This window comes from Camarhynchus parvulus, chromosome 3 (assembly GCF_901933205.1).
Source record: "Camarhynchus parvulus chromosome 3, STF_HiC, whole genome shotgun sequence".
In the NCBI taxonomy this organism is placed as follows: domain Eukaryota; kingdom Metazoa; phylum Chordata; class Aves; order Passeriformes; family Thraupidae; genus Camarhynchus; species Camarhynchus parvulus.
Window position 1 is genome coordinate 51,692,750 of NC_044573.1, and position 132,816 is coordinate 51,825,565.

The 132,816-nt window shown below is 41.2% G+C and overlaps 2 protein-coding genes across 4 annotated transcripts; both read left to right on the forward strand.

The window, feature by feature from the left end:
* The first annotated feature begins 830 nt into the window (after window positions 1-830).
* Window positions 831-103,917, forward strand: PHACTR2 (phosphatase and actin regulator 2). Of its 3 annotated transcripts, none has more exons than XM_030944852.1 (13): window positions 831-920; window positions 58,225-58,392; window positions 65,317-65,397; window positions 68,215-68,373; window positions 78,218-78,451; window positions 82,041-82,584; window positions 83,825-84,027; window positions 86,529-86,685; window positions 88,770-88,825; window positions 95,102-95,163; window positions 96,155-96,292; window positions 98,677-98,753; window positions 102,340-103,917. In XM_030944852.1, exons 1-13 carry the CDS (start codon window positions 908-910, stop codon window positions 102,353-102,355), a joined length of 1,908 nt encoding a protein of 635 aa, XP_030800712.1. In that variant the 5' UTR covers window positions 831-907; the 3' UTR covers window positions 102,356-103,917. The 3 variants fall into 3 exon arrangements, with proteins under 3 accessions (XP_030800712.1, XP_030800711.1, XP_030800713.1); XM_030944851.1 differs by lacking the exon at window positions 831-920 and adding an exon at window positions 30,662-30,868; XM_030944853.1 differs by lacking the exons at window positions 831-920; window positions 78,218-78,451 and adding an exon at window positions 30,662-30,868.
* Window positions 103,918-112,348: 8,431 nt separating this feature from the next.
* Window positions 112,349-120,874, forward strand: LTV1 (LTV1 ribosome biogenesis factor). Its single transcript, XM_030945295.1, has 11 exons — window positions 112,349-112,627; window positions 113,265-113,396; window positions 113,898-114,086; window positions 115,144-115,231; window positions 116,128-116,248; window positions 116,923-117,172; window positions 117,847-117,974; window positions 118,454-118,593; window positions 118,807-118,859; window positions 119,574-119,774; window positions 120,386-120,874. Exons 1-11 carry the CDS (start codon window positions 112,625-112,627, stop codon window positions 120,497-120,499), a joined length of 1,419 nt encoding a protein of 472 aa, XP_030801155.1. The 5' UTR covers window positions 112,349-112,624; the 3' UTR covers window positions 120,500-120,874.
* The last annotated feature ends 11,942 nt before the right edge of the window (window positions 120,875-132,816 follow it).

Sequence of the window (132,816 nt, forward strand, 5' to 3'; positions counted from 1 at the left end):
AAGGGAATTTTTATGAGTCTATACTTTCTTTATTTGTTTGTTTACTTCTGTGGGGGAAAAGCCTGCTCTTCAGAGTCTCAGGTGATACGGAAAATTTAGAATTAATAGCTCTTCATTTCAGCATGTCACTCAGATTTTGCTGAACCCAATCCCTCCAGCATCCAGTGTTTTTTACTTTGACTTTAAAAGAAGTAAAGCCCTGTAGTTACTTTTCACCCTTTCCTTACATTCGGCTTTGATCACTATAATAATGTATGTTTCCAGGCAATTAATATATTGATATGCATTCACAGATAAGCACATCTACTGTGTTTCTCAGAAAAAGGAGAACACCTGATGTAGAGAACATCAGGTGCAGAACTTGCAGGATTTAAACACAAAGAAAGCTAATGGCTCAAATTGTAGCCTAGCCTAACACTTTGTCAGCTACAGATTCCTCCCCCTTTTTTTTCTCCTTAAAACTTTTGCTGTTGCGTCACTGATAAATAACAGCCCTTTGCTCAGTAATAAATCCCTTCTGTATTTAAGGTTTTGCCTTCCTACCCATTAAACCTCTCCTCGTCAGCATTACTTTTACTTTTAAGAAACAAATATTCAGTATTACTGGCTAGGAGTTCTTTTGTTTTCCCCCCATGGATGTAAAACCCTGGGGGATTTACGTATCTACTTGATAGGCTCACACAATCTTAATCAGCCTATAATGGAGCTAATGGCTGTTTGTCATCCTTGGAGATATAAATTTCCTGGTGATGTCTACTGCAGTCAGTACATGAAGTATGCTCTGACTGCCAGCAAGGTCTAATAACCAGGAGAAGGGCAGCCAGCTTCATTAGTGAGCCTGAGACCGTGCCGGCTGCTTTTCTGGGGAACTGTGCTTTTTGAATGCCGAGAGGGAATAAAGGGAATAATGGACAATACCGGTAAGTGGAATAAAACAGATCCTCATTCCTAGTGCAGCTCCGGGATTCGTTTGTATCCTCTCTCACTTGCTGCAAGAGATGTGTTTCTTTAGCCTCTGTGGCTTCTTCTTTTTAAATGTCCTTTATTAAAGCAAATTTCTATGTCTAAAATGTGACACACTTAAGTTGTTAACCCCTTAACAGTCTGATTTTTTCTGCTCCGTTTCCTGGAAATGTGAACCTAAACTGTAATGTAGGATCTGCCTTTTTAAGGTATTCAGTGTTATTTTGGAAGCTATATGCAGGAAATGTGGCAGGAAGGGAAAATGCGTGTACTTCAGAAAGAAATATCTCTCACAGTTTGAAATAGGTGTGGATAGGTAACTAATAAAGCTAACAAAAAGTAGATAATGTTTAGCTCACATCTGTCTTATTTTAAGCTGGCTCTGTTTTCTCTGAATAGTGCCTTACTCTCTTTCATGTTTGGTACATAAAATACTGAATATATTTGCACTTTTTATTTTCTTTGATGTTCCAACTTCAGATCATGCATTTTCATCCCAAATAATGCACTTCACGGTTTCTAAGGAGGAGCACTCATCATTACATCGGTGATGAAATGCATTATTTGCATTCCCCTTTTGCATTACCTTGAATCATGAGGCAGAGAAAAAAGAGAGATTTTTGGGACAGGTATTGTGCATGCTGCTTTGACTGCTGTGAAACTTCAATATGTCAAGATCTCGCAGATTTATTGGTACTAGTGCAATACATATTAGGAGACACAATCTGCAGTAGATTCAGTGCCCTTTGAAACCTGCTCAGCTCATCAGATTTGTCTAATGTTGACCTTAAAAGTGACAATCATCTCTCCAGTGTGTGTCAAAGATTATTCTACAGTAGGTTTCGGTGATTTTTGGGAGGTTGTGGGAGGTTTGGTTTGATTTTTTTTAAATAGTAGAAGCAAAACTCTTGCTTATATCTGCTAAGCTGTCCGGGTCATTGTATCATTATAAACTTCTGTGACAAACAGAAAAAAGGGTCTTGCTGCCTTAATTTCTATAAAGTCCAGGACCAAAACAAAAATTTCTAGAATTTAAAATGTAACATCATGGAAAATTACATTGTCAGCATATAAAAAAACCTGGCATGGTCCTAGTAAAATGTTCATTTCTGGAAATAAATAAGATTAGCAATACTCTTTGCACTTGGTGCTTTGGCTAGCTTTTAAGAAGCCTTAACATAATAAATGATAATGACTTGTGTTTGATATGGCATGACGAGGCAGAATTTTCTGCTGGAGGAGAAGGATTCCTGCTCTCTGACACAGAATGTCTGTGGGGAAGAGATACCCTGGCAGGCAGAGTTGCTAATTCCTCCAGGTTTTTACACTCCTCAGCATCAACAACTAACACTATTGAAGACTTGATGGAGATACCACTTTAATCCAGCTATAAGAATCTGTTCTGGAATGAGTCATATTTATTTAAAGGCCAGTTTTGGGGGGATGAAGAGGGAAGCTAGTGTTTGAAAACCATAGAAACAGATTTTCCTCTGTGTGGGGCTTTTTTTTTTTTGTTTGGTTGGGGGTTTTTTTTTGTTTGGTTTTTCTGTTGTTTTTTGGTTTTTGTCCTAAGGAAGAATCCAGTTTGGTTACTATCTATAAAAAGTTAAAATAAGTAAGACTTGATGTCTGCACAACTTACCAGCTATTCTCAACACTTCTTATAACATTAGTTTGCTGAATAACTCCAGATTTTTTTCTCATGCAGAAACAGTGACTGATGCTTTGCAACCTATATACCATTAAAACTGGTTAAAATAATCCTTTCAGACAATAACTAAAATCTAGTTGTTAAAAAAAAACCCCAAACCAACCCAACAACAGCTGAAACCAAGCCATATTGAAGACATCATGGCAGAGGGTAAGGCTGTGATCCAGTTTCTTCCATGGCTACCAGTGATCTCCCTGCTGCCTGTGGTCAGCTTGCTCCAAACCCCAGAGGGCTTCAGTCCCACGTGGGGTATGGACACCCTCCCTTCTCCAGGCAGCTTTTCTAAAGAGTCCTGCCACTTCCATACTTTGAGTGGTATTGGGAATACATCATTTCCAAAGAGCCCACAGGGTGCTGGGTAAACACTGCTGAGTATGTAGAGGAATGTTTAGGGTTCGTGATCCCTAACTGGGATGCCAGTGTGGGGACTGTGCAGCTGAACACCTCTGTATGTCTGTCCTGTCCCTCAGACATCTGGAGGGATGGGAGAGCACCTTTGAAAACCCTTGTGGTGTCATCTGGGCACTTATGAGATCAGAGAGCAGCAGGATTATTTGCATGCCTAAGCCCAACTGCCTGGTTAATTTGTTCTTCAGCAGTCTGCCAACTAAAATGTAAACACACTGATGTATATAAACTGGATACCTGCCCAAATTCTTCCTGGAGAGATGCTATTTCTGGCAATACAGAACTGCAGAATATTAGCAAAGCTGCGTGTTTTAGCTACTGTGTTAGAAATAACAATTTAGTATCAGTGTCAGTGAATCAGGCCTCTGTTATTAAACTCATCAAGCTGCTGAAGAGACTTTCAAAGTCAGACCATGGATAATTGTTGGGCAAAACTCCATCTTCTGCTCCGCATAACAGAAATATCTCTGTAATTCATCACTCTTCTCCTCTGCCATCATTAAAATTATTTTCTGGCCAAAACTGTCATTTGAAAAGATCAGTGTTGCTAATAGGTCACCTGCGTACACTTTTAGCTGCTATGGTTGATGCTATTTTGCGGGGTTTAGAAACAATGTTTTCATTTTAAAAGTCCTTTGCTTTAAGAGTTAGATTGCTCTTATTTTTATTCTGTGTACCGAGACAACTCCACATAATTGTTGTCTCGTGTGTTCTTTTAAAAGCCTTTCCTGGAATAACAATAAAATATTCATCCATCTGTGTAGGGCACAACAGGACAGTTCTAGTTGTATTCTTTGCCTATTTAGGCATCAGCTGTTTGTGACAGGCTGTCTGCAGGTATTCAGCTGCAAGGCTGCCTGCTGCTCTGGGCAGGGGAGGGCAGCCAGCAGCCTCCACTAGCAGGTCCTGGGCTCCAGCTTTGCTGCACACATTGACTTTGGGCCAAACACATCAGGCCTGGAGACAGCAGTGATGTAACAAAACTCATTTTTAAAAAAATAGGAAGGTTTGGAAATAACTTGTGGGGTAGAGCAGGGGGGGCAGGGAAGCAAGTATAAAACCAACAAGAAACTTGGAGCGGCAGGAAGAAAGAAGCTGTGGAAACAGAGGTGCTCCCAAGTGATGCATTTTGGGGGGGATTTCCTTTAAGGAGTAAGATCAGCAACATCCCTTCCCCCAGAGCTCCTAGTCAGCTGTGTCCTGCTTGGACAGGTATCTCACCTTAAAACAGACAAGTCTTGTACACTCATTCTTACCAAGAAGAATGCCAGTGTGAGGTGCCAAAGGCCTGGGGGAAGAATCACATGGGGGTGAATGGCACCATAGTGGGGTCCTGTGTCATGCACACCACACCAGTAGTGAACAAAACCAGGAGGCCTTGTTTCATGTTTCTTGGGGATTTATATGACTTCTTTGCACTTGAAATATTATTTTAGCAGTAATGAGCTAGCTGTGGTTAATTGTTACCCTGAATTATGTAGGTTCTGCAGCTGTGGCTGCAGGCTATGCCTTCAAGTAAAAAATGTGTTTTAAGGGGACTGGAGGTCTTGTCTGTTGTATAGTCCATCTCTGAGGAATATCCAGTAGTAACATCAAACTTTATATTTGAACTGTAGTGAAACTTAGAGCTTTCCACTGAGGTGAGACTTTAATTTGAAGCCTGAAATGCTGTGGGGTGGGGAGGATAGCAAGTGGTCAGTTTAGCCTTCTGCATGACATCATGTATTCACAGGAAGAGTAAGAGACACAGGAAACCATTTGTGGATGGAAATTCCCTTGCTTTTGAAGTAAGTGGTCATTTTTGTCTTTCTGTAAGTCAATAAGGCTTATTTAGCACTCATTAAGACTGCTGGCATTGAATGCTGGTTGAGGATTTGACCTTACAGACACTTTGTTATGTCTTACCTGCTATTTCAAGGCAAACAGGGTGCATCTTTCTAAAACACAGAGGAGAAAGAAAAACAGGCAGAAGAACAAAACTGGGAGGAGGATTTCAGCTTATGATCCTGATTTCTCATCAATTCATAGTGTTCAAAAACCTCTGATGGAGCTGAGCTGATCCGTGCGCAGAACTAGGCTAGATAACAATCTCAGTGAGTTGTAAGGTTCATTTGCTGCCTATAAAGGGCTCTGAAATCCTTTGGCCATGTAGGGCTTAAGCTGTCTGAATTGTCCCTATGAATTAGGAAACCCATTAAATAAAACCACTTGCAATGGAGACAGCAGCAGTGTCACCACAGGTCTGTGAGCCCTTGAGACAATTCCCAACTCCAGCAGCAAAACCAGTCTCATTCTCTGGCAGCTTCTGTTTTGATCTTTGATGGTACTTTGTCCATGTTCTCCCCAAGCGTGAAGGTGTTTTCAGAGGGGACAACAGCACCTCCTCTGTCCCACTCCTATGTAAATGGAGCTATCCATGCTGTGTTTCTTTTATATGGCATGTTCTACAGATCACAAAATTGTTTGCTCATGAACAATAAAATAAAAAGCAATAAGCAACTCCTTTATACTACATTGTGTATTCTAATTTGCCTCCTATTTTCACCCATGCCCCTGGCTGAAGTGAACACTCTAGTGTATCACAGGTCACTGCTAGCAAGTTGAATTTCTTCTTGATGTAATTTTAGAGTACTATTCATGGCTTGTTGCCCCTTTACCAGGAGTTGGCACAGTATGCTTATAAACCCATGACTTTGGAAAACATTTCTGTGAGGATTAAACTTCCTTGTGATGCTGCTGCTCCCTGTGTTAATTTCAAGCCTCTATGCACATAGCACATAGAATGACTACATAGGAACTTGCACTAGAGGTAGCCAAACACCATGTAGCACTGAAATGATGGAGCACCTTCTAATGTGGAGATAGCCCACCCACCCTCCTTCAAAGGGCTCTCTTTAGCTAGAACTGCTGTGGTTCCACTGTTCAGACACACACTCATGATATTTTAAGCAATGATTCCAGTTACTGCAGTGCTTCTTATGGAGAAGCAGCATGAACTGTAACTGGTTTGGAGAGATGGTATAACACTGATTTTACTTACAAATAATTTATGATTATTTTTTTCTGGTAAAAGCTGGCAAGCATCAAACCATCTGGTTCTGAGTTCATGCCTTATGTTTACATCTGCTGGTTGTGTGGCATTTTTGGCCTGCTGCCTTCAGACCTCTGTTCTGCACTCTGGATCATCACTGCCACCTATGGTGAAGAAGCAAGTGCTGTGGACAGAAGCAGTAATGCAAGTTTGAGAGGCAGCATTTCTCCATACGCTTTTAGCAAGGATGAAACCAAAATCGCAGGAGCCAATTATTTTGACAGTACAAGAAATCAGTCCAGACAAGGAAACGTCGTGTTAAGAGGTGCTGGCACAAATTGTTCCAAGAAAACCAGCCTGTGTTCCAGGGGCTTTGAACCCCAAATCTGAGGGGGCTGGAAGTGAGTGACAAGGGGGAAAGCAAGATTGCATGATCAAAGAGCTGGTGACTGATAATAAGGATCTAGTCTGCTGGCGTTTCACCATCATTCATTGTCTCTAACAGTGAGTCTTTTATGAAATGTGATACTTAATTGTGGAGTGACTTGCAGGGGTATTTCTTTGGGCTCAAAAAGTAGACTGGATGGAATTTTACCAAAAAAAACCCCTCACTTTCTCTATTTTTCCCCCTTTGTCTCACTATTTAAACCTTTTTTGTATTTTCACATAAAACGTTTACGAGACTACTTCCTGAGGTATAATTGGAAAATATAAGTAGCTTAGGACTCTAAGAATACCTAGCAACCTTCTTCCAGCAAACAGGAGCAAATCCTGAATAAACTGCCGAGTTTGCAACTAATCATTCTTGCTGGCAAGTGGGGCCCAGCCATCCCTGGGTGAGCGTGAAGGTCCCCAAGCCAAAGTGAGTGTCCCCAACTGGTGCCTCATGGAGAGGCAGGGTGCTGGAGAAGACTGGGCAACTGGAATTGTTATCCTACACCCACAGAGCAGTGTATGCCTGACTCTGGGCACAGCTCCACACCAGAAAGGATGTCCCATTTGCTGCTGGAGATGCAGGAAGAAGGAAACAGCTGTTGTCATCTCATTGCAGGGGTTCCATACTGTTGTCTCCTACCACAAAAGTTTCATACCTTCTTGGTATTTCTTGTGAGCAGGTCCTCAGAGCACTGACTCTTTCTTCTTCACAAAGGAGCCAACTGACTCCAGTTCCCTTCTTAACCAGGCACCCCACTCTTTTATAGCACTTTTCTTCCCGTTGGTTACAGCTGTGGTCTGTTAAAGTCAGGCCTGCTCCTAATCTTTGCTAATTGGCCCAGCTGCAACTCCTTAGGGGTAAGATTACTTTCTACACTATCTTTATTTTCTTATATTCTATCCCCCTACATAGCCACATCCATTTGAACAGATCCATCACCTTGACTGCAGACACTGTGAGACTGAGGCTGCTGGGGTTCGTATTGTTACCTGTACAGAAGCATCCTCTCCAAGCACCCTGGGGGCAGTGGTACCAGCACAAGAACTTCCTGCGAAGACAAGAAGGGGTGATTTATCTGCTTTCCTCCCAGAGGAGACAAACTTAAACCAGGGTTGTCAGCAATGAGGTATTGAATTGCTGGAAATATGAGTGAAATAGTGGACTTGAGTGAAAAATTGGGTCCCTCTTAACATCCAATTTTCCAAGAAAGCACAAGTCTGTGAGCAACTGAATTGGCCAGGGCCAAATATTTGCTTAATCCTAATTTTCTCCCCAGCACCTTTCCTGTAATGTAACTACCAGAGATCGCTTATTTTACAACTTATTTTATGGGAAATTCCCTTTAAATGTATTTCTGAAAAGCAAGAGAATATTTAATGACAATGATAAAGGCAACCCTATGTCTCTGTAGAGAAGCAGGCACAGTGGGAGACAATCCCAGAAGCAATTTTTTCACCCATGGCTTGACCATTGCTAGAAGGCATGCACAATGTAGTTCCAACAGAAATATGACAGCAGCTGGTATTTCCACAGGAGACAAAGTTGTGATCGATTCATTGCAGCTCCAGCTCCTGCTGACTCACAAGTCCCTTCTGTCTTTCTCACTGGGACTTGAGTCAGTCCAAAAAACAAGGGGTATTTCATTATGGAGGCTTGCCTGGAAACCATGTGGAGAGATGAACTGAAAATATGGCGATCTCGGGCATAAAATTTGTGCTGCTGGGAACTGTTTATTGACATTTAAATCATAGTTCAGCAAGACTTTGTTATAGCCCTACTGTCAGGGAAAATGGTTTGTTGATGGAAGAAGCCTATGGAGTTCATGACTGTGATTTTATCACAAAAACAGGCTATATATTTTAGCTGCTTTTTTTGTAGCTGCGGTTGTATGTCTCCTTTTTCTTCTCTTTTCTGTTTCTGTTTTTATTGTTTAATATTATTAAAATAACTAACATGACACATTATTCTGGTTTAATTTCAAGTGAAATTTGGCAACTTCAACCGGTGAGATAAGGTTTAATTGCTCTTGGCATTTAAAAAAGAAATGCAAATGACAAAGATATTAAACTGACAAATTATGACAGCTCACATAACACTTTTTACAATAGTTTTTTTCCATGCATTTTTAATACCCAGAATAGTCAGCCTTAATACTACCATATTTACAATAAATCATTATTCTAATGGAGACATTTTGCTTTGTCAGGCAATACACAATCAGCAGTTTTCAATAAAGAATCTGAAAACTGTTCAACATTAATTCTGTGACACAAACTCATAAAAGCCAGACCATTTATAAATGGGGCCAATATGCTGCCCTTAAATTGGGATATTAAGGAATAATTAGAGCACAGTAAGGGCAGGTTGCCAAACGTAACTTTCAGATCCCCCAGTTTGTGTCACTTAGCACAGTGATTGTAATGTATTATGTGCCTTCTGTAAGGCACAAACATGCATTTCCTACAAAACAGCTTAAGGCGCCCCTGAGAGGTTGAAGTAGCTGTTTACTTTGGCATGAGTGGCTTCAAGAGGCATAAAGCACCACAGAATTTAGGAACAACGATGGCTTTGGGGTTAAAAGGGAAATGGGAAGCCATGGTAGAGTCTGCTTTTCTCAGTGTTTCTGCAAAACTCAGCAATGGGGTGTTTTGTTTGTTTGTTCTCTCCTTTGGTACCCTGTGAATGCCATGTCTGCTCTGGGTGACAGGAGATCCTTGAGACAGCTCTGAGCACGTTGGTGTGGTGTGGTGCCTTTTGCCCAGCAGACGTTAATCTGAGCCCCTAAACAGCACAGCCACATCAGCACTGGGGGCTGGACCCTGACTGGTGATCCAGCTGGGGTGAGGTGGGATGCAGGGTCTTACACCTGCACAGCATCCCACTCAGGATACAGCTGTTCTAGTTCCAGTTCTTGTTCTAGTGGAGGATCTTTCACCCCTGTGCTGTTAACTGATGCAGACAGGCCTCAGAGCCTACCCCTGCCCATGGTTTTGGAGATGCCATCCACCCTGTCTTATTTAGAAGCTGGAGAAGGTTACACAGTGACATGTGAGGGTATCTTGGCAGTTCTTGAGGTTAGATAGTCTAGGTAGTGGGGAAAAAATACTTTTTTTTTTACCTACACGTGGGAGATTCTAGGGCAAAAGTAAATGTGATAAAGCCTTGAGCAAGATTTTGAGGTCTCTGAAGATGAACAATCTACTTTGCAAGATATAAGGGTGACAAGCAGTGCATTATATTATTATACTGTCCCCAAAATAATGTAATATCTATCAATGTTCCTTGTTTTAGCTGTGGATGTTGTCGCCCCGAGACAATTCTTTAACTCAAATACCAGAGGAGATGAAGTAGCTCTACACAAAGCTCTTCATTCTCACACAAGTTTCTGTCATGTTTGCAAACCCTCAAGTTCTCTAAGTGTCGTGTAGATTCTCTTACACTGTGTCTCAGGAAGCCTGAGGGCAAGGAAGAGCAGGGAGGTACAAAACTGGGAAAGTAGAGGTACTGCTCAGCACCATCAGAGTCTTATTTTGAGCTGCTGGAGGAGAAAGAGTAGAGCCAGTGCTATTTCCCAGGATGTTATCTTCTCCCAGGGAGGAATAAGAAGGATGATTGTGGGGTTCCCTTCCTCTCTCAGGTGGTGGCCTGCCTCCTGCTTTACTCTGCACTGCAGGTGAAGAAGCCAGTGATACGCCACTTAAGCCAAGGGGGCAGTTTGTGCAGCTATGGTTTAAGAACACTTTTCTGAGGGTAGTGTTTCTTCACTGCACTAGTAATGCTGGTTTTGCATCAGTGAAGCCTTGAAGTCTGCTTCTCCCTACAGTCCCATTGCCTGTTGTGACAGAAATGCTGTTAGCTGCTTTTTGGAATGGCTTGCAAATCTGGGGACAAGATAGCCCTAAGTTCCATCATCACTGCTTGCAACCACAGCTAGACTTCTTTGGGGTTTTTTCAGCAAAATTTGAAATTCTGAAGGCAAATTCAGCTTTTCTCCCCTGGTAGAGAAGATGGCTCTAGCAGTGTAAGAGTTTGTGAACATCTTTCTGGTGCAGATAGGGTGTGCATCCATTTCAAAGGAGGCCTCTCAGGGTGAGCAAGGTGAAGGCAGGAGTCAAAATCCTTCCCAGATCAGCATTTAACTACACTTTAGTGTCATTATTGCCTCTTGCCATGATCTCCTTTTCCTCTGCTCTGCCTTTAAGCTTTTCCCCCAGGGCAATAAGTGCAACCTCATGCATTTGATCAGACTGCTAATGGAGAAGGGGGTTGCCACCATGACAGCTGATAAGTGCTTGCCTGAAAAAGCACCACAAATAAACTTCCCAGTAGAGGGGGGTGGAGTTGTGTGACCTCAGGCTTTCCTTTTCTCTGCTTGTGGCACACCACACCAGCCTTTTACACCTTTGCCTTTTGCAGCTTCTCAGGAAAGCACAAAGTGTCCACAGGATGCAAAAGTGGTGCTTCCCACAGCAAAGAACCTATTGCCTGCTACTGTGTTGGATTGGTCCCCATAGCTACTGTGGTCCCCTTCACTTTCACATTCTCATGCTGGTCTGCATGCTCTGTGTGAATCTGCATGACTGGGGTTTATTTTATTTTATTTTATTTCATTTCATTTCATTTCATTAATTTTTAAATATTTTTTTTTCTTCTCCCCATTTTCACAGTCATAGTGTATTATGGGCAGAATGAAAAAGGAAAAAAAATGTATTTTGAAGATATTAGTAGCTTGGCAACCATAAAGCTTTCCCGTGGCTTTGCAGAGGAGTTTGGAGTGCTTACGTTCTGTACTTCCCTTTATCTTGCTCTGCACTGTGCACCAGAGCTCCCGTTCTGCAACTGATGCCATGAAAGTAGGTTGCTGTGCTCAAATCCAGGGTTTTTCTGAGTCTTCTGAGTCAGTTTAATGTATGCATTGCTGATTTAGATTGCTGCCAACAGGGATCACCCACTAGCTGCCTCATACTATTTGGAAGGGGGAGTAGGGGAGATATTAGCTTGGTTTCTAGGAACAGACACAAAATTGTAAGACAACACTTACCTGTATCAAACTGGGCTTCTTCTCAGCTAAGGGAAAAACCAAAGAAAATTTTCACATGCTCCGTGATTTGCCTGCTTGCCAACTCCCTGGTTCACATTGGCTCGACCCAAATGTGAGAAATTAGAGATCCTTTACACAGGTGTGAAAGGACTTCCCATAGCTGAGAAGTGGCCCCTAACCTATTTCAGCTTTTGCTCTGTCAAAGGTGACTAGTCCAAGACATTTACCATTCTTAAGCATATGAACATTTCCCCTTTGCTCCCAATATTTTCCTCCTATTTCATAATACTAAATCAAATTCCATTATGTGTTCATTTATAGAACAAGCTGTGTTCTCATGATATTTATGGATGGCTGCATCACGTGCTCTATGCAGGTCAAGAGACATTGCCAACACAAAGGAACAAAGATGATTCCCAAGCACACAAACTCCTCAGCATGTGCAGGACTGACTTGCATGGGTGAAGCCACTGCCTGGGCCCTGTAGAGAGTTTGCAGTGCTTGGAGGCTCTCAGAGATGGAATGCTGGGCTAGGTGCATCTTTTCTGTGTGTATAGGAGGGATGCAAGCATGGTAGGGAGGCAGGGAGCTCCCAGCCTGCTGCAATAGGTGTCAGTCTGTAGTAGTGGTGAGTAGGGAGAGTGCTGCAAAAGAGCTGCAAACAGCTGGCCACACGAAGGCACAGAGCTGACATTTACTTTGTAGCCCAGGGATGGAGCTGGCACAGCTTTCTGGCCTTCTGTTTGTGGTCTGGGAAGCCAGTGAGTTGCTCAGGAACATTCTGAAGTGAACCAGGTAAGGTTCACAATGTATCCTCCTGGTCTTCCCTTGTGAGAGAACTGCATGCTCTTGAAGAAATTATTATTAATTTGCCTTGTAACAATTTTTAAAGAGAGTAAATGAGGCAGACTCATAAGCATTAGCTAGTGAGTTTGACATCAGTCCCAGGCAAAAATGTGAAACAGATGATACAGATACTGAGCCAGAAAGAATTAAGAGATTGAATACAAATAATTTCAATTAACATGGGTTGGAGGAAAAACAGGTTTGAGGGAAATATTTCATACATCTATCTTGCTGCATGAGAAGATGCTTGGCTTGGTTCTGATTTGTAGAACCTAAAATGCAAAACCTATGTACTATGTATCAAATGGGTTCTTCTGTGCCCAAATGCCAGGTTTCAAAATACAAGTGCATTTTGGGAATTTTCACTCATCGGGTGTGATTCAGGAGGCATCCAGCAAGAGCTGGTCCTTTGCTCCAGCTGTATGGTGCCACTGGCACTGGCAGCAAGAAAACACAAAATTTTATTTAGGTAAGAAACGAATGCATTCAGTATGGACAAAGGAAAGGCCATATAGTCAGGGACAAGACTAATTAGATCATAGTTACATATTGGGAGGCTCAATGTTGAGAGGCAGTGATTTGCAAAAAATACTTGCATAATAACATTATGCTGGAGGCACATGTGCAGCTGATGAGCTCTGTCTCAGAGAGCTGAGACATTCCTCACATGTATTTGCAACATTGAAAGGTGCCGTCTTGCTCTAGTTGGAGCACTGGAGTGACTGCTTCTGGGATACTAAGCAATCTTTGGTGTCCCATGTCTTCCTTGAAACACAAAAATCTGAGGAGGGATCAGGAAGCCCTGCAACAATGCAATCTGAGATACTGTGAAAGAGATTTTTAAAATTCTGAATCTCCTTTGCACCTAGCCCTAAAATCCCTTTGCAGCTTTCTAACTGTAATAATCCTACACATTCTTCCTTGACGTCTTACTGGACAATACCAATTTGGACCTTTTAGTTCCCATTTATGAATAAATATCATAAAAATCTCTCTGTAGAGGCATATTGTTGGCAACAATAATAAATATCTACTTTTACATGTCTGTATCTATATAAGATTAAAATATTGGTCATTGGTGATGCTGAATCTATTTCAAATTTGAAAGAGGAAGGTGACTAGTAAGTAGCACAAGTAAAAAACAATACTGCACAACTCACATCAGACAGACTGCTAAGAAGGCTGGAAATGAGGGGTCCCAGGTGTTAAAAAGCCTCCAGCAGGATGGTTCCTAATCAACACTCAGAATTTCTCCTTCTAGTTTTAATAAAGGCTTTGTTTCCCCTGGATCTTGCTGCTTCTGCCTTAATTGCCACCTGTTGGACACAACAGAATGGCAGCACTGGCACACAGGAGCCTTGTCTGTCCTGCCTTCTCAGCACCAGAAATACTTGCTGAAATGATCCCCATTGTACTGCTTTTCAGGGCACAGGGTGCTAAATGAAAGAAGTTTAATTCTTTCCCATCACCCCAGAGCCAGCAGCAGCCAGAGATCCTGTACAAAGCATTCACTCATGTTCCTTTCAGGTGGGAACTGCTCACAAGAGGGGCAGGTGGGGGTAAGCCAGAACCAATTCAGTCCTTTATATCCACTCACACCAATAGAGGGGCAGATTCTGGCATTATCCCAGCAGCTCTGAAATCAGGCACCCTCCCTGCTTCTCAGTGTTGCTGTCAGCCTGGCAGTGTAGCTGGAACTCTTACACAGCTGCACAGAAACCATGGTTAAACACTGCCTGGGTGCTACACCTAGCAAGAAGGTTTCACTGGCCAAACCTGACTTCTAGATCGCTGGTGCTGCTCTCCAAACTGCAAGGCAACACTTCCCAGTCAATACCACTGCTTTGTGCACGTGCTGTGGCTTTCTGCTGTGTACTCCAGAGAGAGGTTGTTTTCTTAAATATTTTTTTTTAATCAAGTCATTTAAATCCTCAGTTTTTCATGTCATTCTTTGTGTGGCAGCTAAGAATCCTACACCACAGGGCACCCCTGCCAGAAGAGGCCTCCAGGGACGAAAGAGCTGGAAGCAGCAGAGTGGGCTGTGGTGAGGGTGAACGCTGTTGTTGGAGCACACAGGCAGTGTCTGCAAACTGCACAGTGCCTAAAATAAAACTGCCTAAAAAGCAGTTCATTTTGCCTTAAATAGACAACGTATATGATAATACAGCCTGCTGATGAGGGCCCTCATCTGCCCTTCTCTGCACCTACTTAAAATGCAGAACTTTTGTTGTCGTTGTTGTTGTTTTGTTGGGTTTCTTTTTGTCTTGTTTTTTTTGGTTTTGGTTTGGTTTGGGGTTTTTTGTTTGCTGTTTTGTTGGGGTTTTTGGGTTTTTTTGGAAGAACAACTAGAAACAAGAGCCTAGCCCTATGCCACTATGCTAACAGTACTTTATTCTCCATGCAGAAAAACATGACCAGTATTTCCCCCTAATCCCAGCTGGTAGGATAAAAGTCCTGAAATACTGGTACTAAACCAACAAAAAGATCAGGCTATTTCTGTCACTGGAAAGCCAGAGAAGCAGGAATTAATCCCTTCAAGCGGAAAACAATATTGAGTCAAGAACCACCCCCTAAACTGTTCTGTGTCCTGCCCAAGCTACTGCATGGATGGACAGAGAGGGTCTTTCCATCTAAATGCTGGTGTTGTGTGGGATTTAGGCTGGAAATAGATTCCTGTAACACAGATGACAGACAGCCTCACTACCCAGCATTGTGATATCTAAGTTCATCTCTTGGGAATGGAGATCCTAGGAGAGAAGAAAAGCTTTTTCCCCAAACATGCCTTTTTGGACAGCCCCATGTCACTTGAAAAGGCTCCTCAATGAGCAGAGTCTTCAGGACTCTCTGGGGCTCTTCAAAAGGGACTGGGCACTATTTCTCCACCAGGGTGAGTGCTAGCAGGGCATTGCTGTGGTGGGACTCCCAGGGGGATGTTTAGCTACCAAGGAGGAAAACTCCAGTGTACAGATCATTCTGATGCCTGTGTGGCCAGGCAGCAATGAAGGAGGGGGTTGAGGACTGTGGAGCTGAGAGATCAAAGCAAATTTCAGTTAAAGGAAATAATTTCTCACGAAGCTATGTCTATATTATGCCTGTTGCAGATCTGTTTGTTGGGTACTGTGGGGTACTCAAATATTGCAGTGAAGGAGGAGCCTAATGTTTTTTGTTTGCTTTATGCCATAGCTGGTCACCTCTTACTGAGCACACTGTTCCAGCTACTCCGTGTTTTCAGGATAAATGTGCTCTTGCTGTACCTTCTTCTCTCCTGGGATGCAGAAGAGACTGACTGTGATGGAGATAGACACCACACACAGCATGTGCATTCTTCACAGCAAAGGGAATGGGAGTCAAGGAGTCAGCTCTGGGTACAGGCTTTCCTTGTAACCTTTTGCTTACATTCACAAACAATGCCCTATTATGGTGTTTCCTGCAGATTATTCTAATAACCACTGAGCAGTGAAGCACGAGCATGTGTTCAGGTTTCTTACATTGAATTCTAATGTGGTAAAACATGCCAGCTTTCTAAGGGTCGACAAAAATGCACAAGAAAGAGAACTGGATAAAATGGAGCACATGGAACTTTGCTGTAACTCTCGAAACTTGGAAACTTCCTGGAAGAAATGGGTTTTATATCTAAGGACACACAATGTTTGCTTTCTTTTCTGCTATTTTATAACTTGTCAGTTATATTGATACGTCTCTTCTCTGAAGATGCATAGCCTGGTGTAGGTAGTAGAGCTTTCATGAAGGCTTGATTGCAATTATAATGGGGGGAAAGGGTTTTTTGTGTGGTGAAAAATACACGGCCGGGGCCTTGCATGGTATTTGAGGCTACAAATGCTGATTGGGTGCCTTGCCAGGGAAAAACAAGGAGTCTCAGAGCTCCTATGTGGCTGCTGCATTGGACATGTGCTTGAGCATTAGAGGTCTTTACTGAACCTGCAAATTTGTATTATATTAGGTATAAAACATGTTGTCAGTGAAATACATTGTAGTGACCTGAGTGACACAGCACCAAAGAGGAGCAGAATGGTGGCTGTGTTTGGCAGTTCAGCACCAGGCTGTTGGCAGCAGGTCCTGACATGTGCACGGAAATGTTCTGTCCATGGAGGAGGTCACCCTCCCCCATATTCTGGGTTGCCTTTTGTCCTTTAAACTGAGTCAGCTTCTAGCAAGCAATAACCTGAGAGCAACATAATGTTATGTTGTTTGGAACAGTTTGCAGTCAGACGAATTATGTTCAGTGTAAAAATTAACACACAGGCCTAAAAAAATCTTCAGAAAATGTATGGATTTTTCTTACTAAGATGTTATGGTCCATCAATTAACCAATGTTGCTAGACAACTTATACAAACAAAAAATGCATTGCACAAATTGTGGATCCAGTTGTCTCATATTAGTCAATTTGACGGGCCAAATTATTTATAAAACACCTAATATTTATCTTATCATAAGGAAATGCCAGATTTGAATAGGTTACTAGCACCATACTAGCTAAATAACAGTACTAGTTTTATTAGAGTGTTTCATTAACTAGTTTAATAATGAATTACCTTAAAATGCAGATTTTTTTTCCTATTAGACTGGTAAATAGACATCTTTAATATGTCTTTCTTTCTATACTTCTTACAGTTCGTAAATTTGAACTGCAGGAAGGGAACTCCTATTCAGACTTCTAAAAATTTTGTAGGATGAATGGGATGGTTTAACACAAATGTCTCTGCACTGAGAAGGTTTTCAGTGATGTTGGCCACACAGGAAAATTTGTGGCTCTTTACCTGAGAGCACATGCAAGTGACTTGCATCTGTTTCACGTATCTGTACATGGATATATGCATAATTGTAAATACATTCAGTTAATGAATTATTTTACTTAAACACAACCTGCCTTGTGAGGCCAGGAGTTCGTACTGAGTGCTGAACAAGGGTTAAGTTTCCATACCTTTAAAAAAATTGACTTTTATTAGCTTGAGCTGCAAGGATCTGACCCCTGACAATGTAATGTTATTTTAACCACACTTTGTCTTGAATTGAATGGATGTCTGCCTGGATCCCCAGACTGGGCCATTGAGCTTTTGTGAACTTCAGCTGCGCAAAATGAAGGTGGCCCTATTTTGTCCCTTAACCAAAAGGTGATCTCTCTTAAGGGCTACTCTAGAAAGGAAGACATTTTTTTCTCTGTATACATTATTAAAAACCCCAAAAAGTGCTCTTTGCTTTCCTCAAATGTTAATCTGCATACTGCACTCTGATTTATGTTCAACATGTCAGCATAATGGGGATGGAAAGCACACGGCACCCTTCTTGGTCGCATAAAAACATTGTAAAACATTCTGAAAGTTCTCAGTCTGTCTCCAGCAATGGACCATTAAATAGGAGGAATAAACACAGAAGGGACCATTGACCTGAGCGCTGCATAATTTACTTTATGACTGCCAGCTACATTCACAGATTTACAGGCACTGGGTTTTATCACCATGTGTGAGTCAAGGTTGTGGTTCATAATTACTGTGCAGTTCATGGGAAAACCCTAAAGACATCTTGTGTTGTATTTTAGTTGTTCCAGTGAATGGGATAATGGGAAAACCCTAAAGACATCTTGTGTTGTATTTTAGTAGTTCCAGTGAATGGGATCATGGGAAAACCCTAAAGACATCTTGTGTTGTATTTTAGTAATTTGAGTGGGATCTGTGCTTGAGAATGCTTTGGAGTGCCCCTCGTCCTGCTCCATCACCTATGTAGGTGAAACTACACAGAATCTTGCTTACTGATTTTGGGGAAACAACTATTTACTGTGCCACACAGCTAACATACAATTAAATGTCTCAGGCATTCTGGAAAGGATAACTGTTTAAAAAGAGAAATGGAGTGCTTGTGGGTGTCTTATGTAGGATACCTTTTCTTTTATCACCAGCTAGCACAGTTCTCCAAGTGACTTTACAGAAAATAATGACAAGCTGGATTTTGTGGGTCAAACCCACAACCAAAGGCATTTGTCTTCCATGCAGAGAGCCCAGTACAAGCTATCTGCAGTGCACATGAAGGCATTTCTGCATGGCATGGGGCTGTGCCCTGCACCCACATGAGGTTTTAGAGGGAGTTTGGCATTGCTGTCTGGTTCCCAGTGCTACCAGGGACTGTGGAAGAGGCCACAAGAACTCCCCAGGTAGGTCCTGTTTTCAGAAATATGTATTTTCTTCTTTTCACAAGGGGTCTTCTTGGGTTAATGTTTTCTACACTTAAGTACTTGCAAAAACACTGTGAAATTAAGTCCTTTTTCTCCCAGTAGGTGACATACCCATAAAGGTCTTATTACTGGCTCTCCCACATCAGCTTTGCTGTGTCTATACTGGAATGTAATTCAGTGAGCCACAGCACCATGAAAACATCTGATGTACTATTTTTTTAATGGATTTTCCTCACAGAGAAGCTATCTTCCTGGGCATTTCTTCTGTCAGCCCAATTTAATTAGATTGTAGCTGAAAACAATAATATTACATTTACATTAGCTTTAAAAGTCTCTGCATTTTTGCCCCTGCAGCCCATCTGGCTCTAATGTTTCTGAATTTAATGATTTTTTTTCATTTGAACTGACTAAAAGTGCTGCATTAATAATCTGCTGCATTAAAAAGTAGTGAGAAAAAATGTGTAATATTGATGTTTAGTCTTGGTAAAAGCGCTTTTCCCAAGAACCACTCCTGACTTATTTGATACAATTGTTTTAGTTTCCTTATGTGTGGGATTGCAACTGAATGAACCCGAAATAAATCAGGACAAAAAAGACCCCCGGAGCAGGGTGGTTAAAGCATGCTGGTTCCTCTGGCCACCAGCAAGTCAATGAATGACATGCAAGGATTTAAATAGCAAAATGAAAGTCACAGATTGACACTTGATTTATACAATCACCATGCAAAGACCAAATGCCACACATACAGGAGGAGCTGGAGGCAAAGCTCACCAGGCTTTCTGCCCCGTTGAAAGCAGCCCTCAGCAGGGAGATGCTAGCAGGTTACCAGATCACAATTCTGCTACAGCACACTGGCAAGCGTGCAAAACCCAACCCTTCTTAGCCCTTCCTATGCACAGCCATGCACACTTGGTCCTACAGAAGTTAAAAAGAGATTATATGTTCCCCACCATCAAGGATGGCTTTAGAAACAAGTGGTGTGTAAAACCTACTGCAAAGACAGCTACCTCCAATTAGGACAATGGAAGTGGCTGATTCTGAAGGTTCAAAACAAAACCCCAAACAAGTGCTTGGGAGGGAAGAGAGGTGCATAGTGTGCATGTTAGCATGAAATTGGATCTGATGGTATCCTTGAACCAGTCACACCTTTCTGACATTGCTGCTCAAAGTACAGGGCCCAGCCACCATGGCCAATGCCCACAGAACACATTCCTGTTTCAGAGGTGCCAGGAATCCCTGGCAGAGCTGCCTGGGAGCTTTGCCAGCCCCACCCGCTTGCCTCTGGCTGCGCTTTGTGAACCCTGTGGATCCTGTCTATGAAGAGCTTTGTGGGGAGCTGGGGCCAGAGAGGCAGAGAAGAAACAGCCCCAGTCAGTGCTCTGCTAGTGCTGCTGCCTCTGCAGCCATCCAGACCATGACAGAGCCAGCAGGGAGGGGCCATCACTTCCCTGTTAAACCTCTGGGGAATACAAGTGGAAAGGGGGATGCTCCACCAGCACTACTCCTGGGAAAAATATCAATTAGGATTTGCATTTCATTGAGAGGCAAGAACTGAGAGCAAATGCCTCAAATCTGCAGGAAAGACAGTTATTGGCGCAGTTTTGCCCGACGGGTGGGAAGAATGATGAGCAGGACTCCATGATATCAGAAGGCTAATTAATTACTTTCTTATACTATATTATTCTATACTATATTGCACTATATTACACTACATCTAAACTGAAACTGAACAAGAACTCAACTGAACCAAATCTCGTGACTGTCTCCTGACCAGCTGTCAGGACACAACTTGCAGAGATTGGTCAAGAAAACAAAACACTCACACTAGAATCCAATTACCAAATACCTTCAGGTAAACAATCTTCCACAATGCATTCCACTTGTGCACAAACACAGGAGCAGCAAATAAGATAGGAATTGTTTTGATCATTGTTTTCTCTGCTTCTCCAGGAAAAAACCTGAGAGAGAGAATTGTCTCTCTCTGTTCAGAGAATGTGAATCTGATAGACAGTCTGCACAAAAGCAGGAGATTCATTTTACACCTTTGTTTTGGACACTTGCAACTGGCTGTGGGCTTTCTTACAGATCAGCAAAGATGTAGGCCAAGCACCACAGCTGTAATCATGGTAGGTGCAAAAATAACCTGGAATGGGTTGGACTGGAAAGGGTCTCTGAAAGATAATTTAGTCCAATTCATATGAGCAGGGCCATCTTCAGCTAGATCAGGTTGCTCAGAGCTCTGTCCAGCCTTAAATATTTCCAGGGATGGGACATGTACCAGCTCTCCAGGCTACCTGTTCCAGTGTCTCACCACCCTTACAGTGAAGGGTTTCTTCCCAATATGGAATCAAAACCTACTACCTTTCAGATTCAAGCCATTCCCCCCTTGTCCCATCTCCACATACTCCTGTGGGAAAAAAAAAAAAGTCCCTCTCAGCTCTTTTGCAGGCACCCTTTAATGTACTGGAAGGTGCTATAAGGTGTCCCTGAACTTTCTCTTTTCCAGATTGAATAACCCCAGCTTTCTCAGCCTGTGTTCACAGGAGGGGGCTCCATTCCTCTAATCATCTACATGGCCGTCTTCTGGACTTGTTCAAACAGGTCCATGTCTTCCCTTTGCTGAGTGAGTCACAGTAATCCAGGTGGGGTCTCACCAGAGCAGACAAAGGGGGTTTTCCAAGATAGAAAACTGTCCAGGGCCAGGGCAACTGCTTTATAGCATCTGAAAGAAGCAGACGAAAGATAGGAGTCTGCCAATGAGGAGTGCAACTGAGCAGGATACCCTCACACCTTTTGTAGCACACTCATTCCTGCCATCACCCCAAATGAAACATGGAAATGGTACCTTGGGGATAATAACACTTCCCTAGGACCAGCAAGAGCTGCTCACATGCTATAATAATAGGTGCTGTGTAAGTGCTGCAGATGGAAAGTGGATATTGGCTCAGTATTTGCAAAATGGGAATAATAAGCCCAAAGTCTTCCAGAAGACTGTTCAGTGAGTGTGGTACAGGAAAGAATGTCCACCACCAGCTCTTTATTCTGCTGCTCTGCAGCCACTGATGAATTAAGTGCACGGTGTCTTGCTGTGAAGAATAAGTGGAACAGACACGGGGAGATGTCTGACATATATTTTGAGGTGTATTTAATATTGTAGTGTTTCCGGATTCCACTAGCATGCATGGGGTTTTGGCTTCAAACCAATGTTTGCATCAGTACCATGTGTCTCTGGAACAGCAGTGCTTACTTTAGAGCTGGCTATGAAAATAGTTTCCACTATAACCCCTTGTTTTCACATGCTTCTTTTATTTTATTTTGAAAATCCTCTTTTGAGTCAAAAATTTCCATCTGTATCTTTGCCAAAAGGTGAAGTTTTTCCCTCTTCTTTTTCTTCAGCTTGGAGGGAGAATCTTTCAGATGTTTTTGAGTCATGGGAGAGCGGAAAAAATGCATTTTCCCAGTAGGATAAAAAAGAAGTCCACATTTTCACAGTAGTAGAAACATACAGGGAAGGGGAACTGAAGGCTGAAACTTGCATTTTGGTCCAGATATTTCTGTAGTAAACCAGCTTTAGAGGGAAGGACTTTGATTTGCCAAAGGCAGAGATGATTCTGATTTTTGGCAGTTAATCAGGCATGGGTCCAGGTTTGAAACTTTGCTGACATTCAGGATATTGTTCAAGGTAGTGTCTTTACAGCTGGCCATTTAAAAAGAAAAGAACCAGTCCCCAGTGGACTTCTGTCCTTCAGAGCTAATTATAGTCCAGCAATATATTTGCATTCATTCTAAAATCTAATTGAATGGAGAGGAGCTAGAAAAACACTGGTGCCAAACATTTTTGCAACTTTTTCTCAATTTTCACTCAAGTCAGCAAGAGCAAATGAATGCTGTTGAAACCACGGGCAGGCTGATGCAGTTCGAAAGGGCCAAAGTGCACGACAAGGTATGTACACATGACTGGCTTCAGCAAATGGGAAACTTCATTCAGTACGGCTGCCAAATTTTTTGTTGGATGTCTTTTCCCCTTCACATAGGCTAGGAAGCATCAGTGCAAAACTCTGCTGTGCTATGTGTAGTTACACTGAACCAGTTAAAAAGCAGAAAAGAAAAATGGAAAGGAAAGAGGTAGGCATCTAACCATCATGCTGATGAGTGATCCAGCACCCCTGTGCTGCTTTCTATTACTGCTTTCTCCCACTGAGAGTTGTAGTGGATACATTACTAGTAAGTCCCCTCCATGTGCTCCAGAAAACCCACAAGATCTAAACTACTTGGGGACTGATGATAGTGTTGTGACCCTTAGTTTCATATTTTCTGGCTCTTTTGAAACTTTAACTACGCAGCCTGCACATTTCATTAAACCTTTTGCTTTCTATCACTCAAAACCTGCTGCAAGTGTACATACGTTTGGCAAAGGCATCCAAAATGATGTGTTTATTTTGCTTCAGTGCCAAAAAGCAGTGATTCATTAAGGAGCTTGGAAACACAGAGGAAAAACCACAGCCAGCAACCACCACACGTGCCCTGAAGAGCAGAGAGCTATGTTTTTCTAAGGAAAATGGTTAGTGCAGCTGAATCAGTATCATGGCTGCTTCTCTCTCTCAGCTGGACGGGCTGGAGAGCACCGGAATTCTCCTGGATAGCTGGGCTGTGCTGCAGCAGCAGCAGCCAGGGGCTGCTGTTAGACCCAGAGGGGAGAGAGAAAAAATGCAAAATGGCCAAGGGGAGTTGGTCCAGCTGGTAGGAGCCTTTCCTTGAATGATGAATTAGGGACCTCCAGTACCGTGCCACTGCTATGGTGAACACAATGAAAGGTGCAACAGGCCTTGAGAGAAGAGGTGGAGGAGGAGAGGTGGTGACCTGGAGCAAGAATAGGCCTCCAGCTGCCTTTAGCTGCCCTACTTCATTTTCTCAGCTGGGGACATGCCAGCTTGTATCAGTAAAGGGGCCTGTTCATTCTGTTTATTGTAGCTACTGATACCAACTCAAGCCACAGCTAAAGCCTGTGAAAACCTGGCAGAAACCCGACTATTGAGGAACTCTACACTCCAATGTGCCATTGTTACGCCACTGCTCTCTTCTTCCCCAGTGGCTTGAACTAGGACAGGCAGGATGCTATTTATAATTCCTAATGTAGTCCTTTTTTGTCTTTCATCATAAATCTGGAGCCCTGGACAAAATTGAAATCTGGTGACAAACACACTGTTGATTAGAAAATGTCTGATGGTTATTTTCTGCCTGGAAAGGAAATTCTGTTCTGTGCTGTCACAGCGCTGCCACACAACAGGAGGTGCTGGGATCCAGGAGCCAGAATGAGGCACAAAGGAAATGATCATGCATGAAGTACATTAATATCAAGAGTTCTTGCAACTAACAGTCAAAAACTTGTAGAAGAGTTTTTGAAAATTCAAGGTTTAAAATTTAAACCACGACTGTGGCACTTTTTATGGCAATTTACATTGTTAAGTATTAGGGTGTGACCTGACAGACTTTGGGTAATATGTCATGTCACTTGCTGGAGAGTTCTTCACCTGTTTTTCAGGAATATCTGATTTAGGCTTAGAGACATCATGTGACCCATTATGCCATCTCCCCTTGATGCTTTAAAAAAAGACGGAAGGCAGCTCTTTCCAGCATCAAGGGAACACTACTTAGCCCTTAGCCCTTAGACTCTAGAAGGCAAGAGTCTTATCCTGAAGAGCACACATTTCTTATAACATATTAATTTTCAGTGAATTCAAATTTTAAAACTCCAACACTTGTGTCAGATGGGTCTGATTAATCTCTAATTTTTTTCACTTTCATAATATTACACAAGTAGTTCTCCAAAATCTGCATGACACTACTTCTACTACTTATATCAGAAGTCTTTAGGCAGCTGATAATTTTTAAAATAATAGATGTGAACATAATAGTACTCCAAACAATTGATGAAATACTCTGAGTTTGTGAGAAAAAGAAGGTTCCTGCATAGGCCAGGCTTAATGAAGTGAAGCGAGGGAACTGACTCCAGATCCTCATAGGCAAAGTAAACAAACATTAGCAACAAGTGTGGGATCGAGGGAAAGGTCTAAAATCTCAGAGGTATTAAAATTTTTAGAACTTGCCTTTAAAGAACGTCAGGGAAAGAAAACACCTTTGAAAGATATTGTGGAACAGAACTGGCTGGGGATGAAGCATGTAGAAGTGGAAATGTAGAAAGAAAGCACAGTGGGGGTGTAGGGCAGTTTCTGAAGCTGACGATTATGCACAGGAGAGGAGCAGATCTGCTCTTCACGACTCACTAAATATTTGTGCTGGGACCATTTTCTTTCTATTTTCTGCCTTTCAACCACACACAGTATGTAAATTACTTCAAAAGTCCAATGTGTACAGTACCACAGAAACTGCAGTCTGTTATTAAAATGACAATGGAGATTTTTAAACGTACTTGCATTCTTCAAGTCTGTAGAAGTCATTCCTAGAAAAACTTGCTGAGCAGCTACTTAATATAGGAAAGAGCAATGTCAAGTTAAAGGGTACAACATAAGGAAGCCACAGATCAGATGATAAAACCACACAAGTAGATCTATAAGCATTCATTACTAACCATTTAAAACCATATTGATGTGTTTTTATGCAAGTTTCCTCCAGGCACAGGTAAAACCCCTGAATCAGAGAGCACAAAGAGATGCCCATGGCTGAGGGCACCTAGCACACAGCCTGGATGATAAATTATTGAACTCCTGTTGCCATGAATTGTTTACCTGCTTCCCAGTGTTCAAAACTGGCTTGCAAACCATCGTGGTGAATAATTTAGAGTAGCAAACAGGTTTGCAAGTGCAGAACCTATTTGGAGATAATTTGTGAGCAGAAAGAAAACCCATCTGTGCCAAATCACCAGGAATGGGTTTGTCCAGCTGTGCTGTTTTTCCTGCCTCTGATGACAAAGATCTAGTATGGATAAATAAGAACAGACATTGAAACAGGAGTTGAATACTAAACAAGTCTGAGCCCCTCAGATCTTCCATAGGTGACAGCCTTGCTGCCCATCACCCAGTGCAATCTTAATGTGAACAAACAAATCTCATCCAAAAAACTTCTGCTGTATGTTTTGATCAGAATAACCCGTATTTTCATATTAACTCCTGTGATCTAAAGTTCTGAACCTTAGCTTCCAAATTTAGAGACTGAACTACAGAAGCTCCTCTCAGTTCTGTGTAATTGCCTTCCATTCTACTATGTAGACAGTATGCAATGGGGATTTTTGTGGCAGGAAGACTGGTGATCACTCACAAAAACAACAGCCTCTTTTTTAAGGAAGATTTCAAGTTCTTTTTTGTTTCCTTACGCTTGGACACTGAAAATGGTGGGTGACACTGGTGAAGGCACAGCACTGCTAAGCCATTAAAAGTAAAAAAAGGACACATAAAAATATTTTTAAATATTTTCAAAAGAGAGAACATTTTGGGGCTATTGAAAAAGCCTCTGGTTATTACAAGGAAATGGCCTAAATGCCCAATGTGCTGCCTGTATAATCCATGAATATGGCCTGTGACTTTGTTTTGATGGTGCCGGTTTAAGAACTGCATTCAATTTCACAGAAAACAGAACTAGCTTTTTGCTCAACCACAGCTGATATTTCAAGCAAAGAGACTGTGGTGGTATCCTCCTCAAACTCTTCACCCAATAACTGCAGGTTCTCTACAGACAGGTACAAATTCAGTGTTGTTGTTACAAACCTTATTGTGACCATGGCTAAAAAGGTGACCCAGCTTCTTGCTCATGTTTGCTCCATGCCATGACCCTTGCCTTGTTTGTTGTATCATTCAGCTCTGTAGCCTGCCAGACACTGTGCTGATCATCCTCCTGCAGTTCTGCAGGAGTTGTGAGTGGGTGGAACACATAAGAAATTACCTGTTTGGATCATCTGTGCTCTGGACTCAATGCCATTCTCTTGGTTTTTCTTAATAAGCGCCTGGAAAATAGTCTTAGCCTGTTACATTTGCCAGTCCTGCATTACAAACCCTGGGATTAAATGTGATAGACCCTCCTCATAGCTTCTGTTATATTTAGGGCCATAAATTAATCTTGGTAACTGAGAGAATAGTAATACAATTTCACCTTTCTAAAATGCCTCTTTACATGAGCCTACAGAACTGTAAAGACCAGGCAACAACATCCTGCAAGTTGGAAGTCATCTATTGCCATCCATCATCCCAGTGTAGTAAACACACTGAAATAGTCCGGTCTTTGATGTTTTATTGAGGGGAAGGAATTTAGCCTTTCATATATGAGATAGATTATTGTGTGTATTATCTCACTCTGACTTTGGAAAAATTTGGAAATTTTACATCATCTTCCATGGAGAGATCTCGTACCAGCCATTTCAACAAGTGAGACATTCTAGTTTTACAAACACTTCTGAAATTCAGGAAGAAGTGATTTTTTTCCCTTTTGGTGGTTCAGCAGAATGTCTCTTTAAGAGCACTCTCCACAGTACTCAACACAGTAACTTTGGGCAAGAAGAGAAGAGTTCTGTGTGTCTAGCATGTAGCAATCAGACATTATTACTCACATTGGATCCCAAATCTACCTGGGGCACAGGTTCCAGGAACCCCATTGATGCTGCTGTGTCAGAACAGTCTGGCATGACTTACTGGCACCTCTTGTACCCATCAGCTGAACTGCTGCTTCACCACCTGATGGAAGACACATATATTTTAGCATCTTTTTGCAAAATTTCCTTCGGTACAAGAATAGCCTTGGATAAAATGATCATGGACATTTTAATCCTGAAATTCCCTCTTTAATCTTTTCCTGCCTGATTTTGCTTTGCTTGCAATTGTGGATTTCCAGAAACCCCAGAAGACTAAAATACTGCAAAATGCTTAGAAGTCTGTTTGAGTGTCTAATCCTTTTGGACGTTTAGGAGCAAAGTGGAATATACAGCTTAAGATATCGTAGGATCATCTACACCCTAAAAAACAAGTATACCAGATACAAGTGTATTCTTTCTACATAATTGCAATCTTAAATCTCTGCTAGAATAATTTGTTATATCCTTAAACTTTCAACTGTTCTACATGCCAGCTATCAACATGGCAAGAAACCTAATGCACAGATGAGAACACCTCTATCATCCTGCAGAATTAAGGTCTACAGACAAGCAAATATTAAATGTGTGTATTTTGTGTGGAGGCTCACATGTGAATGTCAGTAGGATGTTAGAATCCTTCTGTATGGAGGCAATTATATAAATATAGCCTTGCATATGAGAAATGTAATATATCTTTCAACAGCCCAGTTTCCCTTACCATTCACAGAAAAGAAAGTTGTCACCATCAGTTAACTTAGGAAGAAAAAACCAGAAACAAACACAACAACTAAACCAAAATAAATTGGCAACTACTTCAGTTACATGAAGGATGTGGTAATTAAATTTCATTTATTTAGCTCACGAATTGACTTTGAGGACTTCGTTACATCACGCGAAGCATTGCAGACAGATGGTATACACTTTTGCATTGTAAACTGGGCTTTTACGCAGGAGGGGAACACAATTTCCTTTTATAAAATTAATGAGATTCACCAGAGGCAGACAGGAAAAGTTTTATGTCCTGTTTACAAGTGACTCCAAAGAGGTAACTCGAGTTTCTCAAAACAAACCCTTTAAAAATAACTTTTCAAGGTAAGAAAAATGAACGTGCCAAATTGCATGCAAAAAAAATCCTGAGAAATTAATGACAGAAGTCATCTAATACAACAAGCTGCCCTTCTGGAAGCCTTTCCTTGGGTTAACAAAGGGACCATTAGGCCATCGACCTTGCCTTTGGCTCCCACTGCACAATTCAGCCTGGTTCTCTGCATAAGCCCCACTCGGTGGTCTTCAACACCGTGCTTTGTATGGAACCTGGATTTGGGGGGGTCAAAGAGTCCTTCCTTCAGTGCTTGAACATCCAGGAATGTTGCAATGCTGTTCTTTCCTTTCAAGGGCACTCTTGAGTTAAAATGCAACATGTCAGTGTTTCCCAAGTGCATCGGCTTTTTCCACGCCTTTTGTTGGAGACCGCTTTCTGCGATTTCCATCTTATCTTGTGGATCTCTTTCCAGCTCTCTCACATCACACAGCATCTTTTTAAAGGAGAGACAACAACACTGGATATGGGACAGCACTTTTTGTCTGACAAAAAGCACAACAAGGCAATGGGATTTCTACCTATCCTTTTCTACTTGCACAGCTGTATGTACACATCAATCCCTTTTCCACCAGCACTAGCTCACTAGGAGCTCATGTTGAATTTCTCCAAGCTCCTGTATGGAGTATTCAAAGATACATTCCTTGGCCATATAGGTTGTGTTGTTCCATCCTCCAAGTCTGACTTTTTTCTCATTTTGACCCTATTAAAACTTGTTTGAAAGACTTGAGTTTGTTAAATAATCCAGATAACTCTGTGACTGCCTTGCTCTCATTATCACTCTGTTAATATTTACTGTCTAAAATTGCTGCCAGTGGTGATTTATTTAGTCTTTTTAAAGCTGTTTGAAAAAATATTTCTCTAGATTCCTGATGAAAACTCTGAAGAGCCTCCCTGCAGCTCACCAACATCTTCATTAAATGCTAGTGCTGCTTGGACAGTTGATCTGCTTTTCATTTAGCTCTTCATCTGTTTGTGCTTTATTAATTTTGTGCTGTAGTCACTTTTTTTCTCTTACTAAATCAAGTACCTAGCAGAAGTCTATTACACTCAAGCCTCTGGCAATTTAATGCATAATCATATAAAATGAGGATATAAAAGAGCTGTTTACCAGGACCTATTTTCTATAAAAAACCATGAAGGCTAGCATTAGTTGTATTCTCCATGTATTAGCTGACAACCACAGTTCTTCTGCCTACCACACAGGCAGCAGCAACTTCTTGTGCTCTTTTTGTGTCCTTGGTATGGGCCCCACACTAACACGCCTCCATCCTTGAAACACCACCACAGTGCCACCACATGCAAAGATCAGCTAGCCAGACATCACTTCAACCCTTCTAGGATTTTCCTCTAGGATTTCCAGACCACTAGGAAATTGTAATTTCACCATGTCTTGCTAATAGATGTTCGTTCTTCAGGTGAGCCTTAGGTGTCCTCCTGTCATATATATGCATCTCCCTGCTTATTTCTAGATTCTGTGTAGCAATAGCTATTAGGTGCTCAAGTTTTGGGGGGCTTTTATTTTTTATTTTATTTTTGGTAACAGTTACTTGTTTGCTCTAGCATTAAGCTTATATCACTGCTTGGATGATGCTTATGCTTTAAGGAAGACAAATTAATAATTTGTTCGTTTTGCCCTAGAGCTATATGCACAATGTCCGTCTTCCCCCATCTTCCTCATAAGTTCATCCCATTGATTCTGTCCCTTCTTGTCACCTGTTAAGGCAGAGTGCTGCCTGGATACCGCTGTCTTTGGCTATCTTCTTTCTCCCAAAACTAAAAGTAGTCCTGTCTTCCATTATGTACCTGTGTGTGTGGCGAGCGTCGGGCACTTTTCCAGAGCTCAGCCACAGCCGAACGAGCCTGGTCAGGATCCCATGCCCCGCTCGGGCACTCCTTTTCCACTCGCGACGGCAGCGCAGCCTGAAAACTGCTCCCGACAGCAAAGCACCTCAAGCAGGGCGATGGGATCGCTCCCTGAGGCTGTCTCAGGTTTCCCCTGTACCTTCAGAGGGGATGAGAAGGGGTGGGAATAACTCCGTGTCTGGACTAAGGCTCTGGAGCAGGGCGGGGGGAGGCAGGGACCGGGACGCCAGCAGCGCGGGAAGCCCCGCCAGTTGCGCACCGTCCTTCCCAAACTCCGAGTAGCTAAAGGGGAAACTCCGTGTAGCTAAAGGGGAGGTTTTCTGCCTTTCATTTTTTTTTATTTTTAACTTTTAAATTTATTAAAGACCCCTGCGATCCCGGCGCTGCCCCGCGCGGGGCCGGGGCAGGAGCGGCGCGCAGCCCCCGGGCCGGGGCGGTGCCGGGGCGGAGCAGGGCGGGGGGCGAGGGCCGGGGCGGCGGCGGTGCCGGGCAGCTCGGCGGGATGACAGGCAGCAGCCGCCGGCCCGCAGCCGGAGCAGCCGCCCCCCGCCAGCCGGCGGGGAGCGCGGGCCCGGCCAGCACCGGGATGTGCCCTCGGGAGAAGCCGCGGCGGAGAGTGCGCGCCCCGCGGGCGGCGTGAGCGCCTCCCGGCCGAGCCATGGGCCAGACCTCGGTCTCCACGCTGCCCGAGCCGGCCGGCGGTGAGTACCGGGGGGCGGCGGGGCGGGGGCTCCCGCCGGGGGCCCGTGGTGGCGGCGGGGGGCCGCGGTCCCGGGGCGGGCGGAGCGGTGCCCGCGGTCCCGGGGCCGCCGCCGGCGCTGCCCCGTTCCTTGGGAGCGCAGCGGAACGGGAGGCGCGGCCGCTCCCGGCGCTGCGCTGCCCGGCTCGGCGGCCCCCGGCGGGCGTGAGGCTCCGCCGTGCCTCCCAGCTTCTCCGGGGCTCGGGGCTCCTTCTTTTCCCGTTATTAAATAAATAAGAACGAAGGCTTCCCCTTTGTAGGGAAAGGGAAGGAGTTCTGGCACCTCGCCCAGGAGCGCGGCTAGTAATCCGCCCAGCTGGTTGCTTTTAGCTCCAGGACATTTTATGTGTAAGCAGACTGTTGAAAATAAATAAATAGCGTGTGAGTGGAACTGTTTCGGGTCCTTTTCCCCGCCACCTCCATCCCCCCACTCCCATCCCCCCAGTAAAGCCGCTCTGTCTGTTTGCAACTTTTGAAGGTAGTACGAGCTTCTTGGGAATGTTGTTAAGATAATCCGGTGTGTTTTAGTTACTGAAGAGTGGGTCTCTTCCCACAGTAATAGAATGTAGAATCTAAATTAACTTCAGCGAGATTTGAAGTTTCCTGCGAAATTCCTGCATGCCTGTTTTTCTTCAACGCCCGTTTCCTTTACATCAACAAACAAACAAAAAAACCAAAAACCCCCAAAAAACCAAAAACCAAAAAACAAACAAACAAAAAAAACCCCAACCAATCCTGTTGTGGATTTTAATGCTGAAGACTGAACTTTTTCCTTAATTTGCTTATTGCTGTTAATGTGGGAATGTTTTGTCAAATGGGAGACAGTGCAACAAACTTTCTCTTTTCTCCTTTTATTTTTCCTTCATTGCTGTTTCAGAGAATAGTTTCAGTATTAACGCGTAATTTTCAGACAAACTTGGTTATATTCCTACTCACACCATCCCAGTCAAAACCTTGGATGGTTTTCTCACCTGTCAAACATTACATGAAAGAAAAATTGGACCATTTCCAAGAAATGTTACCATCCTGTTGAAGGTTTCACCCGGCAGCCAGTGTGTTAGGATTGTTTCAAGGTAGTCATCAGAAAGCAGATGTAAGGAAACAGATGGACTGGTTAAAATTTTTTGTTAAACTTCCTGTACAAAAAAGTGACCAAACTCTTAAGTTCAAAAGTCTATTGTGAGAGCATTTTGCCTTGGGGGGGCCTGTATCTTGACTAAGGATAACTGTAGTGCCTGTCTTTGCTTGGCTGGGTGATAATGGACAATAATTGGGCAGAATTTCTAGTTTTACCTGAAAGAAAAAAAAATCACTGTTGAATTCTTTCCTGATTGAAAAGAAAATTTCCGATCAGGAGTGGTGAGAGACAGATATCTGAAGATGTAAGTGATGATGATGCTGCCTCAACATTGCCAAGTAAAATTTAGTTATCTTTATTTTAAGAGCACTGCAGTTTGTGGTGAGACAGTGGCAGTGCCTCTGGGAGGTTTCTGGCAGAGTAATTCCACTGCACTTTTATTGCTCTTGAAATTGTTGGGAGGGTGTATCCTCAACAAGGAATGATAGGGGCAAGTGCGTTTCTGGGCAGCGTGGATTCTTGGGGGTGTACTCATTTGTTTTCTGTAGTCTGTTTTACTGACATGATCTGGACTCTTAATCCATTGTGAAGTTTGGGAGGTCCTATCCATCTGTGATCAGGGCAGGAGAATGACTTCACTGGTTCCTGTTCCATGGGTTGCCCTTTAGGCAAGCAGGCCTAAAATCTTCGTTGATTTTGGCGTTCCAGGCAGCTCCAAGCCATTTAAGTCTTTGACAGCTGCTAGAGATTAGAGTTGAAGGAGATATCTGTCCTGCACACGCAGGGGCTACAAATCTGTTTTAGTGCTAGGGAATCAATAGTGCATTCAGATCCCCAGTGAGCCACACAAAAGCAGCTGTGAGGAGTTGCTTGCCTGTTCGCTCCCTTTTCCTCCAGCCATGCCAGCCTGCAGGGCTCAGACCCTGCCCCACGAGCCCTGCTGTGTCCCTGCAGGGCTCAGAGGGGCTGTTGGCTCTGTGCAGGGGAGGGCACCACTGCTAAATCACCATGGGGCCCTTGGGTACACTGGTCAAGTGAACATGGTTTGATGTAGCAAACTAAAGTAAAAGATTTTTCCTGAAAGTCACAAGGTGACTTAGAAGAGATAAAATAAATACATAATGCAATACTCAGGATGGACCTCAGCCAGTGTCCTGAAGGGCTGGGTTTTTAAGTTAAAGGTTTTACTCTTGGAAATGTGAATATATGTTGAAGTACTTTAACAGATCGAGGTCCCAGTGCCACTTCCTCATTGGGTTAAGGGCAGGACTGAGGCCTAATCATAAAATTCAAAGTCTTTCTCGACTGGGCAGATGTAGACTCATACCAGATGGATTAGCATGCCTTTAAAGAGAGGAAGAACTTCAGATTTTCATACTCCACTGGAACTTTCTTTAGCCATACTGTCGTGCTAGAGTTTGCCATCAGCTGCATGTGAGTGGCTGTTGAAGTGTTTTGGACAGGAGGATCTGGGCTTTAATCATCTCTCATAACTCTGAGTGGTAGATGGGCAGCAAAGCAGGCCTTGGATTGCCTGGTTGGTGTCTGTAGGCAGCTTTTGCGCCTTCTCCCAGGTTACAGCTTTCCAGTCATTTAGATAGTTTTTTTAAAGCTTGTTTGTTATTTGCCATGATTAGAAAATGTGAACAAACATCAATCACAACAGGAGCTTGGGAAGACTGTATGGACAGTATAGATAATGTGGATAACGAGGAGCACATATCCTTGTTCATTTTCTTTCCTCTTCTCTGATTTTCCCACGCCTGGCAGGGCTTGATTAACGTGATCTCTCCCCGTTTACTGGCTGGAGTTGAGTGCTTTTGGAGGTTATCAGCCATTGTGTGCAAAAGCTATCTCTTCTACTTTCTGATCTACAGCTTATCGAAGGGCAGCAGAGCTGTGCGCTTTTTTCAGTTAGGTTTTTTTTCCCCCCACCTTTTGGATTTCTTCTTTGATAGTTCAGTACCAGCCATAGCACAGGAAAACAAACAGTGGAGACATGATCAGCATATTGGGAAGGTAGCATTTCAAAGCAGAACTAGTTAGGTGGGAAAAGATTTTTGTTGTTTCTTGAGTAGCGATGCCTTTTCAAGAATGAAATTTCCAGTAAAAACAGACCTTGTTAGTGTTCCTAGGAATAGGTCAGGCAGCTCAGCCTGGAATGTGGAGCACAAGCAGAGGGTATGGGAAGGGATAGGACATGTTGCAAAGGGAAAGTCCCAGGAAACTCTTGCCCCACTGGTCAGGGTGCTCGCTGGGGTCAGAGCCCTGTGCTGACCTGCTGTGCCAAGGATGAGATCTGCAGGGCTGCTACTCTGGGCTGGGGGAGAGTTCCTCTCCTCACATACGTTTTGCAGAAACAGAGCACAAACTGTCTGGCTTGCATTTCATCCTTTTTCAGACACACAGTTTTGTTTTTTTCAAGGGCATGAAAATGTACTTCAACAGCACAGGAAAACTATTTCCCACCCAGCTCCCCCCATGAGATGAAAGCAGTCACTGGTAGGATCCTGTTGTTTGTTGACCTTGGCACTCGGTGAAATGATTCTCATAGGTCAGAAGTGAACATGTTTCTCAGACTGCTGCTTTTCATCTCTCTTGGCTTTATGGGATTTCCTGTTCATGGACGAGGAAACAGCAGCTTCACCTGTGTCTGTGCAGAGGAATTGTAATTGTGTAAACTGGGCAAGCTTGTCATAATCCTGAAATGAAATGGAAAACTAAGATTTGCTTCAGCACTTCTAGGTGCTGCTAAACAAACTAATTGGTTATCCATGGAGAAATTCCAAGACTTGTCTAGTGGAGGTTGTTACTCCAGTAGTGCTCTGCATTAGTAGCTCCTTGTGAGCCTTACTGAGGGCACTGTTGTGGAGCAAGCCTTCCTGTTCCTGAGGAGCTGGACATGGAGATGCTCAGACATAGACCTAAATTCTCATCCTGACTCAGTCCACTATGACTCTGAATGTGCACAGAAACCCTCAGAGTAATAATTCTTAAGGGGTTTAAAAAGGAAATTGGTTTTTCTCCTCTGGCTGTTTTTCCTTTCTAAAGTGGAAGAACTTTGAAACTCCTTGCACTTTACAGGAAGGCATTTCAAAGCACTTACAGGTGCAGTGAGCTACTCCCAACACACCTGTCAGCTGGTCATTTCAGGTTTTGCTGCACTTGAAAGAGTGGAAAGCAGAGCTATTGAGATGAAATGGTAAGTTTCATTCGATGTGAAGCCCTAAATGACTTGTCCACAGCCACAAAGGACATTCTTAGCAGAGAGCCTCATATTCTTTATTTTTTTCCTGAGATTTGAATTGGTTAGGGACTTTGAGGCTGAACTCTCATAAGACTATGTTGGGAATCCTATTCATTTCTCCCTGTTTTTCTTAAGCTTTTGTAAGTTATGCAAGAGTTTTAAGTACAATGTAAAGGTGTACTGTTTTCATTTGGTGCTAAATTTCTATCCAAAGCTATTCAGCTATTTTTGGGAAACTCTTCACCCTGCCATTGTTGTCAGATGGGACTACAGTTGTGACAGCTTCAGAATTTGGGTTAATTAAGTATGTAATCTGCCTTAGACTTCAGGCTGATTGAGTGGATATTTTGGATGCCTGGTCAAAGGTATAAAAAGCCCATATTTTCAGACAGAATGGATAGCCATGAAGTTGCCTGCTACTAATGAGAACTGCAAGATCTCTTTTTAAAAGTTGATGCTTGTGTTTCTTGAGCTGAAATATGAAAAGCAATGGCAACTGCTGGAAGCATAGGTCTCATCATGCTCCCAACACCATGATTCTGATTTGAGCTGTTGGTGAGGGTCTGAATGTAAGCGTGTGGAATGAATCACTATTTATAGAGAAAAAATTGTGCACCCTTTTGAGTGTAGCATGTGTATGGAATACCAAGTGTCCGTGCTGCCGCACGCTGTGTGATCCGCCGGAGCAGAGCGGTGCCCCCGCGGCTCCTCAGCTGCAGCAATTCCTCGCTGCAGAGGAGGCTGCAACCTGAGCCTGCGCCCTGGGGCACGGCCAAAACACGGGTCTCATAAGGACACAGGGCACCAGCCACGCCACGGGGACCACATGTGTATGAAAACAAAGGTGTAGTGCTCAACAGGTTGGTGTCTCACCTCTTCTCCCTCTGAGGCTGCTTCAGGCATGACCAGAATTTCTCCTCGTTTAGCTGCCATGGTACGTGACCTTTCACGTCAGGCATGCTGGCTGAGATATCTTCATGTGCTGATGTTTGGTAGCCACTAATCACCTGTTCACAGCGTTAATCATCAGCTTCCTCATGTGCCATGAGGAGAACAGGGGCTCCCGGGCAGGGGCAGAGCCTTTGCTGGCTGCCTGTGTTTGTGTGGGGGTTGTCTTCTCAGATGACCACCCCGATACTTCCCCCAGATGAGAAGCTCCTGGAAGATCTTGTTTCCTGCTGAGCCCCCTGTACTAAGCCCCACTGACAACTGATCCCACGCCGCTGGATCCCAGCCACCCCTTGGATCAGTTGTCCTTCCTTCCTAGATCCTCCTCCTTGGCTTTCTTACTCCTGAGGAATTTCTCCTGAGTCATATGGCCTCATCCTTAGGTGGTGTTTTCTGTTACAGATTTCAAAATGCTTTCCAGTCCTTTTTGTTTAATTCCTTGGTTTAAATGGGAAAACTTATCAGAAGTAACCAGGACAGCACCTAAGATAGCCAGGAGGAAAGCAAAGAGCTCTCAAATCCTCATCAGTGTTTGCATCATATCAAATAGTCCAGCCTATTAGAAACAGAAAGGTCTTACACATTTATATCTTTCTTTGTATGTTTTTTCTTTAAAGTTGTCCTTTGGACACTGATGCTTTTTGAGGTTTAAAAAACGTAACATTGCAGAAAAATACTTCTGAATCGATGCTGGTATGAATTTGTTTTTCACTGAATCAATTGTTTTAAAACAATGCTGAGTGCTCTTAGTGCCTTGGGTCAATCACTGATGGATTTTTAAAAATACTTCAGCAAGCAGCCTGCTCCCAGAACTTATTTCTACCTATTGTATTAAAATTGTAACAGTGGCTAGAAAAATATTTCTGATATGCAGAAATACCCCAACTAGCTGCCATTCAGTCCCATGTGGAGGAGTAATTTCTGAGCTGTCCATGCATTGTCTTCTCTAGCTGGCACAAGGCAGGTTCCTGATCGTGTTCTTTTTCTGATATGAAAGGATTGACTTTTGAGTAGGACCAGTGCTAGGCTTAGGAAAAAAGAAAGGAAGTAGTTAGCTGGTGATGATAAAATTAATAACAGCCAGTGGTAGCTCTGGTCTATTTTGCCCCCAGCAGATCCCAGAGAGTGAGGTGGGTTGCTGGGACCCCTTCTGAGCCAGGAAAAAGTGTGACTATGAGCCATGGACAGGGAAAGTAGCCAGATCATGAGGGTGCTTTTTGTTAGTTTTTTCATGCCCCAAAGCCAAATCAAAGAGTGACACATCCCCCCACCCCCGTCCATGAACTCTACAAGCTCTGCACTGTCAAGTGTATTTTTGGGCAAGTGTAAAACCACGGTGTGGTCTGGAGTGTGCCGTTTCCTGTAGTGTCTTATGAAATGGTTCAGTAGGAACTAGATAGGAAGATCACCATGGATGTCCAGGTGATGCAGGATACGGACTGTTTTTTCTTCTCACTCTGTTTGATCAGAATCACATGGGTGGGGTGTCCTCTCTTCTGGATTTGGAGGTTTTTTCCTGAGTTTAAATATTGTGATATGTGAATCAATTTAACCTTGCCTTTTTGTAGTCCACATAGTAGTTTGGACTAGCAATCAGCAGAGACCTTGAAATCACCTCTGTTAATCTTGTGACAACTCATTATTAGGAAATTGATTTAAGACTTGAGTTTCTTGCAAGGCTTGATACAAGGTCGCTGCAAAGGAATATGAATTTCTTCTGTCCCTGACTTGGTTTATGGACACTCAGAAATAAAGTCTCTGTCCAGAGGGAAAGTTTTATTTGCTTTTTTGTTCTCTTTCTGCTTTGTACAACTGTGATAATCAGTGCAAGTGGGGAAAAGATAGGAAGAAATGAGGATCTCTGTGGCTGCTCCATCACTGGATGGAAGTATAGGGTATGCTGTCAGGTTGCATGTCAGTAGAATGAGAATGACAGATCATCAGAGGGTTAATACCAAATCTGTGTCAATGACAGCTTTGTGAAAATGAAGTTTCATATGAAAAGGTAAAGGCTGTCTTGCCTTTTTCTTCTCTGATTCCTGCATTGATTTCATATGAATTAGAATGATGTTTTGCCTAGCAGAGTTAGGCTGTGATGCCACTGTCCTAACATTTGAAACTGTGTGAGCAAAACCAATTCTATTCCCAAAGATCAGCCTGCATTCCTCACCCCTGAGAATGTGCTTTTTTTTATTAGTGTTTTAAAATATCTTCACTCTGACCATCTGCCCAAACTGTTAGCACATCCTCATCAGGTAGATGCATCATAGTCATTTCAGCATTATTTAATACTTTTTGTATTTTCTGAATCTGAATGTTTTAATGTGCTGCCCAGCAAAAGCCCAAGAATGGTGCAGAGGCCTTAGATGCGGGTTGGGCTTTAGAGCCTGAGCTATTGCATGGTCTATGCAAACAGATCATGTAGTTTATGATCTAGAGATAATTTGCAAAAAAGTACAGAAAATCTCTAATATTTATTGATTTTAGCCAATTAAGGGATTTGCACAGTTAGTAACTGTGATATATGATGAAATTTGATGTTTTCACTGCTATCGTAATTTACACTTTCATCTTAAAACATTGCTGACAAGACTTAGAGACACACGGGGACTCTTTTTCAAGCTTAAGAGCTTTTCTTCATTGCTGAAAATAAAAGAAAATTTTCTTTCAGCTCGGAAAGTGAACTCTTGACTGGGGATTTGTCACCACTGGTTTTATTTCTGGGGCTTGCAACACTTGATGCACACTTAAATGATTGTTGCTGTTTCACTTGACCCTTTCTGCTGAGGAGGAAGACAGGGCTGGCTCTTTGTGCCCTTCTGCCTGCATGGCTGTAGAGCAAGGCGACAGAAGGAAAGCGATTTGGATCCCAATTTCTGTTTGGTAGTCAGATCAAATAACATTTGTCATGAGTGAAATTTAGTCTGAATGCCCAGGAAACCTCAGGGGAGGGCAGCCTGTCAGGGAAGAGGATGTTGTGTTGAAGAAACAAACTACTACAATGGGAGCCTGGAAGCCAGGATGTGGAAGCTTCCCTGCCTGTGGCAGAGGGGTTTGAACTGTATAATCTCTAAGTCCCTTCCAACCCCAAGCATTCTGTAATTCCAAGAGCCAGGCTTTGCATTCAGCTCAGCCTGCTGCAGTTGGGTGCAACAGTGATCTTCCCTCTCAAACCAAGGGCTGCAAAGCCAGCGCCATGTGCCAGTGTCCATGTCTGCCTCCTCAGCCAACTGCATCCTCCGCTGGTGTATCCCAGTGTAAATACTGTTGGGAGGATGTCTGGAGCAACAGGAGCTCATGGAAGAGCCCCAGCTGCAGTTCCTGTAGGGAATGAGGTGCCCAGGATACATGTTCCTAGGCAGTGTTTGCCCCTGAGCCCATGGAAAGCCTCAGCATGGCTTGTACATCTTTCACCTCTACTGTTGAAAGAATTCTAGTGCTTAGGCACCAAACAAGTGAATTTCACTCAGCAGCAGTATCCTGACTTAAAAATATGGTGTGATGTGGGTAGTAAGAGAGGATCCAGTTTGTGACTCCTCTCCCAATTGCTCTCCTTGCTTATAACCCCCAGAGATAAATTTATCCAAAGCATTTATGTCACAACAAGCAACATAAAGTCACCCAGACTGAAAGCTAATCTCTGGGGGCTTCTTTTCCCTCCCTTTTTTCCCCCCAAGATCCTGGATGAATCAACAAAGAAATGACACTTCCATTGCATGCTTATGAAAGAGATTTAGTGGGATACAATCAAGTAATTTGAGTCACGTTACAACTTAAAGTCCCCCTAAGCTGGTGGGAAATAATTCTTAGATGCTGTCTTTATGAGAAGAAAAAAAACCCAAACAGTTCATTGCCAAGAAATTACATGTATTTAAATTATGCATTTAAAATGTGTTATAATTTATTTCATTGTTAATAATTCAGAACTGGCTGTGCATTTCCTTCCCTGTAAATTCATTCAATGTGTCTGAAGGTTACTGGTTTGTTTCTTGGAGTTTTATAGATTTATTGCATTTCTGAGGGGAAGGAAATGTTGGTTTTGGCACAGATGCTAAGAATATTCTTGTTCTGAAAATGTGAAGCAGTGTTCTAGTGCACTGCAAATCTGGCCTCTTTTTTGTTGATACAGAGAAGGGTGTAGTGGTTTTCCTGCCTTACACATTTTACCGCCATGCATGATTCTCCTATTCTCATGAAGTGTTCAAGTGATTGATAAAAAAAGGAGAATATTGGTATTAATAAGTAGAGCTAAAAATCCATACAAGGTTTAAAACAATTGCAGTAATTGCAGGGTAGTTCCTGTGCTTAAATTCCTGAAGGAAAGTTTTGGAAGGCTGATCTGACTCTTATGAGAGCAGACAGATTTGATTTCTTTGAAAAACAATGCTATTGTTTATTCCTGCTTCAATAATGCTGCTTTTGACACATAGAAGTAGAGTATGGAAGAAATAAGTGAGACGCAGGAGAGGCTGTGTCTGTGCAAGGGAATGAACAGTTAATAGACAACTAAGACTGGGGACAAAGCCAGTTTCTGGAGAGCTGGACAAAGACCAAGCAGAAATAGTATATACTTTAGTTGGAGGAGAAAGTAATAAGAGAGTAGCAAGACATGAGCCAGCAAGAAAAAGAAAGAGAGACTAACTACAAAGCATTGCAGAAATTACCTGTCACTCTGCTTTAAAAGCTTTTTGTTGGGCAGCATTGTCATGTAACTGTGTCATGTTACAGAGAGAACATGATTCTGAAAAGAGGAAGAAAGTTTGTGTTGGAAAAGCCTAGGGGAATTCTCAGAAACCTGAAACTGAAAAAAAAATCTTGGACACTTACAGCAACACCTCTCTCTTAACTCCCCCCTGCACTTCTCCTCCGGCTGATTTAATTTTCCCATTGCTACCGGAGGCAAGGGAGGGAGAAGAGGAGGAGAACATGTTTTAGCCAGATCCAGCAAGATGAACAAGGTGTTTCTGAAACATTTAATGCACCTGGAAACTCTGTAGCTTAGTTTGAAGTGCATAGCAAAAAATGTGTTGAAGGGAAAAAAGCATTTAATGTCACTATTGAATCTCAAGGATGATGTATTTTTAAAAAGAAAAAGAGGAAGAAGAATGTATCTTTCTAGCTGACACCCATAAATGATGAGAACCCTTGAGAATACAGGTTTAGGCCACTAGAAAGTTTACAAAAGCTAAGCATTATTTTCAATACATTTTAAACCATTAACAAAAGGTTGGGACTTTGCAGGTTTCTCTAGTTAGTAGGAGCTGGACACACAACATTTGATGTCTGTCATTGCACACTGTCTCTGTTGCACAGACCAGCTTTTACTTTGGCAGTGGCTGCAGCTCAACCCTGTTAAGGTTCAAGCCTTTCCCAGCTGCTTCAGTGCAAAATCAGCAAGATCTGATAGCACGTAAGAATAAAGGCCACAGAAAATCACCCTGGCATGATCTGGAAGGGTTCATGTTGCCCAGCTCTGAAATCTTCCATGAGTATTATTCAGTCCTGAAGATGGGTTTTGTGTGATAATTAAATGTTGTTTCCCCCCCCCCCACCCCACACTTAGCTGCAGATGGATCATGTCAGACCTGACAGTCATAGACCATGGATGTGATTCAACAAATGGTTGAAGTCATGCCATGGATTTTGGTGGTTTTACCTTTCCACCAGCTGTCCTTAGGGGTCTGCTTGTAGAGAAAACATCTCTCTCTCTGTAGCTCATCCTACATTGCACTCAGGGTTTCCTCAACCACAGAAGAGAAACACTGCAAGAAACACCAGCAGAAGGTGAGATGAACAAAACATCACTGCTAAATGAAATCCTTTGTTAGGTGAGTTCACAGTGATCAGGGAATCAGCTGAAGACAGCTAGTGAATTATCCCACTGCTGTGGTTAATTCTTTCTTCAGCTTTTGCAGGGGAGCAGGCTCCTCAGCCCCTGCCTGCCTGTGGTTTAGCAGATAACATCATTACACCCTGACAGTCCCTGGGTGAGAATGCTACTGGTTAGCATATTTGGCAACCTGTTTTTTTTTCCCTGAGGGCCTGTATATAGCAGCAGGGCAGGAGTGAGACCATGTCAGCAGGGAGGTGTCTGGTGGCACAGACAAGTTTTTCTTAACCCCCTAAGAGTTGATACATCCTCTGTCTATAAGAGCCCAGAGGTTGCTTGCTTTAAGTTTAGATTTTTTCTTGTTTGTGCAGAAAATTCCACGTAAGACTGAGTGGAGAGTAAAGGAGGAACAGATGCTGCTAATTAAATTAACCATTTCCTAAAAACAAATGGCAAGCACTTCAATCCCATAAAAAAAATACCAGCATGAAGCCAATTCTTTCTGGTTTAAGTGATTACTTACATGTCCAGATGCCAATTCCGGGAAAACTTGCAAATGTAGAGAGGTTTATTTTGTCTTACTGTGTATATTTCCTTATAATTCAGTCTTTTCACCTACCATTTTTGGTGCCTTTTTTTTTTTAAGTTTATTTTTTAATGTATGGAGTGGTTGCAAAAGTTTTGAGACAAAAAATGTTCTTCTTGTGGGGTGAGAAAAACAAGGACTGTGTTTGAGGTGAGAGAGAAGGGAGGGAAACTGGGATAATGCTGAGGTGGTGCAAGAGATGACACTTCAAGGAGATGGGTAGTGAAGTAGAAGTCTTTTATTAGAGCTTCCAGTAGCCCTCTTTAGTCTGTCAGCAGTTAGGTGAGAAAGACAACCATTAGTTTATCTCAATGCATTTATTGCTGGTACCATATTGATGGCTCTTCTTCTGACACATGGGCAGGAGCATTTTTCTTCTAACCCAGGAATTATGAGTGAAGTCTCACTGAGTGGTGCACATATGTGGAGTCACATACACTCACTGAAGTTTTTACCATCAGACTAGGATTGATGTTATATTTTGCTGTTAATATCCATAGCACAGTTTTCAAGAGAACTGACGATTTTTCAAAATATTTGTTGTGTCCATGAAAATACAGAAGCCAGAGGTCTGGTGCTAGCAATTGTTTGTGGTTGTAGGAAGGGTACATGAGAGAAGGTGAGAGATAGAGCAGTGCTCCCCAGAGCTCCCCAGTAGTAGAATAAGGCAGATTTAGGACATGTGGTAGGTTAGGAGTCCCTTCAATAGCAGGGATTTGCTCTGAGCCTCCCCAGTTCTGAGTAGGTGCTGTAAGAAGTAAATTGGATCCTTCAGTTTTGTGGATCCAGCCCTGCATTTCCTTCACTGTGTCTGTATTTGCCTGGAAAAAGAGCCCCTTGCATTAAACTGCATGTCTGTGAAATTAGCGATGAGAACTTTTCCTTGCACAAAACCTACATGTTTTTTAGTTATAGTCCTTGCAGTATTTTCACCAATTACTCACCTCTTCCTGCCAGAAGAGTTTTGTACTTATAAAAACAACATCCAGATGCACCCCAGACAAGTACTGTGACTTCATATAAAATTGAGATTACATTCAACAGCTTGACCAAAGCACATCAAGGGCAATATTCTAGCACATTTAGCCCTGGCTTTACACTCTGGCTTGTTTTAGTTGTGAAATTGATGGCTTTATTAAAATATTATATAAAAGATATGGAGTCAAAGGTCCTTTCTAAAAGCCAGCATGCAGAGCCATGGATTCCAGAGTATTTAGAAACGAGGCACTTCCCTCTGTGTGAATAACAGGAGTCACTTCATGTTTTGTGTTTGTGCTTTTCTGTGCTCAGTTGCCTCCCTGGGGAGCAGGTGCTGAGCCTGGAGTGCTGCCACTGCTGGGGAAGGGAACTGTGCATCCCTGTGAGCTCCACACTCCATCCAGGGGGCATTCCCAGCCTGTAGGCTGCCCTTTTTATTGCATAAAAGTGTGCAGTATTAGTAGCACGTGAGCAAATTGGGCAAATACAGTGTTTTGTCTAGCTCTGAGTGTGAAGAAAATGTGTGTGCTGTAGTAATCTTTCTATTTTTTTCTTGTTATTCATTTCTTTTTTCTTCTTAACTTTTCTCAAAGCTAAACTTCCCACAAAATTCAATTATACTCTAAAAGTCTTTGTTGGCATGAAAGATAATTAAAAGTCCACTCAAACCTTTGATTCCCACATGGTTTAGAAGACAGAAGTTTAAAGTTAGCAGAGAGGCTGACTGAAGTGGGAAGGCGATGTTGGTGATGGAGCTCTTTGGATTGGAAGCTTTGGGGACACATCTGAAAGTTTTTCATCCTCCTCAGAGCAGGTGTTACCTGAAATAGGATCATGTTTTCCCTGGTATCTTGACACAATCCATGGACCCTTGTCTTTAGCTGGCTGCTCCAGCATTGCTGAGCTGATTTGGCAAGGGCTGATTTATGTGGGTCACTGGCTGGATGCTTGGCCAGGCTGCTCCTCCTGTGCTGACATCTGGCCAAAAACTAAACGCAGCCTTTCAAATGCAAGGCTGTGTGCAGCCCTGTTGTATGGGCCATATGCATGTTCACAAAAATGAAACCAAAGTCTTCTGGTTTAAGTGAAATTTAAATATACTTTATTTATTTATGCACTGAATACTTATGGAACTGATTCTCAGTGACCACTATTCACAAATGCATAAAATGTCATAATGTTTGTCAAAAAGCTTCTGAGTGGGACAAATCTTGCATTTCTGTGCTTTCCAGTTTAGCATGTTATTCATGATCCTATACAGGAATTTAAAAAAAAAAAAAAAAAAAAGAGCCAGTTAACACTTGATTTAGTTTAATTTCATTCCTGCTACAACAAGAAAATATTCAGTGAAGGTTAGTGGTGCTTTTCTAGCACTTTTTTCAACCTGAGTCAGACTGTGCTGCTGTGCTTACCTATATTCCTTGTATTCTTCATTTGTATTGATATACAGAAAATTTTCTACTAGATACAGAAATCTTCTGGTTTGCTTATCGTGGCTTATAAATGTTTCATCACAATTCCAGGTTTTTCTCTGATCTACCATAGCTCTTGTGAGCACAGCATGTGAAACAAACGCTTGCCCACAGCAAGGAGTTGCATGGTGTAATGCACCAGTCACTTTTTTGGGTCTCTCCTGGTGTTAAAATTACCACTCTCTCCCAAAGTTCGGCATCCAGCTAGGGTGAAAAGTGAGTACAGGTTCTAAAAATGTTGACTATGTGTGTGAATATGTGCCAAGTACTTGAATGTTAGCAAGAGTGGGAGGGAGGCTTAAGGGAAATTGTAAACCTTTTTCAAGGCAAGCAAAATGACTGAACTCTTTATCACTTCTTTTCATTTCCAAAATGTCACAGCCTCTTGCTAAGCTCAACAGAGTTGCCATCATTTATTTGTAAGCTACTTGAAGGTGCTCTTTTAAAGAATAGTTATTAACCTTTCTATTTCAAAATCTGTTCTTATACAAAGCATTTTTCACTGGAGATGGAGTTACAGGGCATTTTTTTTTCAGTATGGCATAGAATTTTTTGGGAGTTATTTCCTGAGGGAGGTAAATTTCCAGGGATTGCAGGAGGGCCCTCTGCTCCTTCAGTTGAGGCTGGAGCTCAACAGGTTCCAAAGCACACGGTGCAAGTAATGCTGGGGAGTGGCTGTGAAGACATTGTGCCTTGCACAGGGGCTCAGGACTGGGTTTGACTCCTGCTTGCCATTCCAGAGCTCTGCAAAGTTCCCTCTGTGCCCCCTGGGCATGGGGAAAAGATCATCCATCACCTGTGGGATCTTTGCTTTCCTTTCCCTCCTTGGATCCCTGCAGTGATGTTATTTTGGGGTCTGCTGGCTGGGAAGAGCAGAAACCTAAGCAAGCCCTGCCTGCTAGGGTGGGCTGCTCACCTCTGGGCAATCCCTCAGAGAGACCCTGTGGAAGTGGAAGCACCACCAGTGGAAACAGTGATTGCTCCTTCCTTTGTGGGACACTTTGGCCATGTGTTGATTCATTGTTAACCAAGCTGATAATTAGCCCTTTCTTTCCCTTCCTGGGTGCATCAGCTGCTGGGTGAGTTGCAGAAAGCCCAGAATGAGAAACAGTCGGGTCAGGCAGAAGTTGCAAGCAGGAATTTCTGAAGTATTCCTGTGGGCTTTCCTGAGAAACAGCTTGCTTTCCCAGGGACTGATGGAAACAGGCGAGCACTCTGGCACACGCTGTTCCCTCTCCAGGGTAGTAGTTTAAAAAAGAAAGCTTTATAGGGTTTAAATAATGCCAAAGATGAATTTGGTGAAGACTGATGCTGTACATACTTTATTTGCAAGGATTTGGAATTTCCAGTGCTGCTTGGAGTTGCTGGCAATAGGTCCAGGGCTCAACAGTCATATTCAGGTTTTTTGTACCACGTCTTTCATTTCAATCAAGTTCTTATTATGGCACTCTGAAGCACATGGCTAAATAGTAAAGCTTTTGTGCTCAATTCATCTGTATCAACAAGGTCATGGCACTCGTAATCATAAAACTAGAGAAACTTGATAATTGTGAGAACAGCTTGTGTTTCATTTGGGTTTTTAAGTAATTCATGTCAGTGTTTTGTATTCTGGTTGTAAGTAGTCAAGGGTCATGTAGCCTGGTTTACCTCTAAATAAATAAGGAAAAATAAAAATATTTTTTTAATGAAAGCTAAATTGTTTAAAGGTTTAAAGACAGTCCTAAAGAAAATACAAAATACAGTGAAGCATGTCATTCCATACATTTTGGAGTGACCTTTGTCCACATTAATCTCACTAAAATAGGCTAAATTATTCTTCTTGTTTATATTGGGTTTTGTACAAAGTAAAAAAAATCAATATATTATCTGATTCACAATCAGTCTGAATGCATCTTAATGGTAATTGGAAGGCTTAGAATGTTTCATTGGGCTATGATGACTGCTAACTCCTAATTCCACCTAGAAATATGAAAGGTTTTCCTGCACAGCCATGTATTGATGCATGGTGGAGTAGCTGGGTGGGCTCAGGTGTCCCTGACAGACAAACAGGCATTTCCTCTGGTGCCCTTTGAAGCTCTGTGTGCTGAAGTTAAGTACTGAATGAATATTAGGCCATGGGGTAGTATAGTGCTGGAAAGCACTGGTGGGGAGGAGATGGGGTCTGGTGTTTTTTCTGTTGGTGCTTGCTTTCTGGCTCAAGGGGTCCTCATCCAACTCCAGCTAAAGCAGTTCAGTTCAAGCTGGCATATAAAAGTTGAAGTTGGCATTAAGTTTTAGCCTACAGACAGCAAAGATGTATTTTATGATTGCTTAAAATGCCAATGTCTGAATGAGAAAGAGAGGGACATGCTGGCAAACAAACTCATAGGGGCTTGTGGATAGCTAATTTTTTTTTAAATGCAACAGCTGAGCAGGTGTCAATGAAAATCAGAAATCTGTTGTTCAGGCTATTGTCTCTCATTTTATACTTGGAGCTGAAACAAGAATGGTCTTTCTGGTGTTTGTCCGTACTGCTTTTTAAGCAAAGAGGTTCTGATCTATGGCCAGCCCTCTTTAAGCACTGTGATAATGCAGTCATTCATTATTAACAGAGAGTGGAGGCCCCAAATGCATCAGGAACAACCAAGTGGGGAAATGAAGGTATCAATTATGTATCTGCTCTTGATGATGATGATGCTCTTATAGAGCAGTTGTTTTCCCCTAAGGGAAGAATCTGCTGGGAGAGCAAAGCATGTTGTCAGTGCCTTCTCTGACAACAAGATGACATCTCCCCACCTGAAGCTTCAACAAGCCCCTTTCTTTAGCCCCTTTCCCTCCCAGGAGTGCTTGATGCTTTGCTTAGTCCTGGACGGGTGCCTGGATCTAAAAGGAGAGTGCTGCTGGCTCTCTCACAGGGCAGTGGGATCCTGTTTTCCAGCCCTGCCTTTACAAGTGACAGGCACCTGTGCCCCCAGGGTGAGCTGTGAGCAGGGCAGGCTCCAGCCCAGCATCCCCGTGCAATGAGCTGCAGGGCAGCAGCTTGCTCATTTGTAATTTGTTCCAGCTAAAGGTTTTTTTATTGCCAGCACCTCACTTCCATAAACAGTGATTCCATAGAAAGACTGAAGTAAAAAAATATGTATGAGTACAGCCTCAAACCTTCATGAAGACGGTATATAATTCCACTGGGTTTTACTGCAGTGATTTACAGTGCCATCACCTTGCTTGATGGAATTTCTGTTTCGTGATTGTGTAGGAAAGGGACCATAATGGTTTTTCAAATAAAACTGAATCCCATCACAGTTGCACAGACTCGTCCTGTGACAAGGACATGAACATGCCCTGCTGAGAAGGGCAGCTGAGCTGACAAATATATCAGCTTGTGCCTGATTTTCCCCACCTTGGCCCTAGTAAAGAACAAGTTACAGGGAGTAAAACAGCTGTTTGCTGTGTGCCTGGGATGCAGAGGGTAATGAAACATGATGCAGAATAAAAGTCAGCTGCAACTTGGCAACTCCCTTTTCCTCATAGCAAAGAAGATAACTTAGACTGTATTAAGAATTATATGTATTAAGATATTATATGTACAGAATGATATGAATGATATTTACAGGCTGTGGTTTTAGAGTTGGCAAATTAGTATTTTGACTAAGACTGTGTTTAGTCATTAATAGGTTGTTCTGAGTATTTTGGAGTTTCACTATTATTGTTTATTCGAGCTGGTATCTAGCAACAAAGACGAGCATTTTAAAGGCAGCTAAAAACTGAATTTAAAAATAAACACAGTTCTTTCTACAAAGACAGCAGAGCTAAAAGCCTGTACAAATATTTGCAATGAGAGTAACAATCAGTAATTTGTTGGTTGGGTTTAAAAGTGTTCTTGACCTCTCTGGCAGGGTTCTGAGGCCAGCAAGGTCACATAAAGAGACTGTTTGCTTTGAGGTTGACTTGCACACATGTGGACAAGTAGTGCAGTATGCTGTTTCCTCTACTAGAAAAAAAGGTGTTGAAGTGGTGCCAGTATAGAAGAAAATGATGCTCTTGAAAAGCAGCACAGTGAGCTCTGGGCTGTCCTGTCCCAGGCATTTAATTACATGACTGATCAAATTGCTCCTAAGGTTTTGGGTATGTTCATGTTCTGTTATTCATAGATCAGGAACTCCCTGTCATAGTACTTAGGAGTGGGGAAGCATTGGGATGGGAGCCCACAAAACCAAACCTGCTTTCAGATATATAAACATGTTAATTGTGAAAGATTTGATTAAAGGTAGTAATAATAAGGGGAAAACCACATGTAATATTCATACATAATTGTGTTTGGCAAGGGCACTGGCTGGTCTGGAATGAGTTGGAGTGGGTTCCCCACCTTTTTCATGCTGAAGAGGAAAACAGCTGATGAGGTTAGCACTTCAGGCGGTCATTGCTTCAGCACTGGATGTGTTGAAGGCATCAGAGCATCTCTCACACCTGTTGGTAGTGAGCTCAAGTGATCACCTCCTGGCAGAAATCTTCCCTCTCTTCACAAACTTCTCTCCCCTTCACTCCTGTTCTGTTCCTGTCCCAGCTCAATGGTACATTCTCCAGCTCAGAAGTAGGAGCTGACTCAGTTTTAGAAGCCCAGACAAAATGCTGTTTTTTCTCAGTGCAGTGATAATGTGTTGTCATCTCATTGCAGGGGTTCCATGCTGTTGTCTCCTTATTGCAAAAGTTTCACCTTCTTGGTTTTTCTCGTGGGCATCTCCTCAGAGCGCTTTTTTTTTTTTTTTTTTTTCCCCACAAAGCAGCCAACTGACTCCAGTTCCCTTCTCAACCAGGCACCCTACTCTTTTATAGCACTCTTCTTCCCATCAGTTACAGCTGTGGCCTGTCAAAGCCAGGTCTGTTCCTGATCTTTGTTAATTGGCCCAGCTGCAGCTCCTTAGGGGTAAGATTACTTTCTACACTATCTTTATTTTCTTATATTCTAGCCCCCTACAATAACGTGCAGCCTTACAAATGGTCACTGGTTTGGCTGGTGGTTCATCCAAGGTTTCTGTTGTGCTGGTGCAGAAACACAGGCTGAGATGACTGGAAGCCCACTTGTGTGGGCAGCATCTCTGTAAAGCTGTACCTGTGTGCTGCCTCTGCCTGCAGTGGGGACACAGCCAGAGACGTGCAGGGAAATGCCTCTGTCTTTCCAGGTGTATCTGGCATGGCTGAAAGGCATCAGGGAGGGATCAGCAGTGAGTCCTTTAGCCAGTGATGCAGAGTAGGGGGGTTAGCAGAATAATCTCCTAACATGCTGCAGCTTCTCCTTTGGGATGGTGTACACCTCCAGAGGAGCCAGCCAGCTGAGACCTGTGACAGCCTCAGGCTTGCTTAGGGAGAGGAGAGGAGAGACAAACAGCCCAGAGTAACTTTGGCCATGCTTTTACTCTTTTGCTAGGTTTTTGACCTGGCCTGTTCAGGGCAGATGGAGAGTAAATTGCTGCTAACTGGGGTGGTGGAAACCAGGGCCACAGGCTTCCCTGTGACTCTCCTCACCCAGTTTTATCTCAGCATTGGGATAACACACCTCTTAAGTACTGCAAAAGTGGTTGCTTTTAATTCCTCTTTATCACCACACACGAGAGAGGCCACAGGTGCTTCAGTTTATTTTCACACTTCTAGCCAATATCTGCTGGGGAGATTTACCTCTTGCCTGCAGCTAAAAAGATTCATTGTGAATTTATTACGGTTATATTTCTCCCCCGTAATAAGGCTATGCCAAGAAAAGTCAGTAAAGAAGCATTTCCAGTTTTGCAGTTCTGGTTTTCAGATGTGATGTTTCAAAATATCAATACAGAATTTAATAAGATGAGTACATGCACCTTACTTTTAGGTGAAATTACAAAATCATCCAAAAATATTTGAACTATAAATAGAAATATATACCGTTGTAGTCCAAGGAGATTTATCCCTTTATGTTCAGACACAAGAAGCATTAATTTTCAATTAGCAGCTCAGTTGCTCAAAGTAGTTAGGTTGCTCTTTTATGTACAATACTTCAGTTCTTGTTTTTTGTATCCTCCCGCATGTCATTGTGCCTGGATTTTTTTCCCCCCTGTTTTTGTGGAGGAGTTGCTTTGACCTTTGATATGATGTTTTGTGTATCTGGAAAATGTAACTGTCTGGAAACTTTCAATTTGCTGATTTTTTTCTAAAGTATTAGGGTTGAAGAAAAAAGAATAAGCACCCTGCATTAAACCTATGATCCCTTTCCTTCTGGTTGGAGCCAGCTGTGTCCAGGGTGAAAGAGGAGGTAGCAAGAAGATTTTCAGCCAGATTGCTTTCAAACCTGTATAACAGGATGGCTGAGCATTTGCATGTTCCTTCTTCAGGAAGCTGCAAGTGTGGAAGTTAAGCATTTTATTGAAGAGGAGGAAGAAGTAGTGTAGCTGTTCCAATAAGGACTGCATGTTGCCAAAATGTCAATAATTAATTTACAAACACATGTTTGTGGGCATATTGCAAACATAGGTCAGATCTTTTTTTTTCCCCAGACCTTAAGATAATCCCTGATGTGTTTTGACATAAGAAACAGTTGAGAAGAGAGGTGGTGTGATTGTAGAGGTCTGACTGCAGTGCTCAATGTGCTGTAGAGCACACCCAGCTCAGATGCCAGTGTAGATAGACCAGATGAGCTCTGAACCATGAAGTTCCTGCATGGGAAGTGCAGTTCAGTGATGCTGGGCAGCCCTGACTGGCTGTGTTGCTTTGATATTTTTAGTGTCTCTACAGAGTGTCCTGCAATCATAACTTAGCTTTTCTTCTCTGTAGAATTAACCCCGTGGGAGTGAAAGCTATACTGTGAAGTAATGCTGAAGCTGGAGGTTACAAGTGTGTTATCTGCATTTGGGATGCACTAGCAAGAGACAATTTGTGATAATGAGAGCCTGTACCCTGACAAACCAAGCAACAGTACTTAAGCTGAGGCGGTTATTGTGACCAGGAAAAAGAAAAAGCAGCATTTTTTGCACTTACCCCAGTGATGCAGGAAGCACATGTCAAGCCCTAAAGCTAGCCCTGTTTTATGTCCTGTTTCCTGTGTAATTAGTGGAAAGCCCAGGTCAGGTCTCCTGCTTGCTTGCTGGGGATCATTGTCTTGTAGGACTAGGGCATTCTACCTAAGAGACAGATGGCTAAATAAGCTTTTCAGCCAGTTAATCCCAGGTATACAGCTAAGAAAGTGAGAACTAAAAAAAAATACATCATTGTTTGGAACTGTGGTCAAATTTCTTCTCTGCACACTGCAGAAAAGAACAGTGTGGCTGAGCATCCCTCTGAGCCATGCAGCTCTTTGGAATGTGGAGCCCTGAGCATGCATGCTATGACTTTCAGGGAAGCACAGGCTTCCTTCTTTTCCTTTGAAGTACCTGTGTAGCAGTACCTGTGCTTTTTGCAGAGCTTAGGTAGGGGCTCATCACAGGCAGAACAGATTGTGGTCTTTTGAGCTGAGCTTTCCACTCTTGCCAGGTTTGACTTTCTGCAGGAAGGTAACATTTTGCCTGTGGAAGCAGTGGGAGTTGCAAGGTTCGGACTTGAAACCCTTTCTGGACTTTGGCACTGCTGATCCTAGTGTGATTCCAACAACCCCAGAGGCATTTGTGTGTATTCAGGCCATCATCTCCATCCCTGCTGTGGTTATCCTAGGGGGATTTCCTCTGGCTCTTCCAGGGCAGCAGCCAGCCTCCCTGTGAAGTAGCCACTACCCAGCCTGTTCAGCTGATTGCCCGCAGGAGGTCCAATTAACATTTGGCAACATTGGCAGTTCCATATGGAAACTACCACTCTGCCGCCCACATTTGAACTTCAGCTTTTTCCTTTCATTTCATTAAAACACAATCAAGGCAATTAGCTCATGACAGAGTTTCTCCAAAGTTAAGCTCCAGATGTATGGCAAGGCAAAAGCATGCAGATGCCAATTCATTGTGCTGCCTGGATGTAGATTATATCTCTCCCATTTACCAGTTTATCCACCACGGATTAGCTGCATTTTTTTCCCTTTCAAGTAGGTTAAGAAAAACCAACAGCAAAAAACAAAATAAAACAAAACCACCCACAAAACAAAAGTGTGAGAAAGAAAAAAAAATTCCATCTGGTTCAGGTCAGGAAAAATAATAATTTGAGATACTTATTGAAAATGACATTTATAGTGTCAGAATGACTTCTGATTTTCAATGACTACATCAAACCTTGTATCATGCAGTGTCTTGAAGTTTGCCAGTAAGCTTGAGGAATAAGCAACTTACTTACATTCTATAGTAAGTTGATGACTTACTGCTAATTGGGGATAATAGGCAGCTGCAAAAACATGTTCATTTTACTGGCATAAAAACCATGATTTCCAACTCTGTGCCCTCTGGCAAGGTGGTATGGAAAATCATATTGTTGTCGGAAGAGGTTTTGAGTTCTCAATAAACCAAGAGGACTTTTGCAGCACGTCCCTGCAAGGCAGCAGGGTGCAGTGGGAGGAAGAGAAAAAAAAACTGTACTAGCTAACTGGTAGTTAATAAGCAAAGAAATTGTATCTAAATCTACATGTAAGGTTACGCTGAACTGGGGCCAAGGCACCTTCTGCTGGATTTCTCAATTCATTCATGGTTAGATGAGGCAATACCCTGAGTCACCTGTATTCTGACAGGATGAAAAGGTTTTCCCTACATGCTTTGAGAGTGATGTGGTGATACTACGCAATACTGCAAGAGAACTATTGCTAGTGAAAGTTTTAGGCACCAGTGCTACCTCAGTGCCTTGGTATGGTATCAGTGGGGCACCTGATCCTGTGCCTTTTTCCCTCTTGGTTATGTTGTCCAGCCATAGGAGGAGGACTTTTCCTTCATCTTGCCACTCTTAACCTTGCTGTATGACAGGGATCCAGAGCAGAGTTGCAGTGCAGGTGGGTAAGCCTTGGTTGATGTGGGTGAGAGAAGGGATTGCAGCATGAAAGGTGCAGCACAGTGGGAAGAGAACTTGATGTTCTGGTGGCACCTTCTTGTACTTAACAGCCCTGATGTGAGAAAGATTCCCTTAAATATATACCAGTACTCCAGCAGGATTGGATTAGATCAGTTGTGTAGAAAGGTGCTGGTGAGGGAAGTGCAGGTTAGGTTCTTCTGCTGGCTTTTCATTTTCACTGCCAAGAGAAAATATATACAGAAGCAAAAAATACAGAACACCCAAAGTCGTAAATATAGTCCTCTTTTCTTTTGATCATGAATTTCTTTAAGTCAAAGTTTTTTAAAAATGGTCTTGCTGCATTCTGATCACAGGGTCTGGAGCCAGGAGAAACACACTGCTTATCTCACAATAATTGATATTAGACTTGCTTGAAATCATCTGGTGGGTCATTCTTCTGTTGCATTTTGCTCTTATAAAGTTAATTGTAAGTTCTTATCTGAAAAAAGCGTTAGCATGTGCCAGGGCTGACGTCTTAGTGTTGAAGTGTACCATGCCCTGGGAAAACTGTGATGGTTTCACACACCTGCCTCACACAGCATCTCTGGAGATCATTCACAGCAGTAAAATGTTTCCTCAGCAGCTACAGAGATCAACACTGCTTATTGCAAGGAGCCTTCCTGGGATGAGACATGTTCAGTCATCTCTAAGCATTTGTAGGAAAGTCAGGGTCATCCACAGGCTGATCTAATCTTCTCTGGCTGCCCACAAGCTTGAGGAGAGGCTGTCCTTTTTGTACGTTTCATCCAATTGACAGCCCATGTGGCATGATTCAGCTTTGCAGTGTCCCTGTGAGCCTTGTTGGCCTTTGCAGCAAGATCTCCTCATCGTGGGACATTGACATGTAGGATTCATATCCTCACTTCTTGTCCTCCTTGTGCACCTAGCTGATCCTGCAGCTGGAAAATCTTCACCTAGGGAAAAGGACTGGAATATGGTCATGTAAATTATGCAGGTACTATAGCCAGAAGTCCTAGTGTCAAACTTATTAATAATGTTTATTGAAGACAATGAAGTGACTCGCTGGGTTTTTGAAGAAGGCAGGACTTCAAGATACTATATATACAAATAGTAGAGTAACACAAGTCTGCAAGCTCCTCTAAACCTCAGAGAGCTAAGATGTTTCCTTTCCTCTCAGTGAATACGTATAATGTTTATGATGATTAACAGAAGGTAGATAAGTTTTCTGAGGTGAAAAACACACTGCTTTATTCTTAAGTAGTACATGGCCTGTAAAGCAAATCGTGTGCATCTGAAGCATGAGTTTCCTAATGGAGTATTTCAAACAAGAGGAGTAATAACTTTTGTAAAGATCTTTCTATAAATGCTCTGAAATGTCTTTGCTGAAATTGTGGGGTTTTTTTCTAGATAATTTAATAATTGATAAAATGTGCTAGCTTATGAATATATGTGTATACACATAATATATGCACTTTTGAATATAAATAAGTTCCTTTTTCTAGACATATTACTTTAACTTAGATTATTTCCAAAGTTAGTCTGTGATATCTGGCCATGCTTATTCCTGCTTTTCAATTACATATTTCAAATTAGGGCATTGGTACAAAGTCCATGGATTAGTAAATTCCCAATTTTGAACACTTGTTGAACTCACTAGATAAATCAAATCCTTGCCTTTTATTGTCAGAAGGAATTAATGTTGACATCTGTTTTCAAAAGTTTCAATCTTCCTGAATAGAATAATTTTCCATTATTTTTGTCTATTTGCTCAGTTTGAAGCAGACAGATTTATGTAGCTAAGATGAATATGATTATTTTGGAGTTACCAGTTTTCAGCAGAGGACAGAACGAGAACCAATGTAAATCTGTATTTCTCTGGGAGGAGCTATTGGAGCCCTAATTCTCCTCCATTTCTGCTGCTAGGCACAGGGCAAAAAAATCTAGATGAGGTTTTTGTGAAAGTGATCTCCTGCAGTGGGCTGTACTCCATGACTCAGGAGCATTTGAGATCATCAGTGTTCCAGTGCTTACAAGGCCATGCTGTCTGTCAGCAGGATGCAGGCTCTTCACACCAGTAGCACAGCCTTTCTGAGCCACTGGAGAGAAGAGCATGGCTTTTGTCCTGCTGCCTCAAGGGTGGGTGTCCTCTCACTCCCCCGAGCTGACATCTCCCTGCTTCTGCCAGTGAGATATTGCCTGGCTCCTGCCCCAGGACGGGACTCTACAGCCAACACATCCTGGTCTCTTTTCTTCATGGCTTCACTTCTGAGTATTTGGATTTATTGTTGCTGATTTCACAGAGAAACCATGTGTTTCTGCATCCCATAGCACCATGGGAATCTTGACTGGAAGGGACTCAGGAGGTTACTTGGAGCAGGACTGTTCCTGACAGTAGGTGAGGTCAGCCCCAGAAGGAGCTTTGGAGGTTTGCCTGGCTGAGCCTTCACATCCTCCCAGGATCTGTTCCAGTGCTGCACTACCCAACTCCTGGTGGTGTTTTCCTTACCGCTTACCTGGCTTTTCCTGGCTGCAAACTGTGGCACTCATCCCTTCTTATGTCAGCTGGAATTGCAGAGATAAATTTTGCTCTCTTGTCTTTTTCATAGACTCCAAATAAGTGTAATTCTCCCTTAGATCCACAGTTTCCAGCAGAGGCTTCTGCACTCCATAGGGGACTGCACTCCACAGATAATGCCTGTAAGCCTGGACAGAAGTGCAGTCCCTAAATTCAGGCAAGGCACCTGTGCAGGGCTCCTTGTGCTGCCCTGTGCCTCTCTGCAAAACTGCCCACTGCCTTTGGTGGTGTTGTCAGCTCTCATCTGGCTTCTCAGGGTGTGCTGGGGGGTAGCTGCTTCATCTTAAGGCAGTCTCATTTTAAATCTCTCTAAGGTTCACCTCGTTCTCCAGGGCACACAGGTGAGGAAGTTTATCACTACTTTTCATAGACTTCAGTCAAATTATACAATGAATCTTTCTTGCCACTACTTTATTCCAAAACATTGGAAATAAAGTTTTTTGGACTCTCTTTGCATTACATCAGCTTTCTCACAGAAATTATTTATTTTTTTTAGCATCCTGGATCAATCTAAAGCCTAGGACAAATATAGGACTCATTACATCTCATTTGTCTGAGAAACAGAATAATAAGATTGCACCATGATATTATGTGGCTGTATATGTATCTTTTTAGCAGCTAGGTCACAGGACCAGGATTCAGGAAGCTATTTGGCAAACATAAAATTAAGCACTTAACAATTCTGTGCCTCATGTTTTTCCGCTGTAAAATGGGGACATTGGTATTTCTTTCTTTGAATAGCATTTCTGATTTAATGATCTGTGATTATCATTACTACCGTTCAGAGTGGCATCAACTCTGTTCCGAATTAGTTATAATTAGAATTTTTAGATGAATGAAAGCAATTACAGAGCCTATATGCCACAAACAGTTAAGCCCATGATTAATTTTGTGTCTCTTAAGTAATGGCAGTTACTTCATTGCTCATAGGAGTAAAATTCAGCACATTGGAAGTGTTTGCAGGACTACAAATGGAAGGCTAATTCTTCAATAGAAATAAATAATAGTAGATTCTCAGGGTAGTTTAACTGTATGCTACAGGACATTGTTGGATGAGTCTTAATTGGTTCACGAAACTCAAAGTTTGCGAAGTGTTGGCTTTCATATCATTCAATATGTTTTTGCAGTAAAGAAATCTTTCTATAAGTTTTGGCTCCAGTTCAAAAGCTTATTGTTAAATACACGTTGTTAGTAAGAAGCCTGACTCATGGCAGGCTGTGCTGGGAAGGACTGATTACCAGGGATATCCAACAGACCTGTTCCCATTCCACTGCCGGAACAGTTATCTTTAGAGTTTGTTTAAGAAAGGATTAGTTTTACCCAAAAGAAACAGTTTATGTTTTCACGTTGCAAGGGTTTTGTTTTCTGTGTGAGGATAGCTAGTTATTCAACTTCACCAAGGATTGGGAAAAACTCACCCAAACATAAGTTGGAAGAAATTCTCCTGTAGTGATAGAAAACCACTGGACTGTGCAAATACACCAGATGAGCATCACGAGATGCAAGTTCTGGACAGCTGCAGTTGCAGGGCTGAGAAGCACTGAAGCCCAGGGCTGCCTTCTGGAACAGGAAAAATCCATGTTGATGCACACACAGCCTGTTGCAATACTGGTAGTGGTGGAGTTTAGCTATTGGGTACTATTTTTTTTTTTCCCATTCTTCAGTTATTATTTCTTTTCTCTATACAGTTGATGGTTTGGACAAGGCTTCAGTTGCTAACTCAGATGGACCAGCCCCAGGATCCCAAACTCCCCCCTTCAAGAGGAAGGGCAAACTCTCCAACATTGGCAAAATCTTTAAACCTTGGAAATGGCGGAAGAAGAAGACCAGTGACAAATTCAGAGAAACATCAGCAGGTATGTCTGTGGCCCTTTGGTGGCAAATAGTAGAAAGCACTGTGATGGATTTGCAGGGTGATTGAAAAGCTCTTTGAACTTGTTAGATGGCAAGGATTATTTAGGCACTGTAGTTGACATACAGAAAAATGGTTTGGTCCTTGGCAAGGAAAAACTGAACCTTGTTCAGCTTCTGTCTTGAACCTGTCCCCTAAAATACGCAGCTGATTTGTTTACTATACATGTCCTCAAATATATTGGAAAATCTCTCTGTCCTCCTCGTAGTCAGTGACTTGAATATGAAACAGACCTTGCCTTTGTGGGGTCAGAAGTCTGGGGGAGAAGCAGATGTAGCCATGCCCAGCAGAAGAACGAGGATCAGCTCTGCAGCCCCTGCCTTCAAGAGGCTGCTGTGGCCCTTCACTTCCCCACTGACAAGGTCTGAAATCAAATGCTGTGATTGAATTATATTCTGTCTGAAAAAGAGGGGTATTAAAGGCTGGGATTTAGTTAGCCAAACATAGTTGTTTGGGGCCACCTGAGATGCTCTGGAGTGTCCTGGCTGCTCTCCCAGAAGGATTGATATCATATTTGTCATCCCTGTGCAGACAGCTCTGAAACCCTGGGGCATCTGAAGTGGCTGTAGACATCCATGTTTAGAAAACTGAATACCACCCTGCATATATGTGTGTGTGTCTTTGTGTCACTGCTCCAGCCAAACTTTCTCTACAAAAATCCCAAAATTCTGGTTTGGGATTCAAACACTTGATGTTGTGGTTTCCTAAACTTGAATCTAATTAGAGTCCAGTGAGCTTCTGTGAGCTCTTTAGATTCATTGTCACTGTGCAAGCCCTCTGTCTACTGTCCTCCAAGGCTGTAGGCAATAAAACCAACTCTAGTCTCCTGAAGTGTTTTCAGTAGCTCCCCTGAACTCTTAGAGGTACACTGCTTGACGTTTTAAACCCTTACCAATCCGTGACAGTTACATCAAGGAGCTCTATGGTTTGACAGCAAAACTTCTAAAACAAACTTTTTTCTACACAAAAAGGAAAAACAAGCCAATTTCTCTAGTGTCTTCATCACTCCAGATGCCATCTAAAGTTTTGAACAGATTTCTGAGATCTTCAAATCCTTCTTTCTCTCCTTTTTCTGTTTTGTTTTTTTTTTCATTTTCCCACATACCCTGCAACAAACCCCCCACAATTTCTTCTGTTACTGCAATAAAAAAAAATCCCCTCAGTCTGATATCTCCTTCATTGCTTCCCATTTCCTTCAGCTTTCCCAGTACTTTTATCATATTGCTAAAGCAAAGTTATTTCTAGTTAATGACTCCTGAATGACTAATGCAGCTTCTCCTGGACAGGTATGTGATTTTATATGCAATGAATTCTTCAGAGTAATGACCATTCATAAGCTGTGTATACAGAGATTCCCTAAGCTTTCACAACCTATTAGCATGTGTTAAACTGTTATGCCATTAGATAATAACGCATGTATCATTTTTCAATTATTTTTTAAAAAACTAATATCTGGCAAGTTCATATTAAAGATATAATTTTCTATGTTGTGCTGTCTTTCTTCCGAGGACCTGAATCCAGTCTTGCAAGCATGACACATCAATTCTTATAATACCAAGGCAGAGCATGTGTTAGTATTTCTTTTACAAAAGCAGGAAATTAAGCACAAAGAAATTAAGGTCAACATTTTCAAAAGTGCCTCCTTAGATACTCACTTCTATTTAATTCACTGGTCTTGTTCATGATGCTGTGGTCCCTCAAGACACTGATTTGCTTTTAAACTGTTCATGGATCACTTATGTTTGTGTATGTGCTTCATGTGAGGCTGGAACTTGAATTGAGAAGTAGTTTGAATTGCATTCATCCTGCCTTAGATGGCAATTTCAGGGATGAATAAAAATAGTATTCCCTGTATTTCTTGAAGAAATAGACCCAGGACCAATGCAGACTAAGAAGAGGCATTGACGTGGCAAGCTGCCCCTTGTTGCTTGCTCAGTGACACGGCAGAAGAAACCTGCTTATCTAACTTGAGAAGGAAATGGGAAGACATCCATTCAAAATAAAAATCCTACAGGATATCCTCTTCCTCACACTACTCAATCAGAGGTATATTCATGACCAAGTGGGGGCTGTCTGTGTGCCTGCCTCTTACATGCAGGAAGCCCATTTCCTGGCCTGGGACCTTGGGAGAGAGGACCATGATCCTCGTTTACTGCCAGTTCCCTTAACAGGGCTTCAGTGTGATAAATCCACATGCAGCTGAAGAAAGGGTTTCTTCTAAAACAGAATGTGGGCTATTGGAAGGAACTCTCACTCCTTTCTGTGCGTTTTCAATAGGCTTTTTGAAATAGGTTCTTGCTATGGACTTGCCAGGACATGTTCCATGGAGAACTTTTTGTCTTAGGAGCAACTGGAAGATGTTCGTAAAAAGCAAATACCACAAGCATCAAAAAAGGAGGGATGTTTAGATGTTAGATGTTAATATCTGTGCCAGTGTGGGAATGATGGTTGGAATTTTTCCCTTCAGCAACGTGTTTTCCACGCTCTATCTCAGAAAGTCTGTTCTTTGGGCACTGGCTGTATGCTTTTTGCCTAGAGGGCTTTCAGAATCAAGGAAAAACAAACATAAAATGCCATCATCTCAAGGGTTTCTCTCTGCAGTGTTTTGCTGCGAAGGAAAAGACAGCAGTTTGTGTCTTGGCACAAAGTAGATGCCACTTCAAAGCTTCACTGCAAAAGTATACACAGAGAGGGATCAGAAGGCAATTTTAGCTCTTACTAGGTCAGAGAAAAATTAATAATCGGAATGCTCTCAAGCTTCTCTTAGAAGAACAAAACTAAGTACTGGAGAGTATCCAGAATCTTACAGCACTCTTTGAGTCAAAGAATGGGTTTTAAGACTGCCTGAGGTTTGCAGCTGCTGACCATCACTAAGCAATCTTTTTTGTGGGGATGAGGAAGGGGAGAGAGAGAGAGAGAGAAAGAAGCTACTTTTTGAGGTAAACTGTTCCTGTTATTAGTGTTGTTATTATTTGTATTGGGCAAAACTGCAAATAATTGTGAAGGGAGTAAGATTTACTGGAGTAAATGAGGGCTGCATACAATACAATAAATTTACATCCTTTCTGATGGTTACACCTGAAGTCAGGGCAAGTTCTGCTGCTGACTGTAGCGGGGGAAGGATTTTTACCTGGAATTTTTTTATTCTTCTGGATCGTGAGACTGGAGACTGCCTGCCTGCCTCACCTCAGCCTTCTTCAGTAGGCAAGGACTCACAACCAATTACTCTCACAGCCAGGACTGATCTCTTTGTAAAAAATCTCAATACATACATGTACACAGACAGAGAAATTGTTCTTTACATTTTATCATTGCTTAAAGTTAGAAACAGTATGCTGGTGTTCCTGTTGAATTTTTTTTTTTTGACACCTTTATATATAAATATATATATCTATATATCATATATATGACAGACATGTTGAGATATATATATATATTCACATGGATAGATAAACATGCATTCTTATATACACATATTGCAGAAAAGATTTGTGCTGATAGCATCAGCTGGTCACTCAGCCTAATTGCACAGAGATTTAAGAATCTCAAACCAGTCTGCTGAGCTAATTACTTTTGACTACTGTTATGTTTCAGTAAGCTCTCCTAAAATGATAGAGTTACAAAGTCAAGTGTTCAGAAGTCAGGAAATGTTTGAATGATGGTGCTGGGTGACAGGATGGTACAAAATACTTTTGTATTTTAAATTACACAGTAAATGTGAAATATATTGTATAATCTGCAGTAAACTATGAATTATTATGATGAGTCCAGGCTAACTAAATAATGCCCAGTATAAGTTCCTAAGTTGACAGGCTACTCATTCCTCTTATACAAGGGGACATATTTTTGCCTCTTTGATTCAAATTAAGATTCTGCCTTTTTCTTTTTATTAATTGAAATATGGTACTAGTAGTGAACACTAGCTTAATTTTTTAATGTTTTTTCCATGGGGCCAATAATGTTTAAAATAAATTAGCTTTTCAAGCTGAATTAATTGAGCTTAATCAGTTTAAATAAAACCACCAATCATGGCTAGCATTTTAGAATATGGAGGACTGGGACTTAAGCTTCTTATCTGTTCACAAAATTTCTAATATGTGAAACGGAGATAGTTACGTCTCAGGGTTGTTATGAAACCTGTGTAATTTGTGAAATGCTTTGAGGTTTTTTAGTTGAAGTGTAAGAGGTTCATGCCTTTTAATGACAATTTTCATTTCCCATGATAATTAATTCAATACAGTTGTTAATTCAGTGTTGTAGAACTGAAAAAAAAATATAATCCTGAAAACTAGAGAGACATTGATGGGGGAAGGTCTGATCCAATGTTCTTAACTTGATGGAAAAAGCATTTTTGTTTTCAGGTGGCATTGAATTGTCCCACAGATATGTAAGAGATGACCTCATTTCACTGTCCCCAAGAAGAGATGTAAAAAGAAAGCAGAGAGAAAAAAAAGAGTGGGAATTAAATGATATTTGTAATGCTGAAATAATAATAAATAATATTTAGGGTGCTGGCAACAAAACAAGTATAAAGTGCATGTGTATGGTGCTCATCCTTTAGGGCCGTGTCAAAGGAGGTTTCACTCTGCTTGTGAGTGCACCTGCTCTCTAGAAAGACCAAGACACTCCATCCATGCCTGCCCACGTAGTCCTCAGTCTCCATGACCACCCATCTCTCTTAAAACAGTCTTTGTGGGACTGCTCCCCTACATGAAAAACTCTTTGCAAGCCTAAGGTGTGTTCCTGTGCCGATGTGTGTGACAAGGCACATGCTTCCAAAAATATGGGGGAGAAACTGGAAGAGCTTGTGAGTAGTTTATGTGTGGGACCCAAGGCAGCCTAACTTGATCAGAGTTCAGGCTACCACACTCTCCCCGAGGAGGCTGGCTGTACTGAGAGTCTGCAGCCACACTCATGGGCTCCTTTATGCTGTCACATATGACTTGAATGCTGCAGAGGTCTGACCTTTAATGGACAGATCCCTCAAAGTACCTGGGTATATAGACACAGACTTAATGCCAGCTTACATTCTTGAGCCAGTAATGCTTGCATTTGTGAGCTCTTAATCTCACAGGCATGAGTAGCTGGAACTGGAGTGGTTAATATTTACTCCCTCCAGCTCTTTTGCCAGGAGTCGGTGCTGTTTCAATGGGGAAATGCATCCTGTGTGGAGGAGTTGCTGAATCCCTGAACTTTGCAGTGTGAGAAATAAACCTGATGCTGTAACTTTGGGGAGCACAGAATCTGAGGGATTTCTTGCAAGAGTGTGTAACAATAGAACAAGTAGAAATGGCTTTAAACGGGAAGAGGGTGGGTTTAGATTAGATGTTAGGAAGAAATTCTTTACTTTGAGGGTGCTAAGGCGCTGAACAGGTGGCCCAGAGTTGTTCTGGATGTCCCATTGCTATAGGCATTCAAGACTGGGTTGGATGGGTCCTTAAGCAGCCTGGCTTAGTGGAAGGTGTCCCTGCCCATGGCAGAGGGGTTGGAATGAGACGGTTTAAGTTCCCTTCCGGCTGAAACCCAAATTCTATCATTCTGTTCAACCATCCCCTTCACTGATGGAGAAGGGGAGTGGGAAGCTATAAGCAGTGGTGCCTTCAGGCACCTGAGGTCAGCCAGTCTGGTTGTATCAGCAGCGGAGCACCTGCTGCTGGGAAAGGTGTTTTGCTGGGCACAAAGGGCAGCTTTCTCCAAAGAGTCAAACTGCCTTTCTCCTGCCTTCCCAGGAGCCTGTCACTCCTTTTTATGGCTGAGTCACTGCAGCTGGGCTGGCACAAGTGAGATTAAACACTGCACGAGGTATTATCACTCTGCATACAGCAATTAGACTGACCCTAGAGAGTGTTTGAATTGGTTAATGAGACAAATAGCCCTATCCCATAGCATTAATAGGATGAAGTCCAGCACAGCTGGACTTCACCACATGCCCTCAGCTTGAGGTCCAAACATCACATGGATTTTGACGTCTGTATGTAAAAAGAATGAGGATGGGAGACTGTGAGACTACCTTTTCCTAACAGGGCATTCAGGACTTTACAAGTGATGCTCACATTTTGTGAACATTATGCACCGTGGTCCTGTGGATCATTACAATAATCTCCCAGATCACTGCATCATTTTGGGGATGGGATGCAATGTGGAGCTATTCTATTCAAACATTTGTAAATGCTCTTCCCTATAAAACTATTCAGCATTTTTCCCATGGGAAATAAACATAATAATTAGAATGCTTTGTGCCACAGTCTTGGGGTTTTTGTTTATGAGGTTGTTTGGGTTTTTTTGACCTAAAAGCAGGATGCTGTATTTTTTTTCCATGAAAGTCAACCAGCATCTATCGATGAGGATGTTACTTCCTTTTAGAACACAACTTTCTGGCTTCTGTTAAAGGTTGTTTCTGTTTACATCTCTTTTTTTCCCTTTAAACAGCTTGCATGTCACAAGGGCTACTCTGTGAGTTGCTTTCTCTGAGCAGGATTTGTGTGTCATTACTCAAAACCTGTACAAAGCAGGTGAAGATATCTCCAGCTGAGCTACTCAGCTAGTCAGTGGGAAAAATGCACTTTTACACGTTAAATCCCTATGCTAGGATGAGTTCAATTTCACCCTGAAAGCGCCTTTTTCCACTAACCATAAAAGAAGCCTCTTGCTGAGCTGAAGATATTGGATTGTATGAGTCCCCACTTCCTGTGCCTGAAATTGCTGGGCAATATTTTCAGACTGTCCAAGAAAACCCAGACCACTTCTTCTGCACAACTGGAGGAAACAAGAGTTCTCTTTCTGTAAAATAAAAATAGTTCTCTACATTTTTTTCACAATCATCAGCAGTATGAGAATAAATCTATTCTTAACTGTGCTTTTTCTTTAGTGTTGGAAAGGAAGATTTCGACAAGACAAAGCAGAGAGGAGCTGATAAGAAGGGGAGTGCTGAAGGAAATGCCTGAGCAAGGTGATAACACATTAACTAGAATTTAGCTACTAAGCACTAAACACGTATGATAAAGCCACTGTTGCATTGTTCCCATGTAGTATAAATAGGTATGAGGAGACCAACTGAGAAGTGTGAGAGGTAATTTGGGCCAGCTGACAACTGAAGTCAAGGGATTTGTGCTCTGTAACTGCTTCTGCCATAGGTGCCCCAGCTGACCTCTGGTCATATCCTGAAATATTTTAATGCTCCTTGTAAATAATGTGACTTCTGTGGCTTCTGCCTATTGTTTGCCAGAATTTTTTTCTAATTAGTAATAAATCTATTTTTGAGTCAAGATCTGCTGTCTAAAGCCACTAGAGTATGAAATAAGAAATTTTGGCTGAAAACTTAGGGGCTTTGGAACCCAGAAAAATCAATATAATGCATTTCAGGTATCGAAAAGTATCAATGCTGCGATCATATGGATCCAACCACTGTCACACAGGCCACAATCGCAAATGGTGCCAGCATAAAACAGTGGGCAAGAAATCACTTGTTTCAAAATGCTCTAAGGTTTAGTATCTGGCATTAGCCAGAATTTACATTTTGAAAAGCATAAGTAAGCCAAGATAGATACCTCTGTGCTACATCCAATTATGTTTCTAGTGATATTCTCTCTAATATTCTTCATCCTTTATAAATATAGATTAAATAAAAGTCAAGTGAGTAAAATAATTTTCTGTAGCTTAAATTAAACCATTTGTCATTTTATCAAGGAGTCTAAGAACTCCACATTTTACAAAAATCATTTTCTCCTGGAAATTGTATTTTTCTGTGTGATCTGAAGAGTCAGTAAAGTATCAGTGTGTATGGGTTGTATCATACCCATAGATACTCAGCAGTAAAGGGTCTGTTTGTTGATGTGTGACGTCCCTTGTCCATACAGAGTTTGGCTAATTATCAGACTATGACATTCAGCATAGCTGGCTTCTGCACTTGTCTCTGCTACTGTCATTGTCTTAAAACAAGACTTGTAAACTCTTCATACCTCAGTTTGTCCATCTGTGGCTTTGTTGTGGGTTTTGCCATGTGCTTTACTGGGGACCTGTGTGACCTTGTCCTTTGAAGGTTGTAAATTGTAATTACAGTGGGAACAGTTAATGAAATGTGGTAACTTCTCAGGTTGGTTACAGTCTGAACATAAATACTATAGCTTGTGATAAAATTATGAATACTTTGGTCATCAGTGTCCTTGACCCTCTCTTCCATTCTTAAAGGGAATGGGACTTTGAGTTCCTTACAGGGATTGAGCAAAATGAGAAAAGGATATAAGTATGAACAATTTTTCTTCTTCCTCTCATATCAATCTGGTCTATGTTATCTTCATCACATTGTGCTTCATGCTTGATGAAAATCGTAATTTTTAATGACATTTTGAAAGAATGTGGCGTTAGTTTGAAGGTGCTAAAAATAGAGGTAGGAAAGACAGTTGAGGAGTGTGAAGGTAGTTAGAAGGAATGGCTATGAGGATGAAAGCTAAAAGAGGAAATTACACGGAGACTTGAAAAGTGAGAGGTAAGAAATGTGAAGAAGTGACAGCGTTTCACATGGAGTGAAGAAGAATGAAGTGGAAAGTGGCAAGTGCCACTTGGAGGCAGGAGGTGTTTGCAGAAGCAAGACGTGAATACGAGGTGGCAGTGTCGTATGTGGAGGCGGAGAGGAAAGAGCGGATTTCAGAAGCCCTGGAAGAGAGAAGCTGAAGAAACTGAATGTTGCAGTTAAGGTAAGTGCAAGTGTCAGCTGTAGTAAATTAGACAAAGTTAGGAAGGCAGAACTCATTTTTACAAATCAAGCTGATGTTAGAGTGCAGAAGGCAATGAAACAATCACCTGAGTGGGGGCACCCAAGGTGGTAGGACAGAGGCTGCATAATTGTGTAGAAACCAGGGAAGTGCCAAACATCCAGGTCTGATAACACACAGCAAGGAAGAGAAGTGGAATTGCCACAGTTAGTGAAGAATCAATGGGAGGCATCAGAAGAGATGCCATGTAGATTTGCTTACTTTCTGTATTGACAGCAAGAGATTCCTGCAGAAAGAAATAACCAGAGAAGAAAATCAGCAGCAATTTTAAAGTGCATGGAACAGAGAAAGCTGTAAGCCAGCAAGCATAGCACTTTTCAGCAATACAGAGACAAATAGGGAAATAGGTTTTATTCAGAATCAGAAAAACTCTGAAGCTGAGCTGGTCTGGATAAGTGAGTAAAATATCATCAAAGCTGATGAAGAATTTGGCTTGCAGAATTTAATTATTATATGATGTGTTATACAGGAAGACTTCATCTTGGTTCTTCAGACTGGATGATGTCTTTGTGGGATATTTTTATGAAGTAAATGGGCACATGCATTCTGAGAACTTCTGTCCAAATTCCTGGCTTATTTACATGCTGGGAGTGCACCACAGTAGTTCTGCAACTCTGGTCCCCCGTTGTCCATTTTTGGAACATGCTGGAATATGTTACAGCTTTGTTGTGGTCCATGCACACATTTCTTTGCTGTGTAAACCAAGCTGCAGGGATAAGAGAACAGGATGCTCATGAACAGACATGAAGGAGGAAACCAGCATGGACTTCCAAGCCTACTTACTGCAGAGGTGTCTACCCAAAGAACATGAAAGCCTGTAGAGTTTCTTTACAGACTTACTTTCCAGAGCAGATCTACAGCCTGATGTTTCACATTTCAGTAAGTCTTTCTGCTTTTCTTCCACAGAAGCTTGAAAGCAGAGGGATGCTGTGTGTTGTAAGTAGGTGCTAAGTAGGTAGTTAAACTGGGCAATGACTCTTTAATTTTCATTTCAGATGGTGATGTAACAGTAAATTTTGAAACTTCAAATGGACACACGGTAGCCATTGGTGAAGAAACCATACGGGAAGAAAATGTGGTAAAAGCCAGTGAAAATAATGGCACTTTATCAGAGAAAGCATCAGCGTCAGAAGGAAAAAAAGAAGATCAGAAAGGTAAATTAATGTATTCTTCACAGATTGTTTTTTGCCTACTTCAAATATTAACGTGTTCTTCCACTAGCACCTATACATGCTGTGAGTTCTGTCCTGCCACAAGGATGCCAGCAGAACCTGCTGAGAAGATAAGACTTGTGAAACACCACTATTCCCTCACTGGTAGGCATGCCTTTTCCTGTGCATGTGGTAAGGTAATAAAGAGAAGCATGATCTGAACATCACAGTGCATGCAGGGAGGTTCAGTTTCTAAATTCACTGAGCCTTTCCTTGTAGCCATGGCCAAGCTTTGGTGTCAGGTTTTCCTCTTATGAAAGAACACACTGAGTACATATGCATCACCTTGCAGCACCATTGTAGAAGTGGCTCATGGGTTGAATGTTCAAAAGTGTTTAAGTCACTTGAAAACCATCTATCATTTTGAAAGCAAGTTCTGCAACTCATTCCAATTGGTTTTCTTGGAATCTTAAACACTTGCAGTCCAGCACTTCACGAACCTTCAAGGGGCTGTGTCACTACTGCAAGCAGAAACTAGGCCATTTATGGAAAATGTACTTTATAGTGTTTTCTATAGATTAATTGTAGTATATACTGGTAAATATTTAGCAGTCCCAGTGCCCATCTTAATTTTGCTACCTTTACTCAGATCTACCTGAGTTTGACTCATAAGGAAATGTAAAGATTACTGTGGTATCACAGGATTTGAACCAATTTTATTTTCTTTCTCTACCACCTTGAATAATGCACCACTTCTTTCCCCTGTTTAAAAGTGTTCTTAAATAGTATTTCATTTATTGGATTTTCCTAGCAGAAAGAGCAAAGATACAAAAGATCAAGACCTTCATGGCTGGCTGAAGTCATGGAGGCAGGACAGAACAACCTTTCCAATGTCTTCTATTAAATTCTACCTAGTGATGAATGATCCTCTGGAGGTTGAGAGGGTCAGTTCAGCTAAAAGAAAAATTTGAATTCTTCTCAGAGCTACGTAAATCACTTGACTATTTAAAAAGTGGATAGATGTGCAAGGAGAATCTTATGAGATTTCTAGTACTTCCTGTCTCCCAACAAGGCAGAAATACAAGATTAGCCTTTGTCATGACATTTAAATACTTCCTTATTTTGGTGCCAACTAGAACCAGATGTGTATTGGGTCAGGGGAAAAGAGTTATAAAAGCCATGGAAAACTAATTTTAAATGGTCCTAACCCTTTAACTTTGGGGTTAGATCAGACCACTTATTATTTTGCGCATCACTAAATACAGCGTTTTGGAACTGTCAGGACTTGGAAGTTTTCCTAAGGTACGGTTTATTATTTTAGAAATAGACATTTCTACCCACGTTGAAATCCCTTCTAGCTGACTTTGCAGATTGTAGAACTCCAGTGAAGCAGGTCCAATATCTATTTCAACATCTTATTAGACTCTGCACTCTCTATATTGTTTTGACCTTATGGGGAGAAGTTAAAAATTATTACAGGAGTAGATTCAGTACAAAAAGAAAGTATAGCTATCACTCCAGTCCTTCTCAGAAAATTAAGAATATATGGAGGAAGGAGAAGAAAAACAAAAAATTAAAATTGGTATTCTGGGCTTCACTGAATCTCAATATGAGCATCCAGAAGATGCAAACCCCTGAAAGTATACTTTCCTCCTTCACCTAAACATGAAGTTCTCCTATGAGTTAACATCTTGAGTCCCCTGAAACAAAAGAAGGTAGATTTATTGCAGAGAATACTCTCCCCACACTGTGTAAACCCAGTACAAGCCACCCCACAGTCATTGTGAACACACTTCAGTTATTCTTTATTGGTAGCACACTAGGCAAGAAGGTGAGCCAGCCTGCTGAACTCAGTGGAAGAGTAAGGCCCACAGCATCTCACCTGACAGGTTAATCCTGGGTGATTTTTTTATGGCAGATGCAGCAGATTTGCATTACACCCACACCCACTGGCAGAGCAAGGAATCAACAGCTGCAGAGTGGTTTGCTAATACTCACTGAGCACCAAAATCAGAGCTGAAGCAGGAATACTCTTCTGCTAAGACCAAAAAATGTGCTGGTGCTTCAGATCACAGCTGTCCCTCATGAGAACTGAGATAGGTGGATTGAACACTAGCTGACAGTCAGGAGTAATGGCTGCAGGAAGTTCATCTTCAGCGAGGCTAATGTGAGGCTTCTAAAGTCATGAACTCAGGTGTAAATCTTGAAGGAAGATGTGTACACCTGCCACATTTGTAAGACCCAAAGACAGGATTAATTCCTCCTGCTTAGTAGCGTGGTGTTGTGCTGCATTTCCAACTCCCACTGAACCAAAGTTTGCCAAAAAATGCATCTCAACCAGTAAAGTTATAAGGTTATTCTAAAATGCTCTTAAGAAGTGGTGTGGTGGTGGTCTTTATTTGCCCTCTTGTTCAACTGGGTCTTGAAAATGGCCTTCTCATATAAACGTGATGGCTGCAGCAGCCAGAAGCTTAAAAAGAGCACACGGTACAGGCACACTGTGATAGTATGGTGAGAGCTGGCAGCAACAGGTTGTAGAATGTGGAATATATTAGGAGTTAAAACAAGTTAAAGGAGGAAATTTTTTTCAGCATGAGTTATGGAAATACAGTATCCACAGGGCAAACAGTAGGCTCAGCCATGCATATAAAAATGAGTAAAGCAGAAGCAAGTGAAGAAGACAGCCCCTGAAAGCTGTTCCCCTTGCTGCCAGGCAGTTCCATAAGGTGTGTACCCATCTGCTACCTATCAGCTCACAGGTGCCTTTTATATGTGGTGAAAAATTCTCCTGGGCGATTTAATAGTATAACTATTACTCTTTGTAGTAATTATGACAGTCATACAAGCAGGGTGTTTAAAAGAAAGTTTCTCCTTTATGGCAGGATGATAAGAAACAAGTGACAGTTTAACATAAAGCAGCTAATTGATGGATAAAGCCTTGCTATTGAAAAATCAGATAAATCTTTTTCTGAGATCATTTATTCATGTTGTGCTTGCACTGGGTTGACTTCTGAATTCTATTGTTTTGACTAAGGAAAGTCACTAGCATCTTTTGCAGAAAATAAAGAGCTAAACTATAGTTATTTTATCTGTGAGCCTTGCAAGGGATACAGAGCAGCAAGTGGACAGGCAGCAATGTCAGAGAACACCCTGGGTGTCTGGGCAGCAGACTGAAATCTCCCACTGTGCCTGGGCTCCTGAGCCATTGCACTGGGCTGCAGGATCCGCAGCAGTGCCCAGAGCTCCACGTTCCAGGTGGGGTCTGAGCATTGCAAAGGGGATCCAAGGAGTCTCTCTGCCTCCTGCCCCCTATAGCAGTGTTGGACAAGATCAAAAGCCACATCAGTAGAATAGGTGTCAGAATTGTCACTGTTTGCCTCCCTGGATATCAGGACATAGGAGGGTGATGCAGCATGCATGCTGCACATGGTGAAGCCTCCAGGTACTGTGTCAGAGATGCTTTGCTCCTTTCAACCCTCCCAAGACGTCTCCGGAACAGAGGTGGACAAGAGAACCCCTTATTTGTATCTGAGTTCAGTTTGTGAACTTCGGTCTTTGTCATTTTTGTCAGAGCAAGCTAAATCTTTTAATGATTCTTGCAGATGGTTCCAGATTTCATAGTTAGCTTGGGCTTGAAGAAGTGAAAGGCTCAGTAGCCATCAGCAAGATACTGCCTGGAAAAAACATTAAGAAGTTCTGTTTTCCATACCATCAGTCAGGCTGTGTTAGGTGCTGCTTTGATAAATAATTGCATTGCAGAAAGCCAGAGCTCTGTTACAGGTGCTGTGGATGATATGGGGCATAAGCTTCTGGAATGTTCCTGGGCCATTTATAAGAGATTGATCTTCTCAGGTTTCCTCATGTCTGAAGTAAGCATGAGTAAAGGGAACAGTTTTTAGTCCTGTTTCCAAATGAGTTGTTGGGCTACATGTGTGTATTTTTTCCCCAAGAGGCTAAGTCTCATATGAGAGCTGGAAAAGGTTCCAGGCCTTAGTATGTTGGGTTTATAGGTTCTTTCCTCTATATTTTGTCTGCTCTCCTTAAATCTGCCATTAAATTTAATCTTCTCTTATGGGTAACCAAAGGAAAGAAGGTTGGAGGCACAAAATCTGGTCTTACGACCATGCATAGTTACTCTCTAATGCTTTAGTTTGTCTACCAAGGAAGGTTCTTCAAAGTCTAATTTTCTAGGTTCCTATTCTCAGAGATCTTTTCTTTATTTCCCCAAAGCAGAACAAAACCTGTTTAAATGTAAGGTAGTAACCCTCATCTTCCAGGGTCTCAGACAAGAGCCTGCTTTGTCTCAGAAGATTAAACCTGCAAACCAGTCACTGTGAGAAACTAGGCAGACTTTCATCCCTCTTGTGTGCCTAGCTGGCTTCCAACACTCCCGAGTTCTGTAGATCATTGATATGAGCAGCATACATAAAAAGGTGTGGGCTTTTTTGCCTGACTCCCTAAGAATCTCTCACTCCAGCTGAGCTATTTGCTGGGTAAAACCAGTTCTTCTAAGAATAGTATATCTTAGATTCATCACCTGAACTATGTAAATGAGGCTGAATCCAAGTATTCTTAAAAGGAAAGCTACTCTAGATAAAGCTGTGTTTGGCCAGAGCCTGTCACTAGGTCAGCAGGGCTGGCTCATGCTGGTAGAGTGATGAGAGAGGCCCAGGCTTTCACCCAAAAAACTGTGTGCCTGAAGAAAGCTCCTGACTTGTAAAGCTGGTTTGTTTGTTTCAGTTTTTTTCTTTTATAGGAAACATATCCTAGTGTGGCTTCAGAATTAAGATTGTCCACATTTTTGTTAGGAACTAACTATTCAATTATTTGTGTATATCTTTACAGAAAGTATAAGAGAATGTAGAAGCCTACATGCCTTCCACCTTCCAAGATTCTCACAGATCAGCTGGAAATGTCTTAGGCTTTATCTTTTTTTTAGCAGCTTACTTCTTACACAAAGATTGAGCAGCTAAAAATGTAGAAGGATAGTCAGGGGTTTTTTTAAACCTTTTTTATGTTGAAACTAATGCAAAATACCTGAATGTGGTTGCTTTAGGTGAGATGTTACACGTGTCCTTTTCTCCCCTCTCCTGTTTTCTACCCTGTCTCTGTTATAAGGCCTCTTGCACTTGGTGATGTTGAAATTATGGAGTCAGTAAGATCTAGAAGTCTGCAGATGTGCAGATCTGCTTATCCATCTTCAAGAAAGATGAATTCAAAACTGCAGAGAGAGCTGCAAACAGCATTGTGAGACAGTTGTCCTGGTTCAGTGTAGCAAAACAGAGCCCGAGAGAGCCTGAGTGCATTAGATGAATGTTGCAAGTTGGTAAACAGCCAGGAGTGAGCATGGCTAAAGGACAATGCTGGCACAGGTAGAAAGGAACAAACAGTGCCTTGAAATACAGTTAGAGTGGAAATTAAAGGAAGCTTTCTAACAATTAGAATGGGTCTTTTCTTGAACAGAATTTTATTAGCAATTAGCAAAAAATGGAGCTGGTTAAATCTGAAGTTTATGAAAGGATTTGTCTGAGTTGACCACCTGCGTCAACACAATCAATGAGTCCAAAAAAGTGACAAAAGACACCTTGTCTTGTCCTGTGTCCCATGTTCCTGACTGACAGCTTCCTGGATTTTGATTAATCAAAACACAGCTCTCTGCATAGTCTGGAAAGGAAACTCATGATCTGCAAAATTCTTTACAGAGTTTCGTTGTGCAGGGAGTCATCCTGCAGAAGACAACAAACATACATTTCCAACTTTCATTTTACTTAGTGTTTCTCCAATGTGTTGTGTTCATCCTCCAGGAGGAGAGTGCTTTGCAGTTGATGGAGATCATGCACTGGTGCTGCAGCACTGCTGCTTTTCTCTGAGGTAGATCCATGACACCGTTCAAGCTGTACAAACAAAAATACCAGTGCTGTAGGACAAAATCCTCAGGTAGAAAAGCCTTCTGTTCCTTAGAAGTTCACAGAAGTAAAGAAAAAATTGTTGTGTTTTACAACCTATCCTCTGAAAGTATGCCCAGCATTTTCAGAGGTTCATTTGATCCAGAATTTGCAAAAGGTCCCACTTTGCAAAATAAGTAATCTGATTTTCTAGTGCATGTGACACACTGGCTTCTCTCTGAAAGTCTTTCAGATTTGACGAGTCCTCACAAGATCTGTTGTATATTGAGTACTTTGTAAATCTGACCATCATTTAGGTGTTTGCATGAGAACAGAGCTTTGTTAAGAGTCTGGCCCCAATCACAATTTCTGGAAACAAGAAAATCTGGTTTGAAAGTGAGGTTTGTTGAAAATCTGGCATTTGGAAAATTTATTCTAAATATAAACATATCATTGATCCAAATGCTTAATGAGATACTAACATTTGCTTTCCTGTTAAAGATGTAATTCATAAGCAAGTTGCTTTTACAGCAGATATTTCCACCAAGGTAGCAGTGGATAAAAGATATTCCTATCTGATGTGTTTCAGAGACCTTTTGTTAAAAGGTCAGTTCTTGATGAACAGATGTCTAAATTAAGAAAAACAACAGCAATAAAAGTGTGCTGCAACTGGTACTGAGGTATCTGGGGGATTGGTTTGAACAAATAAATGGGTCTGAACTGATTCAGATGCCTCCTTGTTTTGGCAAAAGAAAGAGCAGGCATGAAAACCAAGGGTCCATGTTCAAGCAGAATCATGTTAGGGAGGTACAATTACAACATAATTTTATCTGTAGTCATTTACAGACATCAGACCATCTCTGTCACTGCTCAAGATCAAGCCCCTGTTGCAGTTATTAGTTATTTGTATTACTACAGTGTTACTGTATATACCAGACATTTATTATAGCATCTTACATAGATGCGGAAAACCACAAGAATTTTCCAATGGACTTGCAGTAAAAGAAAGAACACTATGATTAGGCACTGGAAAACAAGAGGACACCAGACCAGGATAAAAAGCACAATAGTGGCAGGCTAAATATCATCAGCTTTGGCGCCACAGTAGAGGGGAGTTTGAGGGAAGATAGTCAGTGAGTATTCACAAAGCTTGAGGGTCAGCAGAGGAAAAGCAATGAAAAGCATCTGCTTCAAACTTGGCTTGTCACTGTCAAAAGCTGATATAATGGGCTGGTCAGGTAGGAACTGAAAACCTGTCTCAAGTAAATGGGAAACTGTACCATGGGCAAAATCAGACTGACAGTGAGATAAAAAAATGAAGCTTACAAAGATAAAAGCAACAAAGCCAATAAGATGCCAGGAGGAACAATATGGTCAAAGACAATAATCTTCACCACAGATTTCCTCCTGGTTATGAGTAAGAAGAAGGTTTGCTGTAATCAAGGGGCAGTCAAGACTGGATGAGAGGTGTAACTGTCTGAGCAAGTAGGATGGAGCTGTGCAGGAGTCTGCCAGTCTTCGGAATGAGGTACACAACACTATGAAAAGAGCTGTCTTAGACAAAGGTAGGGTTCCAGTAATGGCAAGGCATTTCTGTTAAAATAAATGCTATATAAACTGCCAGTTTTAATCACAGATGAAGTCTGCAAGCAAGAACTTTGATGTAAATGAACTGCTACGGTTTTGGTTTTCATTTATAGTTTTTAGTTTTTTGTCTACAGAAAAATTGAAAATTATAGGTTGTCACTAGGATGTGTTTATTTGCAACTAAATAAAGTTTTAGCCTTATGTTTTATTTTGTACCTTTTTTCCTGATTCAGAAGATAAATTCTGATATACATTATTTAATCAGTTATATAGTTTAGTGTGGATTGACTGTATTACTTTAGAATATGGTTAATGCTGTATTACTTTTTCTAGGTTATTCTTTTTTTTTAACATTTTCTCTACTAATGACCTGAAACAAAACACAGTTATGGTATATAAGTAAACAAGTTTTCAATTCTTTCTTACTAGTAAATAAAATTTTAGCATTATGGATCATTAGTTAATACATATAGCAAAGAATTGTTTACACTTATATTTCTGATCGTCATGTCCTTCAGGATCTTCAAAATATAAAATCATATCTTCTTTTGCCATGTTTATTATTAATGGACTTGAAATTTTAAAATGTCCTGCTTTTTCAGAATTATATCACCATTTCAACTTTGAATGAAGGTAGGTAGAATTTCACAAGGAGACCCTTTTGCTGTAAAAGAAGGTCAAAATGTAACAAATAAAGATGTTTCTTTCTCCATCCGAAGTCTTTCTATGGGAAACAAAGAGATGGTATAAGAATCTGTGCTCAAAAAAACGTATTTGAAAGTTGTAAAAGGTTTTTATGAGATGGTGCTTTCAAAGCTTTAGCAAAAGCATATTAGTTTATAATAGGCTGGAAATAAAGGAGGAAGACACTGAACAGTTAATTCCTTCAGCTCATGAAGACATGTGTGCATGTTGCTTATAATAACTGCAGGTGATGCATTAGGTTCATGTTAACAAGCCTTAAGCTAGAAGTTGGAAAGGCTTTGTTTCTGAGAGGAAGATTGTCTTTGTTGTCTAGCACATTATTTGTTTTTTCATCTACTAATCTTAAAATTAAAATGTGTTGCTTATCTCTTGGGAATCTTTAACATGGGAAAGAAGAGAGATGAGAATGTCCATTTAATGTGTGTGAAGAGTGAGACTCTAATAGGAACATAATGCAAGAAATGAAATGGTTTTCTCTTGAGTGATAGAAGAGACTGTTAAAAGTCTCTTCAGTATTAGCTTGTCTTCTTTCTTCCCCAGTCACAGTTTTCAGTAACGTGCGAACAAAGCCTATATGATTCTGATGGAATGCTCTTGCTTCTATAATATCCATTTTCAGAAAGGTTTGGGAAGGTTATCTTGAGACAAAATGGGCATAGAATCAGTTTAGTTGAATAGATAAAGATTCTCATCTGGGAACTTCAGCTCTTCCACCTGGGAGCACCAAGTTTTACAGCCGTAGTGATTATGTTGCAAAATCATACATTGGCTGTAAATGGCTCACCTCCATTAACATTAAAGTGCTGGCATTAGGCATGCACTTTTTAAATTCTTTTCCTGGTCATCCCCACTTACCCTTTGGTTTGCTGGCTACAAACAAACCAGGGGTTTTTTTGGATGAAACTAAGCCAAAAGTTGTACTCAGGAACTTGTACTCCCTCCACCACTAGTCATGCAATCTGCAGAACTAACCTGAAGAAAGTCCAAAGTCAAGTCTCCTGAAATGCAGATTGTGGCTATGGAGTCCTCAGTGCTACCTCTTTCCCTCTGCAGAGCCATTAGCATTTCCATGCCAAATGATAACCTATCTTATTTAGCTTCATTTGCTTCTGAAGAGTAAAAATACTCTGAGGAAATTACCCAAAATAAAGCTGCTAAGAGCAAACAATATGCAGGTCAGAAGAATTAATTCCTTCAGGGGAAAACTGGGAAAATTTCTGCTGTGTAGCCATGTCCAAGCCTGTGGCTGGGAGAATGGCCCTGTTCGCATTCAGGTTCACATGAATCTGTTTTACAACCTGTTGATCTTAGTGTGGGTATGGTTAAAAAGAAGCTGAGGAGATTTGTGAGAGAAGTAAATAGCATTCCCTCATTTAGTTTTAAGCCAGCACTCTAGTTTGGGATACTGAATGTAAAGGCTGATCCTTGGAGGTCTAGATTAGATGAGTCTGAGAGAAGTTCCAGGTAGATATTTTCCATGAGAAGATCCTGGGTTGAGGTGAACAGTAATTTTCTTCTGAGGTAATACTGCCTTAAGAAGCAGAAGGTGAAGTCTCTCCTGATTCCCAAGAGCTCAAGCAGCAGAAGTAGTCACTGTTGTGAAGCTTGCTGTTGGATTTATGTTGTGTATGTCTGTGTCAGTTGGCTTCTGTTCACTTTCTTACCCATAGAGAGCACTGGTCACTGCCCAGAAATTCCGACATCCCATGCTCCACCACTACCTAAGCCTAAGCCTAAACCTAAAAAAGCTCCACTACCACCAAAAAATGCCATTGCCGCTTCCACCGCCAGCAGCCATAAGGGTAACGAAGCACCTCATGCTAAAAAAAGGGGAAAGGCTCCTGCTAAGCAGCCTCCTCTCCCACCACCCAAGCCAACAGGTGCCAGTGCAAATCGAGAAGCTGGTGAGTACTGCCCGTGCAGTGCAGCTGCCGTGGGTGCATGTGCATGGGGCTGCTTGGCTTGGTGACGCGTGCCTTTGGACAGAGCAGTGTTACTGAGGAGCATGCCATGGGTGTTTGTAGAGAGCTTCCTGCTGGGCTCTGGTTCTGCTGGCCACAAACACCCCAGACAACACACAGATCCCTCACTGTTGGGTGAACCTATGTACAACACTGAGCACAACAGAGACAGCACTGAATTCCCAGTTCAAGTGATGTTGAATTCCCAGTTCAAGTGTGAAAGCTGGCAAAAAAATGAGCCCGAGAATCAGCTCAAGGATAAGCAAGATAGAAGGTGACTTCTGAAACCAAGCACAAGTTACCCCTAAGTAAAACTAATTTGGTATTGCTGTAACTTTCTACTGGAAGTATCAACTATTCCAGTTAATTTGACAATATGACAAGATCACAAAGAAGTTAAGAATAAAACCGTGTGAAGGCATCTTAAAAGACTATTGAATAGCAGTTGGTTTAGCTGACAAAAAAAAAACAAACGACAACCATTAGAAATTACCAGGCTTCCCTCAGGTGCTGTGATTCTATACTGGAAATGGAAAATATCGGTCATCAGGCACATAGCACATGTTTATCACCACACTGTTATGTCAAAATTCAGCAGTGATGCAAGATTAAAGATTATAGGTAGATGCTCTTAAGGTACTGATCTTGAGTTTGAATGGTTGCAGTGTAGACAATGATCAAAATTAAAACATCCACACAAGCACTATTGTGATGAATGGGCTCTATATATGTATTGGCAGACTTATACAAGCCCTGTATTTTCATTCTCTGTCTTTCAAAGCCCTCCAGTCCCTCCAATTTTCTCTGCAAGTATTTGTCTTCACAGCTTGTACATTTTGGCACATTTTGTATTTGAAGCATACAGAAGAGGACTGTTTGAAAACATTGCAAGACTTCTAGAATTACAGTAATAACTTTGCCATAAAATATCCATTAACTTGGTATTAACTGTCCCTACTGCATCAGGCGACTACAAGAATAAACATTTTGAAAATCCAGAATTTGCTGCTTGTATTTCACATGAAGCTGGGAAACTTGGCTCTTCCTAGGTGAAGCAGTCTTGTAACAGCAGACCTTTCAGAAATAAAGCAATCCATCGCATAAAGAACTGTTTATACCAGTGGTTGGTAACAAGCTGTCGGGTATCTGACTTTTTAGACTAAAATACATTCAGGTTCCAGATTTGTCTTCTATTAGCCTTGCTGCAATGTCAGCCAGTGCTTGCAGACCATACAGATGTAAAATATATCCAAGTATATCCCTTATTCTACTAATAATTTCTTCCAAATTTAAAAATATATTGTGTTCATTCAAAGTGGGACAGTACTTAAGCAGAGCTGGTTTGAAATAGTGTTAGTACAAGGGGTTTGTCAGATCCCCATGAAAGTGAACACATGATGCAGCCAGTGATCAAGTCCCATGAAGGAGGAGAGGAATGTGAGTAACAAGTGAGCCATGGCTCTCCTGAGGGCAGCACAGCAAGTTTCCATACTGAAATAGTGGAACTGGGAGAATGGGACTTAAATGGAGGCATGGATGTATGCCAAAAGGCAAACAACAGCCATTAAATTTTTCATTTAATCAGAATTCAAATCTTCTACTGAAAAAGAGGCATGACAGAAAATTGTCAGGCAGCCCAGTCAAAAAAACCAGCAGCAATAGCACTTTTGGCCCATGTGGACGCATAGGGACGTTTTCTGTGGGAGAAATCTTTTAAGTTTCTGTATCTAATTGCAGGTTCTGAGATTAATGTAAGGATTTTTACAATGGAAACATGTTTTGACATTTTCCCAGCCACAATTGTGTGGCCATATATTTGTGCTATGCTGCAGTTGTTAAGTGCAAGCCTGTAACTGGTTCTGTTGACCTCCAGCCTGCCCTGAAGGAGATCAGAACCAGAACCTTTTCTTTCTGCCATCCACATACTCATTAAGATTTCTGTTAAATAATATGCAGGTTGGAACCACCATCTTTTTCTGCTGTAATTATGAACTTCTGCTGATGCCATTTTTCTCCTTCATTTTGTTTTGCATGTAAATTGAGTGATTTGTACCTGATGTGGGAAGATGAGTGCACTGTCAGTTGATTCAAGACAGTGCCCTTTACAGTCACCTGGGAGCACAAAGAGGAACAGGGATTTGCCTGAAGTTTCTATAAATTTTTTCAGATACATTGAAATCTTCACAGCTCTCTAAATGTTTTTAAACCATAACAGCTCCAGAAGAGAACAGTAAAGTGTCTTTTGAATTAGTTTTCATCTCCTTTGAGAACCGTCTAACTGTGAAAACTGTTTTTATATCATGAACTTATTATGGCCAGTATTTGCACTTTGATTATCTCCCAATCTGCTGGGGGGTTGTTTTTATTTAAATGCTTATAAGTAAAGTAGGCCCTTCAGCAGGTTTCTATTACAGCTTTCTGTTTTATTCAGTAAGCTTAGCCAGAAGGCTGCTATTTAACTTCATAATGCTTTCATTTGTTCTCTGGAACTTAATGAATTTTTAGAATTACATCAGAAGTATTTGAGTTGGATGTATTTTTGATGAAAAGGACTGAACCATTAGATGGTTGTCATTTTTATTGCTTTTTAAATGGAAGTCAGACGTTTGAAGCTCCCATCTCAGGTGATGACACAGCATGACATTGACACAGCAATTGGAAATGTGGCTGGGATGCACATGGAAATGTGGGCTAGCCAAAATCTTTAGTGAGATTCATTATACATATATGCTTCAGTATGGTGAGTGTCACAGGATTAAACAGCCAGCTTGGCCAGCTTGTACAGCTGCTGTCAAAACCTTGTTTTACTTCATTTTCAAGACTGCCTGAGTTGGTCGCTGGTAAGATGAAGGTCTCCAGTACATACAGGAGGCCTCCAGTGCCTCCTCCCTTCTGAAGATCATTTGTGCACAGTGACAGCAGTGGTTTCTGCCTCTCTTTTGTGGACAAACCCAGCTGGACTTGAAAGCACAGCTTGTTTTGCTGCCCCTCTGCTGTTGTCATTACTTAGGAGGACACCAGTTGCAATAATTGTGAAAGGTAAATTGACTGATACTCAGTAACAGTCCTCAGATGTTCATTGAAAAGTATGAGGAAAATCACAGGGTTTTCACAGTGATCAGACCAACAATTCATGTAGTAGGAAAGATCAGGCAGTTTTCTCTGCCAGGGAGCTTTTTTTTTTTCTAAGCTAAGTCACTACACATATTTTTAGAATAAGTAGTGGACTTCTTAGATGATGTCCAGGCCAGATGTAACAGGCCAATTCAAAATGCTCAAAACAAACTCCTACCCATTTGTAACCTTGGTCCTCTCTGCTGTTCTTGGGCAAGTATTCATCATTTCAGTGTCTCCCACACTAAGGTGAAATTGGAACTGCAACATTTAATAATCTCAAGCATTTACATGAGGTATTGTAGAAGTGTCAAGTGTATTTTTTTTAAGACAAGCACAAGTCAATTCATGCAGAAAATACAGTGCAAAAATCATATAATTGCAAGACTGTAAAATGCCTTTTATTTTCTTGTTTTAGCTGGTTCTTCTCATGCAAAAAAACTACCAGTCTCCAAGTCTTCTTCATCACCATCTCCTTCGTCCGCATCATCTCATCCCAAAGCCTCTAAGGAGACTTCCAGCAAATCTGGCACATCAGGGACTCCCAGGGGCAAGAAAAAACCTGGGAAACAGTCAGCCCCACGAACAGCACCAGATGGGGCTGCTTCCTCCCCCTCAGGTGTGACAGCCGACAGTGTGGAAGCGAAGGCAGAAAAACCCAAGCCTGAGCAAACTTCCATAGTCATTTTTGAAATGGACAACGCGGACCAGTCCAGCAAGCTTGTTGTGCCCCCTCCTCCCTCCGCTGCCCCTCCTCCACCTCCACTTCCACCTCCTTTTCCTGCTGCAGCTAGCCAGCCTGCTGGCTCCTCAGATGGGCAGGATGTGTCAGACAGCTGTGTGGCAGGGCCACCTGGCTCAGACACAAAGGCTCTGCTCCCGACCGAGCGCGGCACAGACCCCAGTCTGAGCAGTGCAGCCCAGGGCAGCGCTCCAGGTGCCGGAGGAGAACACACGGAAAGGTGAGACAGTATGGCTGTCCTGGGGGAGCAATAGGACCACAGCCAAGGAAGCCACATTTGTTTGCACTGTAAGCACGTGGGGATCTCTTCTGCTGCTTCTGCTGACTGGGAACAGTTTGTGTGGCAGCCCAGCACAATTTGTTCCTTCCCAGTGCCTTTGAGCCTTTCACCTGCAGCACCTCATGTGTCCCCAGAAGGTGGTCACTCATGACCTGTCTCTTTCTTCATTGTGTGGCTGGCACTGGGGTCAGCAGTTCAGCTCAAAGCTGGTGACACTTTTATTTATCTCTCATAAAGGCAAACAAGAAATTATGCCGAATTATAAGGGGGCTCTTTTCTGTAGATGTCTTTTTTTTTCAGTAGATGTCATTAAATATCTCACTGAGAAAGTTCTCAATTCAGTAGCTGAATTTGCTTGAACACTTGAAATTGAAGGTTTTTGCAGGATTCAGTTAGTAGGGTTTGGTTTTTTGCTGCCTAATAACTTTTCTAAATCTCAGGTATTGTAAAAACTGGTCAAGAGAAAGGTCATAATTACGTTTTTTAAGCAAAATAATTGGCAGAAAAATGAAACTGGCTTGTTAATTTGTCTTTTCCCTGCCACAAAAATCAGCATCTTTTCTATAAATCCAAGAGGGTTTAGTCTGGATGCCGGTAGCCTAGAGACCTTCCTTTAAATTCTTGCTGGTACATCTGTTTCCAGCTCTACATTCTAGCACAGCATCTCCCCCTGCTCTACCCTTCCTTTGCATAAAGATTTCCCCAAGGCAAAGGGCAATCTGCTGTTGATCCCCAAGCTCATTAGTAATGAGCATGAACATTTTGAACTCAACTGCAATGAGACTGTATCTAAAATAAATAGGGTTAAGCTTCCAGAACAGGAAACTTTGCAGTCCCATCTGCTCTCCAACTTGGTCCTCTCACCCCCAGCTTTGTGAACTGTTCTCTCTCTCGATCCCACCCCACAAAAAATAAAAGCCATTTAAGATTTGTCTTAATGCAGTCTTTACAGAGCATCATTTGGGCTTGTTTGCATCCTTTTTCCTAACACACATACATAGGTACATATACATATACATATCTGCATATGTTAAAAATGTCTTATATATGTATGTTTTTTAGAAAGGAATTACTTTGATTAACAGAACTTTTATTTTCTTCCTTGCTTATTCAATTGCTTCTCACTGGTGTTGTGTTCTGCTTGCATTGATGATCACCCTGTCTGCTCATGAATAAACAGCTTGGCTGCCAAAGAAGACCAGGAAGGGGAGGCTACAGATCAAGCATTCTCTGAGCTAGTGGAGGAGGCTTCTGACGCTGCTGCCCCTCCTGAGAGTGAAAGCAGCAGAGAGAGCCACGGCAGTGACTCGGACTCAGACGGGCCGATCCTGTACACGGATGATGACGATGATGATGATGATGATGAGAATGCAAGTAATGAAAGTAAGCATCCTGCCCAGAGAGCTGCAGGCTGCCTTTCACAGATTGTGTTTTGTGAGCGTGCCTGACCCATGCCAGTGTGAGGCAGAGAGAGGAATGGCTGCAGGGAATGCTTTTAGGGGATTTAGTATTTTGTCACTACTGAGAAACAAGTGTCCTGCTTCACCCAGGCAATGATGATCAGAAACCTGCTGGGGCCTGTGCATGGGTGAGAGCATGTCGGGACCCAGGACATTCTTCTGGCTGCCCTGGGTGGTTTGAGACCCTGGCAAGGGGTTCAGAGACCTTGGCACTGAGTCAAAAACACCTGTGCCTTCGATTTTAGTCCATGAAAAAACTTACCAAGTTTGTGTGAAGATTTACAAGCCACAAGAGTTTGAGTAGAATGATAGTAAATTTGTCACAAAGTGAAAAAGTAGAATTTTGGGGTTTTAGAATGGGGGTTCAAGAAGCAAGATGGAGGAATCTGGCCATGTGCTGTCCTTCTTCTCCTTCTTGTCCTCCATCTTCTGCTGGGATGATGACACTTTTTGGTTGGTTTAGAGTACAAACAGACTGTCTGACTTAGGTGATAGGTATTGCAAAATTATTATAAATAAAGTACACATAGATTGTAGTATAAAAATTAACACCACCCCAAGGGCAGAGGCTGTGCCACAGCCCAGCCTGCTGGACAGATCTCAGCAGGTCAGAGAAAGAATGTAATAGATAAGAAAAAATAAACAACCTTGAAAAGCAGAACCGACGAATCTCGACTTCGTCAGTCACAAGGCTGGGAAAAAAAGACTTTCTAATACCTCAGGGGTCATCTCAACCACAGAGACCCAAGAAGAGCAGATCAGTCATTGCAGGGAGGAGAGCAGAGGGGGGAGGAACAGGCTCAGGAGGACGTGAGGGTGGGACAAGGTGGTGACCTTAGGGCATCACAAGCCATTCATTTGGCTTGCCCACACCATGAGTTCCATGTGGGAGTTACAGGTGTGATGGATGACAGAGGAGGCCCATCAGTCAGCAGCTTCACTGTCTGAAAGTCACTTGTTCCTCTTTGATCAGGGTGTTTTAAGCATTGGAGCAACCTTAGCAGGCAGAGCAGATCACAGTAGATTACATCTAAGTTTTACAGCTTTGAAATTTCATCTGGGGTCATGACTCTTATCATCACCTTAACTGGGCAGAAGCCCTGCAGTGCTGAAGGGCTTGTCCTGCCCCCATTCTGCCTAATCCCTGCTCCCAGCTGTTTTTCCTTAGGGTAGAGTTTATGTTTATTTTTGTAGGAGCAGCTGTTGTTGAGCTGATTTTCAACAGAATTTGTGGTTCCCTGATCCAGCTCACCCAAAGGCTTCTCCTTTGCTTGGGCAAAGAAGGTGGCAGCAGCAAGCTGTCAGGGGCATGAAGGAGGGGAGCCCTCCCTCTACCTCCTCCAGGGTGGCTTTATGTCAGTATGATATCACCATCAAGCCATGGTTTGAGAGCCTTGCTCACAGCTTTTTTGGAGGAGGTGCTTCACTTTGCTCAACAGAGAAGGTTTGAACGCCAAGGTCCAGTGTACCAAAGTGGCATGAGGCAAAATGAACATGTTTTTTGGTTGGTTTTTTTTTTTTTTTCTTAGCCACTGGTGCAGGAGAAGGTGAAGGTAGCTCAAGAGGCTGAAGGTGTCTGCAGTTCTTTGTTGGGCTGGAATACAACCCAAGGTGATAGAAACCAAAAGTTGTTGTGTTCACACAGCAGCACAGTGTCTTATGGAAAGTGAGCTGGGAGGCTGTGGTCTTATCAAACTGCCTTACACAGTGAAAGTCTGCCAACCTAAGGACATATGTAGCCCACCTTGGTCAGAATGTCAAGACACAAGGGAAATACTATAGAGGCTGTGAAAAATGCCCTTCCTTCCACAGCTGGCTGAAGCTAATGCTGGCCAAGCTGCAAAGCCCTTGTCCCTGTGATGTCAGTTTTATGGAGAACAGATTGCTGCAGTATCTGGGGGTTCCTGCCTAGGTTACTTTACAGGCACTCAGACCACTATTCTAAGCTGTAATTTTTGGTTTAGTTTACAAATAACTTAGAGATGGAAAGCACTATAAAAGAACTAAGTGGTAATTGATTGAAAAAAAAAGTTGAAAGAATGAGAGAAATGATGATAGAATGAGACTAAGCCATTTAAGGCTGAAGAAAAAGAGCAGCAGGTTGCTAAATATACTAAGTAGATAAATAAGCCAACCTGTAATATATTAGACTTCAAAGACATTTTAGTGTAGATTTGTCATTTTTATCCTGTCACTTCACAGATGACAAGTGATGTTTGTATCAATTTGGCTTTTTCCTCCAAGCCTTTTAGCTTTTTATTTTCATGAACTGAGCTAAAATTTTGCTTTTGATGTTAATTAAAATTCCTCTCCTGCATGTGGGAACAAGGTTACTTTGGGGAGGTATTAAAGTTCTCACTGGGAGTTTGTGTCTGTAACCTGAGCATGAATGAACTAAATCTACCCTACTCCTCCTTTCCTCAGGCTCTTTGGCAAGTAAAATTCGTCGTAGAGATACTCTTGCTATCAAACTTGGCAACAGACCATCTAAGAAAGAGTTAGAAGACAAAAACATCTTGCAGCGTACATCCGAAGAGGAGAGGCAGGAAATCAGACATCAGATTGGAACAAAGCTTGTGAGGTATCAGTCACAGGGTCAATGTGGTTTCACTGGGTGGAGATGGAGGAAGAGAATTGAGAACACTGGGTTCATGTTTTAAATGCAGCCCAATGTGCGCTGCAGGATCTTTGTGGTACAACTGTATGGGAAATGGTGGTTTTATTTCTCACAAAACTTTAAACTGTCAATAATAGGTTTTTTTGTCATGCAAGAAACAAAATCGGAGGGCTTTTGGGGTTTTGGGTACTTTGGTTAAAAAAGGAAAGAAGAGGAAGAGGGTAAGAATGAGTCCACAACAATCAATGCCATGGTTCTGGTTCTTTCTCAAATTTGTTAGCAGAACTTCCACTTGTATACCCATCTCAGGCAGAGCTCTAGTTCCTGACCCACAGAGCATGCCTGTGCATGTTGTCCATTCTGACCCTTCTCCTCTTCCCCTGGCTCTCCAAGTCCTTCATTATCATGTGCTGATTCCAGTAAAAGAAGTTGAGCTGGTCAGTGTTTAGTGTTTCACTGTACCCAGCTCTGAGGCATGTCTTTCTCAAGCTGTTAAACTGCTGTGGGATGTATGTTACTCTCTCCTTCTGGACTTGAGAACATTGCATAAAAAATTCACTTGCCTTTTACAGGTTTAAAAAAAATCCTCATGTTTATTTTGGCTTTTGTGGTCTCTGAGAATAGAACTACAGCATGCCTGTATTTTGCTAGACCTGTCCTTGTTTCTGTTTGGCTCAGGAATGTTGTCCAGATTTGGAGGATGTCCTGTGTTTTTTGGAGATTCCCAGATAAGGGGCAGTCCTGTTGATACTGCTCCAGTACAGAGTACACAGCCCTGCATCAACACGCAGAAGCTAAGCTGAGTTGCTCTGTGAACTGGATGCCTGGCCAAGGCAGCTATTTCATTACTGAACTGTAAGAGTGATACATCTACTAGATGCAGAGCCCAGGGGTCATTTTTCTTCTGCCAATAAAGAGGCGTGGTTGTTGTCATCACTTTCCTGAATAAATCCCAGCTCTGGTGATCACATCCTGGTGATCACATCCTCCCTTGGCAGCTGCAACTGCAGAAGCCGCTTTGGGATTCTGCTGGAAAGCTGAATGGCAGTCCACACAGCTCTACTTTGGTGGCAGGAAACAAGATCTGTGTACATCAGGGCTGTGCTCATACCCAAAATCTCATCCAAATTTGTTGTCAGTTTCTTAAAAATGCCTAGCCTGGCGGTCAGCACCTGGCAGCGTCGAGGTCTGTGGAAAATCTGTTCCCACAGCTCAGTCAGGGTTGAGTCAGGTCCCCACCTGGGACTTCCTACAGCTGGGACTGGTCACCTGTAGTAAACCTGCCAGTCCTCTGGGACAAATCTGTAAGTCCAAGAGTGATTTGGATTGGATGAGTGTCACGAGGCTAAAGACAGCTTGTAGTGAACTGTGTGAGTGTTGATCAACAGACACCTGTCTTGAACACACCTGCAAAATAAGTTTTACTGCTGAAATTTTTCTTGCTCCTTTCCTCAAGTGAACAAGTGGACTTGTTTAGCAAACACAGAGACAACATCAACCATGTTCTCCCCAGTACAAGTCAGAAAATTAATATCTCAGTTTGGGGTTTTTGTAATGGCAGTTGTTATATTTAGGTAACTAAATAAAATTAGTTTTCAGGTAAAGCTGCCAATTGTATTGTACATACAAATTAATGAGGAATTAACAGCTTATGGATTTTGTTGGTTTTGGTTTTTTAAAAAACTTTAGTAAGACTTCAAAGTATCAAAAATATCAAAATTCATTCAAAATAATCTAACAATTGCACAACTGATTATAATGATGGTGCTTGGGAGCAAAGAAGGTATATGGATTCATTAATAAAATTATACCTGTGAGGACTTCAAATTTGCTGGTACAAATTCTGTAATATTATTCAAGTATCAGTTATTCATGTGTTCAAATGGCAACACTGCATCTTTTAAAACAAATGGCCGCTCTGGTTACATGAGCAGTTATTGTAACTGCCTGGAAATTACTTCCAGAAATTACATTTTTAAGCTGTATTACAAATCCTAATGTGTCATTTAGATCTGGTTTTAAATCAGTCGCTTACTTTGTTCTCACAGGAGGCTTAGCCAGAGGCCCACAACTGAAGAGCTGGAGCAAAGAAATATCCTGAAGCGTAAGTATTTCAGTCAGGTTTCACGTAGTATTTGCTTTGAAAAGGAGCAGGTGTTGGATTCATATGGAAGCCCATCATTGTTGCTCCAGAATTAGGACCATAACTAGAGAGAAATGATGTTCTAGAAAATAATGTGTCAACACTTGATTTATACACTAACCTGTAATTGTAGCTTTGACAATTCCATTTATTGAATATGCCAAATTTTACTTGTTCACAATCTCACTTCTTGAAGCTGGTCCCAAAGACCAGGAATGACTTGGATACCCTTTAGAAATGGTTCTAGGCCAGTTAACCTTCCACCTGATTTTTATGAGGAGGAGGAGAAAGAAATATCAGTTGGAGGTGCAGGTGGGATGGAAGGGCAGAGGTTGGAAGGAGGAGTAGAAAGAAGAAAGGCAAAGTGTTCAGCAGAAAGTCAATAGGTATATACCAACTACTTCAGCATGCTGGCCTTCATATTCACTTCTGACATAAATGTCTTCTGTACTGAAACATGCATGAGGTTCTCACTGAATATCTTCCCATTGATTAAATCCTTCCTCATATCCCTACTGAAAAAAAAGTCTGGAATTCAAATAGTCAGGGGTGGAGGAAGTACATTAGATGTTTGCCTTTTATGCCTATTCTGCCATTTACTTATGTTGCTTCCATTCTTTGGCTGGCAAACTCTTCAGAACAAGCATTGTTTTGTCTTCCTTTATGAATCTTTCCATAATGAAGATGTTACCTAAACACACAGTGCAACAGGTGCCAAGCCCAGCTCCACCTAGTCCTATGTTCATCCTGCAGAGGTGGCTAGTACTTGATGGTTAAGTAGAAGAAATAAATGAAGAAAGGACACTTTATAGCAATAAATCAAAAATCACACAAACAGCAAACAAAAAACTCTTAAGGCATGAGAACTTCTCACGCCTGATCAAAGAGTTGGTATGATGCTGTTACATTATTTCCAGCAATTGTTCAGTAAAGTTGGAGCTCATCCATGCAAGTCTGGTGTCAGCCATGATGTGTAGCATGCTAATGGGAAGGAAGGAAAAGAAAATGGGATGTTTACCTGACAGCATCCATGGACTGATGACTCTGTCACTTGCTCAGGCTAGCAAATCAGGGAGAGGGAATTACTGACTTTCAGGAAAACCATCCTGATTATAAAATGCTAATAAAATCTTACTGCTGTTGTTTGTTCTCTGAAATGCCAAATAGTGCCATATCTTATTGCAAAGGGAAGCTACAGTTCATGCTTGCACAGGAGAGGGATCATGGGACTCCTGTCCGGTACATAATGTGAATAGACTTTCTAAAACTGTAATTTCCAAACCTATAAATTTCATAGGTAAATAAAAATAAAATTGGAAATAAGAACTTTTTTTAATATATGACAAACTGCTCATGCTGGACTGTGTGAGAAAGATAAATCCAAAGCATCTTTGGTGGGCCAGGATACAGCCACTGAGCTGGGAGCACCAGCTGGGCTCCCTTATTGCCCTTTCTCACTTATCTGGAGGTGACCAACCCAGCAGCAAACCTGTGATGTATTTAATATCCCCTTTTGCCAGTGTTTATTCCATTCACTGCTCTTGCAATAAGTAGCTCAAGACTGGAAAGCAGTTAATAGATTTCCTCTCCTGTTTCAGCTTGTTTACTTTAAGCTTTTGGCAGCGCACCAGGCTTTGCACTCAGTGCCTCCTGCCATCCTCCCCTGCTGCTGCTGGGGGGTGTCTTAAAGAGGCCAGGGAGAGTGGAAAATAAAGGCTGGGAAGCAGAATTGTAAATCACAAAAAAATCACAGAGACCCTTGCGAGCACGTGAAGGAATTTTTGCTCATCACTGAGATATAAAATACTTCAAGTTGAAAGCGATCTATTAAAACCAAAGCAAACCAAAACCAAGACAGGGTTTGTGATGAGAGTCTGACTCAGAGTCCTTTCAGGGTGCAAGTTCTCTCTAAGCCATAAGGACCTTATATTTTACATCAAAATTATTGCCATTCCTTCCTGTGGATCATTTGAAAATGTTTACACATCTTAAATGCCTTTGTTGGTGTAGTGAGCTTTTGTGAGTAAGTTGGGATTTCTTTCATAAAGTTTCTTTCCTCATATTTTTTAAGCAGTGGATGGGGAGAAAGAATTATATTATTGTGTGTATGTAAACTGCAGCTAAGGGGATGTATTGTTTTGAGTCATATTTATCAGACTTTGAGGTTACATTAAGTGGTAAAGGTCCAAATGTTTACTTCAGGATAAAGTTCAGCCTAAATCTTCTAAGAGGTTCAGAAAAAAAATCCCTACTTTTTTTTCTTTTTTTGTATTTCCAGTTAGTGAGCAAGTTTGTTTTGCAAAAAGCTTTGTTTTGATAATATTTCCAGATAAACCAGTTACTGAAAATCCTGTTTCCAAGTACCATCGCAAGACATTGCAGGCGGATTTGTTTAAAAACTGTTTGGATAAAACTATCCAGACTTCTGAGACTTCCCACACTAAAACAAAGTTACAACAACTTAAGAGTCCACTTGAAGGAATACATAAATCCCTGTGTTTTTTATAAAGGCAGGCTTCTTGTACGCTGGCTTTGAACCAACAGTATTTATAGTTTTGCATTATGGCAAAGAAACTTTTTAGTCTTCCAAGAATTTCAGATTAAGATAACTGGATTTTTTTCCTGGATTTGTAAGGGACAGTGAAATTCTTGTACAGTGCACCTGCATTCCTGCCAGTAATGGCTTTGTAGAAAATGGGGTTTAGCTCTCAAAGCTTGTTAAGGAATATTAATGGTTATCTTTGCTTGTAAGACCAGAAAAGAGAAACAGCTTTGTTCATTTCAGAGCACTGCAAGAAGCAAGTGCTTTGTTTGTCTTTTCTTTCTTTTTCCTTAGCTAGCCCACAGAGAACTCTAAACATAGCTAATCCCATAGGGACACAATGGAAAGTTCAGTTTTATGCTCCAGGAGTACTTTTTGGTCAAGAATGGAGCAGTCATCAGGCAGGAAAATTTGTCTTTTTTCTTCTCCCCCTCTGCTACAAAAAATGTCCTGCAGAACAGCAGGTGACCAGATGTAATGTGGTAGAAGTTGCAGGAGCAATAATGTATATATGACAGGGGAGCTGCTTGTTTGGCTTTGACTGGTGGATTATTTAACTTGACAGCCACAGTAACTGATGCTAAACAAAATTGTTTCAATGAGGAGTCAAATCCCAGTTTGACCTCCTAGGAATTGCAGGGAGGGAAAGAGGGAAGCCATAGTTTTGCTGGGATCTAATCAGAGACTTCTGCAAGCAAAGAGTGCTTGCTGGGCTGGTTCTTTGCCAGTAGGGCAGCAGCAGGACATCTGAGGAGGGGACTTGCAGCTGAGAACGCTGTGTTTATATTTTCTCTCTCCACATCACACAGATTAGATCTGCTTTTAAGGTGGAAAGCAGTGATAAGTGTGTTCCTGTGCGTTAATGTGTTCCTGTTTGGCCAAATGAGTCACTTCATACCTGCAGCCAAATCTTGGCCCTCTGGCTGGAATTTTCCACAACACCTACAGGAACCAGGAGCACCAGACTCATTATTTTTAGCACCACACATTTTCTTAACTCCCTGCAGCAACTTCCAAAACTTTTACCTTAAAAGACCAAAAACACGCTGTAGTTTTTACTGTTTATAGGTATTTGTATCCAGGCAGCATTTCTGTAGCACCAGGCTTAAAGCAAGACTCTGCCCAGCAGGCTGGAGGTGGGAAATTGTTGCTTTAGGTACAAGTCAGTGTAGAGACAGGGGCCCATGTGCCAAACAGCAGATCCAGTGTATTACTAGCAGCCATAAGATTTCAGTCCATTTCCTTTAGCTCTTGAGTTTTATTCCTAGAAGTAAACCAATCTGAATGTATAAAATCATGTCCCTGACCTCTCATGCAGAAGACTGTCTGTTCCCCATGGGTTTGATCCTCTCCTGCTTTTCCCAGGATTTAAGGATGCTCATGGTGCCTTCTCTTGGAATTATCCTCCAGAAGATGGCTTGTTCCAAGGGGTACCAAGACCCTCTGCCCAGTCACTAAGATGCTTGCCCTTTTTGGGGGGTTTTCCCTTGTCTCCCATCCTGCTGTGCAGTCATCTGCTCTCCACAGGGATCTGGCTTCACAGCTTGGGATAGGCAGCTAACCTTCAGCCTTCCTAAATGTCAGGAGAATGATTTTTAAGGTATTTTATCCTCCCCCAAAGTACAGAGAAACACTATTTCAGCTGCCATGCTGTTGGTAGTTCTTCCTTAAGGCATACATTAGGCAGTGTGAGCCCCTGGTTCTTACATGAAGCATCTTATTGCTGCTTCTTAGGAAACACTGTAGTTTAGATAGCAAACATAGGCCAAGATATGAATAATGCACAGCATATTTTACAGACTAAAGTAAGGAAAGGGCAGTGCAGTGATGTGTACATTCAATTGTCTTTTTGTCCTGCTACTGGAGATTGTCTGATGTAGGACTAAAGCAATTCCATTCATGAGGGGACAGAATTTTTTATGTCACATGATTCCCAAGTGAATGGAACCCCAAAGTAATAGTTTGTGTTTAATTACCTCAGCTGCTGTGTCTATTGATTGCAAAGACAGGATGTTTAACAAAAGCCTACAGATGATTTATCTGTCCCAAAACAGCTAGAGACCTTTTGACATTTTTAGATGAGGATATTATGAGATTAGTTATCCTTTAAAGTTATAATTCCTTAAATATATCCAAATTATTTATTGATAGATACCTTAATTTAAAAAATTAAAATGTAGATTAATCTATAACTCTCCAGTTACAGTTATTCTTCAGTTTGAGTCCATTTACAGTTCCTCTATGGAAACAGGCTATCCATTTCTTTTCCATTTAACAGCAAAGCAATTAATAAACCATAAAATTACATCTATATTTCAGTATCTCAGTAACATCACCATCAACCTGAAATCCAACCTAATCCTGGCAGCAAGCCTGTGCGATTGCACCTTGCTCTTGGAAACCTGGATGCTGGTGTTGAAATCTTCTCACAGAGAAGATCTTGGGCAAGCATTGCCTCTTTCCTACTTTTTCCCTTCTTAGTTTTTTATTTTTATAATTTGTCCTCTCCTCCTTTCCCTGATATTCTTCTTATATGAAAGCATTTGAGTAAGCAAAGGACATCTGCAAGTACCATGAGGTGTCCTGTTGTAGCATTTTCTCCACTGTGAAAGTCATTACACAGAAATTCTCCTCAGGTCAGGTCACCTCTACTAAGACAGCAGTCTGGCCATAGGAAACAGGGCAGATACAACTACACCAGGTTTTAAAACTCCCTTTTCATCTATACAAGTTGGCTGTATCCAGAACAAATGAATTTCTTTAAATTTACAGTTAGCCTTGAACTGTAAAGCAGAGTCTGTAATCCCCAGCCATGAATAAAACAGGATCAGAATTTTATATATTTCTCTAGGTGGGATATTTCAGCCACAAAACTTTGCATTTAACCATCAGAGTCGGACTGAAAGGGCAAATACTGTCCTTCAAACCATACATCAATTGAAAAATATGCTGAGCCCACATGAACATGTCTTTCTAAGTGTGCTTTTCACTGGCAGTCAAGAAATCAAGTTTGATTAGAACAGAAATTTGTTAAAAGGAAATTGTTTCATTCATATGCCCAAATACATCCTAAAAATGGACATAATTTTCTGCTGCACTGGTTCATTTGGCCCAGCCAGTGGCCCTTAACCAAGAGGGCTTGAGTGTTGGATCATATTGCCCCCATTATAAAGCCAGAAAAAAATTTATGTAATAAAACCAATTTGCTGACAAATGACAGTGAAACAAATGTCATTGGTTCATGTCTGTGGCAGTAGAAGAAACTTGTGTAATTCAAATACTCAGAGTAAAATTTTCGCTTGGCATTTATAAATTAGACTTTTATTCTAAAATCAATGTTGGAACTAAAAGCAACAGTGATTGCAATGTTAAAATAAGTAATTGAAACATCAGGCAACTCTTTCAGGGTACTCGCTTGCTGGTACACAGAAAGGAAATGACAGGCACCTTCTCTTTGCTGTGCTCGTGACCCACAGTTGACTTGAGATGCCTACAGAATCAGGGGAAATGCGGATAGGGAAAAGAATGAGAGAGCAGACAAAAGCCAAAAAGCAGACAACACAGGCGGCATCATCCAGAAATATGAGGAAACATGAGCCAGGACTTGGAGTTCTGAAGCTTTCAACCAAGAGAAATACAGTATGTGCAGTTATAATACTTAAATATTCACTCCTTTTTATCTCTTCTGAAAACAGAGAAGAATGAAGAAGAGGAACAGGAAGCCAAAAGAGAAATAAAACGTAGACTCAGTAGAAAGGTGATGATGTGCTTTTTTGTATTGTGTATTTTTGTACATAGAATTATGTTTCATAAGAATCTAAAAATCAGTATATACACATTGCTGCAAATGTCCATCAGTTATTTTCCAAGATTAGAAATCTGCTTAAAAAGCAGTACAAGCCAAGTCCATGTTGGGGGAAACCCCATCTTGTCCAGTTCCCCACACCTGGAGAAGCATACCAAGTCTGGCCATATTGCTGTTTCTCAGCAGGGGACATAAGTGACAGTTTTCCTCTGTAGCAGGACCACCCTTGTCACATATGATCCAGGGCAGCCACACCTGTAGATCCACTCTTCCCTAGAGCAGTGGAGAGGGCGGCAAAACAATGTGACCCCCTACTGACATCCCTTCAGTGCTTTTCCAACCACATCAGTGGTCTTAGCTTCTGCAGGTGGGATCATGCTCATTGTCCCTGGAAATGGAGCAGTTCTGTTCTGGGAGAGGATGGGAGGAGCTTTCATAAGTATCCCTGGTCTGCCTGTCTCTGCAAAAATACAGCTTCCTCAATATGATCATCCTTAGTTAATTAAAGTGAATATTGTTTGAGGTGACTGAAACAATTTGGCATCATAATGACCCCTAGATGGTCAAAACCAGGGGTTTTTTTTTAGGCAGATACTTTCAAATGCCACGTATTTTTGATATTACAGTTTTAACACGGTATAACTGTTAATGCAGATGGCCTAGTGGGGTAGTGCCAGTTGCAAAGTCACAATTAACATTCCAGGGATAACTGTCATGATTCTCTGTGACCTGCCCGACAAAGACTATTTTTATAATTGAAGAAATCAGGTTAGGCTGCCTCCCCATTCCTGCGCAGCACTCCCAGGATGGTGCCTTTTTTTAGACACCTGAAAGTGACCCTATTTAGAAATACCATTAAAGTTCTCTTGAGATTACATCATACCCTCCTCTTTTATTTTATTTCATCTTATTAAGCATACTATTTTCTGCCTCCTGCTTACAGCTCAGTCTGAGGCCTACAGTGGCTGAACTTCAAGCGAGAAGAATCCTTCGATTTAATGAGTACGTGGAGGTCACGGAATCTCCGGATTACGACCGTCGTGCTGATAAGCCTTGGGCCAGGTTAACTCCTGCAGATAAGGCAAGGCACAAATGTAGATTATAAGAAAATGCTTTCATCTGTCACTTTTGGGGAGCTTTCCTCTGGTTTACATTCTCTTGATTGCCAGCATCACAAATGACATCTGCTGGTGACAGCAAGATTGTCATGGTGCTACTGTGCATCTACTGCTTGCAGCTAAGAAGACCCACTCAGGTGCCTATTATGAGCATATTTTCCACCTCCATTATGACAGTTTGGGCCAGAATTTCTAATTTTTGTTTTCTGATTTTTAAGTCTTGCTAAGACAGATAAAAGTTTACCAAAGGTGGCCCTGCTCTGTGGGAATTCATGCAGGGGTTTACAGGCAGAAGTCTGCATCACTGCTACCAGGAGTTGCTTTTGCCACTCATTTGAGAGAAAAAAAGGTAGAAGCTGCTCCATCCTCCTCAAAGTTCTTGGCCATAACCACCAGTGCAGGAACTGACCACGTGCATGCGGCAGAGCTTCTTGGGAAGTTTGTCCCTAACATCCTACAGTTAATAAAGCTCTGCTGCCTGACTACAAAGGATGAGACAAATGATCCTGTGATTCTCATTTTTAAAAAATATTAGTCAAAGGTTACCATAAGGTACTCTTCCATTTCCCTCTTATACTACTTGATGAAAGGAGAGCTGTAAGATTCAGGTAGCCCAAAGTGGTGGCTCTTAAAGCACTGGGTCTGAGCCAAGACCTGTGAACTTTATGGAACTCCTGTGATATGTGCTTGACATGAAAAGTGGTGTGTGCATGAACCCACTCTATTTTAGCTAAGGGTAGTGAAACACTGATTTTATTTCAGCTTGTATTTTAATATTAATATTTTAAAATTGCCAGCTAATCTGACAGGTGTATCAGGCCAAGGTGAAATAGTTTAAAATGTAGTCGTAAGACTTTGTAGATATTGGTTATGGGAGATGCTGAGCACTGTCTAGTCCTCCCATAGTCTGTGGGAGGTTAGAGGACCCAGCACCTCCACTTTGACAGAGGTCCCACTAGGGTAAACTGCACAAGAAAAAACAATGGAGTTGCCTTCCTACTTCAGGATAGCAGTTTTTAGTCTCAGTTCATTTTGTAATTAACAGGTGCCCAAGGCTGATCCTGTCAGCCCCAAGTTTGTTGGCTTTAGCAGAAAAGCAGACTTGGGGTTGCCTGGAAACTCTCTTGTCCTTTTTTTTCCCCAGAGAAATCATTCTTCTAATTCCAGTAGAAGCAGAAAATTGTGCTGCAGCTATATTACAGAGCTGGAGCTCTGCTGTCTTTGTTGCTGATTTGGTGCTCAGAAATCACTGTTGCTTCAGTAGCTCTACAGCAGCCTCATGTAAGCATGCTGTTGTAGCTAAACACGACCACCCCTGCTTAAAGCAAAGTTTATCATTTATAAGACTGCAGCCTGTTGATGCTATAATTTTATCATGCTGCTTGTCTGTTCTGCACTGAAAGGCATGCACACTAGATGATGTTTCTTTAGGGATTAATGAAATGATACTTTATTTAAAGTGGTGAAAGAAAAGAATGAGTAAGAATAAACTGTCACTTCCATTAACAGTGAAGGTAGGAAGGTGTGTGCCATAGAAACAAAACCCCTTGTAGTATATATTAGAATATTTCAGAAACTGTATTTATTACTTGATGAAGTAAATTGCTTATCAGTCTCTTAACGTAAGCAACAAGGCATTTACAAACTGTACTGAATTTCTGCTGTTCTTTAGTATCTGCCAACTAAAAATCCAAGCCTGAAATGTCCAAATAATTCATGTCATTTTAAATAAAACTAATCAAACCAAGCGATTAATTCCACTTTAAAAAAAATGATTTTCATCTTGCACTCCTGAAGTCCTGTGTCTAGAGGGGAGATACAAGGACTCTGCTGTGCACACAGTGCCTGTGCCGGCAGAGTGACTCACAGCTCCTCAGGGCTGTGCCTGGGGATAGATAGATTAGATAGATAGATAGATAGATAGATAGATAGATAGATAGATAGATAGATAGATAGATAGATAGATAGATAGATAGAATCCCCTCCTGTCTGCCTACTCAGCAAGTGATTGTCAGGGTAATCCAACCCCTTGCCCATTTTTGTCAGTAGAAGTGTTCTGTTTCCATTTGGGCTTTGTTCACCCATTGCAGTTGATTTGGTGTTTCTTGGTTTACTTTTGGTGCTTGATGCCTTTCATTTCTCTGTAGAGGATGAGTACTTTGAACAGCTGTAATTGAAAAGTCATTCATGTTGATGATCAGAAATGTGTGAGAGCTGTGGATTACAGTAAGAGAAAACTGAAATGGGAACTGTAAGGCACCTGCAATAGTAAGGCCATGTTTCTTTCAGACTCTTTGTTTTCCTGAAAATTCATATTTCTTACAGTTGCATCATTTTTGTTTATTAGGCAGCAATACGAAAAGAACTGAATGAATTCAAAAGCACAGAAATGGAAGTACACGAGGAAAGTCGGCAATTTACCAGGTGGGTGAATCCCCCTTCTTGTGTAAGTGTGAGAAACGAGTATGACAGCAACCCTCTGCTTTCCTGCAAGTTCTCTGCAGTTGTGTCGTGATTTGTGTGGATTCCTATCATGAGTCCCCTTGTTGAATCCCACCACTGATTCTGTTGGAATTCCCACTATTGCTGATACCATCTCTAGCTGATACAGCAGTGCAAGTGACTGCAGTGGACTAGTCACTATGTAGAAAAAGATTGGGGAATCTAAAAAATAATCTTATGCAAGAACCTGTCAGTTCTTACAGATGAAGTTAGTGATCTTCAAGCACACAAAATAAAAGGGGTTTCCTTCTCTGGCAGCACTCCTTGCTCATTAGACTATACATTTGTGTAGATGCATTTCATAAGTGAAAATTAGATGATGTTTTGAACTTCAGAAAAGCTCACCAGTGTTTTGGCGAGCTTTCTAAGGGTCACTTAGGCTCCTGGCAGCAGTTACTGGGGAGCAAGATAGACTCCCATGTTGCCACTTCTAATGTGTTAATGTCCATTTGTTTTGTTCTCTGCTTTGGATAACACCAAGATGTTGTCTGAAGCATTGTTATTTTAAGGAGCTCTGAAGTGTCCACAGTATTTTAGCAAGCCTTCAAATTTGGCAGAATTATTTCTAGGGGAGGGACACACTTTCTGAAATCTTCATGGCATGTGTTCATTTTTCTTGGAAGTTACAAAGGCTGAAAATTGCCACCAGCAATCAAAACTTGATGTTAGGTTGGCCAACATTGTGTACATAGTATTAATGTCTTTGCTTCCCCAGAAAATTAAGTCAAACAAACCCAATTGTCTAAGACTGGGTCCCTTCTGTTTCCTGCTACTGTTTCACCCAAACTCAGGATCTGAGCTAGTGAGTGAGAATCACCCAATTAAAGAATACATCACCAGGAAAATTCATGATGGGTGTTTCATGTATCTGCTACTTCACTGTTTGATTTCACAACTTCAGTGATTCCTTTCTCACCAAAACATGGAGTTGTAAAAAAATCACTTCTGTGTAGATACAACATAAACAAATTAATTTTTAAAAATTCAAACCAGTTTCACAGACAGTAAACCTAAGCCAGAAGATGAACCAGAATGCAGGGTTTTAATATAGTGTTGCATTCTGAACACTAGAAAATACATTTTTCAAACATGGAGATGTATCTTTTAATTTGGCTTCTGATGTCATTTTCTCTTTAGGTAGAACATAATATATCTTTTTCAGAATGTATAAAAATACTACTTTTAAAAAAAGAGCATCCCAAGGGAGAGAATAAAAATAGCAGGTATAGAAACCAACCCCCTGCTTACATTGTTGTGTTTCTTGAGTTGCTTTGCAATTTGAAGCCTAAGTACAGACAGGCATGATTCATACAAAAAGAATTGGATATTTTTTCATGAGCTTTGAGAACAGATGAGACTGATTACAACTGGATTCTTGAAACCAGGAATCTCATTGAGTGACAAACCAGTAAAAAAGTGAGTTACTTTCTTCAAGGAGGGCCTTTAGAAATGGAGTAAAAAATAGGAACAGCCAAATTGTGATAAATACAGGCAATGATTCGATAGGGTCCTGAAAGAATTTCAACCTGAGGGAAATTAGGTTTTTTGTGTTCCTTATCCATGCTCTTTTGTTTCACTGATCATGTTGTAGAGTTACTATACAGAAGTCAGAAGAGTAACACTAGAAAGAGTTAATTAAGAGCAGAATAACATGTAAATGTTTTAAGTGAAAACAAGTCAAAAATTGCAATTTGGAAAATACAATGAGATCCCATTTTCCCTGGGACATCTCATTAAAAATTATGTTTTCTGCTACATAATATTGGATTGATACAAAAAAAAGTGATTTAAGAAAACCATAGACAGAAGTCTCTAGCCAGAAAATTAATTTCTCATACGCTAATTATTTTCAAGATTACTGAGATTATGCAAACCAAAAGGCACTTGCATTGGCACCTGATTAGCAAAGGCTATTCTGTGACAGACTGAGATAATAAGGAAGCTGCTTACTAAACAAAAATAGTTTATAGTAAATGGTTTCCTATACTATTGCAAATTAAATATAGATTATTTAATATTATAATCTGTACTTATAATATATTTGAAATGTTAAAAATTTATATCAAACTTGGAAAAAAAAGAACAATGGGTTTCATTGTTCATTATTTACTGTAATGACTGTCAATTGACTGGTTTTCTAGTCCTAGTAAATTAGACTGATTCTTTCTGTTATTTCATAACAAAATCCAAGAAAATTAGTTTCTAAAAGTCAAGAAATCAATACAAGTTTGGGAGGAGCATATTAGCAGGTGTTCATGAAGTGTTTCTAATGAAAATGCTATATATAGTCCAGTATATTGTTTTTCCACAAAATACAAAACCCCTGTCTTTTTAGCAATCCTCTGTACCCTCATTTAGCAGATGAGCCGCATAGTTGTGGATGTCAGGCTTTGTGCACACCTCCTTCATTTGAGAAATGCATCCCTGTATTGTACTGAATCAACTTACAGGGATAATGTGTGGAACTATTAAGAGAAAATGTGTCAAACAAAAACTTAGGTACATCTGTTGTGTAGATGTATCATTATCTATGCCTTTTTCAAGCTACTCCATCTTTTACTACTTCATGGACAGATAAATTTTTAAAGCCATCTAAACAGAGATATATATCTATACACTGAGAACCTGAAACCGGTGCCCTCCTTACCCTTTTGCTTGGATTCATTACATTTAACATGATTTAGAATTTCAATTGCTGTAGGTTCCTAACTTATTATAGAAAGGGTTGGTGACACTTTTTGGAGCAACCCACTTCTCTAGCCATCATACAGGCAATCTGGAGTGATGCACATGCCCTACCTAAAAGCCTAAAAAAGTGAGGTATATTTGGGTCTCCATGTACCTCAGTTCACTGCTGTTAATAAGAAGAAAGCATCTGAAATGCTAGAAAACTTGCTGCTTACTTAAAAGAAAATACAAAATTTTTGTTATCCTCATTTTACACAAGGACTAAAACCCCAGAATTTTAATTTTTATGGTTTAGCAAATCTTTTCTGATAATACTTACTGACAGTATTTGCAAATAATGGATGCAGTTGTAGCTAAATCTGTATTGGCAAACAGACTGGAGACTCTTCTCTGGCCCTGAGGCCAGCAAGCTTAGCACAGCTTGAATCCATGCAGTTAACCTGTTCCTCTTACCTCAAAACGGGGTAATGTCCCCCCCTTCCCAGCCTGCCTGCTGTCCTGTGCTAACCCCAACCATGCCCGGGCAGTACCTGAAAGCACTGTCTGACCCAAGGAAAACTCTGCCAGGGACCACACTGGCAGGTTATTGGCACGGACAGACAGTGACACACCAGTGCTTGAGCCACACCAAATCTCTCTTTGGTTTTCTAAGTAGAGAGAGATGGACAGCAGGAAATAACAGGTCTGACTCTAAACCAACACATCAGGAAAATCAGGAATAACTGGCCGACAAAAGGAAACAGCTGTGACAACGGGATGAGGATCAGTGTCATGGTCAGTTGAAATAACACAATTCTAAGATTTTAATTTATCTTTCCAGGTTTCATCGTCCATAACTGTTTGACCACATCCCATATTTCAAGTAACAATTTTCTTTGGGGAAATCATTGCGTCCTGAAGACCTGAAATTGCACTGGAACTTGATTACGAGTGTGTGCTACAGCTTACCCTGAGGCTAATGAAGAAAGTGGCCCTTGTCTTTGTCAATGGACAAATGATTAGTCTAGGAGGAGAACCCACAAGAAACGTTTGTCCATGTCCAGACAAACCACAGTTCTGTGGCCAGCCCACAGGGACAAGCCAGTGGACTTCTTTGTGAGAGCTCCACGAGTCAGGAAGTGCTGAAGACAATCGCTGGAGAGCCTGCTGCCAGGATCTCACCGGGCTTCATGGGGCTGGGACTGAGGGGAACAAAGAGGGAGTGTGGGTGACAAAAGAACTGAGAGCTGGGGGAAAAGAGACTTTGTCTGTCAGTCCACAGAGCTAAGTGGAATGGATGGGACTGCTCAACAATGCATTTGGCCAGTGGGAATCATTTTTTAAAAGAAAGACTGTAAGCAACTGTGCATGTAGGTTTTTTTCAGTGGCTGCAGCCTGTCTTAAAAAGATAGCAAGCCATAAGTCCTCGTGTCATCAGTACTTTAGGAAGAACTATCATTTTCTTTGGTGCCAGTAAATACAGTTGCCAGAAATTAGTCCTAGTATAACTCAACTGTCTTTTTTTAAATCCCAGTGCACATGCTTCAGGAAAACACATGGAACATTCATAAAGAACAAGTAATATATTTTTTGGTTTTTTAATGTTGACATACTCTGGATCCTCAGAGATACATAAACAGGATTTGAAGGACAAATAATGTGACACTATGAATGCAATGAAATGCTTTGTGTTTAGAAACACTCCTTGCTGGCTGTCACTTGCCAGTCAAACCAGAGGGATCATTGTCTTTGTCATCCATGGCAGGCAGTAGTGACAACTTTGACATCATGCTAGTGTGAATCCAAAGTCAGAATTGAAATTAGGCACAGAAGTCTTTATTAATAGGCCTGAGCAGTGACTACTAATGTAACTTTTTACATTTAGGGACTCTTGCAGTGCTTTGAGGAAGAACTCCCAGACGAATGAGTGTGTCTTCAGCTAATGGTCCTTTAAAAGTGAAAGAAAAATCCTTGGAGTGTCTCCAGCCTGTTTCGTTGAGTGTGAAGAATGCTTCTTAGATTCCTAATTTTTTATACTATCTTGAAATTGTACATGTGAATAGAATGCTATTAAAATTAAGTGGTATGGAGTGTGAAAGGCAATACATGGTTTTTCTAAGTTGGCCCAAAGGCCTATTAAAAAGCCTGTGGCATTGTTTACACTAAGAAATTCTCTGTCCTATATTAGCACTTATTTATCCTTTGAATTAGTGTACACAACATTGGGGGGGGTCTGGAATTCACATATGCATACATTTAATGCAGTATTACAATATATTTGCTATTTATCCTTTCTAATGTGTGTACATATTACAATTTATTTTTGTCTTTTATGTGTCCTGTTCAGTTTTTAATTATGAAGTGTAAGTATTTCTTTTTCTGGCAATAAAAGATCTGTGTAGATGTGATTTTTACCTCAGAACCTGTGATAGATTCTTGTGGAATGTGTTTAGTTTATAAAATTGAAGGTTGTTGTTAGAAATGTCAGCCTGAAGGCAGGAAGGCAATTTGGTGGCTAAAATTAGATATCCCTCTTTAGAGCTATTTACAACAAGACCAGGTTTGCATAAATGAGGTGGATTATTTTAATGAAGAACACTTCCAGTAACAGAAGAGTGCTTTCCAACAGCTGTCACTCTCTGTCACTCTATTATTTTTAAAGACATTGGGAAAACTTTTTTAAAAAATGGTAAAATTTAAGTGACTGTTAGGATCCATTACACTTTGGTAAAAATCTAATGATGTACAAGCCACAAAATATCAATACCAAATAAAAAAACCATCTGCATGCTTGTAGCAAAGAAAAGGAAGCAGCACCTTCCTTTTTTAATGGAATCAATAAGAGCCATTAGGATTCCATTTGCAGAAAATAAGCTTCTGGAAAGTCCATCATTTTATAAATATAGAAACACCACTTTGACATCAAGGAAGCAGTGAAAATGTATTCTTTGGCACTAAATCATACAGGAATTTGCAGGGCATTAGGTTTGTCAGCAATTCTGGTAGAATGCTAATTTTTATTTTTAGAATTTGAAGAGTAAACTCAAAAGTTACACTAGAATAGTTCTGCTTAAACTTTTTTTTGCTGATGTTGCCAAATTTAGGAATGTGTGTCCAAAATCATATAAAGGTCTACTATGTTGACTTTGAAGTATAAAACACAGTATTTCACTTCAAAGGAAATGAGAGGAGCAATTAAATAGATCTCAGTGTTGCATTAATCACATTGAAACATTTGGTAGCAGCCAAGATACTGAAGGCAGAAAGACAGCTGTTACACAGGCAGAATAACTTGGACAAAGGTAAGGTCAGACTATAAATATTTTATATAAGACAGTAGCTCCACCACCATGCCAAGGTACACAGAGGTTACACAAGCAAACCAAAATTTCTTAAACTCTTAGGATGAAGTGAAAAAATTGACTTTGCAAGAAGACATTCCTCTATACTAGGCCTGGACCATGGATGGCAAGTCACATGCCAACCTTATTGTTTTAAGAGTAATAACACAAAGATGAGGATACAACTTCTGGCTCAGACTTCTTCAAGCTGACTTAATGTCATAAGAAATAAGGATGTGTAGGTGAGGTGTCACTTAGGCTTTTCCTATCTTCCTTCTGGGGTTGGAAGGGTTTTTTTAAACTATTCCTTCCAAGCTATTTCTAGTTGCAGGACTCTAGCCTTGGTAGAGATGCTGAGTTAGTTTTTAATTTCTTACTATTTTGACAATAATCAGGTGCATTGTGTGGCCTACAGTTCAGCGAACTAATTAAGCCCATTTATGTAACTGGACAAAAAGAGTTACCTTTATGGGAACTTATGTAAAATCTTTCGTAGTATACTACATAACATTATTATAAGATGGAGCAGAATTAGAACTTCAAACTATTCATAGTGTATTGTATCCACACAGAGACACAGAATTATATATACTATTTTTGTATTCTAAATACAAAATTTAGAACTTAGAATTTAGAATTTTGAAATTAAATTTTTAAAATGTAAAAATTGAATTTAGAAATTTAGAATTTCATGGCAGATTTTTTTGGCAGAGAAACAACAGCTGTAAATTGTTGTCCATGCAATAAAAATAATGAGAATTTGGTATGTCACCATATGCAGTGGAGCAAGTTTGCTTAGTCAATTTCTGCTGTCTCTCCTAGTTGTCTCTATTGATAAGTTCAAATGTTTTCCAGTTGCATCAACAACCCATTGGAAATATTACACCATATACCTGCTTTGGTGGTGCATGCCTTCTAGAAGGGAAAAATACTCTAAGTCCTGAGAAATTAATGAGTTAATAATCCTAGAGTTAAAAATAAAAAGATGTTAAACAGGCAAAGAAAAAACAGCACTCTTCATGCAAAGTATAGTACAGTCCAGTGGGCTAAGAGGGATCAGTATGATAATTTTTATCAATTTGGACGAATCATTTAATTGTCACGCACAAGATATAACAAACCTTACACACGATACCTATGTTCCCACAGAGTCAGGTATGTCAACATCCACAGAAAGAGAAAATGAGCACCTTGAAGTAGTGGCTTCTGAAATTATCTCACATATAATATTTATCAGTATAATCACACATCACAGTATGTTGCTGTGTGTGCAAAAGAATGGATGCTTAATCAAATCCTTATTTCTTCTTCACATAAAAAATTGAAATAGTTCTAGAGTGTCTTGTCTCTCCTTTTTCAGGTTATACATATTAATCTTTGTAACTCAGATAGAGTCTATCTGGATTTTTTAAATTGTGCTATATATGTTGACTCAACAAGAACTAAAAAAAAAAAAGCTAATGATTATTTAAGCTAATATCATTTCAATTAGTGATTTGAAACATTTTAGGACCAGAAGTAACATCTCTTCAAAGTCATTGTAAGTATTCATGGCCATTTGTAGTTCTACAAGACTGCATTTATTTGTTGGGTTTATAATTTACCTACAGTTGTGCCTGTCCCTTGCTGTGGTGGACTTCACTGACCTCTGATGTGGTGTGGGGCAGGACAGCCCCACCATCTGCTTTGGCCAACCTGAGCACCTCTTAGAGAAGCATCACAACCTCAGTGCTGACATGGAAAAACCTAATAACCCTATCAGATAAGCACCCATTTTTTAACTTGAAAGCCAAATGAAAGCTGTGAAACAAAGGGATGAAGTATCCCTGATATTATAGAAATTAGACCCCTCCTTCCAGGTGAAGTGAGTGCTTGGTTTCCTGCAGAGATACTTCAAACTCAGATCTGTAACTAATAATGCTACAGCTACATGAGAGAACTTGTTTCAAAGTAACAGGTGCTTAACCTGACTATAAACTCAGTCTGAGTCCCGATTTTGTATCATCATCAAGTGCAAAAAGATCCAGCCAGCAACAGATCAAAAACATCTAATCCAGTCTGGCAGCCTGGGAATCAACCAAAACGCCCTGACTGTCTGCAGCTGGCAGGGCTTGGAGTCAGGGCAGGGAGAGCCACACAGTCACCTGGTACCTGGCAGCACAGGCCTGTGTGAGCACTGCTGACATCCTAAGCAGAGACCAGAATATTGGCCCATGTCTTAATGTCTGTTAATGCTTTAATGACAAAGCAAACCGAGCTGAATGCCTACATTTGCATGAGACTGTCAGGTGCACATGAACCATGTGTTCAACACTTTTGTGTCCTCTGGTTTCAATGATCTTCAGGAGTTAAGACCTGCGCCACTGTAAACTAAACTGAAAATATACTCAGGGTGAAAAAGCAAGTATGGATAAAATTGTCTTCTGCCTTTAGGATCTTCCACATTTAGTTCCATTATTGTTGCTAGCTGTAGTCTTATTACACCAAGATCAGTACAATATTCACTGATGGGGCATAGATTATGATGAAAAGAAAAAAATATATTCTGAAAGATTTTATAAAGATGATACAAAAATATTTTGAAGGTCAAATTAAAAGAAAAAAAAAAGCAGTCCCCAGAATAGCTTAAAACTTCTATTTAACAGAAATCTGGAAAAAAACCCCACCAAAACTTATGAAACTGTATCTATACAGAGAAAGGGAGAAATGGAGTGAAATTAACATATATTTGCTGTAATGTTCAAACAGGTTTATATTTATAAACTCTAATAATTAATAAGGTCTTGTTTTACTTTGTTTCCTTTTTGTTTCAAGATTTTAATGGAAATAAAGCTCATATGAACTAGACACAGCATTTCACCAATATTTTGTAGAAACTACATATTGCATTGGATAGAAACAAAGAAAGCAATGGTATTATCTGTATCTTTTTGTTCAAGCATAAATTCTTTATATTAAAAAAAATCCTGCAATACTATGTCAAATTTAACAATATTTGAACATTGTTATGATATAGTAAAATGTTAAAACATTGCTCAACATATCTTCCATTCACTACTTTGTGTGGTGGTATATTGATTTGTAAACTTGTACAAATTTTGGAATTAAAGAAATACTGTGTTTTGGATTATTATTATTATTTTAGCTGGTGTGATTTGAAACAAAAATATCAATGGCTTGTTTGAACGGGCATTCGACTGTATCAGCAGGGGAAGGGTGTGGAGATGGCACATGCTTAATTGCCTGCAACTGGTTAAATACCTCTTAAGTTTTGGGGGGAAGAGGGGCTATCCTTAAAAAAAAAAAAAAAAAACAAACAAACCAGAATTCTATTTACAACCGAACTGCAAATCTGGGAGAGGCACAAGAAGACTGCAGAGCACAGACACTGTTGTGCACACAGGAGCTGATAAGCTGGTAAGTTTGTGTCCCTTCCCGGCATTCTGCGGCACAATAGCTCAAACAGTAAATCATGGCAAGGTTTGTGTGCTGTGCTTTGGACCCAGCAACACTGGGAGATCACAAACCTGTGTTTCTCTGGCAGAGCTGCAGTACACCAGGAGAGGTTCAGCAGTAGGAATCATTGCACTGCTGCCTCTTCCAAGCAAGCCATCATGGACATGACCCCAGTAAGGAGGGCTTGATCACACATCCACAGCAGTGCGGGCTGCTGAGCTCCAGTACGGTCTTCCAAGGGTCCAGTACAGCCACAAGATCCTTACTTGCTGAATAGACTCTAAGGCAGCCACAATCACCTGAATTGGAATTGTCACGTCAATTCATTGCAAATAAAATTTTGCATATAGAGTGTCACCCATTCATACACACTGGGCCAGTTCTTAGACTTTATTTTTTCTATTAATTTGGTGAAAAATTATGAAAAATTATTCTTTAAGTAACTTCCTTTGATTTCATTAAATGTTCCCATTTTCAAGTCAAGTAAGGCAAAAAAAAAAATTCAAACCTTGGTTCCCCATTGCTAAATAGTTACTGGTAACTAAATAGTTACTGGTAACTACAAAATATGTATCTGAAACATTATCAGCTTGGAATTGCTGTCCCTCTAAAATGTACTTTCCACATGTTTCATTACTTTCAAAAGATGGAAGGCTGTGGAGAATCAACACCGACAACTTTTCAGCTTACGCAGGGTGGATTTTATGTTACAATTATAAAATTAACACTACTTGGCTCAGTGTGATTGAATATGGTAACTCTGAAGAAGTGGCAGATCTGATACTGCATTTTATACAGGTGCGTGATATCTGTGAATGCCAGTAACTGTTACAAATTAATGATAGCTACTTCTTGAGGTTTTATCTGTAATGTAATGTGTTTATATATATATATATATATATATACACACACAAACACACACAAATATAGTTCAGTATCATCACCTGAAAAACATAAAGAATGTATTGGGAGGTATATACAGTACATATGTTATGCTTGTTTTATGGTGTTTGTATTAAACAAGGCAACTGAAAGTGTGCTGCCTAGTTGTACAGTACTGTAGGATCCTCTGCTGTGCACAATTCCAAGCACTTTAGACAATTGTTTAGCTCTTTGAATTATAGATATATATGAATGAATATGTATAAATATAAAATTTTAAAAATCGCCTCTAGAAAATTGTTCAGAAAATCTTTACTGAAAATATTTTCTTGAATCTCTAGCATGTACATGGGCACACATAGTAGAGTTAAATTCAGAGAGCCTCCAGAAGCCAAATTAAATTTTCTCCTTGTGGAAGTGAAATTAAAGAATTATCCTGAAACCTTCCTTTGTATTCTGGCAGTCCTTCAAACACATCTGGTAAATTCCCTCTGTGTGGTGTATTCATGGAGAGGTGTGTGAAAGACATGATACTTGGTTTAAAAATACAAAGTTAGGGTTGTAGCTCAATGGTTTGGAGACCTAACCTGTGCTCCCAGTTTCCCCTTTTTTATCAGCAAGAAGTGTTTCTTAGCAGTTTCACTGACGGCAAATTTACAGTGGAAATACACCCGCTGCACAGGAACAAAACTGATCTGCACGGCTGAGAGTTTAGCCTAGACAGCAGTGCATCTGCCAATCTTTTAACTTTCAAAGTGACTGACAATAACTTTTGTTTTTAATTACTTGGAAACAATTTCTTCTTTGCAAGAACTAAGGAAAAAAAAATGAACATAAATTCCCTCACACAGAAGGCAAGTTGATGATCATGTTAAGGATGTGCTTCCAGCATATTATCTTTTAAGTGGCTGCTTTGACAGTGAGACTGTTTCAATACTGACCATTTTTCTTCTGCAAGAATAAAAGGAGTAGTTAGTGACCTGCGCACTTACCCCCTCAGTCTCTGTAGATGCTCTTTGCTGAATTCTGTTAGCAGTCTCCACAAAGAATCTGAGAGTGAGAGAGTGCAGTGGGATGGATGGCCTTGTAAGGCTTGGATGAAATGAGAAGCTTAAGCAGGGTCTCCAAGACACTCTCTCATACACAGTTCATATACATGTAATACTAAATATTGAATTTTGATATAAATCAGGAGATGACTTGCCCTCAGGTATCAACAAAGGAGGCAACGTGGTGCCTATTTTTGCTAATCCATGATTCAAACTCATCCCCAGATGTATTACTGAAATATAGAGATATATTACTGCTAGTATACAATAGCAATCTTCTGTGATATGAGAAGGAATCTGCTTTAATCTCTGTGTGAACATATAATACATATCCTTCCTCCTAAATACCTGGAATCTAACCAGGAAATTCAGGGGAAGAACATAAATTAAAGAAAAACAGACAACACTGACACTTAACAGGTAAACTTATATGTAGGAAACAGCTGAGAGCAAAAGTTAATTTTTCCCACATCCAAACTGACACAATGCTCCTATACCAGATTTGGAGTGTGTGGAATGACAGTACTGCCAGTATCAGATATGGAGGTGCCAGGTTTAGGGAATTGTGAAGTGTAATCCTGTCACCAAGTCTATGTACATGCACTTCTGTGGATGCCAGAGAGGCATGTCAGGAACTTGGAAGCAATAAGGAGTAATCTAATCTACATCATTATCCCACAAATAAATGCTAAGTACTGTGTTTTCAACAGCTGAGTGACTCTGTTCTTAATTACCCTGCGAAAATCCAGCTCTGCTATTCCAGCCGTCGCTGGATTGGCAGTACAGACCTACTGCAGGGAAGGAGTTGTTGCTCCTGGGTGCAGCCATGAACAATCCATTCGCAGGCTGCGGTCCAGCAGGGCTCATTACTGATCTCCTTGTGCCGCGGGGCGTGCATCACACCCGCACACGGCTGACAACAACGAGACACTCACCGGGCACCTTTTGCAAGGCCGAGGAAAGTCCAGCCTTGGCACAGATACAGGCAGAGATAATCTGAATCCTCCGAGTACGGGAGTTATTTCAGCTAGTGGACTGGATCAGATTAGATTGCGCACTTCTGCAAGAGTGGTGCGATGAAACTGGGTAAAGATTCAAGACTTCAGAAAACAGCCAGAAGAGTGAAAATCTGGGTTCTTTCGGAGCTCTAGTGACACCTACTGAAAACCAACGAAATCCACCCAAATATTACTAAAGCTAATACTTTAAGGTACATGCATGCATATATATTTAGCTGCATCCATACACACATAGTGTGGATAACTTTTCTGAATTTTCAGTGAAAACCTCTTCTTAGCTTGTTACTGGTTTTTTTGCCTGTAAACACATGGAAAAAAACTGCTCTCCTCTGTGTCTTAAACTTTCTTTTGAAAAGTAGCAAAGCAGGTTTTAAAATACCAAGCATACTTCTCTTTTTCTTAGCAAGGAGCCTGTACGTGAGCGCCGGTGTTTGTGCACAGCCCTGGTACATGGTGTAGGTAAAATTCATACAGGCACAGTGTCATACTGCAGAATGGTTCAGGTTGGAAAAGACTACAGTGGATCATCTGCTCCAACCTCCCTGCCCACACAGGGCTATCCCAAGGCACATGGCACTCCATTGTGTCCAGGCGGCTCTTGAGTATTTCCAGTGAGGGAGACTCCACAGCCTCTCTGGACAATCTATTCCACTGCGTGATCACCTGCACAGTAGAGATTCCCTCATACTCAGGGGGAACTTCCCGTGCATCAGTTTCTGTCTGTCGCTTCTTGTCCTGTTGCTGGGCACCATCAAGCAGAGCCTGGCTCCAAACTCTTGACACCCTCCCTTCAGATACTTATAGACATTGATGAGGTCCCACCCTTACTCGCCTCTCCTCTGAACAGGCCCAGTTCCCCCAGCCATTCCTCGTCCGAAATAAGAAGTCAAATATGGCAAAACACCGTTAATACCAACTGGTTTTATTTACTGCCGGTCCTTCAGACTCAGCCCCCACAACCGGCCCGTCACCACAACCCGCCCGCTCCCTCAGCCCGCCCCGCCCCGGCCGGGCTGCTGCGCACGCGCACTGCCCCATGGCCGCCCGCGCCGCGCTCTGCCATTGGGCGCGCTGGCGGCCCGAACCATTCTCACAATTTTGAGGGGAGAACTGGGAAAATGTGTCTCCGACGAACATCCACTGAGCCTCTCTTTTATCAAAATACTATTTCAGTCTGAGAAAAGGCTCGTTGTTTTGCTGGGTTTTTTTAACTGGGAAACAAAAACTTACAAACCTGGCCGGACTGGCGGCTTATCTGGTTCCCCCCGTTGGTCACTGGTGTATCCCAAGATGGAGGGCACAGCCCGGGGGCGCTGACGCCTGGCCCGCGTGGGAGCGAGTGGGGTTCGGTTCAGCGGGAGCGGCCGGAGGACAGCGCCATGGTGAGTGTGCCGCGCTCTGTACGCGCAATTGCCTGGGGAACAAGGTTAGAGTCGCCCCCGGGTATCCTATATCGGCTGTAACGCGGTTTGTTAGGTAGGTAAACCCGAAAACCTTGCTGGAAGTGTTTTTCTAGATCAGATGCGGTAACTCGCAGGAAGGGCTTTCAGCCAGTTGGAATGCTTGGTGGGTTTGTTGATCCAGAGCGCAGGTGTGTGCCGATGTTAGAGCTGTGCCGGTGGCCCTCGTGGCTCGCGTTGAATTGCTGCTCTAGGAGCAGCCGTCTAAAGCACGAAGCAAGGTGTGTCTAGATGAATTTCCTAATCAGTTTCCCTTGTTTCTTGGGTGAAGTGCGTTGAAGAATTCCTTTCTAGGCTGTATGTTAAACTGTGTGTGCTGTTATCAGATAAGTACTGTTCCATGTATTGCCGTTTTGCAGCTGAATAAGCTGCGTTTGCTCTTAGAACATACGAAATATCTGTTGTGCGTGTGGGGAGGTGAGTTAAGCTCCCGCCTGTCTCCAAGCATATGTTTATAAGGCATTGCCTTTAAACGAATACAGCAGCACGCTACACGTTCTCTTTAGGTGCATTTAATATTTAATTTTTTGTTAACAGTTAACCAAATTTCCTTTTTCAGCCTCACAAGAAGAAAAAGCCCTTCATAGAGAAGAAGAAAGCAGTAACATTTCACTTGGTGCACCGAAGTCAGAGGGATCCTCTTGCTGCTGATGATACTGCACCCCAGAGAGTTCTGCTGCCCACACAGAAAGTAAATACCCACTTTTAATACTGAGTTTCATGCTGATGAGAAACACCATGGAGAAAAAAAAGTTGATATGCAATTATACAGTTCAAAAACAGCCTGAGAGAAGGTGGTGGAACTAATTCAGCGTTAAAAAAGGGATGTTGTAGGGAATTTCATAGTTGTGAGCTACTGCCTGATGGTTGAAGGATGACGTAACTGGCATTAGAGGTGTAAATGTATTTTAAAAACAACAGCAAGACTTACCTGACTCACTGTGATAAAACAGGCATTGTTGGGTATGTTGCTAATGGAAAAGCCCTGCTCAGACAGCACCCAGACATGGAACCAGCTGATTACAACATTCTAATTAGCTGTGAATTAGGGTAAGGAGTGGAGAGAGGACTACAAGGACTTCAACATTCAGACACTCTCAGTAGATGTGTTGCTTTTGCTAGTAAGTTTTAAATGGACTTAAGTAACTAAATGTATTCCTTCTGATTATTTTCTTCTCCCCCCTCTTCCTAGGGGCATGAGGAGCAAAGAAGGGAAGAGCAGCGCAAGTATGGTGTCTTCTTTGATGATGACTATGACTATTTGCAGCACCTCAAAGAAGCCTCTGGTCCCTCCGAGCTTGTCCCATCTGTGCGGGGACAGCAAAGCAGAATTGTCATCACAAGTGAGGGGCACATAGAGGATGAAATTCAGAGAATTTCCGTAAGTAGTGGTTTTGCTGATGGTTATGCTGTTCTTTGGAGCATTAACATTCTCTAGACACATTAATTGGATGTGTGTCTGTGTATATATATATTTATATTTATGTGTAAGGATCCTGTTGACCCGCAACCAACTTGGCTTTCCTACAAGTAAACCCAGAGGCTGACAAGCTGGGGTTTACTGATGAACATTATTTTGCTAGTGCAGTGTTAAAACACTTCAGGTACCCATGACAAACTTTTTCTATAGAGATGGCATGCAAAGTTGTTTGTTTGAGCAAGTCGTGTGTTTTTCTGGGGTGGGCATTTATTTTTAAGATTTTTTAGAAATTCTGAATGCTCTAGGAGTTATGAATATGCCAGGTTGTATTATCAGCACACCATGTTTTTAAAGGGGAATGTAATAGAAGCCAGACAGAATAAAACCAAGCTTTTCAATTGCTGGCATAACTTGTAGGAGTTCACAATGCTGGATCACATTGGAGTGGAAAGGCAGTAAATGCTGTGAAGCAGTGAAGCATGCCATTGCCAGTCACTTATAGCTGAGGGTGTTTGATTTAATCAAATATTGTCATTTTAGTCAAAACCAATCGTCTTAGTCAGAGGTACCTTTCAGGTACAGCTTGGTGGTACTAGGTGAGGTTTAAAGTTAGGATAGATGTGCATGTTGTGAAGCTTTTAACAAGCCTTTCAGTAAAGGGGTGAATTCAAATGTGTGCTAGTGTTCTCCAAAACAAACCAAAAAAATTTTAAAATTTCAATGTGCCTGCTGTACAATCATTCTCTAAAAAGCTTTAGAGATGTAAAAAATACTGTTTCTGTACCTGGAGAATATTGACAATATGAGAATTGATGCTGCCAGCCCTTTACATAGCTGTCCTTGTATAACTCTGAAAATTTCTTGCAGATAATGTAGCGCTTGTTGTAACATTTAAGTAGCACTAAAAGTGTTTCTTTTGGTCACAGGAGTGTCTGCATGATTTTTTGTTAATGTAAGCTCAAATAAGAAGCTGAGAACAAATACATTGTGATCCTGTTTTTCTGTTTCTTTTTCTAAGGCTCCATCTATTAAGTTGCCTTCCTCGGTTTTTGCCACAGAGTTTGAAGAGGACGTGGGCTTGTTAAATAAAGCTGCTCCTGTTTCAGGTATTTTTCACCTTCCTGTGATGTGAGTTGCCATCTAGGAAGTAGATGGTAATTAGGGCTTCTGTTGTGATGCCATATTTTTTTTGGCTTAGAACAGGCTCAGTAGCAGACATGAGGAATGATCTGTGAGAGACCCATGTTTCAATTTGAGACTTACTTCTGTGATTGACTAATGAGAGTTCTTTAGCTTTGTTTGGAGGGGGTGAATCCATGATCTCTTACTATTGCCTAGCAAATACAAACTAATAACAGGGGCAAACTGTAGATAATACTATTAATTTATTATTCTATCTCTTTGAATCCAAGTCTGGAACTGGACTTTCACTCAGTTTCTCTTCAAATGCTGAGTAGTGTTTACATCCCTTCATTAGTGTTATTTCAGTGTTACAGGCTGTGAGTAGGTTTTTGTTATGTGTCCACCTTTGCCCTGTACATTGACTCCACAGCTATCTCCATATTTCATAACAGTAATGAATTGTAGCAGTTCTCTCTGTCCTGACAGAAGGATGCTAAAGACAATTCTGTTAATTGCAGCAGAGAAACACTTTTAAACCTTTTGTAATGTAGGGAATTTTAGGGTTTGAGCTAATACGGTAGCTGATCATGTGGTGTTTTAACCTGGATATTTTTCTTTTACAATATTCTATATTAAAATACATTTATGGAAGACCTCTGGGAAATGTTTTTTTCTGAGTGATAAAAATTGACAAGAGATTGGTGGCATGCCCTGGCTTCTATCAGATCTACAAATATTCTTGACGAATTTTGTGATTCTTTGGTTTAAGCTTTCTGTACTGGTAATTAACAATCCAGCTGGATTGGTTTTTATCCAGGAAAGTAGCTTTGTAATATCAGAGAAATGTAAATATTTACATTTTGTTTTTTCAACTTTCTAGGACCACGGCTAGATTTTGACCCAGATATTGTTGCAGCTCTTGATGATGATTTTGACTTTGACAATCCAGAAAATATCCTGGAAGATGATTTTGTTCTGCAAGCAAATAAACCACAGAAGCGGTAGATAGAGCTTTTTTGAAATATTTGTCATGTAAATAGGAGAGATGCTATTTGCTACTGGATGTGGTGGTGTAGGAAGGCACAATGGTTTCAGATTTCAAATTAAATACTTTGGTGTGTTGAAAAAAGTATTACTTTGTGTTACTTGGATGGCAGGTTGCAAAATGAAATTTATTACGTTATCCAAGAAGTGGGATTCATTTGTTACTTTGACCTTATGGATTGGATGCAGCATTTGGAATAATAGTGTTCTTGACCTGTTTAAAACATTGTCATCTATTACATGTAAAATACATCAGTAATAGTATTGATGAAGGCTAATGGGTGTTTCTGAACCCTTTACAAATGCTTTGTGTGATACTCCACTGCATTTTATCTGCTTAGGTTTTGGTATCATTCTCATAATTTCATGAACAGTAAGAATTTTTGCTTGTTTTAATAGTCCAGAATGCAGCTGATATTTTTCTGCTTTGACATGTACAGCTGAACATAAAAACAACTTCAGTCTCAGTGCACAGATGCATGATCCAGCTAGCAATGCTTTCAGCTCTCAGACAAGTGTCTCACTCAAGATTTAAATCTGTTTTGCCAAATTGTTTCCGATAACCCAGCATAGGTCAGAGCTATGTAAAGGTCCATGTGTTATTCTAAAACTATTTTGTGCTTCTGTTCAGGGGACCAGATGCTGAGAATGAAGATGAATGGGAAGATATGGAAGATGATAGTGATGAGAAGGATAGCTGCAGTACTGATAAAGACTATGATTCAGAAGGTCCTTTGTCAGATGGTGAGGTTAATGGACAGACTAAGGAATTCCTTTTTATGCAAGAAGAAACCAGGAGTCGTTTCACAGAATATTCTATGACATCTTCAGTGATAAGACGGAATGAGCAGTTAACCCTGTTGGATGACAGATTTGAGAAGGTGAGGCTGCTCAAGAGTGTAACTGTGGAAGATGTTAAATGCTTCTTCGTCTATTGATTCATTTCATCATGCAGTGTCCTGTATACCTGTGCAAATTTTACTGCTTTTAGCAGTCAGGGCATCAAGCTACTGCTCTTTGCATGTATTTTTAATTTAATACTGGGTACATTTAAAGGCTTGTGTCACCTAGGCTGTAGTGTTAATTGCTATTGCAAGGCCTAGCACTGATGGGAAGTAAACAAAATTACTCCAATGACTGTATGAGCATTTGTAATTAGTGTTACACTTTTGTCTGAGAGGCTCAGTTCAACACAGCAAGCCATTTACAGGTCCCTGGTGAAGTATAATTTATGAACAGAGCATAGAAATAGGGTGTAACTTTTGTTCTGAGCAGTGACAGGCTTCTTAAGGCATAGATTGAAATAATGCATCAGAATGAAAAACGTTTTTTAGAAGCTGGTTTTTATATTATTGTGAGATAACTTTGTGAGTCCTGTGTGGAAAGAATACTGACAGTAAGGAGGAAATCCTACTACAGATGTGTTTGGCAGTTGTTCAGCAAATGCAAGGGGAGAGGAAAAAGAGGCAAATAAAAAAAAATGTGGCTCTTTAAGCTGTCAAGCAATTGCATGGCAAATGTTGTCTAATTACAGATATCCACTTCTTTATTTTAGTTTTATGAACAATTTGATGACGATGAGATCGGAGCCTTAGATAACGTGGAGTTAGAAGGCTACATTAACACAGACAATGCTCGGCTGCAGGAAGTCCTGGATGATTACTACAAAGAGAAAGCAAAGAAGTATGTATTCCCAGAAGTACTGCTTCACATAAGTAGTTCTGTAATTCTCTGTTTACATGGAAGTTTTGGGTGTGTTGTTTCAAGTTCATGTACTCTAAAGATTGCATCCCACAATAAAAGCAGCTGCATATGAGTATTATCCATTTGTATGATAAAATTAAGTGGAGAAATTTTATTGGTTTGAGTAGGTTATGCTCCTTTTGTATAATTGTGTTGAACTTAATGTAAGCAGTATCTTTTAGAGGCATTCATCCTCTTGAAAAGCAGAAATACTTTTTTTGTTGACTGTGTCTTTGTCCTAATGTTTTTAGTTTATTTTGAGGAGACTTACTTAAGGAAACTTCATTTTTGCTGCAAATTTCATTGGAAATAGCTTTATTGGGTCTGGGGCTTGACTTAAGGGAGTCTGGGCTTAAATAATTATACATTTTCAATAAGAGGTAAAACGTATTTTTTTTGTTCTCTGAACTTTGAAAAAGTTGTGTGAAATTGGATGCTCTTGAACCTGATGAAGATTTGGATTCTCTTGTAAATGAAGAAAGTGAGGAGGAAAAGGAAGAAATAGTAACTGTAGTTATTGAGGAGCCAAAGGAAAAGTGGGATTGTGAATCCATTTTGAGTAAGTATTTTGGAGTTTGCTTATTTGTTCTTAGGATTTCAAAGTAAATGGTAAATGATAGGTGATTTCAGAACTTCCCTGACAGTGTTTCAGGTAAAATGGTTTATTCTCTGAGCACAACAGGAGAAATTTCCAAAACCTAAATAGCAGTACAATTCATAATTGCTATTTGCCAGCCTTTCTTGACTACTTTCTTTTTTCTTTGTGACTTAGGTACCTATTCAAACTTATATAATCACCCAACACTTATTAAGGAGCCATCAAAGGTAAAATTATTAAACTTACTCTGATGAATAACACTGGAAAAACTTGAGATAAATGTGTTTGTTTTCTCCATGGGTATCTGTCTTAAAAGACAGGGGGCAGAATTGATGGTTGGGGAGGGCTCTGGTATTACTTCTTCTCTAAAGAAGAGTTTGGATAACTTTTTTCTTATAGAAGGAAAACTGAGTCGGTTAAAAGTTTCTGTAATAGCTAGGCAGAAACAGAGCAAGGAATTTCCTTTGTTGTTACCTGTGAGACACCTGTGAGATTTGTGTAATCTGTGTCTCACAGCCACATACTTGCTCAGGTTTATTTTCCTATAGTCTGGAACAATTTATTGTAGTTCTTTGGTCTTCCATATGTTCCCCATCATTAGAGCACAGCTTAATATCCCCAAATTTGAAATGAAACCTTTTTCTTGCAAGCTTATAAAGGAATATTAAGTGACTACTTGAGTTCTTTATTTTTTCAGTAATATTTAATTAGAAGGGAAAAATGTTTTTCTTGTTCTGGAAGGCCAGTTTTTGTCACAGATGTTTTGATATCTTACTTTGGGATTAATGTGTGTTTTTGTGGCAGAGTTAAATAGTATGAGGAGACTTAACATTTATTACTGTTAAATCTGGATTTGCAGTTTTTACTGATAAGGCAGTGCCATGTGCACTTCTTGGAGAGAAAGCTAGGGGCCACTAATTCCTATGCACTCTCTTTTTTAGCCCAAACCAATAAAAATTTCTCAGAAGACTGGAATTCCCCTACACATCCTGCCTCAGAAGGGTCTCACTGCTAAGCAGGTGGAGCGCATGCAAATGATAAATGGCAGTGACCTGCCAAAAGCATCAACACAGCCTCGTTCCAAAGCTGAGAGCAAAGAGGATCGCAAAGCCAGAAAACAGGCAATCAAAGAGGAGAGAAAGGTACGCCTGACTGCAAATAAAACCTTGCAGAGCATTCTATGTTACCTGAATTCTCTCTTACAAACTTTGTTTAAAACTCACTTGTCATGTGTAAAGGTAATGGGAGAATCTTGATGGTCTCAAAGGATTAATTATTGCTTCTTTAAAAAAAAAATCTACTGGAAAGAAAATTAACATCATACTTCTGTCTTCCTGATTTCCAGTACCAAAAGGCTGGGCCTGTTACTGTGGCCACTACTGCAGATACAACTGCTGAAGGAACATCAGATTTCCTTACAGTCTAGATAGTAGCAAAGGAAATAGTTACTTTTCACTTTGTGTGATCTGAAACATCATATCTGAAAGGAATGTGGAAAGTCCTCATTGGCCGCAGTGAAATCTTTGCTGTCTTATGTAGGAACAGAAATTAGACAGCATATTAGAAGCTTTAGCTAACTAAAGGTGTTTATCCTGGTCGTACATGTATTGATTTGATTACCAATAATTAGTGCCATAAATAATACTATTGTCCAGATTGCTCTTATTTTCATGATCTAGAAGGGTTAATTGGAATAGTTTGATTTTGCATGTTAATTCCTATTTTGTAAATTTCTCATTATTCCTATTTACAGGAGCGCAGAATGGAGAAAAAAGCCAACAAGCTGGCCTTCAAACAGGAGAAAACAAGACAAGAGAAAGAGTTGCTCAATCTGAAACAAAATGTGCAAGGTCTGAAGCTGTCCTGATGAAACTGAGAAACTTACTGTGGAAATATCCCTAATTTTTCATTTGTGTTGAGAAGGGAACTGCTAACTCACACCTTTGCCAGTCCTGCTCAAAGGGAGTTTTTCAAATCTCACTGTAACAAGACCCAGTATTGTCATTTTTTCTGAAGTTAAATTCTATATAAAATAATGTATTGGTGATAGCTATTCTGTCATGAGTGACATGGCAATTGCTGCAAAGTTTCATTACAGTAGAGATGTATTAAAATTACAAATATTTTTCTTACAAGTTATCACTGAACAGAGTTATATATATTTGTTGAATGTATTCAACAAATCAGCAGAATCCTACAGATTTGATCTGATTAGATTCTTCTATTAAATTATTTCAGTTTATAAAACAGTATTTTCTTTTATGTCTTTTCTCTTATACTGATGGTTGAATATAGTTCCTTGCTATGATATAGTTTTGTAAGTCAAGGAGTTTATACCCACTCCTCCTTGGGTTCTTTTTTTGGGGTGAATTATTTATTGTTTTGGTACTATGATGGGAGCCTTTTGTAAACAAGGGTGTCGGAAAAGCTGTTTTGCAGCTAGGCATCGCTGTTACCTAACCCAAGTTTTACATTTCCTGGCAAATAAAATCTGTCACAAGGAGTGTTGCAGTTACAGTAGTCAGTGACCCTTAATGTTGCCATTGGAATTGGCTTTGCTGGAAGTACTCAGTCTGAGTAGGATGGCAGGCAAACAGCAGATACTTGGATAAAAAGTGCATGTTGCAGATAGTCACTGTCTTGGTGTTTCTAGAATACCCTTCCTCAGGTCTTGTGTTTAACATGGTTTCATTGGAATACAAACTTAATACCCAGTACTATTGTTGTAAAAACTTCTAAAGATGAGCTGAGGGCCAAAATCTGTAGGTTTGGTGTGAACTTAAATGTTTATACCATGAACATGAATTATTTTGATAGTGACTGGTTCACAATGTGAGTGAAATGAATAGGATTTGTAGTCAGCCCTGAATCCTTCTATATTCATAAAAAAAGCTCTCAGGTTTATGTCTGTATGTTACAGACAATCTTCTGCCTTTCTGTGAAAAGTTAACCTTTTTACTGGAAGGGACATGGTGACCAATACATCAGTGCAGTGGCCTGACTACTGGTGAATTGAAGGCATCTTCAACATTCCTTCCATAGTTTGTGAATACTAGATGGAGACAAGCTAACAGGGACTGATAAAGTCTTTTAATGTACAGAAAATTCAAAATACTTGTTTTTATTGGAAGAAAGCTTTTATAATATATTTTGATTGGTAAAGTATCATGATTATGGAAAAGGGAATAAAGAGGCATCTGAATCTGCAAGTCTTGATCACTGCTCAGGAAGCTAAAGTATCATGTACAGTATACACATCTAGATTAAGCCTTCATTTTCTAGAATTGTCTGTTAACAGAATCAATAGAAATAATCTGTAAAATTAGAAAAAGTTTCAGCATTCTCCTTTAGTTGATGTCTGTAGTAGTTTTCATGTGTTTGACAACCTTAAGTGGGATCTGCCTGTGTCTTAATTGCTAATTGTGTAATCACTGACTCTGTGGTAACTGGAGCACTGACCACCCAGTACTCATGACTCTTGACAACAAAACAGAAAAGGAAATCTGAGAAGCAAGTCTGTTGAGTTGAGTCAGATACCAGGAAATAAGTTCAATGGAACAAGTAAGTATCATGCTGTTCAGTGCTTTGGGGTGGAATGTGATTTTGTGGTTTACCAAAAAGGACAATTTGACTAAAGCCAGTGCACATGTTCTTTGCTAGGTTTCTCATCACTGATTCAGTGGTAATGTGCTCATACCTAAAGTCCTTTAAAATAAAAACAAAAACAAAAGGGAAAACAAACATCTAGAGGGGATGAGAACAGAATAAAGAAGTGAGGGAGGCAGAAGAAGGTACTTGAAATGAAGAGTGTAGTCTGGAATGAGGACGCAGCTGTTGCTTGGAAACAAAAGAGGAAAGACATTTAAACAGAGGCAATAGGAAAGGAGTCAAAAAGATTTCAGAATTGCTTTGTTCCTCTTGTAATCAGTGAAACACTGCAGTAACCTTAACAGTGCTTTGGAGTATGGTAAAATCCCAAGGAAAAGGTAAAAAACAAAAGCAATCATTAATTCTGCTTAGCAAGACAAGGATTTCTTTTGTTTTAGCAAGAGGAGGTAAAGAACACTTACATGAGAAGTCCTTACAGAAGTTAATTTAATGAAGTGCCTCTGTAGGTTGCAAGTCGAATGAAAAGGACTCTCTTTTACCTGAAGTTTTTCTAAAGGCTGTTTTTGTTTAATAGAAGGCATGTCCCTGCTCTGAAATGAGTGTGATTGTCTTTTGAGTTAGAAGGGCCTGAAACTACTTTCCATGTAACTTTAACACCTACTTTAAAAAAAAAAAAAAGGTTATTTAAATGCAAATCTCAACAAATTTAACATCTACAAAGTAAGATCATCTTGGAATGCTGCTTAGTGTATCATGGAAGCATTCCACCTTAATAATGAAGATCGTGCCACACTTTGCATGACACTTTCTACTTTAGCCATTACTGGGTATCCACTAGCTGACATCCAAACCATAAATCTGGGTGGGTACAGGTCACCTGCCCTGAATTTAGGCAGTGATGAACTTAAGTATTGTTCCACCATCTCCTCAGCCAACTGTGATGTCATTGTGAAAGCACGTACCTGAGCAGTCATGTGGAAAACAGAATGCTGCCTGTCATAGCAAAGGAGACCTTGTGCTTTGTTGGAGCTGGATACATGAGGAGGGAGTTCTGCAAAAAGGAACCCTGGTATGCAATGGGAGGGATGGATTTGATAGTTCTTGGGTCCTTTCCAGTTCAGGATATTCTGTAATCCTATGGAGATGTCCCTTTCTGACAATGAAGTGCTGTTCCAGCAAGAGCCCTGTCCAAGTGCCGACTGCCACAGTCATGACATCCTGTGCTGTGTAACCGAGGCTCTTGCATGCTTTGCATTTTGCACAGCTGCCTGAAGTCAAGGTCTGGCTCGTTCTACAGCCCGTGGAAAACACTTTGCATAGTTTGTGGTAAAAACTCCTCCTTTTTAATGGGAATTTCAATGCATTTAGCTGAAATGGGTAATGAGCACTGAGGAAGGAGGAGGTGACTGCTGGTAGAGAAGTGAGTTGAACAAATTTAAACAGCAAATTATCTAGTAAAATTTAAACAGCAAATTATCTGCTTTCATTAGTGAACTTGAGTAGAGAATTTATCCTGCACAGACACACTGTGAATTCATCTTCAGTCTTGCACTGTCTTAATTTACCTGCTCGTCCAAAACCATGTTTACTATACACTGAATTTAAAAGAATTTATTTTCTCTTGGTGAGGCATAAATTACCAACTTGCATCTTCCTTTTTTCTTCCAGGGTTTTAGGCTGAATTTGTTATTTCAGTCTTCTTGGAAAAAATAGACTAATAAACCATCTGATAAGTGGTCCCTTTGACAGCATAATGTAGGCACCAGGCTCTGTTCCAAAGCCTGCTGAAGTGAATGAAAAGATTCCCCTTGACCTCCCTGATCCCTGGATTACAAACTGAATGCATGACTGCACAGTTTGCCTGGCACAACCCAAATGCAGGGGTTTTCTGCAAGGGGTGTGGCTCTGCACATACCCCTCTGCTCTTCAGTTTGTGTTACTGATCCTGTGTCTCTGTGGTAGATCAGATCAGCCCTACAATAGGGCTAAAACCTGATCTGGCAAGGAAAAACCCCAAACAAAACAAAACAAAAAATACACTGAAATGGGAGTGACTGAAGAACCAAGACAAAGGTGCAAGTACTTTGCGTTAGTAGTCCCATGTTTGGTATCTCAAGATTCGTGAAGAGCATAATGGTTTTATCTAGCGAAATAGTTTGAAAAGAGAGAGCTGTGTGTTGTAAGAGAGGTGAGAAGTTTTGTGTCACCATGTCTGGTGTGGGATCCACCTCCTACGGTGGCTCTCCGTGCCCTGGTGATGCAGGGCTGGTTTGTTCCTCAGTGAGCAAGGCGCAGGTGTCTGCTGCACTTCCAGTACTGCAGAGGAATATTCCTCTCAAGTTTGCTGTCAAAAATGTCTAGAAACAGAAGGTAAGGACCTGAGTCATAGGAGTAGAAGGTTCAAAGGGAAATGAGGATTTGGAAGTGTGTGTTTTTGTAGAATGAGGTGTGTTTTAGTCCAGCTGAGCTGTAACCAAAGCGCCTTGCTTAAGCATCTTCTTAATTCCTATGAAAAGACAGTGGACAGCACAGAGAAATTACTAAGAACATCAAGAGAATAAATGAGAACTAGAAAGGGGGAGTAAGCAAAATAAGATAGGAACAGGGTCTTTAATTTACCTGTGGATGGACTCATGCAATTCAGTGAGGCTTTAGTGCAGGAAAGAGGTTTTAGTTTGATCCTTGCTTCCATGCTGTTCCTTACAAAGGGCATTGCCCATCCTGTTGCAGAAGAGTGAGAGTGATGCTGAAATCTGAGACATTTCTGAACCTTACAACCTCATTTGTTGTGAGGCATGGCCCTTATACAAATTTGGCACTGGATATCGTATCTACCTAAAATTTCCAGTGCTTCCAGGTGCAGGTGCTATCCCTAGTTTTCCCTCTGTGTTGTCAGGTTACAGGTGCTGGTTGTCAGGTACAGCTGCTCCCCTTCAGCCTGTGGCTGTGGCTCTTTCAGTGATGTTGGTGGGATGGGCAGCACTGCTGTTTGTCAGGGGAGACCCTACTCTGGAACACATCTAAACTCAGAGAACTAATAATGAAAACATTGGCCCCTTCAACAGGATCAGACTGGTCTCCATCTTAAGAAAGAAAGAAAACCAGGTGTGTGTGGGGGGAGTCCAATGGGACAGCTCCTATTCACAGATCCAATCTGTTCTTGTCTGCATGTCATCATTTGGAATGTTCTCCAGTCTATTCCTGAGCAGAACAAACTGAAAATGGCCTCTATTTCTCATTTGTGTTGAATCACAGCTGTACTTGGACAGCTTTTGAAAGTTTTGATGAAGTCCTTCAGGAGTTAAACTGAACCCAAAACAAATACTGCTGCAGCTCCCTGCCCCTGGATACAAGTTATTTTAAAGCCTGGGTAAGAAAGCATCATTAACAAAGCATCACTCCAACCCATAAGTAACAGTTTTTTGTTTCATCCCAGCTGATCCAGTGTTCCAAGGAAGCTTTCAACAGGAAGTGCAAGCCCTTCAGCATTTTGAGACAGAGACTATAGGCAAGAGAAATCACCACTGTGAAGAAGCAGCCCCTGCAAAAGGTATAGTTAAAACTGAACTGTGTGTGTTATCTCCATATGAAGTCTTTCATCCAGTAACACTATTATTTCCTCCAAGGACAAAGCCTGGATGTTGTGGATGAGTGTCACATATGTGCTTGACTGGGTGCCAAATTCTTTCCTCCCCCTCCCTGTGCTGCTAGTGTTTGGCAATATGAAGAGCCAAATCAGTAGATGTCATGCCTGCTCTGGGCACATAAATGTCTCTGCTCTTTGAGTAAATGTTCAAATATATTTTTAAAGACAATGTGAATCTCTAATAGATTTCTCTTCACCTAAATCTGAAAGAGAGCGTGATTCAATGATGCATGAATGCCCAAGGTTGAACCTGAGAGCTGCCCTTTCACAGATGAAGTGAAGATTCACTGCCATTTTACTGAAGGATTTAAAAATGTGTTTGAGCTGAACTTATTTACCAGAGATTGTGAAAAAAGATGCTTAAGCTCTTACTGGAACAAGTCATTTTGCTAGGGAGGAGGTACACATGGACATGCATGGATATTATTTTATCCAGAGATGCCAATTCACTACTGATTTGGTTGACTGCTGTAGTAAAATGTCCTTTAAAATCAGTTGTGAAAAGAAAGAGAAGTGCACAAAGGTTTAAAGTTAAAAGAATGTGACAAAGGGAGAAGGGAAGGTGTCTTTTCTAATGATGTCTTTTCTGATTCTTTCTGATTCTTCCTAAGTGCTCTTAGATCTGCCATGACCATGGTATTTTGTTGGAGTGCATTGGTTGTTTTATCCTTCTTCTAGTGCTGTCAGTAGACAGTGAAGGGCTGAACCAGCTTCCCTATGCCTTTCAAAAAATGCAAATTTCTTTTGTTTCTAATGTTTTCTTTTTCTCTCAGAAAAAAAAAAAAAAAAGAACCCTTGCTCTAAGATATTTCTGTCCCTTGCAAGAGGGAAGTGTAGTTTGTGCCTTCTCCTGTTTCCATTACAGAAACAGCCAGGGAAGAAATCTAACTGGAAGCAGCCTTATGAGTATTTTCTTAATACTATTCAATCAGCCAAGCAGGTCACACAAGCTGTGAAGGAGAGCCACCTTCTTCCACCTGCTCTCCCACCAAGCAGCAATCCAGATGTGTGGTCTGCTTTGTTATTGTGGTTCTTGTACTGATCTTTGATAAGGCAGTGACATCTTATTATCGACAGATGGGATTCAATTTTGCACCCCTGGCACAACAGAATGTGAACATTAATTCCCTTCACAGACTCTGATTTTCAGCTCTGTTTTTTGGCTTGAATTGAGTAGGAATGCAAGGCAGAGGCAGTGGAAGAGGGAGAGAAAACTAACCATACATTTTAAACTTAAAGGCAGCAAATTGGGGGTCTGATGTTAACACTCAGGAGGAGAGTCAGGATAGCTGTACTATCCTATAACAGAGGGTGAAATACATCCTCTCTGCATTAAAGAAAATAGTTTTGAACAGAGGCTTCCCCACTCCCACAGGGTGCCTTTTCCACTGTCCCCTTCTTCAGCCAGCTTTGCAGACAGGGAAAGGCATTTAGAAAAGGGCAGGTCTGGTTTACTACTTAATATCAAGTTCAGCCTCTGCACAGAGCTCCCTGTGTTAAAAGTCACAGCTCCAAAAAGATGCACACACAGACAATATCTCATGATAGTGTGATTTACAAAATGTGGGAGCAATCTTGAGAAGGGTGTTAGTGGAGTCCCGCCTGCCTTAGGAAGGCAGAGGGCAGAGGGCAGAAGGGAGAAGGGGGGCTCTTTGAGCTCCCTTCTGGAGCAGGAATTCATGACTGATAGCAAAAGCAGCTGCCGTGATTCCAGCCTCTCTCCTCTCCTAGATGACAGCAATGCAATATAAGCAGCAGGACATGTCTTCCTTCCTTGATTAGGGTCAAGCTCCCCTCTGAATTCCCACTGCTGCTTTAATGACTTTGTTATTTCTGGTCTTACTTTACCAACTCTAAGAGCAGACCCTCCCTTTCCTTCTCCCTCTTGGAGGAAACCAAGCTGTGCAAGAGCAGCAGTAGTTGTGGAGAAAGGAATCGGAGAATTGCTTTTTAGGAAGGACAAATTGCTGAGAAGTCTAGTAGGGGTGTGTATCCTATACTACAGGACTGGTGAGAAAGTACATGGATTGTGGGAAGGAGAGAGATTTAGTTTTTGTCTCATCCCACTCCAAATAGAGCCCCAAACTCCCCATTCTCCTCTGAAGTTCCAGGTGTCCCTGCTGCACCCCTGAAGCCAGGTATCTGCCCTGTTTCATCCTCCTCTCCCCTGTGCTCAGAACCATTTTGCCCATGCTACTGGTCTGGAGCAGGCTTTTGGTGGCTGCTTGGGCCATATTTTCAGTATTGTTACTGAGAGAAATAATTTATAAACACACTGTATCTTTAGTATTAAGGTAAAGACACTTGGGCTGCTTTTGTAAAAGGCACTGGACACAGAGGAAGGGTCTGAGAGCATCAAGGGCAGTGTGACGGCTGACTGCAGTGACCCTGAACGCTGATTGTTCATTGCAGTGAGTTGGATTGTACCTGCCATAACAGCTGCTGAAGAGCTTTTAGCAGAATCAGGACAGCAATACTGTCAAAAGAGATTTTAGAAAGCACCACTTCATGTTCTTCACAATGCTACTTCACACCCAGAAACCTGGGTCTTGGATGTGCCTCAGCTGATGGGATACAACTGCTTCAGCAGTGTTTTGCTAAATCACAGAATCAATTAGGTTGGAAAAAACCTCTGAGTTCATTGATTCCAACCTATGACTGAATGTCTTTGTCACTGCCCACCTGGACAGTCACTGGTGCATAGTAATCTGTGTGCTGAATTAGTCCAGAGTCTCCTGGTAATGTCCCTTACCCAGGCTCAAGCAAGGAGCAGACTCCCCTGTGGTATGAGTCTGGTTGACATACAGGACACTCAGTTCCCCTCAGAAGCAAGGCACCCACAACATCCACCCTTCTTTTATTACCTGTAGTTGTTATCTGGCTGTCCCTCTGGCTGACTGCACTGATCTGGGACAGCCCCAGACAGAGCTGCTTCTCCACTATCGTCTGCCTGACCCTCGGGATCCAAGGCTTCACATCTATTCTGTAAGGGCCCCTGGGAAGGCAAGGGAAGCCAGCAGGGAATTCTTCTGCCTCCTTGAGCAGGGACCTGTTTCCATTTCCCTACTTTTAAGTCTCCTCCTTCAGCTTGATGGTAAGAGTCAGAGCTCCTCAGACTCCTGCTGATCTTCCATTCACTGCATTTCTCTCAGGGATGGAAGGGTGCAATTCTATGAGTCTACATCTCTTTTGCATTCTCTGATACTTCTCAGCCTCCCCACCTCCTCTTCAAGCTCTGCCACAGGCTGAGCAGGTCATCCACCTGTTCACAGCGCATGCAGGGGTCTTTCCCACTATCCTGCAGCACCTAACTCAGACGCTCCCCGCAGCCAGAGGCCTGGATATTCACACGCTTCTTGAGGAGCTCTGCTCTGACTAGTTAATTGTGAGGTTGGGAAGGGGTAGTATAGGACAAAGATAATAAAATCTGCTTTTATTAATCCCCATAATTTATTCCTGAAAGCGATTACTGTTTGCAGAGTTAATACCATGAGCATGCATTTTAGTGTTCCATGTTTTTCTAGAGGAGCGTTTTGTAGTTCTGCTAAGTTTGTACTTTGGAAGCTGATGGGAATTCATCATGGGCACCTGCTGGTGGGGCCAGGTGTTGAACTGCATCTTGAGTGTTCCAGAAAAGCAGGGGAATTCTTCTCCTGTAGTGTATAAACTGCGACACTAGCTGCTCCTTTCTTTCTGTCAGACTATATATTCAATGTCCATTATGCTCTCAAAGGTTTGCTGAGGCTCCCTGACAGAGGGACATGGAGTTTTGTAGGAAGCAAGCTGTTGGCCATGCTGCACACTCCATCAGACAAGCTTTGGTAAGCAAACACAGTCACACTTGTCTTGTCCTGGAAGCAGATTTGCTAAACTGTAATTTGTGGGCCAGTAAAGGCCTATATTAATATGAGAATTCAAATTCCAGGGAAGTTGATAAACTCTTATAACAAAATACGTGCTGAATATCATCTGGGAGTTGCCCATAACTGGAGCTCTTTTTCTGATTAAAAAAGTGACAGAATATGACAGTACAAAAAACTTGGGACAACAAATTCTTCTGATTCTTCTGCAGTTATATTCCAGGGTAACAGCTGTAGAGAATCAGAAATCTGCCAGCTTTTGCAGTACTTTGAGAAAGCTCTTCCTGTTCTTTAGGGCTCCCTGCTGTTGGAAGCTTTGCTATTCCCTGGTCACTAGACACAAGACCAAAGGGCAGAGCCCCTTAGGGGAATCAGAAAAGTAGAGCTAACCATCAGTGTGTTGAAGTGAGATACTGTTTTGTTATAGAAAAGAGAATAATATAAGCAGTTCCTTTAGGAGAGTACTGCTGGTTAGGGGGGATTTTGTTTATTTTTTTAAAATATGTTGAAAAATCTTATTACTCTTTCACCTATTCAGAGGAGGAAAAATGGCTTGCAAATGTGAGAGGGTGGGCCTTTGGCCTGTTCCTAGCACTGCTTCAACAGCAATTTGGAGAGTTTTCACTAGGGTCTATAAGCTCGGTGCTAGAGTCGAGTGATGACTGTGCATCTTGTTTTACTAGGACAAGCAACCATTGACTGAGAGAAAAACTCCAACATTAACACCTGCTGTGTTAGCCCTTCTGGAGAGAGTACAAAAAGAGAAACATAAGCCAGGCAAAGAGTTCATTTAGTTATATTTATGTGTTTCTTATAACAAATCCCGACGCATTTGAGGTGGGGGAGGCGTTTTTAAAGCAGATCCTAGGCTTTGGAATCCTGTTTTCTGATAGAATAATGTAGAATTATAAAGTTTGACTTTTTTTGCTGGTTTTTTTTTATGCAAGTCTCGACATGAAATCCTGAACTTATTTCTGCACAACACTTGCTATAACTGAGAAAGGACAAAAAATTCCAAGGGGATGTTTTTGGCAGTGAATGGCTTTCCTGGTCATTATCTTGATCCCTTGTGTGGACTGTATGCACAGAGATTTTCATTTGGGTCCTCAAGAGGGACCTCAAGAGTTAGAGGCCCTCAAGCAGAAGTATCTATATAGACCTAAAATAGAGAGTCTGGCTTTGAGGTTCTTTTTCCCCATAAAGAACTCCATAACCTTTACTCTTCAACTTTGAGATTTATTCCATCCTTTTTACCTTAAGTCCATTTAGATGAGGTACAGAGCTTTGCGTGTTGTTTTTTCCAAATGCCCTAGAAGATTCAGCTTTAAAATTAACCACTATATCACCACTTCCTAAAATAGTTCCCTCTAAGCAGGATACCACATAATATGTTATCTAGGAACCATTGCTACTGGTAATCTGTATCAGTCTATGGTTAGAAGATTTTTTAAAAAGTTATTTTAAAGGTTATTTGTAGTATAACCTGTGAATTATAATACACACTGATCCTTGTATCAGTATCTTTGATCCCTGTATTTCTAAGGTTTGAGAATTTATGTAGATTATCATGTTTTATGGCAAGTAAATTTCAAAAATAATGATCTGCAGAGACCTCTTCAGAAACACCGAAGAAAACAAAAAAATCTAGGAGTGTATCTGCTGGGAAAAGATCCTCAGGAAAGTCTGGGTAAGAAATTATTATTCTTTTTTATTTCAATATTACAATGTAAAAATAACTTGTTTGCTTTGGTTATGTAGAATATCCTGTTGCAGTGTTTGCAGTATGAGCTCCTTTGTGTTAATTGAAGTAATCAGTTTCACTGAAACCTGTTGCAGAGCTCCTCAGGGCCCCAGTGTAGGCTGCTGAGAATACTAATTTTGGTGTTGAATGGTCTTTGATTTGGAACAACCCCATCCCAAGCAGGCAGTGACTGTGCTCTGCTGTAGCAGATATCTTGAGAGGATTTGCTACTCAATAGTGCAAATCTCTCCAGCAGATATTGTGCACTTGCAATGTGCTCCCATTGCCCAAGTGTGGAAGATGCAAGCATTCATTTCAGTAACAACTATGTCAGGATGACAGTGTGGAGGTTCTTCCTTCTCCTTAATGTTTTGTCTCCCAGACCCTGGTTGGTGCTCCTGCTCCTCAGACCATGCAGTCACTGGGATTCCCATCTCTGGACATGCCAAGCCATGTCAGAGCAGCAAGATGCCCTTCCAGCACTTATTTAAGGTGGTTGCGGTGCTGTTGCTCAAGAGGATGGCTCAAATGGTCAGCATCTTGCACCCCTCTGAAATGTATACAACTGCAGAACATGAGTCCTTAGCAGGAAATATGGCCAAGAATGATTCCCTGTAGCTGGCAACATATTTTGAGCCTGGGAGAGACATTTGTGAGAGTCCTTGGAGCATGGGATGAAAGGAATGTGCACAAAACAGTTGCAGAGACTCACAGTCAGAGTTGTTGCAGGTTCCTCTGTGCGCAGTTTTGCTGTCCTTGGTTGCTGCTGGTCTGTGGCTGGATCCCTCAGCTGTGGGAAAGACTGCAATGGGCAGGGGAGTGTCCAGTCCACAGTGCCATTATCAGCTCTACCCACCTCCTTGACTTTGCCAGCTACAGGAAAACTGCTCTCAGTACCCAGTGGTGTCACCTGTGTTGCCTGGGACCATGCTAACAGCATAGTAACTCCTCTGGTTATCACACAGGGTCTTGCAGGGTCCCACCAACAGGGATCTATTGATACCATCACCATTCTCAAGGTTTAGTTACTGAATTCTGAAACCTGGGGCTTGACACCTCCTTTCCCTAGGGATACTGGCTAGTCCAGGTATCACTGGGGTTGTAGTTGCAGCCAGTTTGCAGAGGTCTGGAACAGCCACTGCCCCCAGCAGGTCCCTGGGACAGACATCCACACTCACATCTGAAATAGAGGACAGTGGAACTGTGAAAATGACTGGTCTAGGTGAGCTTGCAATTGCTGGGTGTTGCCAACTGCTGCTGCATTTTCTGTAAAACTTGAGCTTTGCCAAGTGCTTTACAGAGCACTTTGGGCAGGTGAGAAACCAGTT

Excerpts from the sequence above, each read along its gene's own strand:
- PHACTR2 (XM_030944851.1), top strand. The coding sequence starts at position 30,826 with ATGGGCCAGACCTCGGTCTCCACGCTGCCCGAGCCGGCCGGCG. Across the intron at positions 30,869-58,224 it reads GCTGCCCGAGCCGGCCGGCG|TTGATGGTTTGGACAAGGCT; the intron begins GTGAGTACCGGG and ends TTCTCTATACAG. Across the intron at positions 65,398-68,214 it reads GAAGGAAATGCCTGAGCAAG|ATGGTGATGTAACAGTAAAT; the intron begins GTGATAACACAT and ends TTTTCATTTCAG.
- LTV1 (XM_030945295.1), top strand. Across the intron at positions 118,594-118,806 it reads GGATTGTGAATCCATTTTGA|GTACCTATTCAAACTTATAT; the intron begins GTAAGTATTTTG and ends TTTGTGACTTAG. Across the intron at positions 118,860-119,573 it reads TTATTAAGGAGCCATCAAAG|CCCAAACCAATAAAAATTTC; the intron begins GTAAAATTATTA and ends TCTCTTTTTTAG.